The sequence below is a fragment of the Haliotis rufescens genome, unplaced genomic scaffold (genome assembly GCF_023055435.1).
Source record: "Haliotis rufescens isolate VD_foot unplaced genomic scaffold, xgHalRufe1.0.p SCAF_64, whole genome shotgun sequence".
In the NCBI taxonomy this organism is placed as follows: Eukaryota; Metazoa; Mollusca; class Gastropoda; order Lepetellida; family Haliotidae; genus Haliotis; species Haliotis rufescens.
In genome coordinates this window covers 1,831,620-1,975,798 of record NW_025964355.1, presented here as the reverse complement: position 1 = coordinate 1,975,798, position 144,179 = coordinate 1,831,620, and the positions used below count along the sequence as shown (strand labels likewise).

At 38.7% G+C, this 144,179-nt stretch overlaps 5 protein-coding genes and 1 pseudogene across 6 annotated transcripts; all 6 read right to left on the bottom strand.

The window, feature by feature from the left end:
* Positions 1–466: 466 nt before the first annotated feature.
* LOC124151701 (thyroid peroxidase-like) lies at positions 467–6,653 on the bottom strand. The gene is made up of 13 exons (XM_046524291.2): positions 6,566–6,653; positions 6,044–6,128; positions 5,577–5,704; positions 4,855–5,028; positions 4,581–4,632; positions 4,262–4,380; positions 3,969–4,073; positions 3,501–3,602; positions 2,129–2,289; positions 1,390–1,895; positions 1,057–1,229; positions 816–927; positions 467–585 (listed from the first exon to the last, which is right to left on the bottom strand). Exons 1-13 carry the CDS (start codon positions 6,618–6,620, stop codon positions 525–527), a joined length of 1,833 nt encoding a protein of 610 aa, XP_046380247.2. The 5' UTR covers positions 6,621–6,653; the 3' UTR covers positions 467–524.
* Positions 6,654–15,993: 9,340 nt separating this feature from the next.
* On the bottom strand, positions 15,994–22,162 carry LOC124151720 (thyroid peroxidase-like). The gene is made up of 13 exons (XM_048387078.1): positions 22,080–22,162; positions 21,556–21,640; positions 21,098–21,225; positions 20,405–20,578; positions 20,127–20,178; positions 19,808–19,926; positions 19,515–19,619; positions 19,030–19,131; positions 17,657–17,817; positions 16,917–17,422; positions 16,584–16,756; positions 16,343–16,454; positions 15,994–16,112 (listed from the first exon to the last, which is right to left on the bottom strand). Exons 1-13 carry the CDS (start codon positions 22,132–22,134, stop codon positions 16,052–16,054), a joined length of 1,833 nt encoding a protein of 610 aa, XP_048243035.1. The 5' UTR covers positions 22,135–22,162; the 3' UTR covers positions 15,994–16,051.
* Positions 22,163–28,978: 6,816 nt separating this feature from the next.
* On the bottom strand, positions 28,979–35,121 carry LOC125375970 (annotated as a pseudogene).
* Positions 35,122–51,721: 16,600 nt separating this feature from the next.
* On the bottom strand, positions 51,722–57,833 carry LOC125375975 (thyroid peroxidase-like). The gene is made up of 13 exons (XM_048387083.1): positions 57,757–57,833; positions 57,234–57,318; positions 56,765–56,892; positions 56,071–56,244; positions 55,793–55,844; positions 55,474–55,592; positions 55,181–55,285; positions 54,726–54,827; positions 53,390–53,550; positions 52,650–53,155; positions 52,317–52,490; positions 52,073–52,184; positions 51,722–51,840 (listed from the first exon to the last, which is right to left on the bottom strand). Exons 1-11 carry the CDS (start codon positions 57,809–57,811, stop codon positions 52,349–52,351), a joined length of 1,629 nt encoding a protein of 542 aa, XP_048243040.1. The 5' UTR covers positions 57,812–57,833; the 3' UTR covers positions 51,722–51,840; positions 52,073–52,184; positions 52,317–52,348.
* Positions 57,834–64,837: 7,004 nt separating this feature from the next.
* Positions 64,838–70,948, bottom strand: LOC124151719 (thyroid peroxidase-like). Its single transcript, XM_046524317.2, has 13 exons — positions 70,872–70,948; positions 70,349–70,433; positions 69,880–70,007; positions 69,186–69,359; positions 68,908–68,959; positions 68,589–68,707; positions 68,296–68,400; positions 67,873–67,974; positions 66,501–66,661; positions 65,761–66,266; positions 65,428–65,600; positions 65,187–65,298; positions 64,838–64,956 (listed from the first exon to the last, which is right to left on the bottom strand). The coding sequence occupies exons 1-13, from the start codon at positions 70,924–70,926 to the stop codon at positions 64,896–64,898; spliced, it is 1,833 nt and encodes a 610-aa protein (XP_046380273.2). The 5' UTR covers positions 70,927–70,948; the 3' UTR covers positions 64,838–64,895.
* Positions 70,949–74,151: 3,203 nt separating this feature from the next.
* LOC124151718 (cell wall protein DAN4-like) lies at positions 74,152–128,452 on the bottom strand. 2 transcript variants are annotated; one of them, XM_046524314.2, is made up of 8 exons: positions 128,386–128,430; positions 118,388–118,455; positions 103,493–103,556; positions 86,230–86,410; positions 85,040–85,266; positions 78,372–78,623; positions 76,315–77,025; positions 74,152–75,337 (listed from the first exon to the last, which is right to left on the bottom strand). In XM_046524314.2, exons 3-8 carry the CDS (start codon positions 103,542–103,544, stop codon positions 75,012–75,014), a joined length of 1,749 nt encoding a protein of 582 aa, XP_046380270.2. In that variant the 5' UTR covers positions 103,545–103,556; positions 118,388–118,455; positions 128,386–128,430; the 3' UTR covers positions 74,152–75,011. The 2 variants fall into 2 exon arrangements, with proteins under 2 accessions (XP_046380270.2, XP_046380271.2); XM_046524315.2 differs by lacking the exon at positions 118,388–118,455 and having other exon boundaries at positions 128,386–128,452.
* Between the last annotated feature and the right edge of the window lie 15,727 nt (positions 128,453–144,179).

Sequence of the window (144,179 nt, the reverse complement as noted above, 5' to 3'; positions counted from 1 at the left end):
GTAGTTGTGACGTCAGTTCACAGGTGAGCATGTCTCGCGGATTTCTGATGTGATCCTGTTTTGGTCACATTCACAATGTTCATAAACTCATACAACCTATGTCAGCTCTTAGAATATTAGTATATTATTGAATAGTTGAGTCAACTATAAAGGTGTTTTTAGAAAATAATTACTTCAGCATAAATTCATCACTTAATTCCACTTAAGGCAGGGAAATGTTATGTCGTTTCCTCCACATATAAAACCTGGTGCCATCACCGATTTTCAGGCATCTATTCATATAATTTTGACTTCTATTTTGAATTAAAGCCCAGTGGAATCACATCAATGGATAGGCTAATCAAAACTGGTTGTTTTTATACGTAGACGAACTTATATTCATATTCACCTTCAGCAATAGATAGTTGAACCCCCAACACATCCTAATATGTAAGATTTCTTTATGCAAATATGACAAAGACACAGATACAAGTTCAAGTGTTTATTAACAGTGCTGACACAACGTCGTATGGGCATGCTGCTAGTTATTCCTTCCATCTTCGAAGCTTCACTTCCTTCAGGTTAGTGCAACTCACCTCCTGGTTTCTGATGATAAAACAAATCATTATTAGACCATATCAAAACTGAAGTCACATCGGTTGCTACAAAAACATTATAGATAACACGTATCATCAAATATAGACATGAGAATTAGCATTAACATTAGGACACTGCATTTGTAGATCAATTGACATGTAACAGTTCAAAACACAGCAATAATGTCCTTTCAACTGAACCGAAAACACATGTCACATGGATATTTGAACTCAACATACGCAGTTCCAGTGTTAACGTTGAGGAAGGCTGACCGCTGGATGGTGCTGAAGTTGTCGGCATTGTCACAGATAATTCGAGCTAATGACGCCCTTTTCAACTGCGTTATTTGATCTGAATTCAAACAAAGAAACGTTACAATTGAAGTTCTTGCTTTTTAATTGAAATGAAGACATCAAAACTTATATGTTATGACATCTACAATTAATCAATCAAGAAAACACACAGTCTGCGAGTATTTACCAGACGTGAAGCCAGTGACGGAGTCTGTAGATTCAAACCAGAACCTGTCCCCATCCCTTAGTTTCTCGAACTGTTTGCCGATCAGACAGATGTAAGTTCTTCCCACAGCTGCTCCAGCAAACGGAACTTCAGCAATACCTCCACTGTACAGGTCAATGTCATCCACGCTGTTACTGAATGAGGAAGGTCACATTGTACTTGAATTGTAAACGTCTTCAAAGATCAGTTGCTCTAAGCACTAATTTGGTATGAAAATGTCACGGAACATGTTACTTAAATTACACGGATCAAATATGCAAAAGACACATTTTCAAAGAATAGCTAAACACTTACTATATATCCCGAAGATCGCGAGCTTGAATACCTCCGAAGTCAGTACCAGATGTGAAGGAGGTAATTTTGTCGAGACCACAGTATTCTCTCCAGTCGTTGTAAGGAGGGAGGCCATGTTCCCTTCCTCGCTGAATGTTCAGACTCACAATGTCAAAACCGTCCTTTGTGTCTGAATCCTCCTCAAACATTCTCTGCCTCATGCCATCGACATACCACGCATCAGCACGTTCACCTGCAGCTCCCAGAAAACTACTGATGACGTCATCCAGGCTGTTGATGACGTATTTTGTCCTCTTGAACAGGTCACCAGTGTCTACCACTTCGCTTCCTATTGTAAGGTTTTCTGGCACCATTGAATGTCCAAATCGGAAAGCCGCCGTTGAGAAGACGTTACTGAGAGAGGGGTCGAGGCTGGAATTGTAGTTGTAGTTGTCGAATCCGAGGTTGTAGTTTGCAACCCCATTGGCACTAAGGATTTCAGGCAGCCACTCATTGTATGTTATTACCTGATGGTATATACGATATGCAGTTATTTTCATCAAATGTTTACTTTTAACCTTACATTTAAAGGAAAAGTAGAGTTATGTAAATCTTAATTACTGTTTTCAACATGCCATTGACTGTTATGGGGCATATTATCAGTTGCCATTGTTGATTCAACAGACGCTAATACTATGTGCATGCACTGTTGAATATGTTGATCGTTCTGATGCATTTGTGTACGGAATAGAAACCTAACCTGTAATTCCGCAATAACTATTCGTCTTGCTTGTTGGAAGAGTTTCTCGTCATCCCAGCCACTGTTGAAGCCCTTGAGAGCTGTTGCAACACGGTTGTGTTCTCTCATGAACAGAGTGTGCAGTGCCGTAAGTCCAGGGAAGACATTGACTCTCGAGTCACCTTGAGTAAAAAATACAATATCACTTGCAACAGACAGACAGACAGACAGTATTATAGCCTGATTGCCGACGGTGCAGTTGAAACTAAGTTATACCATATTGACACATGGATATACAGAAATTATACGTGAATCTGATATTAAAACATGTAATATATAAGTAGCCACAGAAAGGATCATATCTTTATTTTGTGAGTTGAAAACATTTATCATTAACATCATTTCTATGATAAGACAGATGAATACATTTCACGTTGAAGGTGTGACTTTTAAGTTACTATATTTGCACAGATCGCGTGAAGATGAAACAGTTTGATAGCAGTGTCATGCAAAGAGATCGTTCTCTCGCTGATAACTTTTCCAATACTCAATACTTGAATGTGACAAACATCCTGTGGATTCCATACAGAAGAAAGAATCACATGAAAGTTCTCCTTACTTCAGAAACCAGGTTATGTTTACATTGAAGTGGATATCTGCATTGTTCCATTCTCAGTAACTTTGTTCTCATTTAACTATTCTAACCTGACTATGTACACATACATTACAGCGTCTAGTTTCACTAAGAAGTGCTTCATTTGAGGCACATTAAGCAAAACCTAAAAACGTTTGAAATATGCGGTGTCTACATTTTCTATGGCAGCATCATATTTTGTTCCCCATATTTCCGAACCATATAGTACAACATGTGCAAGTATGCATTAAAAATGAAACATGCTATTGAACATAATTTATACCTATTTTTTAAACAATTCCTTCAATGACATGCATGCCTTTGAAGCTTGAGTACAAGCGTCTGACCACATTACTTTAGAAGAAATCGTAACAACCAAATATTTTATCTTTCAGTTGCATTTAGAAGTTGGTGTGATGAAGTAAGACGAGTTCTATGGATGAACAACTTCTTTATTACAATAAGTGCGACGTTTCGGTGTAGATCCTAACCGAAACGTCGCACTAATTGTAATAAAGAAGTTGTTCATCAATAGAACTCGTCTAACATCAACCAAATAGTTGATATGGCACATATTCTTGTTAGTGTGCAACATGCTATATTGCGCATACAATGCAGTATACCCGCATGATATCACGATATATTTGTTAAATGATTAAAGAAGGCCTGTATCATCAACATTGAAAATCATCAGAAATAACAAATCTTCATGTTACACAAACGTCTGTCAGGATATACGTTTCTCTTGTTTGTAACAACCTGCTTTGAAACAGTAGTTGCTTGGATCAGAAGTATCAAGAAAGCAGTCGCCTGAATCTCCTTCCGGAAGAAGATTATTTGTTCCCACTTTCAGCAATCCAGCTGAAAAACACCCATATTGGCGAATTAGTACCGAAATATAGAAATCCAATTGTAAGTAATGCATTCAATTAATTAATTAATCAATGAATCATTAAAAGGAAAAGCAAATCATTGAATGTCTTTTGATGGATTACATGTCATAAACTTACATATATATATATATTACAAATTTAAACCGTTATGATGTGTGTTTGTTTTTGTGTGTGTTTGTTTTTGTTTTGTGTGTGTGTGTGTGTGCGTGCGTGCGTGCGTGCGTGCGTGCGTGCGTGCGTGCGTGCGTGCGTGCGTGCGTGTGTGTGTGTGTGTGTGTGTGTGTGTGTAAAACAAATTTAAACCATTATGATGAAATCAGAACCTGCAACTTACATCCAGAGTCAGTGTCTCTGAGCTCGGCCGTCTCCGAGTCTGAGATGCCATAGATGTGGGAACCGTCTATGAAGGCGGACAATTCATTGTACTGCTGTCGTGGATCTGGGAGGAGAGAATTCTGAGATACCTTTACTGTGCAAGGTTATATTTATGAGGTTTCAGCAAAGGTTTTTCTTCACATAAAATGTTTCCCAAACCGTTTTTCAGTTTAAAGAATGCATTACTAATTTAAGGCCGACTTTAATCAAATCAAATCAATATTGAGTTTTAACTCTTCATTAGATACTTACTTGAGGAATCCGTGCCTGTTCCGGAAACAGCCTCCGATCTCACCAGGTTCATACATTTACCATCGCCAAAGTAGAAATCACCATCAGGAAGGTTGATCGGGAAACATGGAGAGTCCGTGCTGATGACATGAGGACAGACTTGATTTTTCCTTTATATTTTGTGTGATTTGTAGATAGTACATTAATCCAATCTGATTGTGCTAATGTTTGCCACGTGATATGGCTTTTAACAGTAAGTACTATGAATAGTAATTGAGCAGTATAATCATACTGTCTTGTGTAATGTTGTGTTCTGTATAATAGATAAAATACAACTTACTCGCTCGGAACAGAGTCAGTTCGGTCGCAACACTCAATATCGTTCCCATTATCTGTAAACAAAGAATGTTGATGTTTGTCCAGAAGATATATACAAAAACAAACAGCCCAGGCATGAAATGTGTGTGATTTGTTTCAGAATTCAAAAGAAAACAAGATTCCAAAAGCTTCATACACTTCAAAATGTAACTGATAATTGACCAATAAATAACATACAACGTATCAATACTACTAATCAAATAGTCTAACGTAAGGGAAATAAAAGTGGTACTCACCTGTAACTACCGGCGTTCCCGTAATGTCATGGTCAATAAACTGACCCCACTGCATCAACATGACGGAGTGTTTGATGGAAAGGAAACTCAGCTCAAAGTGAACATGGTTGCTGATGCTTCTTGGGTTAGGCAGGTCTGAGCCATCAGTGGCCAGAGCTCTGGGGTTTCCCATTGCTGTAAATATACAGCAGAAATATCTCTTCGTTGTTGTCATCTTGTTTAAATATACAGTTCTGTTTGGCCTGGCGTATCCTCGCCTTGTAAACCGATAGATCATTGGTTTCGTTTCCTGACTCTACAGAATCTTGTTAAAACATTTCCTATAGTTTTGATATTTTTCTGTGTAAAATCAGAAACTGTTATTGCGGGATATGACAAATATAACTGGTGCATCTGATCAAATGAGAATGATGGCTTACGTGGTTAAGCGATGCTTAAAGTGGTGGAACCCATTACTCACTCATTCGCTCACTCACTCATAAAGTCACTTTAATACTTGCACTTTTTAAAGTAAAATGATTCATGGTAATTAAGAAGTTGGACACTGTTGTGGCACTCACTCACAATCTCAGTCAATATTACTAAATCTGTTTTGAAACTTTATCGTCATTTGATATGTAGATATCGTTGTAACGATACGGCATAGGCATTACATAAATACTGAGTGTCCTAATAAAAACAAAAACATTTTCAGAAATGTAGACAAGTAAACAGCCACTAACCGTCAGCATACTCAGGTTCCAGCCACCTCGCAAGTTGAGCACCTGCAGCTCCCCAGCCCGAATTGTCCACGTTATTGCACGTGCCATCAGCTGTCCTATAGGTGTCACTTGAGTCGCAGGTCGCTCGCCTGAGTTAAACGTATGTATTTGACAGGGCATTTGTTTCCTCTTAAACACGTAAAAGCACTCGATCTTGTCATAACACATGAAACCAGAACGTCCAAGTAAGAAGAGAAATTTGTGATGTTATAACAGCCGAGGCATTTAATGCCTCAAGATTAAAAAATCACATTTTACTGTTGGATATACTATTTTGAAAATGTTTACAGGTGGTTAAGCTCCGATAGAGGCATAAACGTGCACTTTTGCACAAAATAATTATATAAGGGTATAAGAAACATACTTTCTTTAAATAATGTTTATATTTACATGCACTCATTCTACTTGTATTTCAGAAGCAGACATACCTGCTTCTGTAGACAGGTTCCATGTATCTTTTGCTCTTAGATGATCGTGAAATAAAGGCACATGGCGTCCTGCTTCCTCCGCACTCTGTCACAAAGACGGAGATGATGTAAATGATGATAAAAAAATACCTGAATATATAACAACGTTAAAACCACGATGTTGTGTCATCTAACCTCCAAATATATCCACCCTCCATACAGATGTGACTACATGTTAATCTACTCATAGAGTTATATTCTTAAACCAGCAGTATAGTTTCCATCCCAAATATGTATTTTGAAATACAGCAATGATCCTAAAAATTGGGATTGTACGTGTCGTCTTGAATCATCAAATATATGACATGGGTATCATTCACTATCTTCGCAAACCGTTATACACTTATATATCTTTGACTCCAAACATATATTATTTGATATAAAAGTAAAATTTTCTGGGTTATGAATGTTGCATTTTCATAAATAATAAGCTTTGTAGCAAATGTTCTGCAAAAGTAAAGAGTGTGAGTGGTAAATACATACCTGCATGTACAACGCAGAGGGCGATCAGTATAGCTTGGATGACTAGTGACTGCATACTGTCAGCTTCGTGCAGAACACAACCAGTGTGATGGCATACTCCTCCTAGGGCTATATATATATATATATATATACGTCCAATGGCATAGATATAAACTTGATAAAACATGATTGCGTTTATTGCACATTGTCGCTTGTATTGCTAACAACAAGAAACAAGGACTGATCCCAGCGGAGGGCCACAGTTTGGTGCCTTGATCGTGATGATGACTCGATCTAATCAAGGCCCCTGAGTGGTAAATGGACATTTACATCTCGCATCTCCACATCTTGCATTGGTATTTGTGATACGATCGCGATAGAGAAACTGATTTTAGGCTTATCAACATTTTACTGGTCTAATTATCAATTTATAGCCTGCAAATGTACCAGAATGAGACGTCATGTCATTTTGTCGATTAATGCATGGAAATATACGGTATTAGACTCGGGTTATTAAATTTTCAGAGGTTCTGTGTTAGCGAAATATTTTGTATTTATGACATTTTACTATGAAACTAACATGCAGCCTTACTGATTCTAATACAAGAACATCGTGGGGCGCATATGCATAACATTATACATGTGAAGAGATTACAGGAAACCTATTTCTCGTAGCTGGTTTCGCTGGTAAAAATGTTTTGAAAACGTCTTTGACACGTGGTTTTGGTATGGAAACAAAACATGTCGGAGCTTCATTCTGTTTAGGTCGGGTGGGTACGAGGTTTTGTGCGGTAAATATCTAAACTATGTGTAAGATCGATTCTGTGATAGGGTAAATATAGAACATCAATGCAAGAGAATAGAATAACCAGTCCTTATCCCGCGATATGCCAAGGAGAGGCACGGGCCACCGAGCCGTGGATGCCCGTGCCTAAAATAAAAACAGAAGATGAGATTGGGTTAAATGGCCGAGGGTGTGCAGGTACTAGTGGGCTACTTAGCTGCTAATTGTGTATACCAAAATGCTACCGTTGCCATGGCCACGCGCGTGGCCAACGGCGATTGCAGCTAGCGCTGCTGGCCTGAGACTGCTTCCGCTGTCCGGCCCCCACGGTAGCATATTTAACCGCTACCATTGCTTGGCAACTCCCACGCTGCCAAAAGCAGCTCCACGCTGCTGGCCTAAGTCAGACTACCGCTGCCCGGCCCCAGGTAGCCGGCCAAAGCAGATCCCACTGCCCGGCCCCATTAGCAAAACCATTGTGCGGCTCCCACGCCGCGGACCCAACTGTCAGCTACCGCTTGACAAGACGACTTCCGCCGCCGGGCCCATATACGTGGCAATTGTTTGCCCCAACGTATGTTATTTTACGATTCCCCGGTTGAAAAGTCGGGAAAGACAAGGTTCCCACTGAGAAGCAGGTAACCCCGGAAAGGTTCCCGCTGAAAAGCAGGTAGCCTTAAGCACGAGTATTAATTTGGAAGCAAGTTAATTTGTTACTAGCAGTGTAGCCCACAAGAACCCCGCCACAAAGCACCAGAGTGCTACCCCACACCCACGGCCACGCGATACGCGGAGATAGCATTGTTGCCCGGCTTGCCTATGTACTGAAAGGAAACACAAACCTGTGGAGATAACAAGCGCCAGGGCATGCAATAAATTGTCCGTAAACACACACAGTCCTTTGTCACTGAGGTGGACGCCCTCCCAGGCGTACCATGTCTTGTCTGATGCCAGGATCTGGGGATGTGGCACCATTGTACCGCCGAGCTCTTTGACTCGGTTGGCCAGTCGACGGTTGATATTCTTCCGCATCCCCTCGATCTTTAGTGGGTCCCTGGCATCGTGCCAGTAGCGCCTGTGCAGCATTGAGGATACGATGATCTTGGTGTCAGGAAGCTGGGGTTGTATTTCCGAAGGATTGATGCCACCATGTCAAGGTAGCGTCAAGTCCCGTGTAGTTCCATCCGTCACCCACTGGGGTGGCCATGCGCCGTTAAACCATTTGCCCTGCATGTAGGCCCCGAAGCTGGCGCCACCCGCTGCGTCTGAAAACAGCTGGAGGAAATCGCTGTCCACCCATAGTTGGTCCTGAAACACTGAAATGCCTTTATAACTCGTACGAAATGTTAACCACATTTGTAGGTCTTCCTTGACCCAGCTGGTAATCCTAATGTGGTGAAATGGTTGCTTACCTTTGCTAAGCAGATCGGTTAGCCTTCGGCTGAATGCCCTTGCCATTGGTATAGCCCTGCACATAAAGTTAAGCTTGCCTATGAGGGACTGAAGGGCCCTTTTTGTGACCTTGATGTTACCTGTTGACAGGATGTCTTGGATTTCCCTTGTTGCCTCCTTGATCTTGGACTCTGGGATTCTGATCTGCATTGCAATGGTGTCGATTTCCAGCCCTAGGAATGTCAGTTTGGTTGTGGGGCCCACCGTCTTGTCGTGCGCAGTAGGAACCCCAAGCTGTTCTAGTGTATTCAGGCATCCGTTGAGGTTGTCTGAGCAGTGGCTGGTGCCTGCTGTGCCCCCCGTTAGGAAGTCATCCAGGTAATGCATGATCGGACACGTTGGGAGATGCGATTGCATGCACCATTGCAAGAAGGTACTAAACGTTTCAAATATGGCGCAAGATATGGAGCAGCCAAATGGTAGGCATTTATCGAACTAGAACTCACCTTCGAATCTGATGCCTAGCAGCTCGAAATCAGATGGGTGGACTGGTATAATTCTAAAGGCCGACTGAATGTCGCCAAGGTCGACTTTGTTTTGTAGTGTTGTTTCACGTAGCCTGCCGTGTCTTGGTGCGTGGCTGATCGCAAGTTTCGTGCCAGGCGACCCGTGCGGCTTCCCTGGAACTCGAGCTTAAAGCCAGAGCTAAAACCTACCCATAAATAGTTTGCATCTCTGTAATTGACCCTAGCATATTGGCGTAACCAGGGTGCCATTTCATTGAGATCCACGGGGGAAGGGGCCATTGAATTTACCTGCCTTGACGGCTGGTTTTCTGTTAGGCAAAAGGCTGATTGGGCTTGTATGGGGTCGGTTGGACCCCATTCCCTCGAAAGCAGGTCCTAGAGCTATGGGAATGTTTGCCACACTTACCGCATTTGTGAGTGTACTTACAGTTGACCCTGCCACAGCCAAATTTATTGAAATCCCAGCATACCTGACTGGCGATGTCCCCCTGTACGCGTGTCATTGCGCCCCGTCCGCCTGATTCTGGTTGTAGTACCGGCTGTGTTACCATGGACTTCAGCCACAACTCCCCGTCGATGTTGTCCCAGCGTCGTGAGGGGTCCCTTGACATTCTGTGTCGGAATTGTTGGTGTGTAAGATCGATTCTGTGATAGGGTAAATATAGAACATCAATGCAAGAGAATAGAATAACCAGTCCTTATAAACGGGGCAAAATATCTGGGAACGTTATATGATTGGGCCACTGGAAATCAGTGGTGACACTATGTAAAAATAGGCAGTGGAAGCGTCACGTTTTGTCCATTGGTTTGAAGAAAGCTTTTTTAAGTGTTGTTGATATGTGTTGTGTGTCTTCCATTTAATGTTTCCAGTTGAGTAATAATCATCGACTGGGTTTCTGTTTTGGGGATATAGATAATTGGATGCGTGAACCTTTGTTTTCATTAAGTACTTCTAAGACGCATCGGTACACAAAACATATTCATATTCAAGCAAGAATTAACAGAAGTGTTATTTGCACATTCACGAGGTGTAGGAGAGATGCAGCATTAGTTTTTAACCCAAAGTGTCTTTTTCCTTATGCAACACCCACCCTGGCAACTATTTAATTTTGAGAACAATGTGTGAAGCCCATGTCTGGTGTCCCCTGTCGTTATATTGCTTGAATATTGCTAAAAGCGGCGTAAAATCATACTCACTCACTATCATATTGGAAGGTTTGCAGTTTCAAATATTTGATTTAGATTGGATAATTTTTTCTTTCGGCAGTCATATTAATTCTAAATATGTCAAATTTTAATATATTAATGCATGAATGTATGCTTAAAAAACACTTTAAAAAACTGTCATGTACGCGTAAAAATGTTGATGTGAAAACACAATTTGTGAGTATATGTACAACATACTATAGGTTTTATCTTAATTCAGATCGACAATCATTCAAAACATTGAATCTTTGTCGCGACGCTAACATCAAACAGTTTATTTGGACATGTAGAATTGAGATATACATTCTGCGCTTTTTCTGACTTGACTTTGCATGTGTTTGTGACGAGTGCCACCTGTTGGGCAGGACACTTTTTTGCGAACACCTGATATCATCACTAGTTGATAGTGAATCATAAACACATGCTTATAATATAGTCGAAATCTTTAAATGAACTCTGAGTTTAGCAGATATTTCTTAGGATTACGGAAAGAGTTATACATTAACTTCGTTTTTAAAATGAGTAGAAGCTCATTGTCAGACAAGTTGTGTCAATTTAGTGTATTTTTCTGGATATTGTTTCGTCGTTTTTATTTCAATGTAGAGTTAGGTTACTTGCAGATTTGATCTCCTCATTTTACAAAATTATCTTTCGAGTAGTGGGAAAACAGAGAGGGTTTTACATAATGTTAAGAAAACTTTAGGAGGCTTCAAATGTGTCTGTACCAACTCTTCCTGTGACTCACCAGCTCAGCTGAATTCGGTCTAATAGAAATGTCTGTAAATTCCATGGTAAGACGATGAAGTGGCATTAAAATACTTAAATGTACTTACCTCCCGAATGTTACAGTTGACTCATTGTATGGTATTGCTGTCTGAACGTTCACTGTTGACTGGCTAAGAGATCAATTTCATCAGATGATTCACTGGATTGTAGGAATATATCATTCTTATTCTAGCTGTAACCTTTAATACCATCGTGGTCGTCATTACTTTTATTGTAACTACAGATGTTGGTTTTCATACCATTTTATTATTAAGGGATGGGATACAGTGGAATCGGGGCGTAGGCAGATAGACTGGGAGGTTGAAGTTGTTTTGCTTCATTTTCAAAATATATGGTTTATTACCTTTTATTTTGCAGCCATTATTACTTATTAGTAATAAGTTATTACCAATGCTATGTTTAGAGCAACATCTGCTTCTGACAGTTGATTCTGTTCTAATTCAGTCACAGCATTTTGTGGTCGCCTCCGGGAAGGACAAACGGCACGCGTATATCGGTTGTGATATGAAGTGGTGAAGATACAAACCTGGTAATGCATTTACTTGATCATAGTGAGTGAAATATAAGTACTACTAAAATGTGTGCTTGCTAATATGTTAAAATAGTTCCTTTTCTATTAAGTTTTGTGGAATACCTATTTGAAAATATTTCTGTTATATCACGGCGTGTGATCTTGATATTGGAGGACAGCCAAAGTGAGTATGGGCTTTGACGTTAAGACTTTGGTGAAACCCACGAAAACGAGTATGGCGATGAGAATTCAGTTATTGGAACCCACATCCATAATTTGTTTTGTTTGTTTGTTTAACTCAGCAATATTCCAGCTATATGACGGCGGTCTATAAATAATCGAATCTGGACCATACAATCCAGTGCTTGACATCATGAGCATCTATCTACGCATAGGATAGTATGGCATGCATCAACCAAGTCAGCGAACCTGAACACCGATCCTCTTAGTCGCCTCTTACAACAAGCATAGTCGACTCTCATGACAAGCAGGGCTTCCTGAAGACAGGCTCTGACCCGGATCTTCACGGGTAGACAGACATCCATGGGATCATGGTACTCATAATCATGGAACAGCGCCTTAGGCCTCCGGACCACCCATGATCCTTCAAGTGTGGATGTTAATTAACGAAGCACTAGTACGTTTGCATAATAGCACTTTATGCAAATTTCCTATAGTAAAACTTTGCCTACAGCCCATTACAAATAAACTTTGCACATGGTAAGTTACACTTGCTAAACGCCCAAGCCAAAGGGAACTGTTACTTCTCCGTATTCCATACATAAGGGCGTGCCTGACTCGGACATTAAATTCTATTTCTCGACAACAGTGGCTTGATAAATTGGTGTATCGTACGGTCACCTTCGCAACACTTGTACATTCATCAATGCGACTGAATATTATTGAAATGGTTACATGATACACAATTCCTTCCTACTTGTTTTGTCAGGAAACATATAACGATAACATCCATCTACAACTTCACAATCTCGTTCAACTGTCTAACCTAACCTAACCTAAAGCATCCGGAGTAGAATATGTCTTCAGCAACTAATGCTTACTGTAAAAGGTGACAATGCTTTTCGTAAAAGGCGACTGACGGGATCGGGTGGTCAGGTTCGCTGACTTGGTTGATGCATGTCATCGATCCCAATTGCGTAGATCGATGCTCATGATATTATTCACTGGATTATTTGTTCCAGGCCTGATTATTTACAGAACGCCCTCCTTTAGCTGGAATATTGCTGAGTGCGGCGTTAAACAACAAAACAAGCAACTAGCTTAAGCATAAGAGAGGATTGACATTCTAGTTGAAATATGTCAACGATGACGCGCTATATGGAACAGGAAGAGCAAGGGCTATACAGATAAATATAACTGTTCCCTACTTACTCGGGTTGTCCAAATCAAACCAAGGACATTTGGCAAAAAAATGCTGCAGGTATATCGATGATTTGATATGGTTCAATAATGGTAAAAAATGGCCAATTCTCTTTCACTGATTTACTTACCTGAGACATAAAGAAGACCAGTGAAACAGATGAATCTGGTTCATATTTGGATATATGCATTCAGATTTCGAATGGACAATATAGTATCTGCAGGACTGTATGACAAGAGTGATGACTTCAGGTTTCCAACGGTCAAATGACCTTTATGTCGAACAACATTCCACCAGCTCCAATCCTTGGTGTTTATATTTCACTACTTTTGAGGTACAATCGAGCACGCCTTTTCGCGGAAGATTTCAAAGAGCGTCACACGACTCAACATCTAATGATTAACGACAAGGGTTTTGGTGTTTATTATTTACTTTGATTCTTCCGATTTTTTTAATGAGTTTGAGTTGGACTTCATTCATTTGCAGCTGATGTCGAACAACATAGTGTAATAAAGTTTAATTATGCCCGTACTGTAATAAAGTATAGTTTTGCCCGTAGTGTAATAAAGAATAGTTTTGCCCGTAGTGTAATAAAGTATAGTTTTGCTCGTAGTGTAATAATGTATAGTTTTGTCTTTGCCCGTAATGAAATAAAGTATAGTTTTGCCCGTAGTGTAATAAAGGATAGTTTTGCCCGTAATGTAATAACGTATAGTTTTGCCCGTAGTGTAATAAAGTATAGTTTTGCCCGTAGTGTAATAAAGTACAGTTTTGCCCGTAATGTAATAACGTATAGTTTTGCTCGTAGTGTAATGAAGTATAGTTTTGCCCGTAGTGTAATAAAGTATGGTTTTGCCGGTAGTGTAATAAAATACAGTTTTGCCCGTAATGTAATAAAGCATAGTTTTGCCTGAATTGTAATAATGTATAGTTTTGCCCGTAGTGTAATAAAGTATAGTTTTGCCAGTAGTGTTATGAAGTATGGTTTTGCCCGTAATGTAATAACGTATAGTTTTGCCCGTAGTGTAATAAAGTATAGTTTTGCCCGTAGTGTAATAAAGTATAGTTTTGCCCGTAATGTAATAACGTATAGTTTTGCCCGTAGTGTAATAAAGTATAGTTTTGCCCGTAGTGTAATAAAGTACAGTTTTGCCCGTAATGTAATAACGTATAGTTTTGCTCGTAGTGTAATGAAGTATAGTTTTGCCCGTAGTGTAATAAAGTATGGTTTTGCCGGTAGTGTAATAAAATACAGTTTTGCCCGTAATGTAATAAAGCATAGTTTTGCCTGAATTGTAATAATGTATAGTTTTGCCCGTAGTGTCATAAAGTATAGTTTTGCCAGTAGTGTTATGAAGTATGGTTTTGCCCGTAATGTAATAACGTATAGTTTTGCCCGTAGTGTAATGAAGTCTAGTTTTGCCCGTAGTGTAATAAAGTATGGTTTTGCCCGTAGTGTAATAAAATACAGTTTTGCCCGTAATGTAATAAAGCATAGTTTTGCCTGAATTGTAATAATGTATAGTTTTGCCCGTAGTGTAATAAAGTATAGTTTTGCCCGTAGTGTTATGAAGTATGGTTTTGCCCAAAGTGTAATACAGCATACTTAAAGCACGCGGACGCTGACGGTGAGATCGAGGACCGTTCTGTTCACAGATGGGTCCCGCTGTGTACCGGGACGTGCTGATGGACGTCTGAACGAATGATATCAGGTTTAGATATCTTCTGACCAGAAATGTTTAAATCATCACGTAAAATAATGATGTCATACATTCATACTTTATCTAATAGGATGTTTTCAGCAGGCCAGTTTTCATGTGCTTGGAATAAAGGTATAATAGTGTCCATTTATATAAATGACCCAAGAAATGATCGTAATAACAACAGGAGTATCAGTTTAAACAGTGCAAGACGATATTTACAACAAAAAATAACTGCAGATTATAATATGGGTCGAAATTAATAACAAAATATATGGAGAACAAGCAGATTTAAGGCCTGGAATAAGGGATGACTTGTTCACACTAACTGCCCGTAGACAAAAATATTTTAGTAAACGTAGAGGTAGATATCTCATATTGCGCTTGTCTAATTTGCCTTCCTACAGCACAAAAACGTACAGATGTACTATAGCCTACTCGAACACTTGATTTGTCCCTGATTGATCATCTGTGGAATGCTTTGTATCGCCCTGTGCGCCAACGAAATCCATCACCACTCGCACTCCAAGCACTGCATGTGCCACTTCAGCAAGTATGACAGAACTTTACTCATCGCGTTATTCAGGATCCTGTTTGCCCCAATGAGCCTTCGCCGTCACGCTGTCATCAATACTCGTGGGGATCACAACAGATAATGACATTCTGGTTTGTCCTGTTGTCATTACCGGGCCTGTGTAGTTGTGACGTCAGTTCACAGGTGAGCATGTCTCGCGGATTTCTGATGTGATCCTGTTTTGGTCACATTCACAATGTTCATAAACTCATACAACCTATGTCAGCTCTTAGAATATTAGTATATTATTGAATAGTTGAGTCAACTATAAAGGTGTTTTTAGAAAATAATTACTTCAGCATAAATTCATCACTTAATTCCACTTAAGGCAGGGAAATGTTATGTCATTTCCTCCACATATAAAACCTGGTGCCATCACCGATTTTCAGGCATCTATTCATATAATTTTGACTTCTATTTTGAATTAAAGCCCAGTGGAATCACTTTCAATGGATAGGCTAATCAAAACTGGTTGTTTTTATACGTAGACGAACTTATATTCATATTCACCTTCAGCAATAGATAGTTGAACCCCCAACACATCCTAATATGTAAGATTTCTTTATGCAAATATGACAAAGACACAGATACAAGTTCAAGTCTTTATTAACAGTGCTGACACAACGTCGTATGGGCATGCTGCTAGTTATTCCTTCCATCTTCGAAGCTTCACTTCCTTCAGGTTAGAGCAACTCACCTCCTGGTTTCTAATGATAAAACAAATCATTATTAGACTATATCAAAACTGAAGTCACATTGGTTGCTACAAAAACATTATAGATAACACGTATCAACAAATATAGACATGAGAATTAGCATTAACATTAGGACACTGCATTTGTAGATCAATTGACATGTAACAGTTCAAAACACAGCAATAATGTCCTTTCAACTGAACCGAAAACACATGTCACATGGATATTTGAACTCAACATACGCAGTTCCAGTGTTAACGTTGAGGAAGGCTGACCGCTGGATGGTGCTGAAGTTGTCGGCATTGTCACAGATAATTCGAGCTAATGACGCCCTTTTCAACTGCGTTATTTGATCTGAATTCAAACAAAGAAACGTTACAATTGAAGTTCTTGCTTTTTAATTGAAATGAAGACATCAAAACTTATATGTTATGACATCTACAATTAATCAATCAAGAAAACACACAGTCTGCGAGTATTTACCAGACGTGAAGCCAGTGACGGAGTCTGTAGATTCAAACCAGAACCTGTCCCCATCCCTTAGTTTCTCGAACTGTTTGCCGATCAGACAGATATAAGTTCTTCCCACAGCTGCTCCAGCAAACGGAACTTCAGCAATACCTCCACTGTACAGGTCAATGTCATCCACGCTGTTACTGAATGAGGAAGGTCACATTGTACTTGAATTGTAAACGTCTTCAAAGATCAGATGCTCTAAGCACTAATTTGGTATGAAAATGTCACGGAACATGTTACTTAAATTACACGGATCAAATATGCAAAAGACACATTTTCAAAGAATAGCTAAACACTTACTATATATCCCGAAGATCGCGAGCTTGAATACCTCCGAAGTCAGTACCAGATGTGAAGGAGGTAATTTTGTCGAGACCACAGTATTCTCTCCAGTCGTTGTAAGGAGGGAGGCCATGTTCCCTTCCTCGCTGAATGTTCAGACTCACAATGTCAAATCCGTCCTTTGTGTCTGAATCCTCCTCAAACATTCTCTGCCTCATGCCATCGACATACCACGCATCAGCACGTTCACCTGCAGCGCCCAGAAAACTACTGATGACGTCATCCAGGCTGTTGATGACGTATTTTGTCCTCTTGAACAGGTCACCAGTGTCTACCACTTCGCTTCCTATTGTAAGGTTTTCTGGCACCATTGAATGTCCAAATCGGAAAGCCGCCGTTGAGAAGACGTTACTGAGAGAGGGGTCGAGGCTGGAATTGTAGTTGTAGTTGTCGAATCCGAGGGTGTAGTTTGCAACCCCATTGGCACTAAGGATTTCAGGCAGCCACTCATTGTATGTTATCACCTGATGGTATATACGATATGCAGTTATTTTCATCACATGTTTACTTTTAACCTTACATTTTAAAGGAAAAGTAGAGTTATGTAAATCTTAATTACTGTTTTCAACATGCCATTGACTGTTATGGGGCATATTATCAGTTGCCATTGGTGATTCAACAGACGCTAATACTATGTGCATGCACTGTTGAATATGTTGATCGTTTTGATGCATTTGTGTACGGAATAGAAACCTAACCTGTAGTTCAGCAACAACTATTCGTCTTGCTTCTTGGAAGAGTTTCTCGTCATCCCAGCCACTGTTGAAGCCCTTGAGAGCTGTTGCAACACGGTTGTGTTCTCTCATGAACAGAGTGTGCAGTGCCGTAAGTCCAGGGAAGACATTGACTCTCGAGTCACCTTGAGTAAAAAATACAATAACAGTTGCAACAGACAGACAGACAGTATTATAGCCTGATTGCCGACGGTACAGTTGAGACTAAGTTATACTATATTGACACATGAATATACAGAAATTATACGTGAATCTGATATTAAAACATGTCATATATAAGTAGCCACAGAAAGGATCATATCTTTATTTTTGAGTTGAAAACATTTATCATTAACATCATTTCTATGATAAGACAGATGAATACATTTCAGGTTGAAGATGTGACTTTCAAGTTACTACATTTGCACAGATCGTGTGAAGATGAAACAGTTTAATAGCAGTGTCATGCAAAGAGATCGTTCTCTCGCTGATTACTTTTCCAATACTCAACATTTGAATGTGACAAACATTCTGTGGATTCCATACAGAAGAAAAGAACCACATGAAAGTAATAGACTCCTTACTTCAGATACCAGGTTATGTTTACATTGAAGTGGATATCTGCATTGTTCCATTCTCAGTTACTTTCTTCTCATTTAACTATTCTAACTTGACTATGTACATACACATTACAGCGTCTAGTTTCACTAAGAAGTGCTTCAGTTGAGGCACATTTAGCAAAACCTAAAAACGTTTGAAATATACGGTGTCTACATTTTCTATGGCAGCATCATATTTTGTTCCCCATATTTCCGAACCATATAGTACTACATGTGCAAGTATGCATTAAAAATGAAACATGCTATTGAACATAATTTATACCTATTTTTTAAACAATTCCTTCAATGACATGCATGCCTTTGAAGCTTGAGTACAAGCGTTTGACCACATTACTTTAGAAGAAATCGTAACAACCAAATATTTTATCTTTCAGTTGCATTTAGAAGTTGGTGTGATGAAGTAAGACGAGTTCTATGGATGAACAACTTCTTTATTACAATAAGTGCGACGTTTCGGTGTAGATCCTAACCGAAACGTCGCACTAATTGTAATAAAGAAGTTGTTCATCAATAGAACTCGTCTAACATCAACCAAATAGTTGATATGGCACATATTCTTGTTAGTGTGCAACATGCTATATTGCGCATACAATGCAGTATACCCGCATGATATCACGATATATTTGTTAAATGATTAAAGAAGGCCTGTATCATCAACATTGAAAATCATCAGAAATAACAAATCTTCATGTTACACAAACGTCTGTCAGGATATACGTTTCTCTTGTTTGTAACAACCTGCTTTGAAACAGTAGTTGCTTGGATCAGAAGTATCAAGAAAGCAGTCGCCTGAATCTCCTTCCGGAAGAAGATTATTTGTTCCCACTTTCAGCAATCCAGCTGAAAAACACCCATATTGGCGAATTAGTACCGAAATATAGAAATCCAATTGTAAGTAATGCATTCAATTAATTAATTAATCAATGAATCATTAAAAGGAAAAGCAAATCATTGAATGTCTTTTGATGGATTACCTGTCATAAACTTACATATATATATATATTACAAATTTAAACCGTTATGATGTGTGTTTGTTTTTGTTTTTGTGTGTGTGCGTGCGTGCGTGCGTGCGTGCGTGCGTGCGTGCGTGCGTGCGTGCGTGCGTGCGTGTGTGTGTGTGTGTGTGTGTGTGTGTGTGTGTGTGTGTGTGTGTGTGTGTGTGTGTGTGTGTGTGTGTGAAACAAATTTAAACCATTATGATACAATCAGAACCTGCAACTTACATCCAGAGTCAGTGTCTCTCAGCTCGGCCGTTTCCGAGTCTGAAATGCCATAGATGTGGGAACCGTCTATGAAGGCGGACAATTCATTGTACTGCTGTCGTGGATCTGGGAGGAGAGAATTCTGAGATACGTTTACTGTGTAAGGTTATATTTATGAGGTTTCAGCAAAGCTTTTTCTTCACATAAAATGTTTCCCAAACCGTTTTTCAGTTTAAAGAATGCATTACTAATTTAAGGCAGACTTTAATCAAATCAAATCAATATTGAGTTTTAACTCTTCATTAGATACTTACTTGAGGAATCCGTGCCTGTTCCGGAAACAGCCTCCGATCTCACCAGGTTCATACATTTACCATCGCCAAAGTAGAAATCACCATCAGGAAGGTTGATCGGGAAACATGGAGAGTCCGTGCTGATGACATGAGGACAGACTTGATTTTACCTTTATATTTTGTGTGATTTGTAGATAGTACATTAATCCAATGTGATTCTTCTGATGTTTGCCATGTGGTATGGTGTTTAACCGTAAGTAATATGAATAGTAATTGAGCAGTATAATCATAGTGTCTTGTGTAATGTTGTGTTCTGTATAATAGATAAAATACAACTTACTCGCTCGGTACAGAGTCAGTTCGGTCGCAACACTCAATATCGTTCCCATTATCTGTAAACAAAGAATGTTGATGTTTGTCCAGGAGACATATACAAAAACAAACAGCCCAGGCATGAAATTTGTGTGTTTGGTTTCAGAATTCAAAAGAAAACAAGAATCCAAAAGCCAATCATACACTTCAAAATGTAACTGTGATAACTGATCAATAAATAACATACAACGTATCAATACTAGTAATAAAATAGTCTAACGTAAGGAAAATAAAAGTGGTACTAACCTGTAACTACCGGCGTTCCCGTAATGTCATGGTCAATAAACTGACCCCACTGCATCAACATGACGGAGTGTTTGTTGGAAAGGAAACTCAGCTCAAAGTGAACATGGTTGCTGATGCTTCTTGGGTTAGGCAGGTCTGAGCCATCAGTGGCCAGAGCTCTGGGGTTTCCCATTGCTGTAAATATACAGCAGAAATATCTGTTCGTTGTTGTCATCTTGTTTAAATATGCAGTTCTGTTTGGCTTGGCTTATCCTCGCCTTGTAAACAGATAGATCATTGATTTCGTTTCCTGACTCTACAGCATCTTGTTAAAACATTACCTATAGTTTTAATAATTTTCTGTGTAAAATCAGAAACTGTTATTGTCGGATATAACTTATATAGCTTGTGCATCTGATGAAATGAGAATGATGGCTCACGTGGTTAAGCGATGGTTAAGGGCGGAACTAATTACTCCCTCATTCGCTCACTCACTCATAACGTCACTTTAATACTTGGACTTTTTAAAGTAAAATGATTCATGGTCATTACGTAGTTAGATACTGTTGTGGCACTCACCAACAATCTCAGTCAATATTACTAAATCTGTTTTGAAACTTCATCGTCATTAGATATGTAGATATCGATGTAACGATACGTCATAGGCATTACGTTAATACTGAGCGTCCTAATAAGAACAAAACAGCAACTAACCGTCAGCATACTCAGGTTCCAGCCACCTCGCAAGTTGAGCACCTGCAGCTCCCCAGCCCGAATTGTCCACGTTATTGCACGTCCCATCAGCTGTCCTATAGGTGTCACTTGAGTCGCAGGTCGCTCGCCTGAGTTAAACGTAGGGCATTTAATTCCTCTTAAACACGTAAAAGCACTCGAACTTGTCATAACACATGAAACGAAAACGTCCAAGTAAGACGAGAAATTTGTGATGTTATAACAGCCGAGGCATTTAATGCCCCAACATTAAAAAATTACCTTTTTCACTGTTGGATATAATATTTTGAAAATGTTTACAGGTGGTTAAGCTCCGATAGGGGCTTAAACGTGCACTTTTGCACAAAATAATTATATAAGGGTATAAGAAACATACTTTCTTTTAATGATGTTTATATTTACATGCCCTCATTCTACTTGTATTTCAGTAGCAGACATACCTGCTTCTGTAGACAGGTTCCATGTATCTTTTGCTCTTAGAGGATCGTGAAATAAAGGCACATGGCGTCCTGCCTCCTCCGCACTCTGTCACGAAGACGGAGATGATGTAAATGGTGATAAAAAAATACCTGAATATATAACAACGTTAAAACCACGATGTTGTGTCATCTAACCTCCAAATATATCCACCCTCAATACAGATGTGACTACACGTTAATCTACTCACAGAGTTATATTCTTAAACCAGCACTATAGTATCAATTCCAAATATGTATTTTGAAATACAGTAATAATCCTAAAAATTGGGATTGTACGTGTCGTCTTGAATCTTCAAATATATGACATGGGTATCATTCACTATCTTCGCAAACCGTTATACACTTATATATCTTTGACTCTAAACATATATTATTTGATATAAAAGTAAAATTTTCTGGGTTATGAATGTAACATTTTTCATAAATAATAAGCTTTGTAGCAAATGTTCTGCAAAAGTAAAAGATTGTGAGTGGTAAATACATACCTGCATGTACAACGCAGAGGGCGATCAGTATAGCTTGGATGACTAGTGACTGCATACTGTCAGCTTCGTGCAGAACACAACCAGTGTGATGGCATACTCCTCCTAGGGCTGTATATATATATATACGTCCAATGGCATAGATATAAACTTTATAAAACATGATTGCGTTTATTGCACATTGTCACTTGTATTGTTAACAACAAGAAACAAGGACTGATCCCAGCGGAGGGCCACAGTTGGGTGCGTTGATCGTGATGATGACTCGATCTAATCAAGGCCCCTGAGTGGTAAATGGACATTTACATCTCGCATCTCCACATCTTGCATTGGTATTTGTGATACGATCGCGATAGAGAAACTGATTTTAGGCTTATCAACATTTAACTGGTCTAATTATCAATTTATAGCCTGCAAATGTACCAGAATGAGACGTCATGTCATTTTGTCGATTAAGGCATGAAAATATACGGTATTAGACTCGGGTTATTAAATTTTCAGAGGTTCTGTGTTAGCGAAATAATTTGTATTTATGACATTTTACTATAGAACTAACATGCAGCCTTACTGATTCTAATACAAGAACATCGTGGGGCGTATATGCATAACATTATACATGTGAAAAGATTTCAGCAAACCTATTTCTCTTAGCTGGTTTACCCACGTTCGCCGGTATAAATGTTTTGTAAACGTCTTTGACACGTGGTTTTGGTGTGGAAGCAAAACATGTCGAAACTACATTCTGTTTAGGTCGGGTGGGTACGAGGTTTTGTGCGGTAAATATCTAAACTATGTGTAAAATTGATTCAGTGATAGGGTAAATATAGAACATCAATGCAAGAGAATAACCAGTCCTTATAAACGGGGCAAAATATCTGGGAACGTTACATGATTGGGCCACTGGAAATCAGTGGTGACACTATGTAAAAATAGGCAGTGGAAGCGTCACGTTTTGTCCACTGACTTGAAGAAAACTTTTTTAAGTGTTGTTGATATGTGTTGTGTGTCTTCCATTTAATGTTTCCAGTTGAGTAATAATCATCGACTGGGTTTCTGTTCTGGGGATATAGATAATTGGATGCGTGAACCTTTGTTTTCATTAAGTACTTCTAAGACGCATCGGTACACAAAACATATTCATATTCAAGAAAGAATTAACAGAAGAAGTGTTATTTGCACATTCACAAGGTGTACGAAAGATGCAGCATTAGTTTTTAACTCAAAGTGTCTTTTTCCTTATGCAACACCCACCCTGGCAACTATTTAATTTTGGGAACAATGTGTGAAGCCCATGTCTGGTGTCCCCCGTCGTTATATTGCTGGAATATTGCTAAAAGCGGCATAAAATTATACTCACTAACGATCATATTGGAAGGTTTGCAGTTTCAAATATTTGATTTAGTTTGGATAATTTCTCTTTCGGCAGTAATATTTATTCCAAATATGTCAAATTTTAATATATTAATGCATGAGTGTATGCTTAAAAAACACTTTTAAAAAACTGCCATGTACGTGTAAAAATGTTGATGTGAAAACACAATTTGTGAGCATATGTACAACATACTATAGGTTTTATCTTAATTCAGATCGACAATCATTCAAAACATTGAAACTTTGTCGCGACGCTATCATCAAACAGTGTATTTGGACATGTAGAATTGAGATATACTTTCTGCGTTTTTTCTGACTTGACTTTGCATGTGTTTGTGACGAGTGCCACCTGTTGGGCAGGATACTTTTTCGCGAACACCTGATATCATCACTAGTTGATAGTGAATCAAAAACACATGCTTATAATATAGTCGAAATCGTTAAATGAACTCTGAGTTTAGCAGAGATTTCTTAGGATTATGGAAAGAGTTATACATTAACTTCGTTTTTAAAATGAGTAGAAGCTCATTGTCAGACAAGTTGTGTCAACTTAGTGTATTTTTCTGGAAATTGTTTCGTCGTTTTTATTTCAATGTAGAGTTAGGTTACTTGCAGATTTGATCTCCTCATTTTACAAAATTATCTTTCGAGTAGTGGGACAACAGAGAGGGTTTTACATAATGTTAAGAAAACTTTATGAGGCTTCAAATGTGTCTGTACCAACTCTTCCTGTGACTCGCCAGCTCAGCTGAATTCGGTCTAATAGAAATGTCTGCACATTCCATGGTAAGACGATGAAGTGGCATTAAAATACTTAAATGTACTTACCTCCCGAATGTTACAGTTGACACATTGTATGGTATTGCTGCCTGAGCGTTCACTGTTGACTGGCTAAGAGATCAATTTCATCAGATGATTCACAGGATTGTAGGAATATTATCATTCTTATTCTAGCTGTAACCTTTAATACCATCGTGGTCGTCATTACTTTTATTGTAACTACAGATGTTGGTTTTCATACCATTTTATTATTAAAGGATGGGATACAGTGGAATCGGGGGGTAGGCAGATAGACTAGGAGGTTGAAGTTGTATTGCTTCATTTTCAAAATATAAGGTTTATTGCAGCCATTTTTACTTACTAGTAATAAGTTATTACCAATTCTATGTTTAGAGCAACATCTGCTTCTAACAGTTGATTCTGTTTTAATTCAGTCACAGCATTTTGTGGTCGCCTCCGGGAAGGACAAACGGCACGCGTATATCGGTTGTGATATGATGTGGCGAAGATACAAACCTGGTAATGCATTTACTTGATCATAGTGAGTGAAATATAAGTACTACTTAAATGTGTGCTTGCTAATATGTTAAAATAGTTCTTTTTCTATTAAGTTTTGTGGAATACCTATTTGAAAATATTTCTGTTACATCACGGCGTGTGATCTTGATATTGGAGGACAGCCAAAGTGAGTATGGGCTTTGACGTTTAAGACTTTGGTGAAACCCACGAAAACGAGTATGATGATGAGAATTCAGGTATTGGAACCCACATCCATAATTTGTTTTGTTTGTTTGTTTAACTCAGCAATATTCCAGCTATATGACGGCGGTCTATAAATAATCGAATCTGGACCATACAATCCAGTGCTTGACATCATGAGCATCTATCTACGCATAGGATAGTATGGCATGCATCAACCAAGTCAGCGAACCTGAACACCGATCCTCTTAGTCGCCTCTTACAACAAGCATAGTCGACTCTCATGACAAGCAGGGCTTCCTGAAGACAGGCTCTGACCCGGATCTTCACGGGTAGACAGACATCCATGGGATCATGGTACTCATAATCATGGAACAGCGCCTTAGGCCTCCGGACCACCCATGATCCTTCAAGTGTGGATGTTAATTAACGAAGCACTAGTACGTTTGCATAATAGCACTTTATGCAAATTTCCTATAGTAAAACTTTGCCTACAGCCCATTACAAATAAACTTTGCACATGGTAAGTTACACTTGCTAAACGCCCAAGCCGAGGGAACTGTTACTTCTCCGTATTCCATACATAAGGGCGTGCCTGACTCGGACATTAAATTCTATTTCTCGACAACAGTAGCTTGATAAATTGGTGTATCGTACGGTCACCTTCGCAACACTTGTACATTCATCAATGCGAATGAATATTATTGAAATGGTTACATGATACACAATTCCTTCCTACTTGTTTTGTCAGGAAACATATAACGATAACATCCATCTACAACTTCACAAACTCGTTCAACTGTCTAACCTAACCTAAAGCATCCGGAGTAGAATATGTCTTCAGGAAACTAATGCTTACTGTAAAAGGTGACAATGCTTTTCGTAAAAGGCGACTGACGGGATCGGGTGGTCAGGCTCGCTAACTTGGTTGATGCATGTCATCGATCCCAATTGCGTAGATCGATGCTCATGATATTATTCACTGGATTGTTTGTTCCAGACCCGATTATATACAGAACGCCCTCCTTTAGCTGGAATATTGCTGAGTGCGGCGTTAAACAACAAAACAAGCAACCAGCTTAAGCATAAGAGAGGATTGACATTCTAGTTGAAATATGTCAACGATGACGCGCTATATGGAACAGGAAGAGCAAGGGCTATACAGATAAATATAACTGTTCCCTCCTTACTACTCGGGTTGTCCAAATCAAACCAAGGACATTTGGCAAAAAAATGCTGCAGGTATATCGATGATTTGATATGGTTCAATAATGGTCAAATGGCCAATTCTCTTCCACTGATTTACTTACCTGAGACATAAAGAAGACCAGTGAAACAGATGAATCTGGTTCATATTTGGATATATGCATTCAGATTTCGAATGGACAATATAGTATCTGCAGGACTGTATGACAAGAGTGATGACTTCAGGTTTCCAACGGTCAAATGTCCTTTATGTCGAACAACATTCCACCAGCTCCAATCCTTGGTGTTTATATTTCACTACTTTTGAGGTACAATCGAGCACGCCCTTTCGCGGAAGATTTCAAAGAGCGTCACACGACTCAACATCTAATGATTAACGACAAGGGTTTTGGTGTTTATTATTTACTTTGATTCTTCCGATTTTTTTAATGAGTTTGAGTGGGACTTCATTCATTTGCAGCTGATGTCGAACAACATAGTGTAATAAAGTTTAATTTTGCCCGTACTGTAATAAAGTATAGTTTTGTCCGTAGTGTAATAAAGAATAGTTTTGCCCGTAGTGTAATAAAGTATAGTTTTGCCCGTAGTGTAATAATGTATAGTTTTGTCTTTGCCCGTAATGTAATAAAGTATAGTTTTGCCCGTAGTGTAATAATGTATAGTTTTGCCCGTAGTGTAATAAAGTATAGTTTTGCCTGTAGTGTAATAACGTATAGTTTTGCCCGTAGGGAAATGAAGAACAATTTTGCCCGTAGTGTAATAAAGTATAGTTTTGCCCGTAGTGTAATAAAAAAAATTGTTTTGTCTTTGCTCGTAATGTAATAAAGTATAGTTTTGCCCGTAGTGTAATAAAGTATAGTTTTGCCCGTACTGTAATAAAGTACAGTTTTGCCCGTAGTGTAAAAAAGTATGGTTTTGCCCGTAGTGTAATGAAGTACAGTTTTGCCCGTAGTGTAATATAGAATAGTTTTGCCCGTAGTGTAATAAAGTATAGTTTTCCCCGTAGTGAAATGAAGAACAACTTTGCCCGCAGTGTAATAAAGTATAGTTTTGCCCGTAATGTAATAACGTATAGTTTTGCCCGTAGTGTAATAAAGTATAGTTTTGCCCGTAGTGTAATAAAGTACAGTTTTGACCGTAATGTAATAACGTATAGTTTTGCCCGTAGTGTAATGAAGTATAGTTTTGCCCATAGTGTAATAAAGTATGGTTTTGCCCGCAGTGTAATAAAATACAGTTTTGCCCGTAATGTAATAAAGCATAGTTTTGCCTGAATTGTAATAATGTATAGTGTTGCCCGTAGTGTCATAAAGTATAGTTTTGCCAGTAGTGTTATGAAGTATGGTTTTGCCCGTAATGTAATAACGTATAGTTTTGCCCGTAGTGTAATGAAGTCTAGTTTTGCCCGTAGTGTAATAAAGTATGGTTTTGCCCGTAGTGTAATAAAATAAAGTTTTGCCCGTAATGTAATAAAGCATAGTTTTGCCTGAATTGTAATAATGTATAGTTTTGCCCGTAGTGTAATAAAGTATAGTTTTGCCCGTAGTGTTATGAAGTAAGGTTTTGCCCAAAGTGTAATACAGCATAGTTAAAGCACGCGGACGCTGACGGTGAGATCGAGGACCGTTCTGTTCACAGATGGGTCCCGCCGTGTACCGGGACGTGCTGATGGACGTCTGAACGAATGATATCAGGTTTAGATATCTTCTGACCAGAAATGTTTAAATCATCACGTAAAATAATGATGTCATACATTCATACTTTATCTAATAGGATGTTTTCAGCAGGCCAGTTTTCATGTGCTTGGAATAAAGGTATAATAGTGTCCATTTATATAAATGACCCAAGAAATGATCGTAATAACAACAGGGGTATCAGTTTAAACAGTGCAAGACGATATTTACAACAAAAAGTAACTGCAGATTATAATATGGGTCGAAATTAATAACAAAATATATGGAGAACAAGCAGGTTTAAGGCCTGGAATAAGGGATGACTTGTTCACACTAACTGCCCGTAGACAAAAATATTTAAGTAAACGTAGAGGTAGATATCTCATATTGCGCTTGTCTAATTTGCCTTCCTACAGCACAAAAACGTACAGATGTACTATAGCCTACTCGAACACTTGATTTGTCCCTGATTGATCATCTGTGGAATGCTTTGGATCGCCCTGTGCGCCAACGAAATCCATCACCACTCGCACTCCAAGCACTGCATGTGCCACTTCAGCAAGTATGACAGAACTTTACTCATCGCGTTTTTCAGGATCCTGTTTGCCCCAATGAGCCTTCGCCGTCACGCTGTCATCAATACTCGTGGGGATCACAACAGATAATGACATTCTGGTTTGTCCTGTTGTCATTACCGGGCCTGTGTAGTTGTGACGTCAGTTCACAGGTGAGCATGTCTCGCGGATTTCTGATGTGATCCTGTTTTGGTCACATTCACAATGTTCATAAACTCATACAACCTATGTCAGCTCTTAGAATATTAGTATATTATTGAATAGTTGAGTCAACTATAAAGGTGTTTTTAGAAAACAATTACTTCAGCATAAATTCATCACTTAATTCCACTTAAGGCAGGGAAATGTTATGTCATTTCCTCCACATATAAAACCTGGTGCCATCACCGATTTTCAGGCATCTATTCATATAATTTTGACTTCTATTTTGAATTAAAGCCCAGTGGAATCACTTTCAATGGATAGGCTAATCAAAACTGGTTGTTTTTATACGTAGACGAACTTATATTCATATTCATCTTCAGCAATAGATAGTTGAACCCCCAACACATCCTAATATGTAAGATTTCTTTATGCAAATATGACAAAGACACAGACACAAGTTCAAGTCTTTATTAACAGTGCTGACACAACGTCGTATGGGAATGCTGCTAGTTATTCCTTCCATCTTCGAAGCTTCACTTCCTTCAGGTTAGAGCAACTCACCTCCTGGTTTCTGATGATAAAACAAATCATTATTAGACCATATCAAAACTGAAGTCACATTGGTTGCTACAAAAACATTATAGATAACACGTATCAACAAATATAGACATGAGAATTAGCATTAACATTAGGACACTGCATTTGTAGATCAATTGACATGTAACAGTTCAAAACACAGCAATAATGTCCTTTCAACTGAACCGAAAACACATGTCACATGGATATTTGAACTCAACATACGCAGTTCCAGTGTTAACGTTGAGGAAGGCTGACCGCTGGATGGTGCTGAAGTTGTCGGCATTGTCACAGATAATTCGAGCTAATGACGCCCTTTTCAACTGAGTTATTTGATCTGAATTCAAACAAAGAAACGTTACAATTGAAGTTCTTGCTTTTTAATTGAAATGAAGACATCAAAACTTATATGTTATGACATCTACAATTAATCAATCAAGAAAACACACAGTCTGCGAGTATTTACCAGACGTGAAGCCAGTGACGGAGTCTGTAGATTCAAACCAGAACCTGTCCCCATCCCTTAGTTTCTCGAACTGTTTGCCGATCAGACAGATGTAAGTTCTTCCCACAGCTGCTCCAGCAAACGGAACTTCAGCAATACCTCCACTGTACAGGTCAATGTCATCCACGCTGTTACTGAATGAGGAAGGTCACGTTGTACTTGAATTGTAAACGTCTTCAAAGATCAGATGCTCTAAGCACTAATTTGGTATGAAAATGTCACGGAACATGTTACTTAACGGATCAAATATGCAAAAGACACATTTTCAAAGAATAGCTAAACACTTACTATATATCCCGAAGATCGCGAGCTTGAATTCCTCCGAAGTCAGTACCAGATGTGAAGGAGGTAATTTTGTCGAGACCACAGTATTCTCTCCAGTCGTTGTAAGGAGGGAGGCCATGTTCCCTTCCTCGCTGAATGTTCAGACTCACAATGTCAAATCCGTCCTTTGTGTCTGAATCCTCCTCAAACATTCTCTGCCTCATGCCATCGACATACCACGCATCAGCACGTTCACCTGCAGCGCCCAGAAAACTACTGATGACGTCATCCAGGCTGTTGATGACGTATTTTGTCCTCTTGAACAGGTCACCAGTGTCTACCACTTCGCTTCCTATTGTAAGGTTTTCTGGCACCATTGAATGTCCAAATCGGAAAGCCGCCGTTGAGAAGACGTTACTGAGAGAGGGGTCGAGGCTGGAATTGTAGTTGTAGTTGTCGAATCCGAGGTTGTAGTTTGCAACCCCATTGGCACTAAGGATTTCAGGCAGCCACTCATTGTATGTTATCACCTGATGGTATATACGATATGCAGTTATTTTCATCAAATGTTTACTTTTAACCTTACATTTTAAAGGAAAAGTAGAGTTATGAGTTACTGTTTTCAACATGCCATTGACTGTTATGGGGCATATTAGCAGTTGCCATTGGTGATTCAACAGACGCTAATACTATGTGCATGCACTGTTGAATATGTTGATCGTTTTGATGCATTTGTGTACGGAATAGAAACCTAACCTGTAGTTCAGCAACAACTATTCGTCTTGCTTCTTGGAAGAGTTTCTCGTCATCCCAGCCACTGTTGAAGCCCTTGAGAGCTGTTGCAACACGGTTGTGTTATCTCATGAACAGAGTGTGCAGTGCCGTAAGTCCAGGGAAGACATTGACTCTCGAGTCACCTTGAGTAAAAAATACAATAACAGTTGCAACAGACAGACAGACAGTATTATAGCCTGATTGCCGACGGTACAGTTGAGACTAAGTTATACTATATTGACACATGAATATACAGAAATTATACGTGAATCTGATATTAAAACATGTCATATATAAGTAGCCACAGAAAGGATCATATCTTTATTTTGTGAGTTGAAAACATTTATCATTAACATCATTTCTATGATAAGACAGTTGAATACATTTCAGGTTGAAGATGTGACTTTCAAGTTACTATATTTGCACAGATCGTATGAAGATGAAACAGTTTAATAGCAGTGTCATGCAAAGAGATCGTTCTCTCGCTGATTACTTTTCCAATACTCAACATTTGAATGTGACAAACATTCTGTGGATTCCATACAGAAGAAAAGAACCACATGAAAGTAATAGACTCCTTACTTCAGATACCAGGTTATGTTTACATTGAAGTGGATATCTGCATTGTTCCATTCTCAGTTACTTTCTTCTCATTTAACTATTCTAACTTGACTATGTACATACACATTACAGCGTCTAGTTTCACTAAGAAGTGCTTCAGTTGAGGCACATTTAGCAAAACCTAAAAACGTTTGAAATATACGGTGTCTACATTTTCTATGGCAGCATCATATTTTGTTCCCCATATTTCCGAACCATATAGTACAACATGTGCAAGTATGCATTAAAAATGAAACATGCTATTGAACATAATTTATACCTATTTTTTAAACAATGCCTTCAATGACATGCATGCCTTTGAAGCTTGAGTACAAGCGTTTGACCACATTACTTTAGAAGAAATCGTAACAACCAAATATTTTATCTTTCGGTTGCATTTAGAAGTTGGTGTGATGAAGTAAGACGAGTTCTATGGATGAACAACTTCTTTATTACAATAAGTGCGACGTTTCGGTTAGGATCTACACCGAAACGTCGCACTAATTGTAATCAAGAAGTTGTTCATCAATAGAACTCGTCTAACATCAACCAAATATTTGATATGGCACATATTCTTGTTAGTGTGCAACATGCTATATTGCGCATGCAATGCAGTATACCCGCATGATATCACGATATATTTGTTAAATGATTAAAGAAGGCCTGTATCATCAACATTGAAAATCATCAGAAATAACAAATCTTCATGTTACACAAACGTCTGTCAGGATATACGTTTCTCTTGTTTGTAACAACCTGCTTTGAAACAGTAGTTGCTTGGATCAGAAGTATCAAGAAAGCAGTCGCCTGAATCTCCTTCCGGAAGAAGATTATTTGTTCCCACTTTCAGCAATCCAGCTGAAAAACACCCATATTGGCGAATTAGTACCGAAATATAGAAATCCAATTGTAAGTAATGCATTCAATTAATTAATTAATCAATGAATCATTGAAAGGAAAAGCAAATCATTGAATGTCTTTTGATGGATTACCTGTCATAAACTTACATATATATATATTACAAATTTAAACCGTTATGATGTGTGTTTGTTTTTGTGTGTGTTTGTTTTTGTTTTTGTGTGTGTGTGTGTGCGTGCGTGCGTGCGTGCGTGCGTGCGTGCGTGAGTGCGTGCGTGCGTGCGTGCGTGCGTGCGTGCGTGTGTGTGTGTGTGTGTGTGTGTGAAACAAATTTAAACCATTATGATACAATCAGAACCTGCAACTTACATCCAGAGTCAGTGTCTCTGAGCTCGGCCGTTTCCGAGTCTGAAATGCCATAGATGTGGGAACCGTCTATGAAGGCGGACAATTCATTGTACTGCTGTCGTGGATCTGGGAGGAGAGAATTCTGAGATACGTTTACTGTGTAAGGTTATATTTATGAGGTTTCAGCAAAGCTTTTTCTTCACATAAAATGTTTCCCAAACCGTTTTTCAGTTTAAAGAATGCATTACTTATTTAAGGCAGACTTTAATCAAATCAAATCAATATTGAGTTTTAACTCTTCATTAGATACTTACTTGAGGAATCCGTGCCTGTTCCGGAAACAGCCTCCGATCTCACCAGGTTCATACATTTACCATCGCCAAAGTAGAAATCACCATCAGGAAGGTTGATCGGGAAACATGGGGAGTCCGTGCTGATGACATGAGGACAGACTTGATTTTACCTTTATATTTTTTGTGATTTGTAGATAGTACATTAATCCAATCTGACTGTTCTGATGTTTGCCATGTGGTATGGTGTTTAACCGTAAGTAATATGAATAGTAATTGAGCAGTATAATCATAGTGTCTTGTGTAATGTTGTGTTCTGTATAATAGATAAAATACAACTTACTCGCTCGGAACAGAGTCAGTTCGGTCGCAACACTCAATATCGTTCCCATTATCTGTAAACAAAGAATGTTGATGTTTGTCCAGAAGACATATACAAAAACAAACAGCCCAGGCATGAAATGTGTGTGTTTCGTTTCAGAATTCAAAAGAAAACAAGAATCCAAAAGCCAATCATACACTTCAAAATGTAACTGTGATAACTGATCAATAAATAACATACAACGTATCAATACTAGTAATAAAATAGTCTAACGTACGGAAAATAAAGTGGTACTCACCTGTAACTACCGGCGTTCCCGTAATGTCATGGTCAATAAACTGACCCCACTGCATCAACATGACGGAGTGTTTGTTGGAAAGGAAACTCAGCTCAAAGTGAACATGGTTGCTGATGCTTCTTGGGTTAGGCAGGTCTGAGCCATCAGTGGCCAGAGCTCTGGGGTTTCCCATTGCTGTAAATATACAGCAGAAATATCTGTTCGTTGTTGTCATCTTGTTTAAATATGCAGTTCTGTTTGGCTTGGCTTATCCTCGCCTTGTAAACAGATAGATCATTGATTTCGTTTCCTGACTCTACAGCATCTTGTTAAAACATTACCTATAGTTTTAATAATTTTCTGTGTAAAATCAGAAACTGTTATTGTCGGATATAACTTATATAGCTTGTGCATCTGATGAAATGAGAATGATGGCTCACGTGGTTAAGCGATGGTTAAGGGTGGAACCAATTACTCCCTCATTCGCTCACTCACTCATAACGTCACTTTAATACTTGCACTTTTTAAAGTAAAATGATTCATGGTCATTACGTAGTTAGATACTGTTGTGGCACTCACTAACAATCTCAGTCAATATTACTAAATCTGTTTTGAAACTTCATCGTCATTAGATATGTAGATATCGATGTAACGATACGTCATAGGCATTACGTTAATACTGAGCGTCCTAATAAGAACAAAACAGCAACTAACCGTCAGCATACTCAGGTTCCAGCCACCTCGCAAGTTGAGCACCTGCAGCTCCCCAGCCCGAATTGTCCACGTTATTGCACGTCCCATCAGCTGTCCTATAGGTGTCACTTGAGTCGCAGGTCGCTCGCCTGAGTTAAACGTATGTATTTGTTAGGGCATTTAATTCCTCTTAAACACGTAAAAGCACTCGAACTTGTCATAACACATGAAACGAAAACGTCCAAGTAAGACGAGAAATTTGTGATGTTATAACAGCCGAGGCATTTAATGCCCCAACATTAAAAAATTACCTTTTACACTGTTGGATATAATATTTTGAAAATGTTTACAGGTGGTTAAGCTCCGATAGGGGCATAAACGTACACTTTTGCACAAAATAATTATATAAGGGTATAAGAAACATACTTTCTTTTAATGATGTTTATATTTACATGCCCTCATTCTACTTGTATTTCAGTAGCAGACATACCTGCTTCTGTAGACAGGTTCCATGTATCTTTTGCTCTTAGATGATCGTGAAATAAAGGCACATGGCGTCCTGCTTCCTCCGCACTCTGTCACGAAGACGGAGATGATGTAAATGATAATATAAAAATACCTGAATATATAACAACGTTAAAACCACGATGTTGTGTCATCTAACCTCCAAATATATCCACCCTCCATACAGATGTGACTACGTGTATATCAAATCATAGCGTTACATTCTTAAACCAGCAGTATAGTTTCCATTCCAAATATTTATTTTGAAATACAGTAATAATCCTAAAAAATAGGATTGTACGTGTCGTCTTGAATCATCAAATATATGACATGGGTATCATTCACTATCTTCGCAAACCGTTATACACTTATATATCTTTGACTCCAAACATATTATTTGATATAAAAGTAAAAATTTCTGGGTTATGAATGTAGCATTTTCATAAATAATAAGCTTTGTAGCAAATGTTCTGCAAAAGTAAAGAGTGTGAGTAGTAAATACATACCTGCATGTACAACGCAGAAGGCGATCAGTATAGCTTTGATGACTAGTGACTGCATACTGTCAGCTTCGTGCAGAACACAACCAGTGTGATGGCATACTCCTCCTAGGGCTGTATAGATATATATACTTCCAATGGCATAGATATAAACTTGATAAAACATGATTGCGTTTATTGGACATTGTCGCTTGTATTGCTAACAACAACAAACAAGGACTGATCCCAGCGGAGGGCCACAGTTGGGTGCGTTGATCGTGATGATGACTCGATCTAATCAAGGCCCCTGAGTGGTAAATGGACATTTACATCTCGCATCTCCACATCTTGCATTGGTATTTGTGATACGATCGCGATAGAGAAACTGATTTTAGGCTTATCAACATTTTACTGGTCTAATTATCAATTTATAGCCTGCAAATGTACCAGAATGAGACGTCATGTCATTTTGTCGATTAATGCATGAAAATATACGGTATTAGACTCGGGTTATTAAATTTTCAGAGGTTCTGTGTTAGCGAAATAATTTGTATTTATGACATTTTACTATAGAACTAACATGCAGCCTTCCTGATTCTAATACAAGAACATCGTGGGGCGTATATGCATAACATTATACATGTGAACAGATTTCAGCATACTTATTTCTCTTAGCTGGTTTAACCACGTTCGCTGGTATAAATGTTTTGTAAACGTCTTTGACACGTGGTTTTGGTATGGAAGCAAAACATGTCGAAGCTACAAGTGTTGTTGATATGTGTTGTGTGTCTTCCATTTAATGTTTCCAGTTGAGTAATAATCATCGACTGGGTTTCTGTTCTGGGGATATAGATAATTGGATGCGTGAACCTTTGTTTTCATTAAGTACTTCTAAGACGCATCGGTACACAAAACATATTCATATTCAAGCAACAATTAACAGAAGTGTTATTTGCACATTCACGAGGTGTACGAAAGATGCAGCATTATTTTTAACCCAAAGTGTCTTATTCCTTATGCAACTACCACCCTGGCAACTATTTAATTTTGGGAACAATGTGTGAAGCCCATGTCTGGTTTCCCCCGTCGTTATATTGCTGGAATATTGCTAAAAGCGGCGTAAAATCATACTCACTCACTATCATATTGGAAGGTTTGCAGTTTCAAATATTTGATTAAGATTGGATAATTTCTCTTTCGGCAGTCATATTAATTCCAAATGTGTCAAATTATAATATATTAATGCATGAATGTATGCTTCAAAACACTTTAAAAAACTGCAATGTATGCGTAAAAATGTTGATGTGAAAACACAATTTGTGAGCATATGTACAACATACTATAGGTTTTATCTTAATTCAGATCGACAATCATTCAAAACATTGAAACTTTGTCGCGACGCTATCATCAAACAGTTTATTTGGCCATGTAGAATTAAGATATACATTCTGCGTTTTTTTCTGACTTGACTTTGCATGTGTTTGTGACGAGTGCCACCTGTTGGGCAGGATACATTTTCGCGAACACCTGATATCATCACTAGTTGATAGTGAATCATAAACACATGCTTATAATATAGTCGAAATCGTTAAATGAACTCTGAATTTAGCAGAGATTTCTTAGGATTATGGAAAGAGTCATACATTAACTTCGTTTTTAAAATGAGTAGAAGCTCATTGTCAGACAAGTTGTGCCAACTTAGTGTATTTTTCTGGAAATTGTTTCGTCGTTTTTATTTCAATGTAGAGTTAAGTTACTTGCAGATTTGATCTCCTCATTTTACAAAATTATCTTTCGAGTAGTGGGACAACAGAGAGGGTTTTACATAATGTTAAGAAAACTTGATGAGACTTCAAATGTGTCTGTACCAACTCTTCCTGTGACTCGCCAGCTCAGCTGAAGTCGGTCTAATAGAAAATGTACTTACCTCCCGAATGTTACAGTTGACACTTTTGTATGGTATTGCTGTCTGAGCGTTCACTGTTGACTGGCTAAGAGATCAATTTCATCAGATGATTCACAGGATTGTAGGAATATATCATTCTTATTCTAGCTGTAACATTTAATACCATCGTGGTCGTCATTACTTTTATTGTAACTACAGATGTTGGTTTTCATACCATTTTATTATTAAAGGATGGGATACAGTAGAATCGGGGTGTAGGCAGATAGACTTGGAGGTTGAAGTTGAATTGCTTCATTTTCAAAATATATGGTTTATTACCTTCTATTTTGCAGCCATTATTACTTATTAGTAATAAGTTATAACCAATGCTATGTTTAGAGCAACATCTGCTTCTGACAGTTGATTCTGTTTTAATTCAGTCACAGCATTTTGTGGTCGCCTCCGGGAAGGACAAACGGCACGCGTATATCGGTTGTGATATGGAGTGGCGAAGATACAAACCTGGTAATGCATTTACTTGATCATAGTGAGTAAAATATAAGTACTACTTAAATGTGTGCTTGCTAATATGTTAAAATAGTTCCTTTTCTATCACTGCAAACACGAAAACGTCGTTTTTTTCCGTATATGGTCATTGGACGGAAAAACGACGTTATTTGGACGTTTTCAAACCATCGTTTTTCCGTCCAAATAACGTCGTTATTTGACATCGGAATTTACTGGGAGAGAACGATAGCGTTAAGCTCCTCCCTTTCTTGATTGACATTGTCAATCAAGCAACAGCGTCTACCGGTATTTCTACTTCTCAGATTTCATTGGTCAGTCCCCGCGTGTTAGATTACAGGCCCGCGTTTGACGCTGCACTCGAAGGGCTTAGCGGAAGTACTGAAATCAATCGTTCTGCGCATGCGGATTACTTAATGCCTTGACCAAATTTTCCGTTCTGTGCATGCGCGATTTCGCGTATTGTTTCCTAGATTTAATGTCACAACTATTTGACAATGGTTCATAAACACAGTCACGTGAAGGTTCGGAATCGTAACGAGTAACTCCATTTAAATTGAAGAGGATCCCCAGTGATATGGGAGATTCCAAGATGAAACTATTCTATGGCTATCTAGGCTGCCACCCAAACCGATCTAAACGGGACCCGATAGCTTTTTGTATGCTCAATAGTCATATGGAAGTGGACAAGAACTATACATTGTATTCCGGCCGATTGTTCTTGCATTTACTTATAAGTCAGGAAAATGGACTGAAAAGGGGAGTTGTTGAATGTAATTATTTTAATTATTAAATGTGCCTATACACTAATCTGAACGAACTTCTCATTGTTCTGTTTATGTCATCCTATATACTTTTAGAATGTTACCGTTCTAAAGTCAACCCCTCATATAACATTATATTGTTCATAGTATCAAAGTTTAATCAACAATATCAAGAGCAGCGATTTAAACCACTGAAACACCCAAACACAAGGCTGTTGTCAAGGGCTAGTGCAGACGTGATGCATCGTAAAAACTGTATCGTGATGTCTTCAGAAATACAATTATACTACGAGATAGTACGGCTAACGCTGACTCACCGGTGGAACAAAGACAATATCGCTAATACAGATATAACGTATTTGAATGTTAATACTAAAGACAAACAATCATTATTTTTGCAGTTACGATATAACACGTATACACGTTTATTGTTAACTTTCATCAGTTTTGCTCTTCATTTTAATAACTTTGTTTTCACATATATATGTAGCAATACCCGACAAGCATGTCATACATAATTATGGGGCAGTTTTCAATCGTGTACTGACTTACTCTGGTGTTAATGAGCGAAGTTTATTGGCTTGTGTGTAAAACCCCGTTTTTCTGGTAATCCTATTATTACTTAGTTTATTTCTATCTAATGACACCCTGTTCTCTGGATCATGGCTCCGTGACTATCCATAACAATTAAGATGAACATTCAGTTCAAGTAAATGAATGAGTTTGTTTTGACGCTACAGTCAGTCAAAAAACCAATGCTGTGAGGTTTGATAAAACACTTCTACCAGGTCGAACATCGTGGATCCTCATTTTCCCCCACGCCCCCCCACCCCCCACACGCACGCACGCAAACACGCACACACGCCCACACACACACACACACACACACACACACACACACACACACACACACACACACACACACACACACACACACACACACACACACACACACACACACACACACGCACAAACAACTGACCTAAATAACCTGGACAGGAAATACTGCTGATAGCCTCTGGTCAACTCAGCCGCGCCACCGCAGAAAAGTTCAACTCTGCAGGGGGCATTCTCAGTGGCTTCAAACGCGCTGAAATGTTTTCGCCTTGCATCCAAGATGGTGGACAAGTGAAATCGTATGAAATTTGGCTATTTTATGTCCTATCTCTTTTTTGATTACCCAATAAAGTCAATTCACAGTTACACGGTTGTGAAGAAGCTTACAACTTTATAAGACTTATTCATCTCATTCCAAAAAAGCTACTCGCGCTCACATAAAGTTGTAGTTATTATGTCACTGTTTTATTTCTTTAAAAATATATTACATGTTCAACAATAACAATTAAGATGAACATTCAATTTCCGATATAAGTAAATGAATAAGTGTGTTTTACGCCACAATCAGTCAAAGACCAACGTTGTCCGGTCTGATGACACAATCTACCAGGTAGCACATTGTGTACACCCTATCCCCATTGAAGTCTCCACTGTGGGTATTCCTGGGGACGAAAAGGCCCCATGTACCTAGGAATTTCATCAATACATTCATGCGCGGCATTCTCTGCCTAAAGAAGATCATATAGTTAACATGCTAGTCCAACTCGAACTACCATCCCGCTCAAGATGAATGTTTTATGTAACATCCAACAGGCCCACATTTACGCACGCACGCGCACACACATATTTGGATTTACCAATCCCTGAATTGAGAAGACGTGCGTCACGAAGCTCCTCCAAGTCATCATCAATATCCGTATATGTCTGTGATGTCATTACCCATCCAAAGCCGAATATACCTTTATTGTGTTTTCTTGACAACAAATGTTATAATTGGGATAACACTTTCTGAGTAAAGTACAGATTCTCGTACTTTCTTGGGTTGAGTCCCGTCCGGGATTTGAACCAACACTGTGAGTGAAGCACCCAATCTAACCCAGCCACCGAACCAAAAATGTTAGTCCAGATGACGTATACTTTGTGTACTCCTCTGACAAGAGAAAAATGGCACGGCTTCTATGACCGAAAACTTTGAACCAACAATGCCTTTAAGAAAGTGGTCAACAGTAACACACATTATATTTGGATACCACTTTCTCAGTAAACTACATATTTTTAGGGTGGAGATAATAGACGTTGATGGTTGATTATCAATTGACAAATTAAAGCCAAAACTTAACTTATGAATGATTGGTAATGGGAAATGGACAATGGGCAAACGGGAGGCGGGGTAATCAGCGCCATGCCAGTTATCTGTTGGCTTCCCTTGTTGCGTTCCCTTCTTTGCTATCTTTTTACTTTTGTTGTTCTTACAGGTACAAATATATGTTCTCTGCCTCATAGCATTTAATAATATGCACCTGATGAAGGAGAAAGTATATATTCCGAAACGCAGTTTCCTCCGTTGACATCCATAAATATTTTTCCTTGTGTGTATCAGTTCTTAATGCCCTTCAAAGACTCAATCTAGCTTTGTTTTTAAATGTGGTGATATTTGCGTAGAATATAATATGGTCATGCCTATAAACATTTGGGTCTTTGTCTACATAAGCATTTAGACATACAATTTAAAGCTAAGGACATTGCTAATTCTGCAGGCATGAAGTACACGTCATAGCAAGCTGTGATCTTTATTCATACTTTAGATATTCGTAATGGAGATCTGTAACTGAAGTTTACCGTAATCTTCCGCAACTCTCACCTCCTGACCAGTTGAACGTCTTAGTGCATTCAGATGCCATTGTAAAATTCCAGGCTGCCCCTCTTTCTGTGATGTTTTGACGGATGAAATCTATTGCGTTATAATAATCTCTGTTTGCTGATATATAATATGTACATGTTGTAAATTATTTACGATATTTTAAACGTGTAATTCAAAACATATGCAATGCAATGCGGATGCACGAAGGCGGTTATAGTCATAGTTATACTGCGATGGATGTAGGGGAATGGTAGGGGGGTGTATGTATGTATGTATGTATGTATGAAAGCACGAATACCGATACATGAGGGCGGATATAGTTAAAGTTCGATTGATGTTGGGGAATGGTGGGAGGATGGATTATGTATGAAAGCATGCGCATGGATCCATGATGGCTGACGTAGACATAATGCTGGGGAAAGAAGAATGTGATGTGTGTGTGTGTGTGTGTGTGCGTGCGTGCGTGCGTGCGTGCGTGCGTGCGTGCGTGCGTGCATGCGTGCATGCGTTGTGATACGAGGGTTGGCGAACATGTTGTCAGATGATTGTGTGAGTAAGTTAAGTGGTTGAGGATGTGGCAGGTATGAGTATTGGTACATGCAGACTTGGGGTTGGGGGACTGGGTGTGCCTGTACTGAGGTTTTTTGTTTCACTCACTTATAGTGTTTTCTTTCACTCAAATACTGTTTTACGCATTTTAATGACTGAAACTGTAGTGACTCAAAGGTCATACTGGCCGGGCATTCAACATATCTACCCCAACTACATACGTAGCCATTTTTATGGTGTACAATTCTTCTTCTACCTCTCACACACACACACACACACACACACACACACACACACACACACACACACACACACACACACGCATTAATTGTTTTATTAAATGTATCTTCGAGAGTCAGTAAGAAACTAGAAATAACTGCCTTTGTTCTGTAAACCTCACCAAGTTTCAGCTTTCGCCTCTTCCTTTGTGGACTGAGGTTTCACATTTGTAAAATGATCTCTCTTATCTGTCTGTACCATCAACTTAACTGCCCTCACCCCCTGCAGTTTTCCCGTCCCATATTGCCAAGCAGGTGACCCACAAGGAGGAATACCGCCCTCCCTCAGTCCAGTGATATTGTGCCTAGCACAATATGTTGGGGATACGTAGCCTTGCTGTGGGCAAACATTTTGTAACAATTTGGCAAACTTTGATATGTAAACAGCAAATATTATTCAGTTTTATTTCAACAAAAACGGAAAAAATCGGATCCTACTTATTTTGTGGATACCATAACAATAAATCAAGCCAATAGATCGTTTGAGCTGGCATGAATATAAAAAATAATTAGCAAGTCGATAGTCATAATTCCCTCTGTTGGTCCCACGTGAAATGTTCTTCATGAATAGAATAGATGGCTGATAGACGTTCGACCGAATAATATCATTTGCTAACTTCAACTGTTCATCTAATTTCCATGAATGTATGTTACATAGTTCATATGTTCATGGGCTTCTTCACTGAATGTATAGTGTGGAGGACTACTTCACTTGAGGATAAGTAACATAAATAATGATGATAATTATGATAGTATTGCCATTAATATTCTTTCAGATTATTAAAAAAAAAGTTATTATGTTTTCATAGAGAGAAAGAGGTAATTCTTAAAGATATTATGTTTTGTTTGTTTGTTGTTAAATGCTGCACTCAGCAACGTAAGGATATAAAAACATTACATTTAGGTTCAGTTGTATTTTTATATTTGTATCATTTTGCAAATGTTACAGAGACCTGATAAGGGATATATAATAATGTGTAGTCGCTATTCTTAAAGTAAGAATATGTTAGATTTATCAACCAGAAATATTGCACACAAGAGGATAATCATATTTGATGACACTATTCAACGTCGAAGTCAACGATATTTGTGTATGTTATTGCTACATGACACGGATACGTCATGATAAAGCAATTAGAAATTGGCATTTGATGATAAATCACAAAGAACAAAGAAGGAAGCGATATTTATTTCACGATAAAACATTGTTATATCATGACGTCATTTATTGAGATTCGAACATGCACTCGCAACTTGAAAAGTAAAATTTGTAAATTTGACCTTATTTTTGAGAGGTATGTGTCTAGTGAGTTGTTCCCAATAAATGTTGCTGGAGAATCCGAAAGTGAGAGTGATATGACAATCGGTATTGGGAGAAAAGGTACAGATGATTGACGAGAAAATTGTGAGAATATGCGGGACCAAACTCAAATCCTAAAATGGATTTATCTAGCATGGCCGCTGTCGGATTCTATTCAAGGAATCATCATTATTTAAGTTCGGGTAAATATTGTAAAGCGTGTATTTTTTCCTAATTTAACACCCTAAAAGAGGCTGTACGTAATGTTGATATCTCATATAGAAATAAACGAGTCTCGGTCGTTGTTTATCGTACAATAAACAACTCCCACTCGTCGTTTGTTTCTTAATTACATGACCATATACACTAACATCATATCTTTTCATGTTTATCTGTCAACAAAAGCGACATAAGCATTTCCATTATCATGAGAAACCCTTGCCAAAAGTAGCGCCAACTGCACCATTGCGACAACATCAGGAGCATGTTTCATGATTCATCATAATAAATGATGACATTGGATGCTCGCAAAAACGCGAGCTCATTCCGATCCACTAGTGGCACCCGCCACAAACACATTCAAAGGCAAGCCAATTGTTCACCCGAAAAGGCAGAGAATTGCATCTGACATCATTTTTGTCATTGATACGTCAAACCTGGAAATGCCGTCTACACGTCCAACACAAAGCCCAAGCCAGGACCCAAATCCTTCAAACCCGGCCAAAGTTCTGTTAATTACATACATTTCCCCCTAACCTTAAATAATCTATACTAGTTCTGAAGTAAATCGTATTTACCCGTATGAATCGTCTTATGCTATTTCTTGCCGATAAACAGAATATGCACACTTTCTGAAAGTACTGTGTGATAAGTCACGCACCAAACCTATACTCTCGATATACATGCTGCTCTTACTTAAAAAAGAATATTGGGTTAACAAGATACGTATATTAAAGTACCATGCTTTCCTGATGTGCTCTCATTCTAATTTGAAATAATGGCATAAATAGTTACCACTCATCTTTCAATATTTTTCAAGGTTGGGTTAATCACGAACATATTTGAATATGTACAACATCTATACTTACATATCTTTATACTTAAAGGCATCAGGTTTGTCTGTCATAAGACCCCGAAACAAATATGTCCAACACAGCCCAATATTTGGCTCTTGGCTCCTTGTTCTTATATTTTATAAGTATTGTTTAAACAACTGTTTTTTTTCTGTAAAGTATGTTCATTTCAGAAATTAGATGTTATTCTAGCATCAGGTCTGTGGTACGTTTACTGCATCAGCATTACATTAAAACGATATTACATTATATAAATCCACACAGAGGAAATGCTTAACATTTATCTTTTAAGGAAGAGTGCAGGACGACTTGCTTTATACATATAAATGTGGACATATATGTATGGACATTTGGATGATACAGATATACCTCCTTAAAGATAGTGTTCGTAGATGACTGTAGAAAATGGAATAGTTATGTGAGTAATCGTGTTAATACCACGTTCAGCAATATTTAGCCATATTGCGATATTGGTTTCCAACATACAAGACGGACCATGAAATTTTGACTTGAATTTGGACCTGGCTCTCTGATGTGATGTAACACCCCAGAATCTCCGGTCGAAAAAGGGCTCAAAGCACGAATTAAGATCACGAGATGATACTGATGTATGCATCTGGACATATATTTGCGTAGTATTACTGCCTTAATTCATCAGTATATATGTATTTTGCATAAAAGGATATTATAGGATCGACGCTGACATGCGCATATAACCTATTCACCAGTGCTGTAATATTTCATTTCTTCTGACACATATCGACACGAGAGATTATATTTAAATTCAAAAGGAGCCCAAGTGGGATAGAAATTTGAGTCTGAACCTGTTGAACAAGGCTTGTTTCATTTTGGGCTATAGCATTGCCGCAAGGCCTGGGCGGAAGGGAACACCTGTTTGCACCCATCAGATACCAATCACAACTTCTCTCCCCAAACGAAAACAAAATACGAAAAATGTCGGAAGTGTATCCTTCTAATTTTCTATTTAGATACATATTTTAACTTTAAAGTAATTATATGTATCTCATGTATTATTGGTATCTGTGATGCTGGTACCGTTTTGTTGCCATTGTGTAGCTTTTGTGGAGTTATTATGAATATCAAATACATGCCTTGAAATATGGACTTGTGAAAGAACTCATCATTGAATCATTTGCATTTAAATTAATGCATATACGATTTACTTGGCGTGTATGGACATATTATCCATCTACTTATACACACTTATTATGGACATATACAGAATTTCATTGTACCTTATTATTTAAAAAAATACCCGTGAAGATCCGGGTTAGAATAGTCATTAAACAACCCATGCTTGTACGAAGGCGACTTGGCTCGCTGACTTGGTTGATTTGGTTGATGCATGTCATCGTATCCCAAATGCGTAGATCGGTTCTCTTGATGATAATGACTAAATTGTTTGTAAATTACGAACCACCGTCATATAGCTGGTATATTGCTGAGTGCGGCGTTAAACAACAAACAATCAAACAAAATCTATATAATTATTAAACACCTTCCAAAAATGAGAAATTAAACTTATATTTTCTATATATTCTGTTATATTTATAACATAATCAGATTCATAATTTAATTATTGCGTTGCTTTCTTCCCTGTCATTCAATGTGCATGTTCAAACCGCTAAACTTTTAATATTTCATTTTTCATAAATGGCTACGTTAGTGCGTTGCCTAGATCTCTCGTTACCTATTCACAAGAATAGATTAAAATAATTTGTTTTACTATCATGTTTCTGTTTATCTAATTCATAATACGAAATTGTTAATTCATTTATAATAGTATAGATCATATTCGTATATATCACTATCTGATGCTAAGGTTTTATTTCAGAAAATATAATTAATTCAAAATGTAGAAAGATACACAATTTGCCATTATTTGACTTTTAAACTGTACAAATGATGATACAAAGTATGATATAATGATCAGAATGCCTGTAACGGGTAGTATTTAAGAAAGAAATATTTGTCGAGAAGTCCCATTTTTCAGATATGCCCTTCAGTAGTATTATTACATATCTCCAGAGAGAGGTTTACATTGTAGTTCTCATTATTTGTGGATAATTCAAAAAGCAACATAGAAATATATATGCTACCATGACGAAAGAATACAGAGTATACATAACTCGCAATTCTATATATTCAGCAAACAGCCCAAAACCGAAACTCCACAACATATCCGATTACACTGATTAAGGCTGTCCCAGTTCTCCATGCGATACCGACGCCCGTTCGTCTCCCAGACCATACAGAATAATACATTTAAAAGGAATCCAGCTCAAGTCTAGAACGATTTGGCAAGCCTTAATTCTATCCATGAAAGTTAGCATTAATAAAAAAATATTGTTCTTGTCTGCTTCAGATTATATTTGTAGATACTTATTTTAACTAGGAAAATTGTACTGACACCGGCGCTGTCCCTATTGAAGCTATCCATAAGAATTTCGAATTGCCGTCCATTGTTCGATGTCAATACATCGATGACAAGTGAGGATATCATAAAGTAATCGTTGATGCCGCGCTACACTTTGATAAAAATTATAATCAAGTTGACTGGTGTGTACATTACTACAGTGAACATGTACATGATCATGCCCTAATAATCAAATGCCGTAATGTCAAATACTAATTTATTATTGTGTGATGAATTTAACTGGATCAGTGGTAACATGTGATATTAATATTCCATCAATTTCTTTCCTGGTTGGTCCATCCATGTCTACAAAATGAAAATAATACAATTAAAATGGAGCATAGAACAATTCTTAATTTCAGGCTAGAGCTGTGGAAATCTAGACTTTCCCAATCATTATAGACTTGAGTTGGTCTCATGTTTTACATTATTCTCTTGGGTCAACGTCACAGCTCATACCAAAAACAAACAAGACCAGCTTGCCCCCCGCCGGAGCTCCCGGATTTTGGTTATATCATCTAACATGGCCAACTCTGCTCTTAAGTAAACAAGAACCTAATCAGCGAGGGGTCCTTTATCATCCCTATGTGGCTGCTTATAAAAATCTGATATCTTTTCCCAAAGACCTGGTTAATAATATATTTTCTGCTGAATATTCGAAACAAATAGAGTGAGTTGGTACTACATGTACATATGTATACGGTTCTATTTTAAATGACTGCAGCGCTCCATTATGAAAACAATTTGTTTTACCGCCGCTCTCAGCAGTATTCCAGTGATATATGACGGCGGTCTGTTGTATATGAAATATATGCAAATTGAATCTTGAATCTTGAAAGTTGTAACATTTCCGCAAATAAGTATCACATGCAGTATACAGTATATCAACTGCAATATACTGTATACATCAGTATACAGTGTGTCGCGAGCTCTGCGCTGGGCTGGAGCACACATTTCCTACACCTCTCCCTTCGGCAAACACATCACGAGGGTTGCAACGAGGTCACAGGTCAGGCGTGCACTCGTCAGTTGTCTAATACGGTAAAGAGTAAGATCTTCCGGAAGACCACTGCACTGGAGGTATGTGGATTATTGAGGAGGTACTATGTGTTTGGAACTGGGAGTTGAACACTAAGGACTTTTAGAGAAGAGCTCACAATAAAACGTTATGGACTCGCGGACGGACTTGTGTTATCATTTCAAGACGTACATTTATCAGGTTGAACTTCCTAACTGTAACAATAACTGAACTTTATGCCTTTTATACACATTTGTGATGGGGCGACAATGCGACAACGAGACATATTTTGACCTTGAAAATGTCGCGTTACGGCATCGTCGCCCCTTTGTAAAATAAAGAAAAGGATTATCAAAGAGCGACAATGCGAACACGCGACAATGCGACAAATGGCCAATTGTCGCACTTTTGTTAATTTTGACACGTTTTGCTTGTTTTTGTAAAGGCGTCAATGCGACAATGCGACAACGAGACAATGTCCCTTCCATAGTAATCCGTGCAAACAAAACTGAGTAATGAAATAGAAGTCTGACATGCCAGTTAAAAGATTTCATAGATCTTCAAGAAGGGTTATCAATAATGGGATGGGTGATGAGTTCAACTGCATACGCTGTGATTAACAATAATGCTCCGAGTCAATACATTTTGTCAAATGTATGACATGTATTACGTGAATGAACATATTGTTTATACTCGTCCATGTTTTTGACGGACAAAATAATTTACATGCTCGGTAAAACTGAGGACGGGCATCATTATGTGTTTCCGTGCTTTGTTCAGGTGAACAATTGACTTGTCCTTGCATGTGTTTGTGACGGGTGCCACTTGTGTGGCAGGATACGCTCACCTTTTCCCGAACACCCATTGGATGACCTGAACCACTTCGGATTTTTATCCCACATCAGTCTGATACACCATGATATAACTGAAATACTGAAATACTGTGCAGTTGAAAATGATGTTTAATGCGATTACCGTAGTGTGTTACTGCAACTGTTCATATTTTGTGCAGTGATGTTATGTAATATGTAAAAGAAAGCATATTCAATTATCCAATTGATTTGAATAGAATATACTTGCGTCAGTGTATTTTATTAACGCCCCAAATCGTAATTTAAACACATAAAATAACAGATCTCGCATGGTGCCTTGACTTACTACTAGATTTAATGGGCCACCCCGGAATAAAATAGTTCCCCCCAAAGCGAGGAACATATGTTTTAGTATGTTTACAAGACAATAATATACCAAACAATATCCTCATTAGATGAGAAGATCTTTTACAGAATTACCTCAGTAAGTCAATTACAATGACAGAGCGTCGTAATACATTTACATCAAGTACAATACGTCAAAATGGCCGACACGATAAACGTGAAGGGAGATATTTTCGAAGTTGTTAATTAACCTGTGGCTATTTCAAGCTTTTGGCATCACTGATCAATTTGCCGATCATTGAAAGGTGATTGTGAAGATGTGTCAAATAGATACTAAGGTAAATTCATAGATTTCTGTAAATTGTCACTGCGACAGTTTGGATTTTTTTTCGTGTTTTTTCTCTCTGGGATGGGTTGTAGCGAGGGTATCCTTAAATGGTCTTGCAAACACGCTTCTGTATGAATTCGTACCAGGGAATTCCAAGGGTTTTCCCCAGGAATGTGGAAGTAGTCAGTGTTTACGCCTTTTCAAGAATACAGTCACGTGAAGAACGTCATGTGACCGACCTCGCGTCCAAGTCGTATATCTTGTAAACTTCACATTAAAAAAATAGTTATTGTTATAACCAAATGAAACACAACCCATTATCCGATAGGGGTAACTGTACAAAGCCGTTACCACAATAAACTTAGTAACATTGTTTGGTTTGACTTCTTGGCGCGTGTCTGAATTCCATTAACATGTAACATATCCTAAAACTAGCTTATCAGCAAATCTCGCTGCACTGCGCGCGACAGATACTAGAGCAAGGCATGCCAGAAATACGAAACCTAAAGCTTCCGAAAGGAAGCCTTGGACATCACGTGCGTCGGGGGACCAGCGCCATCTGATTGGCCGTTAACAGTTGTACAAGGCGGAGCAAAAAGCATCGTTTTTCCGTCCATTTTACGCTTGAAAAACTCGACCCTTTTCTGGACACTTTCTAGACGCTGACCAATTAATCAATTTTAATGAATTTTTAGTCGTTTTTCCGTCCAATGACTATATACGGAAAAAAACGACGTTTTCGTGTTTGCAGTGTATTAAGTTTTGTGGAATACCTATTTAAAAATATTTCTGTTATATCACGGCGTGTGATCTTGATATTGGAGGACAGCCAAAGTGAGTTTGGGCTTTGACGTTAAGACTTTGGTGAAACCCACGAAAACGAGTATGATGATGAGAATTCAGGTATTGGAACCCACATCCATAATTTGTTTTGTTTGTTTGTTTAATTCAGCAATATTCCAGCTATATGACGGTGGTCTATAAATAATCGAATCTGGACCATACAATCCAGTGCTTGACATCATGAGCATCTATCTACGCATAGGATAGTATGGCATGAATCAACCAAGCCAGCGAGCCTGAACACCGATCCTCTTAGTCGCCTCTTACAACAAGCATAGTCGACTCTCATGACAAGCAGGGCTTCCTAAAGACAGGCTCTGATCCGGATCTTCACGGGTAGACATCCATAGGATCATGGTACTCATAATCATGGAACAGCGCCTTAGTCCTCCGGACCACCCATGATCCTTCAAGTGTGGATGTTAATTAACGAAGCACTAGTACGTTTGCATAATAGCACTTTATGCAAATTTCCTATAGTAAAACTTTGCCTACATCCCATTACAAACAAACTTTAAAAGTGATGCACATGGTAAGTTACACTTGCTAAACGCCCGAGCCGAGGGAACTGTTACTTCTCCGTATTCCATACATAAGGGCGTGCCTGACTCGGACATTAAATCCTATTTTAAATCCTATTTCTCAACAACAGTGGCTTGATAAATTGGTGTATCGTACGATCGCCTTAGCAGCACTTGTACATTCATCAATGCGACTGAATATTGTTGAAATGGTTACATGATACACAATTCCTTCATACTTGTTTTGTCAGGAAACATATAACGATAACATCCATCTACAACTTCACAAACTCGTTCAACTGTCTAACCTAACCTAAAGCATCCGGAGTAGAATATGTCTTCAGCAAACTAATGCTTACTGTAAAAGGTGACTATGCTTTTCGTAAAAGGCGACTGACGGGATCGGGTGGTCAGGCTCGCTAACTTGGTTGATGCATGTCATCGATCCCAATTGCGTAGATCGATGCTCATGATATTATTCACTGGGTTGTTTGTTCCAGACCTGATTATATACAGAACGCCCTCCTTTAGCTGGAATATTGCTGAGTGCGGCGTTAAACAACAAAACAAGCAACCAGCTTAAGCATAAGAGAGGATTGACATTCTAGTTGAAATATGTCAACGATGACGCGCTATATGGAACAGGAAGAGCAAGGGCTATACAGATAAATATAACTGTTCCCTACTTACTCGGGTTGTCCAAATCAAACCAAGGACATTTGGCAAAAAAAATGCTGCAGGTATATCGATGATTTGATATGGTTCAATAATGGTAAAAAATGGCCAATTCTCTTTCACTGATTTACTTACCTGAGACATAAAGAAGACCAGTGAAACAGATGAATCTGGTTCATATTTGGATATATGCATTCAGATTTCGAATGGACAATATAGTATCTGCAGGACTGTATGACAAGAGGGATGACTTCAGGTTTCCAACGGTCAAATGTCCTTTATGTCGAACAACATTCAAGCAGCTCCAATCCTTGGTGTTTATATTTCACTACTTTTGAGGTACAATCGAGCACGCCCTTTCGCGGAAGATTTCAAAGAGCGTCACACGACTCAACATCTAATGATTAACGACAAGGGTTTTGGTGTTTATTAATTACTTTGATTCTTCCGATTTTTTTAATGAGTTTGAGTGGGACTTCATTCATTTGCAGCTGATGTCGAACAACATAGTGTAATAAAGTTTAATTTTGCCCGTACTGTAATAAAGTAGACGTAGACGAACTTATATTCATATTCACCTTCAGCAGTAGATAGTTGAACCCCCAACACATCCTAATATGTAAGATTTCTTTATGCAAATATGACAAAGACACAGATACAAGTTCAAGTCTTTATTAACAGTGCTGACACAACGTCGTATGGGCATGCTGCTAGTTATTCCTTCCATCTTCGAAGCTTCACTTCCTTCAGGTTAGAGCAACTCACCTCCTGGTTTCTGATGATAAAACCAATCATTATTAGACCATATCAAAACTGAAGTCACATTGGTTGCTACAAAAACATTATAGATAACAAATATATCAACAAATATAGACATGAGAATTAGCATTAACATTAGGACACTGCATTTGTAGATCAATTGACATGTAACAGTTTAAAACACAGCAATAATGTCCTTTCAACTGAACCGAAAACACATGTCACATGGATATTTGAACTCAACATACGCAGTTCCAGTGTTAACGTTGATGAAGGCTGACCGCTGGATGGTGCTGAAGTTGTCGGCATTGTCACAGATAATTCGAGCTAATGACGCCCTTTTCAACTGCGTTATTTGATCTGAATTCAAACAAAGAAACGTTACAATTGAAGTTTTTGCTTTTTAATGGAAATGAAGACATCAAAACTTATATGTTATGACAATATCTACAATTAATCAATCAAGAAAACACACAGTCTGCGAGTATTTACCAGACGTGAAGCCAGTGACGGAGTCTGTAGATTCAAACCAGAACCTGTCCCCATCCCTTAGTTTTCTCGAACTGTTTGCCGATCAGACAGATGTAAGTTCTTCCCACAGCTGCTCCAGCAAACGGAACTTCAGCAATACCTCCACTGTACAGGTCAATGTCATCCACGCTGTTACTGAATGAGGAAGGTCACATTGTACTTGAATTGTAAACGTCTTCAAAGATCAGATGCTCTAAGCACTAATTTGGTATGAAAATGTCACGGAACATGTTACTTAAATTACACGGATCAAATATGCAAACTCACATTTTCAAAGAATAGCTAAACACTTACTATATATCCCGAAGATCGCGAGCTTGAATACCTCCGAAGTCAGTACCAGATGTGAAGGAGGTAATTTTGTCGAGACCATAGTATTCTCTCCAGTCGTTGTAAGGAGGGAGGCCATGTTCCCTTCCTCGCTGAATGTTCAGACTCACAATGTCAAAACCGTCCTTTGTGTCTGAATCCTCCTCAAACATTCTCTGCCTCATGCCATCGACATACCACGCATCAGCACGTTCACCTGCAGCGCCCAGAAAACTACTGATGACGTCATCCAGGCTGTTGATGACGTATTTTGTCCTCTTGAACAGGTCACCAGTGTCTACCACTTCGCTTCCTATTGTAAGGTTTTCTGGCACCATTGAATGTCCAAATCGGAAAGCCGCCGTTGAGAAGACGTTACTGAGAGAGGGGTCGAGGCTGGAATTGTAGTTGTAGTTGTCGAATCCGAGGTTGTAGTTTGCAACCCCATTGGCACTAAGGATTTCAGGCAGCCACTCATTGTATGTTATCACCTGATGGTATATACGATATGCAGTTATTTTCATCCAATGTTTACTTTTAACCTTACATTTTAAAGGAAAAGTAGAGTTATGTAAATCTTAATTACTGTTTTCAACATGCCATTGACTGTTATGGGGCATATTATCAGTTGCCATTGGTGATTCAACAGACGCTAATACTATGTGCATGCACTGTTGAATATGTTGATCGTTTTGATGCATTTGTGTACGGAATAGAAACCTAACCTGTAGTTCAGCAACAACTATTCGTCTTGCTTCTTGGAAGAGTTTCTCGTCATCCCAGCCACTGTTGAAGCCCTTGAGAGCTGTTGCAACACGGTTGTGTTCTCTCATGAACAGAGTGTGCAGTGCCGTAAGTCCAGGGAAGACATTGACTCTCGAGTCACCTTGAGTAAAAAATACAATATCACTTGCAACAGACAGACAGACAGTATTATAGCCTGATTGCCGACGGTACAGTTGAGACTAAGTTATACTATATTGACACATGAATATACAGAAATTATACGTGAATCTGATATTAAAACATGTCATATATAAGTAGCCACAGAAAGGATCATATCTTTATTTTGTGAGTTGAAAACATTTATCATTAACATCATTTCTATGATAAGACAGATGAATACATTTCAGGTTGAAGATGTGACTTTCAAGTTACTATATTTGCACAGATCGTGTGAAGATGAAACAGTTTAATAGCAGTGTCATGCAAAGAGATCGTTCTCTCGCTGATAACTTTTCCAATACTCAACATTTGAATGCGACAAACATTCTGTGGATTCCATACAGAAGAAAAGAACCACATGAAAGTAATAGACTCCTTACTTCAGATACCAGGTTATGTTTACATTGAAGTGGATATCTGCATTGTTCCATTCTCAGTAACTTTCTTCTCATTTAACTATTCTAACTTGACTATGTACACACACATTACAGCGTCTAGTTTCACTAAGAAGTGCTTCATTTGAGGCACATTAAGCAAAACCTAAAAACGTTTGAAATATACGGTGTCTACATTTTCTATGGCAGCATCATATTTTGTTCCCCATATTTCCGAACCATATAGTACTAAATGAGCAAGTATGCATTAAAAATGAAACATGCTATTGAACATAATTTATACCTATTTTTTAAGTATAAGCGTCTGACCACATTACTTTAGAAGAAATCGTAACAACCAAATATTTTATCTTTCAGTTGCATTTAGAAGTTGGTGTGATGAAGTAAGACGAGTTCTATGGATGAACAACTTCTTTATTACAATAAGTGCGACGTTTCGGTGTAGATCCTAACCGAAACGTCGCACTAATTGTAATAAAGAAGTTGTTCATCAATAGAACTCGTCTAACATCAACCAAATATTTGATATGGCACATATTCTTGTTAGTGTGCAACATGCTATATTGCGCATACAATGCAGTATACCCGCATGATATCACGATATATTTGTTAAATGATTAAAGAAGGCCTGTATCATCAACATTGAAAATCATCAGAAATAACAAATCTTCATGTTACACAAACGTCTGTCAGGATATACGTTTCTCTTGTTTGTAACAACCTGCTTTGAAACAGTAGTTTCTTGGATCAGAAGTATCAAGAAAGCAGTTGCCTGAATCTCCTTCCGGAAGAAGATTATTTGTTCCCACTTTCAGCAATCCAGCTGAAAAACACCCATATTGGCGAATTAGTACCGAAATATAGAAATCCAATTGTAAGTAATGCATTCAATTAATTAATTAATCAATGAATCATTAAAAGGAAAAGCAAATCTTTGAATGTCTTTTGATGGATTACCTGTCATAAACTTACATATATATATATTACAAATTTAAACCGTTATGATGTGTGTTTGTTTTTGTGTGTGTTTGTTTTTGTTTTTGTGTGTGTGTGTGTGCGCGTGCGTGCGTGTGCGCGTGCGTGCGTGCGTGCGTGTGTGTGTGTGTTTGTGTGTGTGTGTGTGTGTGTGTAAAACAAATTTAAACCATTATGATACAATCAGAATCTGCAACTTACATCCAGAGTCAGTGTCTCTGAGCTCGGCCGTTTCCGAGTCTGAAATGCCATAGATGTGGGAACCGTCTATGAAGGCGGACAATTCATTGTACTGCTGTCGTTGATCTGGGAGGAGAGAATTCTGAGATACGTTTACTGTGTAAGGTTATATTTATGAGGTTTCAGCAAAGCTTTTTCTTCACATAAAATGTTTCCCAAACCGTTTTTCAGTTTAAAGAATGCATTACTAATTTAAGGCAGACTTTAATCAAATCAAATCAATATTGAGTTTTAACTCTTCATTAGATACTTACTTGAGGAATCCGTGCCTGTTCCGGAAACAGCCTCCGATCTCACCAGGTTCATACATTTACCATCGCCAAAGTAGAAATCACCATCAGGAAGGTTGATCGGGAAACATGGGGAGTCCGTGCTGATGACATGAGGACAGACTTGATTTTACCTTTATATTTTTTGTGATTTGTAGATAGTACATTAATCCAATCTGACTGTTCTGATGTTTGCCATGTGGTATGGTGTTTAACCGTAAGTAATATGAATAGTAATTGAGCAGTATAATTATACTGTCTTGTGTAATGTTGTGTTCTGTATAATAGATAACATACAACTTACTCGCTCGGAACAGAGTCAGTTCGGTCGCAACACTCAATATCGTTCCCATTATCTGTAAACAAAGAATGTTGATGTTTGTCCAGAAGACATATACAAAAACAAACAGCCCAGGCATGAAATGTGTGTGATTGGTTTCAGAATTCAAAAGAAAACAAGAATCCAAAAGCCAATCATACACTTCAAAATGTAACTGTGATAACTGATCAATAAATAACATACAACGTATCAATACTAGTAATAAAATAGTCTAACGTACGGAAAATAAAAGTGGTACTAACCTGTAACTACCGGCGTTCCCGTAATGTCATGGTCAATAAACTGACCCCACTGCATCAACATGACGGAGTGTTTGTTGGAAAGGAAACTCAGCTCAAAGTGAACATGGTTGCTGATGCTTCTTGGGTTAGGCAGGTCTGAGCCATCAGTGGCCAGAGCTCTGGGGTTTCCCATTGCTGTAAATATACAGCAGAAATATCTGTTCGTTGTTGTCATCTTGTTTAAATATGCAGTTCTGTTTCGGCTTGGCTTATCCTCGCCTTGTAAACCGATAGATCATTGATTTCGTTTCCTGACTCTACAGCATCTTGTTAAAACATTACCTATAGTTTTAATAATTTTCTGTGTAAAATCAGAAACTGTTATTGTCGGATATAACTTATATAGCTTGTGCATCTGATGAAATGAGAATGATGGCTCACGTGGTTAAGCGATGATTAAGGGCGGAACTAATTACTCCCTCATTCGCTCACTCACTCATAACGTCACTTTAATACTTGGACTTTTTAAAGTGAAATGATTCATGGTCATTACGTAGTTAGATACTGTTGTGGCACTCACCAACAATCTCAGTCAATATTACTAAATCTGTTTTGAAACTTCATCGTCATTAGATATGTAGATATCGATGTAACGATACGGCATAGGCATTACGTTAATACTGAGCGTCCTAATAAGAACAAAACAGCAACTAACCGTCAGCATACTCAGGTTCCAGCCACCTCGCAAGTTGAGCACCTGCAGCTCCCCAGCCCGAATTGTCCACGTTATTGCACGTCCCATCAGCTGTCCTATAGGTGTCACTTGAGTCGCAGGTCGCTCGCCTGAGTTAAACGTATGTATTTGTTAGGGCATTTAATTCCTCTTAAACACGTAAAAGCACTCGAACTTGTCATAACACATGAAACGAAAACGTCCAAGTAAGACGAGAAATTTGTGATGTTATAACAGCCGAGGCATTTAATGCCCCAACATTAAAAAATTACCTTTTACACTGTTGGATATAATATTTTGAAAATGTTTACAGGTGGTTAAGCTCCGATAGGGGCATAAACGTGCACTTTTGCACAAAATAATTATATAAGGGTATAAGAAACATACTTTCTTTTAATGATGTTTATATTTACATGCCCTCATTCTACTTGTATTTCAGTAGCAGACATACCTGCTTCTGTAGACAGGTTCCATGTATCTTTTGCTCTTAGATGATCGTGAAATAAAGGCACATGGCGTCCTGCTTCCTCCGCACTCTGTCACGAAGACGGAGATGATGTAAATGATAATATAAAAATACCTGAATATATAACAACGTTAAAACCACGATGTTGTGTCATCTAACCTCCAAATATATCCACCCTCCATACAGATGTGACTACGTGTATATCAAATCATAGAGTTATATTCTTAAACCAGCAGTATAGTTTCCATTCCAAATATTTATTTTGAAATACAGTAATAATCCTAAAAAATAGGATTGTACGTGTCGTCTTGAATCTTCAAATACATGACATGGGTATCATTTACTATCTTCGCAAACCGTTATACACTTATATATCTTTGACTCCAAACATATATTATTTGATATAAAAAGTAAAATTTTCTGGGTTATGTATGAAGCATTTTCATAAATAATAAGCTCTGAAGAAAATGTTCTGTAAGAGTCAAGAGTGTGAGTAGTAAATACATACCTGCATGTACAACGCAGAGGGCAATCAGTATAGCTTGGATTACTGGTGACTGCATACTGTCAGCTTCGTACAGAACACAACCAGTGTGATGGCGTACTCCTCCTAGGGCTGTATATATATATATATACTTCCAATGGCATAGATATAAAGTTGATAAAACATGATTGCGTTTATTGGACATTGTGGCTTGTATTGCTAACAACAACAAACAAGGACTGATCCCAGCGGAGGGCCACAGTTGGGTGGGTTGATCGTAATGATGACTCGATCTAATCAAGGCCCCTGAGTGGTAAATGGACATTTACTTCTCGCATCTCTACATCTTGCATTGGTATTTGTGATACGATCGCGATAGAGAAACTTATTGTAGGCTTATCAACATTTTACCCGTCTAATTATCAATTGCAAACGTACCAGAATGAGACGTCATGTCATTTTGTCGATTAAGGCATGAAAATATATGGTAATAGACTCGGGTTATTAAGTTTTCAGAGGTTCTGTGTTAGCGAAATAATTTGTATTTACTATGGTACTAACATGCAACCTTACTGATTACAGTAAACTACGGTTATAACGAACTCAAAGGGACTATTAATTTTAGTTCGTTATAACCGTAGTTCGTTGTAAGCATATATACAGCATAACTACAGCAGATAGTCGGGACCAAAAAAGTAAGTTCGTTATATCCGTGAGTTCGTTATAAGCGTGTTCGTTATAACCGTGGTTTACTGTATAATACAAGAACATCGTGGGGCGTACATACATAACATTATACATGTGAAGAGATTTCAGGAAACCTGTTTCTCTTAGCTGGTCTACCCACGTTCGCCGGTATAAATGTTTTGTAAACGTCTTTGACACGTGGTTTTGGTATGGAAGCAAAACCTGTCGAAACTACATTCTGTATAGGTCGGGTGGGTACGAGGTTTTGTGCGGTAAATATCTGAACTATGTGTAAAATCGATTCTGTGATAGGGTAAATATAAAACATCAATGCAAGAGAATATCCAGTCCTGATAAACGGGGCAAAATATCTGGGAACGTTTTATGATTGGGCCACTGGAAATCAGTGGTGACACTATGTAAAAAGAGGCAGTGGAAGCGTCACGTTTTGTCCATTGGCTTGAAGAAAGCTTTTTCAAGTGTTGTTGATATGTGTTGTGTGTCTTCCATTTAATGTTTCCAGTTGAGTAATCATCATCGACTGGTTTCTGTTCTGGTGATATAGATAATTGGATGCATAAACCTTTGATTTCATTAAATACTTGTAAGACGCATCGGTACACAAAACATATTCATATTCAAGCAAGAATTAACTGAAGTGTTATTTGCACATTCACGAGGTGTACGAGAGATGCAGCATTAGTTTTTAACCCAAAGTGTCTTTTTCCTTATGCAACACCCACCCTGGCAACTATTTAATTTTGAGAACAATGTGTGAAGCCCATGTCTGGTGTCCCCTGTCGTTATATTGCTTGAATATTGCTAAAAGCAGCGTAAAAACCATACTCACTCACTATCATATTGGAAGGTTTGCAGTTTCAAATATTTGATTTAGATTGGATAATTTTTTCTTTCGGCAGTCATATTAATTCTAAATATGTCAAATTTTAATATATTAATGCATGAATGTATGCTTAAAAAACACTTTAAAAAACTGTCATGTACGCGTAAAAATGTTGATGTGAAAACACAATTTGTGAGTATATGTACAACATACTATAGGTTTTATCTTAATTCAGATCGACAATCATTCAAAACATTGAATCTTTGTCGCGACGCTAACATCAAACATTTTATTTGGACATGTAGAATTGAGATATACATTCTGCGCTTTTTCTGACTTGACTTTGCATGTGTTTGTGACGAGTGCCACCTGTTGGGCAGGACACTTTTTTGCGAACACCTGATATCATCACTAGTTGATAGTGAATCATAAACACATGCTTATAATATAGTCGAAATCTTTAAATGAACTCTGAGTTTAGCAGATATTTCTTAGGATTACGGAAAGAGTTATACATTAACTTCGTTTTTAAAATGAGTAGAAGCTCATTGTCAGACAAGTTGTGTCAACTTAGTGTATTTTTCTGGATATTGTTTCGTCGTTTTTATTTCAATGTAGAGTTAGGTTACTTGCAGATTTGATCTCCTCATTTTACAAAATTATCTTTCGAGTAGTGGGAAAACAGAGAGGGTTTTACATAATGTTAAGAAAACTTTAGGAGGCTTCAAATGTGTCTGTACCAACTCTTCCTGTGACTCACCAGCTCAGCTGAATTCGGTCTAATAGAAATGTCTGTAAATTCCATGGTAAGACGATGAAGTGGCATTAAAATACTTAAATGTACTTACCTCCCGAATGTTACAGTTGACTCATTGTATGGTATTGCTGTCTGAACGTTCACTGTTGACTGGCTAAGAGATCAATTTCATCAGATGATTCACAGGATTGTAGGAATATATCATTCTTATTCTAGCTGTAACCTTTAATACCATCGTGGTCGTCATTACTTTTATTGTAACTACAGATGTTGGTTTTCATACCATTTTATTATTAAGGGATGGGATACAGTGGAATCGGGGTGTAGGCAGATAGACTTGGAGGTTGAAGTTGTATTGCTTCATTTTCAAAATATATGGTTTATTACCTTCTATTTTGCAGCCTTTATTACTTATTAGTAATAAGTTATAACCAATGCTATGTTTAGAGCAACATCTGCTTCTGACAGTTGATTCTGTTTTAATTCAGTCACAGCATTTTGTGGTCGCCTCCGGGAAGGACAAACGGCACGCGTATATCGGTTGTGATATGGAGTGGCGAAGATACAAACCTGGTAATGCATTTACTTGATCATAGTGAGTAAAATATAAGTACTACTTAAATGTGTGCTTGCTAATATGTTAAAATAGTTCCTTTTCTATTAAGTTTTGTGGAATGCCTATTTAAAAATATTTCTGTTATATCACGGCGTGTGATCTTGATATTGGAGGACAGCCAAAGTGAGTTTGGGCTTTGACGTTAAGACTTTGGTGAAACCCACGAAAACGAGTATGATGATGAGAATTCAGGTATTGGAACCCACATCCATAATTTGTTTTGTTTGTTTGTTTAACTCAGCAATATTCCAGCTATATGACGGTGGTCTATAAATAATCGAATCTGGACCATACAATCCAGTGCTTGACATCATGAGCATCTATCTACGCATAGGATAGTATGGCATGAATCAACCAAGCCAGCGAGCCTGAACACCGATCCTCTTAGTCGCCTCTTACAACAAGCATAGTCGACTCTCATGACAAGCAGGGCTTCCGGAAGACAGGCTCTGATCCGGATCTTCACGGGTAGACATCCATAGGATCATGGTACTCATAATCATGGAACAGCGCCTTAGTCCTCCGTACCACCCATGATCCTTCAAGTGTGGATGTTAATTAACGAAGCACTAGTACGTTTGCATAATAGCACTTTATGCAAATTTCCTATAGTAAAACTTTGCCTACAGCCCATTACAAACAAACTTTAAAAGTGATGCACATGGTAAGTTACACTTGCTAAACGCCCGAGCCGAGGGAACTGTTACTTCTCCGTATTCCATACATAAGGGCGTGCCTGACTCGGACATTAAATCCTATTTTAAATCCTATTTCTCAACAACAGTGGCTTGATAAATTGGTGTATCGTACGATCGCCTTAGCAGCACTTGTACATTCATCAATGCGACTGAATATTGTTGAAATGGTTACATGATACACAATTCCTTCATACTTGTTTTGTCAGGAAACATATAACGATAACATCAATCTACAACTTCACAATCTCGTTCAACTGTCTAACCTAACCTAACCTAAAGCATCCGGAGTAGAATATGTCTTCAGCAACTAATGCTTACTGTAAAAGGTGACAATGCTTTTCGTAAAAGGCGACTGACGGGATCGGGTGGTCAGGTTCGCTGACTTGGTTGATGCATGTCATCGATCCCAATTGCGTAGATCGATGCTCATGATATTATTCACTGGATTGTTTGTTCCAGGCCTGATTATTTACAGAACACCCTCCTTTAGCTGGAATATTGCTGAGTGCGGCGTTAAACAACAAAACAAGCAACTAGCTTAAGCATAAGAGAGGATTGACATTCTAGTTGAAATATGTCAACGATGACGCGCTATATGGAACAGGAAGAGCAAGGGCTATACAGATAAATATAACTGTTCCCTCCTTACTTCTCGGGTTGTCCAAATCAAACCAAGGACATTTGGCAAAAAAATGCTGCAGGTATATCGATGATTTGATATGGTTCAATAATGGTAAAAAATGGCCAATTCTCTTTCACTGATTTACTTACCTGAGACATAAAGAAGACCAGTGAAACAGATGAATCTGGTTCATATTTGGATATATGCATTCAGATTTCGAATGGACAATATAGTATCTGCAGGACTGTATGACAAGAGTGATGACTTCAAGTTTCCAACGGTCAAATGACCTTTATGTCGAACAACATTCCACCAGCTCCAATCCTTGGTGTTTATATTTCACTACTTTTGAGGTACAATCGAGCACGCCTTTTCGCGGAAGATTTCAAAGAGCGTCACACGACTCAACATCTAATGATTAACGACAAGGGTTTTGGTGTTTATTATTTACTTTGATTCTTCCGATTTTTTTAATGAGTTTGAGTTGGACTTCATTCATTTGCAGCTGATGTCGAACAACATAGTGTAATAAAGTTTAATTTTGCCCGTATTGTAATAAAGTATAGTTTTGCCCGTAGTGTAATAAAGAATAGTTTTGCCCGTAGTGTAATAAAGTATAGTTTTGCTCGTAGTGTAATAATGTATAGTTTTGTCTTTGCCCGTAATGAAATAAAGTATAGTTTTGCCCGTAGTGTAATAAAGGATAGTTTTGCCCGTAATGTAAGAACGTATAGTTTTGCCCGTAGTGTAATAAAGTATAGTTTTGCCCGTAGTGTAATAAAGTATGGTTTTGCCCGTAATGTAATAACGTATAGTTTTGCTCGTAGTGTAATGAAGTATAGTTTTGCCCGTAGTGTAATAAAGTATGGTTTTGCCGGTAGTGTAATAAAATACAGTTTTGCCCGTAATGTAATAAAGCATAGTTTTGCCTGAATTGTAATAATGTATAGTTTTGCCCGTAGTGTAATAAAGTATAGTTTTGCCAGTAGTGTTATGAAGTATGGTTTTGCCCGTAATGTAATAACGTATAGTTTTGCCCGTAGTGTAATAAAGTATAGTTTTGCCCGTAGTGTAATAAAGTATAGTTTTGCCCGTAATGTAATAACGTATAGTTTTGCCCGTAGTGTAATAAAGTATAGTTTTGCCCGTAGTGTAATAAAGTACAGTTTTGCCCGTAATGTAATAACGTATAGTTTTGCTCGTAGTGTAATGAAGTATAGTTTTGCCCGTAGTGTAATAAAGTATGGTTTTGCCGGTAGTGTAATAAAATACAGTTTTGCCCGTAATGTAATAAAGCATAGTTCTGCCTGAATTGTAATAATGTATAGTTTTGCCCGTAGTGTAATAAAGTATAGTTTTGCCAGTAGTGTTATGAAGTATGGTTTTGCCCGTAATGTAATAACGTATAGTTTTGCCCGTAGTGTAATGAAGTCTAGTTTTGCCCGTAGTGTAATAAAGTATGGTTTTGCCGGTAGTGTAATAAAATACAGTTTTGCCCGTAATGTAATAAAGCATAGTTTTGCCTGAATTGTAATAATGTATAGTTTTGCCCGTAGTGTAATAAAGTATAGTTTTGCCCGTAGTGTTATGAAGTATGGTTTTGCCCAAAGTGTAATACAGCATACTTAAAGCACGCGGACGCTGACGGTGAGATCGAGGACCGTTCTGTTCACAGATGGGTCCCGCTGTGTACCGGGACGTGCTGATGGACGTCTGAACGAATGATATCAGGTTTAGATATCTTCTGACCAGAAATGTTTAAATCATCACGTAAAATAATGATGTCATACATTCATACTTTATCTAATAGGATGTTTTCAGCAGGCCAGTTTTCATGTGCTTGGAATAAAGGTATAATAGTGTCCATTTATATAAATGACCCAAGAAATGATCGTAATAACAACAGGAGTATCAGTTTAAACAGTGCAAGACGATATTTACAACAAAAAATAACTGCAGATTATAATATGGGTCGAAATTAATAACAAAATATATGGAGAACAAGCAGGTTTAAGGCCTGGAATAAGGGATGACTTGTTCACACTAACTGCCCGTAGACAAAAATATTTTAGTAAACGTAGAGGTAGATATCTCATATTGCGCTTGTCTAATTTGCCTTCCTACAGCACAAAAACGTACAGATGTACTATAGCCTACTCGAACACTTGATTTGTCCCTGATTGATCATCTGTGGAATGCTTTGTATCGCCCTGTGCGCCAACGAAATCCATCACCACTCGCACTCCAAGCACTGCATGTGCCACTTCAGCAAGTATGACAGAACTTTACTCATCGCGTTATTCAGGATCCTGTTTGCCCCAATGAGCCTTCGCCGTCACGCTGTCATCAATACTCGTGGGGATCGCAACAGATAATGACATTCTGGTTTGTCCTGTTGTCATTACCGGGCCTGTGTAGTTGTGACGTCAGTTCACAGGTGAGCATGTCTCGCGGATTTCTGATGTGATCCTGTTTTGGTCACATTCACAATGTTCATAAACTCATACAACCTATGTCAGCTCTTAGAATATTAGTATATTATTGAATAGTTGAGTCAACTATAAAGGTGTTTTTAGAAAATAATTACTTCAGCATAAATTCATCACTTAATTCCACTTAAGGCAGGGAAATGTTATGTCATTTCCTCCACATATAAAACCTGGTGCCATCACCGATTTTCAGGCATCTATTCATATAATTTTGACTTCTATTTTGAATTAAAGCCCAGTGGAATCACTTTCAATGGATAGGCTAATCAAAACTGGTTGTTTTTATACGTAGACGAACTTATATTCATATTCACCTTCAGCAATAGATAGTTGAACCCCCAACACATCCTAATATGTAAGATTTCTTTATGCAAATATGACAAAGACACAGATACAAGTTCAAGTCTTTATTAACAGTGCTGACACAACGTCGTATGGGCATGCTGCTAGTTATTCCTTCCATCTTCGAAGCTTCACTTCCTTCAGGTTAGAGCAACTCACCTCCTGGTTTCTGATGATAAAACAAATCATTATTAGACTATATCAAAACTGAAGTCACATTGGTTGCTACAAAAACATTATAGATAACACGTATCAACAAATATAGACATGAGAATTAGCATTAACATTAGGACACTGCATTTGTAGATCAATTGACATGTAACAGTTCAAAACACAGCAATAATGTCCTTTCAACTGAACCGAAAACACATGTCACATGGATATTTGAACTCAACATACGCAGTTCCAGTGTTAACGTTGAGGAAGGCTGACCGCTGGATGGTGCTGAAGTTGTCGGCATTGTCACAGATAATTCGAGCTAATGACGCCCTTTTCAACTGCGTTATTTGATCTGAATTCAAACAAAGAAACGTTACAATTGAAGTTCTTGCTTTTTAATTGAAATGAAGACATCAAAACTTATATGTTATGACATCTACAATTAATCAATCAAGAAAACACACAGTCTGCGAGTATTTACCAGACGTGAAGCCAGTGACGGAGTCTGTAGATTCAAACCAGAACCTGTCCCCATCCCTTAGTTTCTCGAACTGTTTGCCGATCAGACAGATGTAAGTTCTTCCCACAGCTGCTCCAGCAAACGGAACTTCAGCAATACCTCCACTGTACAGGTCAATGTCATCCACGCTGTTACTGAATGAGGAAGGTCACATTGTACTTGAATTGTAAACGTCTTCAAAGATCAGATGCTCTAAGCACTAATTTGGTATGAAAATGTCACGGAACATGTTACTTAAATTACACGGATCAAATATGCAAAAGACACATTTTCAAAGAATAGCTAAACACTTACTATATATCCCGAAGATCGCGAGCTTGAATACCTCCGAAGTCAGTACCAGATGTGAAGGAGGTAATTTTGTCGAGACCACAGTATTCTCTCCAGTCGTTGTAAGGAGGGAGGCCATGTTCCCTTCCTCGCTGAATGTTCAGACTCACAATGTCAAATCCGTCCTTTGTGTCTGAATCCTCCTCAAACATTCTCTGCCTCATGCCATCGACATACCACGCATCAGCACGTTCACCTGCAGCGCCCAGAAAACTACTGATGACGTCATCCAGGCTGTTGATGACGTATTTTGTCCTCTTGAACAGGTCACCAGTGTCTACCACTTCGCTTCCTATTGTAAGGTTTTCTGGCACCATTGAATGTCCAAATCGGAAAGCCGCCGTTGAGAAGACGTTACTGAGAGAGGGGTCGAGGCTGGAATTGTAGTTGTAGTTGTCGAATCCGAGGGTGTAGTTTGCAACCCCATTGGCACTAAGGATTTCAGGCAGCCACTCATTGTATGTTATCACCTGATGGTATATACGATATGCAGTTAATTTCATCACATGTTTACTTTTAACCTTACATTTTAAAGGAAAAGTAGAGTTATGTAAATCTTAATTACTGTTTTCAACATGCCATTGACTGTTATGGGGCATATTATCAGTTGCCATTGGTGATTCAACAGACGCTAATACTATGTGCATGCACTGTTGAATATGTTGATCGTTTTGATGCATTTGTGTACGGAATAGAAACCTAACCTGTAGTTCAGCAACAACTATTCGTCTTGCTTCTTGGAAGAGTTTCTCGTCATCCCAGCCACTGTTGAAGCCCTTGAGAGCTGTTGCAACACGGTTGTGTTCTCTCATGAACAGAGTGTGCAGTGCCGTAAGTCCAGGGAAGACATTGACTCTCGAGTCACCTTGAGTAAAAAATACAATAACAGTTGCGACAGACAGACAGTATTATAGCCTGATTGCCGACGGTACAGTTGAGACTAAGTTATACTATATTGACACATGAATATACAGAAATTATACGTGAATCTGATATTAAAACATGTCATATATAAGTAGCCACAGAAAGGATCATATCTTTATTTTGTGAGTTGATAACATTTATCATTAACATCATTTCTATGATAAGACAGATGAATACATTTCAGGTTGAAGATGTGACTTTCAAGTTACTATATTTGCACAGATCGTGTGAAGATGAAACAGTTTAATAGCAGTGTCATGCAAAGAGATCGTTCTCTCGCTGATTACTTTTCCAATACTCAACATTTGAATGTGACAAACATTCTGTGGATTCCATACAGAAGAAAAGAACCACATGAAAGTAATAGACTCCTTACTTCAGATACCAGGTTATGTTTACATTGAAGTGGATATCTGCATTCTTCCATTCTCAGTTACTTTCTTCTCATTTAACTATTCTAACTTGACTATGTACATACACATTACAGCGTCTAGTTTCACTAAGAAGTGCTTCAGTTGAGGCACATTTAGCAAAACCTAAAAACGTTTGAAATATACAGTGTCTACATTTTCTATGGCAGCATCATATTTTGATCCCCATATTTCCGAACCATATAGTACTACATGTGCAAGTATGCATTAAAAATGAAACATGCTATTGAACATAATTTATACCTATTTTTTAAACAATTCCTTCAATGACATGCATGCCTTTGAAGCTTGAGTATAAGCGTCTGACCACATTACTTTAGAAGAAATCGTAACAACCAAATATTTTATCTTTCAGTTGCATTTAGAAGTTGATGTGATGAAGTAAGACGAGTTCTATGGATGAACAACTTCTTTATTACAATAAGTGCGACGTTTCGGTGTAGATCCTAACCGAAACGTCGCACTAATTGTAATAAAGAAGTTGTTCATCAATAGAACTCGTCTAAAATCAACCAAATATTTGATATGGCACATATTCTTGTTAGTGTGCAACATGCTATATTGCGCATACAATGCAGTATACCCGCATGATATCACAAAATATATTTGTTAAATGATTAAAGAAGGCCTGTATCATCAACATTGAAAATCATCAGAAATAACAAATCTTCATGTTACACAAACGTCTGTCAGGATATAAGTTTCTCTTGTTTGTAACAACCTGCTTTGAAACAGTAGTTGCTTGGATCAGAAGTATCAAGAAAGCAGTCGCCTGAATCTCCTTCCGGAAGAAGATTATTTGTTCCCACTTTCAGCAATCCAGCTGAAAAACACCCATATTGGCGAATTAGTACCGAAATATAGAAATCCAATTGTAAGTAATGCATTCAATTAATTAATTAATCAATGAATCATTAAAAGGAAAAGCAAATCATTGAATGTCTTTTGATGGATTACCTGTCATAAACTTACATATATATATATTACAAATTTAAACCGTTATGATGTGTGTGTGTGTGTGTGTGTGTGTGTGTGTGTGTGTGTGTGTGTGTGTGTGTGTGTGTGTGTGTGTGTGTGTGTGTGTGTGTGTGTGTGTGTGAAACAAATTTAAACCATTATGATACAATCAGAACCTGCAACTTACATCCAGAGTCAGTGTCTCTGAGCTCGGCCGTTTCCGAGTCTGAAATGCCATAGATGTGGGAACCGTCTATGAAGGCGGACAATTCATTGTACTGCTGTCGTGGATCTGGGAGGAGAGAATTCTGAGATACGTTTACTGTGTAAGGTTATATTTATGAGGTTTCAGCAAAGCTTTTTCTTCACATAAAATGTTTCCCAAACCGTTTTTCAGTTTAAAGAATGCATTACTAATTTAAGGCCGACTTTAATCAAATCAAATCAATATTGAGTTTTAACTCTTTATTAGATACTTACTTGAGGAATCCGTGCCTGTTCCGGAAACAGCCTCCGATCTCACCAGGTTCATACATTTACCATCGCCAAAGTAGAAATCACCATCAGGAAGGTTGATCGGGAAACATGGGGAGTCCGTGCTGATGACATGAGGACAGACTTGATTTTACCTTTATATTTTTTGTGATTTGTAGATACTACATTAATCCAATCTGACTGTTCTGATGTTTGCCATGTGGTATGGTGTTTAACCGTAAGTAATATGAATAGTAATTGAGCAGTATAATCATACTGTCTTGTGTAATGTTGTGTTCTGTATAATAGATAACATACAACTTACTCGCTCGGAACAGAGTCAGTTCGGTCGCAACACTCAATATCGTTCCCATTATCTGTAAACAAAGAATGTTGATGTTTGTCCAGAAGACATATACAAAAACAAACAGCCCAGGCATGAAATGTGTGTGATTGGTTTCAGAATTCAAAAGAAAACAAGAATCCAAAAGCCAATCATACACTTCAAAATGTAACTGTGATAACTGATCAATAAATAACATACAACGTATCAATACTAGTAATAAAATAGTCTAACGTACGGAAAATAAAAGTGGTACTAACCTGTAACTACCGGCGTTCCCGTAATGTCATGGTCAATAAACTGACCCCACTGCATCAACATGACGGAGTGTTTGTTGGAAAGGAAACTCAGCTCAAAGTGAACATGGTTGCTGATGCTTCTTGGGTTAGGCAGGTCTGAGCCATCAGTGGCCAGAGCTCTGGGGTTTCCCATTGCTGTAAATATACAGCAGAAATATCTGTTCGTTGTTGTCATCTTGTTTAAATATGCAGTTCTGTTTCGGCTTGGCTTATCCTCGCCTTGTAAACAGATAGATCATTGATTTCGTTTCCTGACTCTACAGCATCTTGTTAAAACATTACCTATAGTTTTAATAATTTTCTGTGTAAAATCAGAAACTGTTATTGCCGGATATAACTTATATAGCTTGTGCATCTGATGAAATGAGAATGATGGCTCACGTGGTTAAGCGATGATTAAGGGCGGAACTAATTACTCCCTCATTCGCTCACTCACTCATAACGTCACTTTAATACTTGGACTTTTTAAAGTAAAATGATTCATGGTCATTACGTAGTTAGATACTGTTGTGGCACTCACCAACAATCTCAGTCAATATTACTAAATCTGTTTTGAAACTTCATCGTCATTAGATATGTAGATATCGATGTAACGATACGGCATAGGCATTACGTTAATACTGAGCGTCCTAATAAGAACAAAACAGCAACTAACCGTCAGCATACTCAGGTTCCAGCCACCTCGCAAGTTGAGCACCTGCAGCTCCCCAGCCCGAATTTTCCACGTTATTGCACGTCCCATCAGCTGTCCTATAGGTGTCACTTGAGTCGCAGGTCGCTCGCCTGAGTTAAACGTATGTATTTGTTAGGGCATTTAATTCCTCTTAAACACGTAAAAGCACTCGAACTTGTCATAACACATGAAACGAAAACGTCCAAGTAAGACGAGAAATTTGTGATGTTATAACAGCCGAGGCATTTAATGCCCCAACATTAAAAAATTACCTTTTACACTGTTGGATATAATATTTTGAAAATGTTTACAGGTGGTTAAGCTCCGATAGGGGCATAAACGTGCACTTTTGCACAAAATAATTATATAAGGGTATAAGAAACATACTTTCTTTTAATGATGTTTATATTTACATGCCCTCATTCTACTTGTATTTCAGTAGCAGACATACCTGCTTCTGTAGACAGGTTCCATGTATCTTTTGCTCTTAGATGATCGTGAAATAAAGGCACATGGCGTCCTGCTTCCTCCGCACTCTGTCACGAAGACGGAGATGATGTAAATGATAATATAAAAATACCTGAATATATAACAACGTTAAAACCACGATGTTGTGTCATCTAACCTCCAAATATATCCACCCTCCATACAGATGTGACTACGTGTTAATCTACTCACAGAGTTATATTCTTAAACCAGCAGTATAGTTTCCATTCCAAATATTTATTTTGAAATACAGTAATAATCCTAAAAAATGGGATTGTACGTGTCGTCTTGAATCTTCAAATACATGACATGGGTATCATTTACTATCTTCGCAAACCGTTATACACTTATATATCTTTGACTCCAAACATATATTATTTGATATAAAAAGTAAAATTTTCTGGGTTATGTATGAAGCATTTTCATAAATAATAAGCTCTGAAGCAAATGTTCTGTAAGAGTCAAGAGTGTGAGTAGTAAATACATACCTGCATGTACAACGCAGAGGGCAATCAGTATAGCTTGGATTACTGGTGACTGCATACTGTCAGCTTCGTACAGAACACAACCAGTGTGATGGCGAACTCCTCCGAGGGCTGTATATATATATACTTCCAATGGCATAGATATAAAGTTGATAAAACATGATTGCGTTTATTGGACATTGTGGCTTGTATTGCTAACAACAAGAAACAAGGACTGATCCCAGCGGAGGGCCACAGTTGGGTGGGTTGATCGTAATGATGACTCGATCTAATCAAGGCCCCTGAGTGGTAAATGGACATTTACTTCTCGCATCTCTACATCTTGCATTGGTATTTGTGATACGATCGCGATAGAGAAACTTATTGTAGGCTTATCAACATTTTACCCGTCTAATTATCAATTGCAAACGTACCAGAATGAGACGTCATGTCATTTTGTCGATTAAGGCATGAAAATATATGGTAATAGACTCGGGTTATTAAGTTTTCAGAGGTTCTGTGTTAGCGAAATAATTTGTATTTACTATGGTACTAACATGCAACCTTACTGATTACAGTAACCTACGGTTATAACGAACTCAAAGGGACTATTAATTTTAGTTCGTTATAACCGTAGTTCGTTGTAAGCATATATACAGCATAACTACAGCAGATAGTCGGGACCAAAAAAGTAAGTTCGTTATATCCGTGAGTTCGTTATAAGCGTGTTCGTTATAACCGTGGTTTACTGTATAATACAAGAACATCGTGGGGCGTACATACATGACATTATACATGTGAAGAGATTTCAGGAAACCTGTTTCTCTTAGCTGGTCTACCCACGTTCGCCGGTATAAATGTTTTGTAAACGTCTTTGACACGTGGTTTTGGTATGGAAGCAAAACCTGTCGAAACTAAATTCTGTATAGGTCGGGTGGGTACGAGGTTTTGTGCGGTAAATATCTAAACTATGTGTAAAATCGATTCTGTGATAGGGTAAATATAAAACATCAATGCAAGAGAATATCCAGTCCTGATAAACGGGGCAAAATATCTGGGAACGTTTTATGATTGGGCCACTGGAAATCAGTGGTGACACTATGTAAAAAGAGGCAGTGGAAGCGTCACGTTTTGTCCATTGGCTTGAAGAAAGCTTTTTCAAGTGTTGTTGATATGTGTTGTGTGTCTTCCATTTAATGTTTCCAGTTGAGTAATCATCATCGACTGGTTTCTGTTCTGGTGATATAGATAATTGGATGCATAAACCTTTGATTTCATTAAATACTTGTAAGACGCATCGGTACACAAAACATATTCATATTCAAGCAAGAATTAACAGAAGTGTTATTTGCACATTCACGAGGTGTAGGAGAGATGCAGCATTATTTTTAACCCGAAGTATCTTTTTCCTTATGCAACACCCACCCTGGCAACTATTTAATTTTGGGTACAATGTGTGAAGCCCATGTCTGGTGTCCCCCGTCGTTATATTGCTGGAATATTGCTAAAAGCGGCGGAAAAGCATACTCTCTCACTATCATATTGGAAGGTTTGCAGTTTCAAATATTTGATTTAGATTGGATAATTTCTCTTTCGGCAGTCATATTGATTCCAAAAATGTCTAATTTTTATATATTAATACATGAATGTATGCTTAAAAAAACACTTTAAAAAACTGTCATGTTTGTGTAAAATGTTGTGAGTATATGTAACGACATACTATAGGTTTTATCTTAATTCAGATCGACAATCATTCAAAACATTGAAACTTTGTCGCGACGCTATCATCAAACAGTTTATTTGGCCATGTAGAATTGAGATATACATTCTGTGTTTTCTCTGACTTGACTTTGCATGTGTTTGTGAAGAGTTCCACATGTTGGGCAGGACACTTTTTTGCGAACACCTGATATCATCACTAGGTGATAGTGAATCATAAACACATGCTTATAATATAGTCGGAATCGTTAAATGATTTCTTTGGATTATGGAAAGAGTTATATATAAACTTCGTTTTTAAAACGAGTAGAAGTTCATTGTCAGACAAGTTGTGTCAACTAAGTGTATTTTTCTGGTTGATGCATGTCATCGATCCCGATTGCGTGGATCGATGCTCATGATGTCAATCACTGTATTGTCTGGTCCAGATTCGATTATTTATAGACCGCCGTCATATAGCTGGAATATTGCTGAGTCAAACAAACAAACAAAACAAATTATGGATGTGGGTTCCAATACCTGAATGCGGAGTTAAACAACAAACTAACCTATTTCTCGACAACTGTTGCTTGATAAATTGGTGTATCGTACGATCGCCTTGTCAACACTTGTACATTCATCAATGTGAATGAATATTGTTGAAATGGTTACACTCTAGCCTTCAGTATCAACTAACACTAGTCTGCGGTATCATAAATTTGTAGTCTTCAGCAACATCTTACACTAGTCTTCAGTATCATCTAACACAAGTCTTCAGTGAACATCTAACACTAGTCTTCGGCATCATAATTATATTTGTAGCCTCTATTATCATCTGACACTAGCATTCAGTATCATCTAACTTGAGCATTCAGTATCATCTAACACTAGTCTTCAGTATCTTCTAACTCTAGCCTTTATTATCATCTAACACTAGTCTTCGGTATCATATATTTGTAGCATTCAGTATCATCTAACACTATCCTTCAGTATCATCTACCTCTTGCCTTCAGTATCATCTAACACTAGACTGCAGTAACATCTGACACTAGTCTTCGGCATCATATATTTGTAGCATACAGTATCATCTAACACTAGACTGCAGTAACATCTGACACTAACCTTCAGTATCATCTACCTCTTGCCTTCAGTATCATCTAACACTAGACTGCAGTAACATCTGACACTAGTCTTCGGCATCATATATTTGTAGCATTCAGTATCATCTAACACTAGACTGCAGTATCATCTAACACTAGACTGCAGTATCATCTAACACTAGACTGCAGTAACATCTGACGCTAGTCTTCAGTGCCATCTAACACTAGACTGCAGTAACATCTGACACTAGTCTGCGGCATCATCTAACACTAGACTGCAGTAACATCTGACACTAGTCTGCGGCATCATCTAACACTAGACTGCAGTAACATCTGACACTAGTCTTCGGCATCATCTAACACTAGACTGCAGTAACATCTGACACTAGTCTTCGGCATCATCTAACACTAGACTGCAGTAACATATGACACTAGTCTTCGGCATCATATATTTGTAGCCTTCAGTATAGCCCATTTACAAAGAACACGAGAGAAGAATTATACAGTTTAATCCCTTTGGTCGAAGAAGCACATATTTTAGAAAGAAATGAAAAAGCGCATATTATATAGTACACAAAAAGTCAATGGAAGTAACATTTCATGCAGTGAAGTATAAATTAAAGAAACCAAAACAAGGTACACGCCATCCGTGAGATACCAACTTGTCCGTGTAACCTTCATCTACAGTATATAGACGCAGCCGTATGCATCTTGTCAGTCGAACGCCTGCAGTCGTGTTCTTCTGTGTCAAACTAAAACGACATTTGTCATTTGCTCAAGATGTAGATTGGGATGTGAAATAAAAGCGGCAAATCCCAATCCAAGATAAAAGCCGAAAAGAGTGTACGAGTCCGAGTATATCATGTAAATGGATGAATCACTGTCAAATTGTGATGACACCATATGTTCGCGAATTGTGAGCATATCCTGCCATAACGGTGGCAAAAGTCACCAACACATGCAAATCCAAGTCAATTATTCACATAAAAAAAACACACGGGAAGTTCGAAGACGCCTGACGTGACCCCCTTTGGAGGTGTTCTCGGTTCTTCAAGCAGAGAGGTGTCGTGTGAAATCAAAAGATCAGATTTTAATTAGGTTACAGTTGTTATTAAATAAGTGAGTGAATGATTATTGTTTACTCCAGCAATATATCCAGCAATAGTCACGCTGCGTCACAGCGACCTGGTAATTACATGGATCTGTAAAGCTAGTGGTTGATAGCATGACCAACGATCCATGCAGTCGTGGTGAGACATTTTAACCCCACAATCCCCACTGTCGGCTCTTACGTCGTGTGTCGTTATTCCACTCGAGAATCCCCAGGGATTTATTTATAAATGCCAGGGTAGTAGCTATGAAGCTGTCACAGACTCTTGTCAAGCGAGAAGGTTCGTGATGTATTTCGACGAGGCATTTTGAAAGCTCGATGTAACATTGACACAAATCTATCCATGTCTAGCAGAATGAGAGATCCAAACACTAGCACTAGAATTCCGATTCCCGATGCCCCAAGCGTCCCGGCAGAAGGTCGGTCATCTCGTGCTGAAGTCTTGGCTCGTCGGTAGGAAGATAGCATTTTTCTGTTCAGTAGTAATGTCTGCATCAACTGCTGCCACTCGATGCTGTTTGGTCCTGCGAGGTTCAGGCAGATTGAACTACACGTGGTGTTGCTAGGCCCTGGACGTGACCCTAGACAGGACAGATTCAGTGCGTTACAATATGACTGACAATGTTGTAAAATGCACGTGAAGGATAAGTGTCTTTATTTTCAAACATCAAAATTTAAAAAAAAGTATTATTCGGCTTTGCGAAATTGATACTATATGAAATACATATTTGTCTGATCAATATTATTCTTGAATAGCTTCGAGTTAGTGCTTCATTATGAGTGAGTGAGTATGGTTTTACGCCGCTTTTAGCAATATTCCAGCAATATCACGACGGGGGACACCAGAAATGAGCTTCACACATTGTACCCATGTCGGGAATCGAACCCGGGTCTTCGGCGTGACGAGCGAACGCTTTAACCACTAGGCTACCCGACCGCCCCAAGTGCTTCAGAAAATTACTGAAACAATTTCTATTGTGCAATGTCGATAAACATTATGCCTTTTCATATTTGATAATGTTTATCAGATATCACAATTAAGTATTTATAGCTGGGCATGTGAGTGTTAATTGTTAACGCCGTACGCAGCAATATTGCAGCTATGTGGCTGCAAATCATTGAATCTGAACCAGACAATCCAGTGATTGACATCATGAGCATCGATCCACGCAACTAGGATACGATGACATGTATCTACCAAGTCAGCTCGCCTGACAACCCGATCCCGTTAGTCGCCTCTTGCGACAAGCATAGTTTGCTTAAGACCTATTCTACCCCGGATCTTACGGGTGGGCATAGTCGAGGGTGATCTGGGTTTAACACCATTTGAATAGTACTCCAGTTAAGGTACTGTCAGCTTAATATGAGAGAAAAGCCGGAAGTGATGCGGTTCTCAGACGCTTACCACTTATGTGAAACACACAAGCATATTTATTTAACTGACAAACCTATAAACATAATAAGGACGAATCGGGATTCGAACTCTGCACAACGAACTGGGCCATCCATGCCCTACTCAGACAGACAAAGCGCACACTAATTCTGCATATTGACTTACCACTGATGTTGCAAATAGCGGCTTCATGTGGGGACGTGGATGTCACCTCGGTCACAGTTGTGGTAGCTGGAATAGAGGTCGTTGTAGCAGCTGGTGTTGATATCGTAGCTTGTGCAGAATTTGCAGTGGTTGTTGTCGCTGTAGAAGTACTTGAAGTAGTGGACGGTGCTGGAGTAGAAGTTGTTGCAGCTGATGTAGTCGTTGCAGTTGTTGCAGTGGTCGTTGATGTTGTTTCGGTAGTCGTTGCAGCTGCTGTAGAAGTACTTGAAGTAGTGGACGCTGATGGAGTAGAAGTTGTTGCAACTGATGGAGTCGTTGCAGTTGTTGCAGTGGTCGTTGCTGTTGTTTCGGTAGTCGTTGCAGCTGCTGTAGAAGTTATAGAAGTTGATGTGGCGAGAGCAGCGGGCGTGGTTGTAGTTGATTCAGCAGTCATTGCGGCTGTTGTGGTTTTCGTTGTCGTTGTTGGAGCTGTTGTGGAAGCTGATGCAGCGGTTGTGGACGTTATGGAAGTTACTGTGGTAGTTTTCGTAGCCGTTGTGGTTGTAGTCGTTGCAGCAGCTGTGGTAGTTGCAGTAGTGGTAGTTGAAGTAGTAGTAATAGGCGTTGTAGTCGTTGTAGAAGTAGATGTACTAGTTGTGGTTGTGCAATCAACGTTTTCAGCAACCTTGGCCTTGTTTTCAGCAACTGTTGGCGGGTGTTCGTTGTAAGTACCTGCAAAAGGGACACTTATGTTTATAACGACGGTCTTGTGGATATGTAAAGGTTTCGTATTTGGGTATGATTTGGTGTCTGAGAGACAGACTAAAGCATTTCTGGTTAGGTATATCATTGAGAGAGTAAGTAATACCGCCATTAACTGCTTTCAGTAACATCATGGATGTCAGCTTCATGTGGGTGGAACTCCCAAAAGTATCACGATTCAAGTCTTAGATGTTTATCACTTTTATGAAACCCAATTGCGTGGGTATGGATCAAGTTACGAATCTCGGAGTTATCTTTTGTTATCAATAGTTGATGATGCATTTTATGAAGAAATGTGCGTTGTCAAAAATGTTAGGTTGACAGAGTTTTGCATAATTCAAGTGAAGGGCTTTGGCAGTGTTTGGAATGCACAACCTTGTTCAGTTGGGAAGCGAAAGGTATTTATTTTGCTCATGTGGTGCGAGTTTTGTCTGGTGAAATGTGGTGACGTTCCTTTTTGACGTCAAAGTCGAATCGTGACGTTACTATGCTGTGACGTTACATCTATTGGACGTTTTGGCTTTTCACTCACTAACAAATCAGTTCGGTATTCTGGCTATCATGTCATTGCATTGATAAAATGAAGTGACAGAAATTACGTTTTTAAGCAAAATGTTGTCAAAAATTGAATAACTTCTCTTAGATTTGAATATTTACACGTCACACTAACGCTTATGGTAAGTCTACAATTGGTGATAAGAAAAGCAATTTCGCCAGTTGGAATAAAAATTGGCTAATTAAACTATTCATAACATATAATTAGTCACTAATCAGCTGACCCGTGAAGATCCGGGATGGAATAGGTCTTCAGCAACCCATGATTGTCGTAAAAGGTGACTATGCTTGTCGTAAGAGGCGACTAACGGGATCGGGTGGTCAGGCTCACTGACTTGGTTGATGCATTTCATCGTATTCCAATTGCATGGATCGATGCTCATGATGTCAATCACTGGATTGTCTGGTCCAGACTCGATTATTTACAGACTGCCCTCATAAAGCTGGAATATTGCTGGTGCGGCGTTAAACAAAAAACATCATTATGACATCAGCTCATCGAATACAGTTTGATCTCTCTATCACGACCTCAGTCACATCCTCAGAAAGAAAAGTGTGTATTTAAATGCTACCGGCAGCATCCTTTTTGATCAGCTTGTCTCGAACTTCTGATAACTACATGTAGATCTATTTTTAATGGTCCACTACGTCTGGTGTTTTTCCTCATAGATGAACATGTTTGATTTTGAATAACAAAACTAACATACCGGAGGACCCTATCACTGTGTGAGTGGAAATGAGGAATATATGCGTTAACTGACCATCGTAGCATCGTTTTACAAGAGAGTTGTAGCCGTTTTCGTCGGTCATCGTGGGCACAGTGGTGATGTAAATGCTGTCCGCGGTGTAGATGTTACATGTCTTGCCGCTGTGTGATATTGCGACACACTCGTCCGTTCCTGTTGCTGCCTCCAAACACATCGCCTTACAAGTCTTTAAATCTGTTTCTGATGATGTCAGCAGGTTGTGCAGAGATATCGTCTTGTCTACGAACTCCTCGTACCAGCATTGGTCTGAAACAGTAAACAGTCGGAATTGTGCTGATACACTGCAACATCAGTATTGTGCTGATACACTGATTTATCAGTATTGTGCTGATACACTGAAATATCAGTATTGTGCTGAAACATTGAAACATCATTATCGTGCTAATACGCTGAAACACCAGTGTTGTTCTGAAACATTGAAACATCAATATTGAGCTGATACACCGAAACATCAATATTGTGCTGATACACTGAAACATCAGTATTGTGCTGAAACGTTGAAACATCAGTATCGCGTTTTTACCCTGAAACACCAGTGTTGTTCTGAAACATTGAAACATTAGTATTGTGCTGATACACTGAAACGTCAATATTGTGCTGATACACCGAAACATCAATATTTTGCTGATACAATGAAACATCAGTATTGTGCTGATACACTGAAACATCAATATTGTGCTGATACACTGAAACATCAATATTGTGCTGATACACCGAAACATCAATATTGTGCTGATACACCGAAACATCAATATTGTGCTAATACACTGAAACATCAGTATTGTGCTGATACACTGAAACATCAGTATTGTGCTGATACACTGAAACATCAATATTGTGCTGATACACTGAAACATCAATATTGTTTTGATACACTGGAACATCAATATTGTGCTGATACACTGAAACATCAGCATTGTGCTGAAACATTGAAACATCAGTATTGTGCTGATACACCGAAACATCAATATTGTGCTGATACACTGAAACATCAGTAATGTGCTGAAACATTGAAACATCAGTATTGTGCTGATACACCGAAACATCAATATTGTGCTGTTACACCGAAACATCAGTATTGTGCTGATACACCGAAATATCAGAATTGTGCTGAAACATTGAAACATCAGTATTGTGCTGATACGCTGAAACACCAGTGTTGTTCTGAAACACTGAAACATCAGTATTGTGCTGATACACCGAAACATCAGTATTGTGCTGATACACTGAAACATCAGTATTGTGCTGAAACATTGAAACATCAGAATTGTGCTGATACATTGAAACATCAGTATTGTGCTGATACACTGAAACATCAGTGTTGTTCTGAAACATTGAAACATCAGTATTGTGCTGATACGCTGACACATCAGTGCTGTTCTGAAACATTGAAACATCAGTATTGTGCTCATACACTGAACACATCAGTATTGTGCTGATACACCGAAACATCAGTATTGTGCTGAAACATTGAAACATCAGTATTATGATGATACGCTGACACATCAGTGCTGTTCTGAAACATTGAAACATCATTATTGTGCTGATACACTGAACACATCAGTATTGTGCTGATACACCGAAACATCAGTATTGTGCTGAAACATTGAAACATCAGTATTGTGCTGATGCGCTGAAACATCAGCGTTGTTCTGAAACATTGAAACATCAGTATTGTGCTGATACACTGAAACATCAGTGTTGTGCTGAAACATTGAAACATCAGTATTGTGCTGATACGCTGACACATCAGCGCTGTTCTGAAACATTGAAACATCAGTATTGTGCTGATACATTGAAACATCAGTATTGTGCTGATACACCGAAACAAAAGTATTGTGCTGAAACATTGAAACATCAGTATTGTGCTGATACATTGAAACATCAGTAGTGTGTTGATACAGTGAAACATCAGTATTGTGCTGATAAACTGAAATATCAGTATTGTGCTGATACACTGAAACATCTGTATTGTGCTGATACACTGAAACATCTGTATTGTGCTGATACGCCGACGCATCAGTATTGTGCTGATACACTGAAACATCAGTATTGTGCTGATACGCTGAAACCTCAGTGTTGTTCTGAAACACTGAAACATCAGTATTGTGCTGATACGCTGAAACCTCAGTGTTGTTCTGAAACATTGAAACATCAGTATTGTGCTGATACGCTGACACATCAGTGCTGTTCTGAAACATTGAAACATCAGTATTGTGCTGATACATTGAAACATCAGTATTGTGCTGATACACCGAAACAAAAGTATTGTGCTGAAACATTGAAACATCAGTATTGTGCTGATATACTGAAACATCAGTATTGTGCTGATACACTGAAACATCAGTATTGTGCTGATACGCCGAAACATCAGTATTGTGCTGATACATTGAAACATCAGTATTGTGCTGATACACTGAAACATCAGTATTGTGCTTATACACCGAAACATCAGTATTGGTGACTCGGGTTAAACCAGTTTTACCTCATCCGTAATTAATGCAATAAACTTATGTAAAATCTTGAGAGTTTTGAAATTAGAATTGCTGTCTTTCTTAAAATTTTGGGAGGAAAGTCAAAATTACCTTCTAAAATGTGCAATCTTTATTGTGAATTATCCATGGCTCCATGTGTTTTTGATGAATATATATAAAAGTATAGAAATATAGTCCCACATTCAGGAATAACAAAACTTAAGTGCTTCATGGTTTGATATTTCATTTTTCATAGGACCTAAGGAGGCAAGAGGAGAGAAGAACTGCAACAGTCAGACTCTAAAGAACTCGAACAAACATGTCCAGGAGAAGGCGGCTTTTTCAAATTATTACCGCCAGATTCAAACATTAGTTCCCTGAGAACCAAGTTTGAAAAATGCGGGTGAGAAATGAAACCCGGAGACATGAAATTTGTTGAACGAGCGGAAAATAAACTGGAGAGCGAGTCTGCACGTTTGCTGCGTCATTCCTTCTCGGCCTTCGGTCTCAAAATGTAGTTTCGACTATGAGCATGCATAAATTTCGCTAAATGTCCTGTGCATGACGATACACGTAAGCAGAAAAGGAATTCCCGCGTATATCATATTGGGATTCCCCGACATTCCGTTGCAATAAAAGTAGTCCGCTTCAGTGGGCGTGGGTAAATGTTTCACGTTCATTGGGAAATGAATGCAATAACACGTGACCAATGCATCTAATCCGAATGCAGGAATTGCAATGAACATAAGGAAAATTTAATTATAATTTATCATTATAATTTGACATTTTCAGATGTCTCCATAAGTCAACCGGATGTTTTTTTGTTCAATCCACAAAGATGTGTAGCTGTAATTGTGGCTTCTGTCTCAGACTGCACAACTTCTGCATCGACAAGGTTGCAGAGGAAACTGACACAGACGTTGATCATGTTAACATGGAAAACTATCCCGTAGCTGGGCAGTGTCAGGGTGGGTGTACGGCACGGAGGAAGCTGATTACTAAAAATATTTACATAGGTTGTAAGTAAACAACACAATAATACAAATATATATTTATTTCAATAACTGCTAAACCGCTGGGCAGTTCATGAATATATATGTATTGGCAGAAAATAACAAAAATAACAACCAAGTTTGTATTTAAAGTTATGCAGTGCTATAGGTGATTACATCAAGACAGATAACGATTTAAATGTCTCAATGCACAATGTGTATTAAGGTGACTTAACATTTTACTTTTAAACACCAGTCAGACATATCAGCTTGGGTCTTGGTACAGTTAAGAGGAATACATCAATTTGTTCAAATGGGGACGAAGTATTAGGAGATATATTTCCTTGTTTCTTTAACAGATGTTGCAACAGTTCAAATTTGGATTTCTCTAGGTCAAACCTTTCTCTCACTTCAGCCAAGTGCTCCTCTGATATGCAGAGCATCCTTTATTGCACATGTATCAGTTCTTTGAGGGCATCTGCTTTGGTTGTCTCCACTTCAATTATTGAGGCAATGTGTTTTGGTGGCTGCTGTTTGTTTTCTGTAAAAAAATCAACTTATCATGTTTATTACATCATCATGATCAGTAGTTGTTAGTTATTTGAAACCTAGTATTAATCAGTGATGAAAATCAAACATTTCATTTAGATGAAAAATATTATACTGGACATTAGTAGTAAAAACCCAATATATATATGACTCAATAAAACTTTGTACTAAAACCAGTGAGAAGTATCATTCCATCATGAAATGAATATTAAAAGATAATAGCGTGCACAAACTATATATTAATGTCATACCAAATCTTTGTCTGGATCTGATCATCTTGATATCCTTTGCTGTAACAATCAAGAGATGTAAATGTGTTTTAGGTTAAATTATCATAAATTTAGCATTGCAAAAGTAAGGATTTAATTATCAATTTATGGTCAGCTTGCTGTGCTATTTTGAGTCATCAGATGATTGGATATTAAGTATGATTCTTTATTATTGTTGATGTTGGAAGCCTCATCACTGCAAATGTTCCCAGACATTAATATAGGACCTGCAAGTTTGATGAAATTAGGTTCCATCGATAACCATGGTAATTTAATATATCTGAGATTTACATTATAATTGATTGACGTCATAAATAAATGCGCTGGGGATGTTTTGTTTAACAAGTATTAAACAAGTATACCAGGTGTTTTATTGGTCTGTCCCTCGTTATTTGCGATGATTGAATCGAACAAATCCACTGTGGCAAGGCCACCTTCATTCAACATGTTCAGTGTAGACAAAGCTGAAATGTTTTGTTTTATTATGAATTAATCTTCTGTTCATGTCAATCAAAGCTAATACTAGTGTTACTTTCAATAATCATTGTTGGAAATACACACAGTTCACTGAAAACATTCAATCATCATAATTGTTGTTTTGTATTTAGAATATAAGAAAAACACTCACTTTCAACAGCCTCAGGCACAAATCCACCAGCTCTTCATTCCATTTGACTATGTGTAATCAGTGATACAACCTATAAATAGAAATATTCAAGCTATATACACTGGGGAGAAGAATTATGTTAATAAATGTGAGGAAGAGAATCAATGGATGTCAACTCCTTATTATGAGGGAACACAACGTTTTGGAGTATATGCTTCACCTGATGAATGTTAGGCCTATAACCTAGCAACGCTCGAGATAAAATGAAAATAATTTCATTTCTGACACCACTGGATGTTATGTAATGCTTTCAAATAATATCAATGATAGATAGATAGATAAATGTGATGCCATTGACAAAGTAACGATGCTACGTAGGCAAGCCTTAAATATATGTCGAACTTACTGCGGCTATTGCATCCCACTCCCTCATTTTGGATTGATTGGTGATGCTTGAAGAAAATGAGCCGAATACAACACGGCTGCTACACATGACTTCATCGACCAAGAGTGTCACCTCACTTGATTGCCTCCACCGTTTCTGTACACTGATAGACGGCTGCGTCATGTTGAAGTATCAATGTCAGCCGTCTGCAGATGCGAGCAGGAGAGAAAACTCTCAAGTCTCAACCGTAACTATGGACATAATTGAGTCTCCGGCACTGACGATTTCAACCTCAGTTAAGGTTGCCGCTAAGTATTCTGTCGACTTTAAGATTGTTGAAAGGCAGTTTTGTGCTACGGGCGTAACATTTTGTTTAGGTTACCTTAGTGACTAAGTTTTGTGCAAAGGCACCCAGGATGCCGTTGTGATGTGAAACATTGAAACGCCAAAATTCGGCTGAGCGATAGAATTGGGCTGAAACACTGAAACATCAGAACGGGCAGAAACACTGAAACTTCAGGATCAGACTGAAACATTGAACATCAGAATGGGCTGAAACGATGAAACCTCAAGATCAGACTCTAACACCGAAAAATCAGAATGGGCTGAAACACTGAAACTTCAGGATCAGGCTGAAACACAGAAACATCAGAATGGGCTGAAACACTGAAACTTCATGATCAGGCTGAAACATTGAAACATCAGAATTGGGCTGAAACATTGAAATCTCGGGATCAGGCTGAAACAATGAGAACGTAAATTTCAGCATTGATGCCTAATGATTTGAAAGTTCAGGAGGAGATGATGAGATTGTATGTCACAATATGTATTCGTAGCCATTTGCCCACACATGGTCTCAGAAAACGCATGTCTGCAGAAGAATCTTATACAAACACTATTATGCAGAGAATTCAGATGGGGTTTTATTTCTGCAGATGGCAGAACTATATTTTGTCTGTATAAATAGCTGTCAGATGAATTTTGGTGTTGTCATGTCATAACGTTTGAGGTACAATCGGGCATGCTCTTTCTTCGAAGATATTTTAAATAGTCGTCATACGACTCTTGTTAAAAGTTTCAAAAGCTTTCGAACTGTTATGGAAGACAAGAGGAGAATATTTCAAAATTTGAGGCAACAGTGACAACAATTATGTCGCATGCAATTTCCTGTTTCGATTTGTGCCATAAATGGTCCCGTGATTTTTAAGTCGAACACATGCCTTTGCGTGTGTTTGTGTCGGTGCCATTGGGGTGACAGGATACGCTCATTATTCCGTGAACACCAGGTATCGTGACTATTTGATAGTGGTTTATAAACACATTCTTATGATACAGTCAGTAACTTACAGGCGGTATTTGAAAAGCGAACATTGTATCTGAACAAACCTGTGTTTTCCTGGCAAATAACAGCTAGAGTCGAATCGCAAGGTCTTGTCTTGAAAACCCCATCCTTCGTGGTTCGGACACAGTTCTCCTTTCCTTTTCCATCCGGTTCAATGTTGGTTAACCAAGGGGCATATTTCCCGAGAGGGCTGCAATCGTACTGCCAGTAGTGTACAAAATCAGGGTCTGTGGGTTCCTTGTCATACAAACCCAACCACATATCTGTAGTTCTAAGAGAAAGAATAAAAGGTATGAAAATCATTTATAATATTGCTTCTATTGATGGCTTGAGGTGTGAATTCAGGAAAGCATAAATGTTCAAATTTAGTGAGTGAGTGAGTGAGTTAAAGCTTTACGTCACATCGGCAATATTTCAGCCATATCGTGACTCAAATATAGACCTAAAGTGAGTGAGTGAGTGAGTTGGGTTTAACGCCGCTTTTAACAGTATTCCAGTTATATCACGGCGTGTCAGCTTAATGTGGGAGGGAAGACCGAAGTGGTGCAGGTCTTAGCCTTTTACCACTTCGGTAAAACCCACGAGCACGGGTATGGTGCTGACAAACCTAGAAACATAATCGGGGCGAACCGGGATTCCGTAATGTGCACGAACGTACATTGCTGGTTTCACAAAAGCTACTTGCAGTGGGTGCATGTAGATATGAAGATTGAGCGAGTGAGTAAGGCTTTACGCCGCGGGTAATATTCCGGTACGGCAGGGTACACCAGATATTGGCTTCGCACATCGCACGAATGTGGGGATTCGATTCCCGGACTTTCGGCGTGACGAACGAACGCGTTAACGACTAGGCTACCCCACCGCCCCATATTTATGAAGAAGCCAAATTTGATATTACTCTGGACGCTATGCAGGAAAAGGTGCTTTCAGCTTTGTGGTATCCTGTCCATATTTCTTCAATTGTTAAGTTTGATAATATTAAGCGGGTGTATGTGGGTTGGATAGTAGAATTAAAAGGTCACCTTTCTACACCGAACTGCGCAATGTTCTTGGCGTGAAAGGATGGGTCACCTCGATGTCATTGGTTTGATTATGGAACTCTTTTTGCAATGACGAGAAATGCTATTTGTCCCTGTCTTAGAAACTACCCTTATCTGTCCAAGTATTGAAAGACAACAATTTTCATCCCATTCTGTACATTGATGTAACAAAGACCAAGTATGAAAACACTTACAAGCGCCCGTCATTGATCCAAGGCTCTAATACCTTCCTGAAGACTTTCATCTCAGCCTCCGACGCAATCTTGAGCATCCGCTTGTTGGTGTTCACACAAACATCTTGTGCTTCATTCCAACTGCCAGGAGTTTTGAACAGTGTGTATTTTCTACCTGCCGTTGTCACACCCATCAAAAGCCCTAAAATATCATGAAATGATATATGTAATAAAAATAACAATAGCTACAAGTTCCAGCATACAACTAACGTAATTAATGCGACAACTCGATTCAGTCAGGAAAAAACTCATTTTACGAAACAGAGCAAAGTTTACAAAAGGTATTGCTCCAGATATATGTAAATAATCGAGTCTGGACCAGACAATCCAGCAATTGATATCATAAACATCGATCCACGAGTTGGGATCGATGACATGCATCAACCAAGTCAGCGAACCTGACCACCCGATCCCGTTTGTCGCCTTTTACGTCATTTCAGCCCCGGATATTCACGGGTCAGTTTTATTTTTCACCCATTTGTAAAACATTACAGTGTACATACTTCTTAATTAGACAGTGGGTTATCTCCCAAAACCCCTACATCCCATTTCCCCTACAACCCAGTTCCCCTACAATTAGTTAAAACAACACGTGGCATTTACCTGTCTGGCATTATGAACTGACCTAAAGGAGAGATTAAGGTCTGGAGTAGAGGTAGTAGAAATGAAAGGGGTAGAGCTTTAGGGGATTAGGGGACTTAAAGGAAAGTTTAAAAAAAAAAGAATTAATGTAAGTGTAATGAAAGATGCCTGTATGATGAGAAGACAATTTTTAGAAATTACAAAAATAACAATAGGAAGAAACAATTATTACACAGAAACTGAGATGAGACGATTTACAGTTGAGATGACTAGGTTTAGTATATAGATACTTGAAACTGACTAACATGTGAAGGCAAACCATAAAAGGCAAACCTATCAAATTCGAAAAATCTGCAATATTTCTTGGAGTTATCCTTGATCAACACCTCACTTGGCGCAAGCATATCGAATATGTGGAAAACAGATGTCAAAAAGACCTGAACGTATTACGGGCAATTTCAGGCACATCTTGGGGCACATCGAGGGACACTCAGCTGGACCTCTACAAAGCTCTTATCAGATCAAAAATTGACTATGGTTGTGAGGCTTTTCACTCAGCATCAAATACTGTCTTGAGGCGACTAGACAGAATACAATACAAAGCCCTAATACTGGCCACAGGCGCAGCGACAGGCACCTCACTAGAAGCACTACAAGTAGAAACGGGAGAACTCCCATTGAAACTAAGACGAGAGCAGGCAATATTATCGTTCTGGGGACGAACATCAAACCCTTTGGTTAAAAAGATATGGCAAGACAAAAACGCTCGAGATGAGGCCCTAGCTCGAAAAAATCCCTCACTAAAGCCATCTGGGATATTAGTACGTGAACTCATTCGAAGTCACAATTGCGATGACATTCAGCCTCCAGAAAGTCACTACAAAGGGTTACACCCTCCCTGGACTTTACAAACTCCCAAAGTTGACACTGCTTTAACATCAGAAGTCACTAAAAGAGAAAACCCAACCCTACTACGTTCAGTAGCTATCACTAAAATTCAAACTACCTGGGACAGCTGGGCCCATATATACACTGATGGATCCAAGAATCCTATCAACAACAGTGCTGGTTACGGGATCCATATCCACAGCTCCAAACCCCAAGCACATTCAGTTCGCTTGCCCGATGGTCAGTCAGTATTCACGGCTGAATTGGAGGCAATTCATCATGCACTCAAACTCATACCGGAACTCCCGGAAGCAAAGGCAGTCGTCCTATCAGACTCGCTAAGTGCACTTCAGGCCATCAGTGGAAGAAACTCAAACTCCAGGCCAAACACAGTCAACAATATTCTATACGAATATACAAAACTATCGGACCAAGGGCAACAGGTGGAGCTGTGTTGGATCCCCTCTCACATAGATATTCATGGAAATGAAAAAGCAGACTCACTGGCGAAGCTAGCTCTAGACAAAGCGGATATACAGCCTATTCCCTTTAGTAAACTAGAGATAAAAAGCAAAATCAAAGCCTCCATAGCAAAAAGATGGCAAACCCAATGGGACGCAAGTAAGATCGGCAGATGGCTATACAAAATTCAACCCAAGGTCCAACAAAAGCCAAACTCATACTCAAATGAAAGGAAAATTGAAACTGCTATCTCACGCCTCAGACTTGGTCACAAAAAGCACTATGACAAGGTTTGTTCATCTTGCAATCAGGCTGAAACCATTGACCACCTGTTACTAGAATGTCAAGACCATGCCCCGGCCCGGGCTAGGTTAAAACAAGAATTGCAGTTAGATCCGCTATCTGTCATAGATCTCCTAAAGCCAAGAGATGCAATAGCGAAGGCCAAACTAACTCTATTTCTGAGAGATGGACAGCTGCTCGAACGTATATAAACAGAGCAGCCAAGGATAAAAATGAAATCATATCAATATAAGAAAATAGAAATCATATCAATGCAAAAACAGAAATTATGTGAACACCGAACTCACAATAGATATGTGAACCCTTCTCACACACAGGAGTCCCAAAGAGGGACAGGTCAGCCGAAATTGCCTAGGCAGAAGGCGACCTCTTAAACACCTAATGCAACAACAACTAACATGTGAATAACAAACTACCTAAATGAACACCAAATTAAAAATCTTAAACAAAACTGCAAACAATCAAATATCTTCACCCCTAAACTTAAAATACCCAAAATAGACACAATACTAGCTAGTCAAATAAATTAACAAACCGACCCAAACATAGCTAAAACCACCACACTAGCATACATACACGAAAATTGGCCAAATTGGTGTCACATTTACACGGATGGATCTTCAGATCCGACCTCCAAACACACAGGTTTCGTAGTCCATACCACACAACCAACTAAAACCACACAATCCTTCCGACTCCCAAACAACCAATCAATATTCACGGCAGAACTAATGGGCATGGCCTCAGCCCTCCATAATTAAGAATCCAAAAACCACAAAAAAAATCCTAATACTTACCGACTCCCTAAGTGGACTGCAAGCCCTCCATAACAAAAATACCAAAAACCGACCTAAATTAATAAATCAAATACTTAAAAGCTCCAACGACCTAACTAACGCAGGCAAACAAATAACATTCTTGTGGATACCCGCCCACGTAGGAATATACGGTAATGAAAACGCCGATAAGGCAGCCAAACTATCCCTCAAAATCCCAGAAATAAGCTTACACTTACCCATCTCAAAATCAGAAATTAAAAGCATAAACAAGCAAAAAATCCCCCAAAAATGGCATAACCTATATCTAAACTCAAATAGCCAAATCAAAAAAGTGCTCAGCAAACCACTAACCAAACCAAAAATTCTCCATCCATCCAAAAAAATCGACAGAGTAATCACTAAACTCCAAACAGGACACACCAACCTAAATAACCACCTAAAAAAAATAAAAAAACACACTACAGGTAACTGCCCACACTGCAAACAACTAGAAACCACAGAACACGCACTCATCCACTGCACACACTACCTAACACATCGAACCGCATTACAAACCACCCTCAATCTAAACAAGGCTCTCACTCTAGAAGCAATACTAAACCCACAAAATAAACTAGAAAACTTCAAGGCCTTAGGCGTATTCTTAATCAAAACGGAACTAATAAAACGCATCTAAAAACACTATAATCTACCAAATCAAAATCACATAAACAAACAAACATCCACCATACCCAGCTCCCTTTGTTCTACTCCCAAACCCCATCGGCATCTATTCCAAATCTCAAAATTCCCAAATTCTATATAAGCAACCCCTAAAGCCCCCTCTTGGGTTGCACACACCACTATCGCCCCTTTCGGAAACACATTAAGTGGCCTGGTCGGGCCCGTGTGCGAAATACGCATCAGTCGGAAAGCGCACGTTAAATCTCCAAAGTAAGTAAGTAAGTAAGTAAGTAACTAACATGTGCGAAATACGCTACAGTCGGAAAGCGCACGTTAAATCTTCTATATCAGTCAGACTTACATGATCCGTGTGCGAAATACGCTACAGTCGGAATGCGCACGTTAAATCTTCTATATCAGTCAGACTTACATGATCCGTGTGCGAAATACGCATCAGTCGGAAAGCGCATGTTAAATCTCCAAAGTAAGTAAGTAAGTAAGTAACTAACTAACATGACATCAGCATGGCTGGTCTTCGCAATGTTGAGTTTGTTATGTCACAGAGAGGAAAGCCCTAAGTCCTATTTGATGGTTATCTTCACTCTAAGAACATCGAGAGACTGACTCCTTTTTCGTCTTTCTTGGGTTGTTCCATTGTATGAAATAGGTAACAGACTAGGGATTAGCAGTGCCATGGACCGTGAACTTTGTTGTCTTAAGCTGTAGGGGAAATGGGATGTAGGGGTTTTGGGAGGTTACCAGACAGTGTATACATATCACTTTTCAGTCAGTCTAGCCATCTGATTGACTGACTGTAAACCCTGGACTTTCGGTGTCTTCATTCGTTCCCTGCTCGATCATAAGAAGACGAAGGAAAGCAAACTGATTATTTTTGAAAAATTTCTTTTCTCATATCGATGTATTTCGGCAGAAAAAAACATTCTCATATTAAGCTGATTATCTGTTTCGCTGAACGAACTTGTGCCAGTTACAGATGATCCCGAAAAACTTCGTTGAAGCTTGAAACATTTTTCCCTCAACAGACATAACATAAATTATACATTACAAAACTGCAAAGTCAGAAACCAAATTATTCCATAAAATGTTCCTAAGGTCACGGAAGAGCAACAAGACTTTAGTTCTGTTTGACATTATCGTTTTTGATATTACCGTACTGCGACGGGCGCTGTGGTTCATCCTAACTTGCGCCACGGTTTCCCGTTCATGTACCGAATCGTTTATGACACATTAACACAGAATGAAAGGGAGCACTTCACCTTTACAATAACCTGTGTACATCACATAGCCCTGGGTAAATGGTTCGTTACAGCTGGCATAATCGCCGGCCATGCAGCGGGAAAGACGGCAAGATTGGCTGCGTCAGACATTTGAGTCTGATTTCAACAAGAACTTGGCGATGAAAGAGAAATAAACAAGCCATTTGTCCATTATAGCATTCGATTAACTGTCCGTCAAGCATGGTACGTTCTGTGGTAGAGTGTGCCGACAAACTGCATCACTGTTTTCCATCCACCTTGAATATTGTGACATTTTCAGCAGATACAGTCGGTGATCTCTGGGATATTTTTAAGCCCAACTGGAATTATCAGTCTATATACTGTTAAAATAGCAGATTTCAACTTATGATAAGGCCTTGCATTGTTTAAACATTACTACTGCATTTCAATTTGTCAACGACATATTTTGCTGAAAACATGTACGAGAAACTAATTTACAGCGAAATGACATCACAGACTTCCGCTGTGGTTTGGTCAGCGAACGTTGTAATCTTGAACTTAAATTTACACTTGCTTTCATATGATATAAAATTTATGTCCATCGTGTGACATGATATTAAGTTGAAGCGTGTGTAATATCCTATAAATCTGTCTGACCATATTAGAACCAGGAAATATCTTGTCCCTGGCATGACAACCTCAGACGTTTTGGTATACGGATCTTATATATCTCCGGCATAATGAACGAATGCCTCACAACGCTTACTGCCAGTTTGGTAGTTTTAGCAGATGTAATCAACTTTTTGCAACCCTGAAAGGACCCTCTTGTTGTGGTGAAGTGCAACCTTAAACGGACCTCAGAGGTGACCATTAAACAGTTGGTCTGCTCTGGCTGGTTGGCTTGGGAGAAACACGGATTGACTGGGTCATGAGTGAGTGTGGACTCAGGGCAGGAGGGTTTCTTACGATAAGGTGGTTTTAGGTAAAATATATTAAGTTTCTGCTCACATTAGGTTGTTTGACGTTGATCGCCGCAATATTCCAGCTTTATATATGACGGCGGTCTGTACATAATCGGACTGGACCAGACAAACCAGTTATTCACATCATGAGCGATCTCCGCATCCACATGGCATCCACATGGACACCAATTGTACTCCCCTTCTTGTGGATCTATTTCTGAATGCATATGAATCTGAATTTCTGCTTAAGTTTAACTTAGGCTTCAGGAATATCAATGATCTTATTTCGTTCAATAATCATCAAATAACCAATACCCTAGTCACCTTAAATAGAACGAAATGATACTGGTGAGACCGCCTCGTCCGTTTCATATTAAGAACTATGCATAAAGATGCAGAGTGACAAAAAACTCTCCACAAGACGGTATGACAAGAGGAATGACTTCAACTTTCCAATTGCCAACGCCCCCTTTAAGTCGTGTAATATTCCAGCAGCTGCGGCCTTGGGAGTCCACATTTGACAACTACTGACGTACAATCGAACCTGCTCTTTCTGCGAAGATTTCAAAGGACGCCATACGGCTCTCGTTCGAAGGTTTGTTTCATCGAGGTACCAACATTCAAGGCCTCAGTAAAGCTTCCATAACGATTTATGGTAGACATAAGAAGGGCATTGCCAAATTTGACGCAAATTTGACAATTATGATATTGTTATAAGGTTAAAACTGCATCTCAGAAACTAATGTTAATAAATAGAACCATTATAGCTGCAATGAGGAGTTGCATTAGATATAGTTTGTGACGGAACTTGTAATTGGAAAGGAATCAATAGAGAAAAGACATTTAACATTTATCACAAGTGTATTCTGGACATTTCACATTTATCATTGGATTGGTCTCTGGCTATCGTCCATGAGTTAATGAAACAAATGGGGAATTACAAGGCATAATTCATTTGGAGCTTCGGAGCGAGTCACAAAATCAATAGAGAGATGAGCAATCTGGCACGTAGGCTTTTTGTATTTTTGCGATGGCGACACACATGAGTTCATGGTCAGATCTAAACTTGTAACGAATCAAATGGAGGTATTTAGACATGTGACAAGGACAGGCCAGGCTCGAACACTATAAAATGATACCCTCAACATTAGGAGAGGAGAGCGCGGTTTGCAGTCTAAGTTTCCACCAGCTAGTGACGAGCCTGGCCAGTCTGACCCTGTCCTGTATTGATAGATGGGCTGAGAGTAAGTAAACTATGTGAGTATAAACTGGTGTGTGAATGCTGATAGAGACAACTTGGAGTAAGGGTCGTTAGACCAATCACTCCTTGACGGAGCCGAGCCGTGGTGGACAAGGCGAGGGCAATGTCCTGGCTTAATTGACCACAAGGACCAGGAACGGCAATACATTTAGTAACTGTAGCAGGGTCGCACTGGACACCCGAAAGCAGTTACGACAATATCCAATTTGGTTCCCTATTTTGACTTGTATCATGTTCCCGTGTTTGTTTTCAGGTGAGCAGTTGTCTTGCCTTTGCATGTGTTTATGACGGGTGCCACACTTGGGTAGGATACGGTTCTCTTTCGGGAACACCTGGTGTCATCACTATTTTGTATTGATTCAAGACTCTCATTATTTACCGACCACCGTGATATCGCTGGAATATTTCTGAGAGTGGCGTTAAACAACAAACAAACAAACACATTATCGATCTAGGAGCACAGGGTTTGAGCACATCAAAACAATGGCGATCATCTCAACAGTTAAAGTAAGACGAGTTCTATGGATGAACAACTTCTTTATTACAATTGGTGCGACGTTTCGGTGTAGATCCTAACACCTTTATCAAGCAAGTGATGGATAGGGCTTACTTACTTACTTACTTTGGAGATTTAACGTGCGCTTTCCGACTGATGCGTATTTCGCACACGGACCCGGCCAGGCCATTTAATGTGTTTCCGAAAGGGGCGAAGGTGGTCTGTGCAACCCAAGAGGGGGGTTTCAGGGGTTGCTTATATAGAATTTGGGAATTTTGAGATTTGGAATAGATGCCGATGGGATTGGGGAGGAGAACTAAAGGAGCTGGGTATGGTGGATGTTTGTTTGTTTATGTGATTTTGATTTGGTAGGTTATTGTGTTTTTAGATGCGGTTTATTAGTTCCGTTTTTATTAAGAATACGCCTAAGGCCTTGAAGTTTTCTAGTTTATTTTGTGGGTTTAGTATTGCTTCTAGAGTTAGAGCCTTGTTTAGATTGAGGGTGGTTTGTAATGCGGTTCGATGTGTTAGGTAGTGTGTGCAGTGGATGAGTGCGTGTTCTGGGGTTTCTGGTTGTTTGCAGTGTGGGCAGTTACCTGTAGTGTGTTTTTTAAATTTTTTTAGGTGGTTATTTAGGTTGGTGTGTCCTGTTTGGAGTTTAGTGATTACTCTGTCGATTTTTTTGGATGGATGGAGAATTTTTGGTTTGGTTAGTGGTTTGCTGAGCACTTTTTTGATTTGGCTATTTGAGTTTAGATATAGGTTATGCCATTTTTTGGTGATTTTTTGCTTGTTTACACTTTTAATTTCTGATTTTGAGATGGGTAAGTTTAAGCTTATTTCTGGGATTTTGAGGGATAGTTTAGCTGCCTTATCGGCGTTTTCATTACCGTATATTCCTACGTGGGCGGGTATCCACAAGAAGGTTATTTGTTTGCCTGCCTTAGTTAGGTCGTTGGAGCTTTTAAGTATTTGATTTATTAATTGAGGTCGGTTTTTGGTATTTTTGTTTTGGAGGGCTTGCAGTCCACTTAGGAAGTCGGTAAGTATTAGGATTTTTTTGTGGTTTTTGGATTCTTGATTATGGAGGGCTGAGGCCATGCCCATTAGTTCTGCCGTGAATATTGATTGGTTGTTTGGGAGTCGGAAGGATTGTGTGGTTTTAGTTGGTTGTGTGGTATGGACTCCGAAACCTGTGTGTTTGGAGGTCGGATCTGAGGATCCGTCCGTGTAAATGTGACACCAATTTGGCCAATTTTCGTGTATGTATGCTAGTGTGGTAGTTTTAGCTATGTTTGGGTCGGTTTGTTTATTTATTTGGCTAGCTAGTGTTGTGTCTATTTTGGGTATTTTAAGTTTAGGGGTGAAGATATTTGATTGTTTGCAGTTTTGTTTAAGATTTTTAATTTGGTGTTCATTTAGGTAGTTTGTTATTCTTTGGGATATTGGGGTAAGTAAGGGGTGTTTACGAGCTAGAGCTTGGTTTTTTGGGCTGATGTTTTGGTTTATTAAGTTTTGGATGAGAGGGTTTGATTGGGACGCGGCCCAGAAGTTTAAGCTTAGGTGTTCCCTGCGTAGACTTAGTGGCATTTCTCCTGTTAAGGCCTGAAGTGAGGTGTAGGAGGTGCCATGTTGGGTGCGTGTAATTAGTTTGAGATCCTGATATTGTATTGAGTCAAGTTTTTTAGATAGAGAGTTGTTTAGGGTGTTGTATATGGCGCAGCCGTAGTCTAGTTTTGATCTAATTAGTGATATGTAGAGAGAGAGGAGGGTATCTTTGGATGCTCCCCAGTTAGAGCCAGTTAGGCATCTTAGGGTGTTTAGGTCTTTACTGCATTTAGTTGTTAGGTTTTGGATGTGAGCATCCCAGGTGAGATGTTCATCGAAAATAAGTCCTAAGAATTTGGTTTGTTTTTGAAATTTGATTGTTTGATTGTTTAGCTGGAGGATTGGGGAGGCGGGTTTCATGTTTTTATGTTTGAATACTATTCCTGTTGTTTTTTCTGAGTTAAGGGAGAAGCCCCATTTGTCAGCCCATTGTTGTATTTTATTAAGAGATTTTTGGAGTAAATTTTGGACCATGTTCATGCTTTTAGTGCGGATCCAGATGGCTCCATCATCCGCGAATTTTGATGTGTTTACTTTAGGGGATAGGCCCTCGAATAGATCGTTTATCATTATATTGAAGAGGGTGGGGCTGAGGATACTGCCCTGTGGAGTACCATTTTCTAGGGGACATTGGTCCGATAGAGTTTGGTCTATACCCACGGTTATTTTACGATTGTTTAGGAAGTCCTGGATGTAGTTTATTATCTGACCTTTGAGTCCTATTTTTTTAAGTTTTTGTATAAGCCCATCGTGCCATACCATGTCGAAGGCTTTAGAGAAGTCTAAGAAGATGCCTGTGGTATATTGTTTATTTAGTTGTCCTGTCGTAATATCTTGTTCTAGTCGGGCGAGGTTATCTAGGGTTGAGCGGCCAGGAGTGAAACCGCTTTGATCTGGGTTTATGATGTTATTTTGGGTTAAGTAATGTTGTAATCTATTTTTAGCCATTGATTCCATTACTTTACATAAGTTTGAAGTTAGGGATATTGGTCTATATGAGTTAGCTTGATTAGCTGGTTTATTAGGTTTAGGGATTGGTATGACTAGGGCCTGTTTCCAGGGAGTAGGAACCTGTCCTTTTAGGTAGATGAGATTGTATAGTTTGAGTAGTGCCTGGAGTAGTTTTAGGGGGAGTTTTTAAATTATTTGGTAAGAAGTTAGGTCTAATCCTGGGGCTGTGCCCTTTTTCCTGTTTTGGATTACGTAGAGGAGCTCCTCCATTGTGTAGGGTTGATTTATTTCTAGATTGTTATTGTTTGGTTCTTTTGTGGGTTTGTTTTCTGTTTTAAGTTTATCTTGGAATTTTTTACTGAAGTTGGTGTTACTGCTAACGGCCGAAAAGTGGTTGGCGAGATTATTTGCTTTTAGGGCGGGGTTGGTTGAGTTGTCAATGTTAGGGGTTTTTTTTATGTCGTTTTAAGCCTCTAATGGCGTGGATTTTGCGCCAGACCATTCTGGCATCTGTACGGTTATTTATACCTTCGCAGAATTTTTTCCAGTCTCTACTTTTGGCTATTTGGACTAGTTTTTGAACCTGGTGGTTTAGTTCGTGGGCTATGTTTAAATATTTGTAGTCGCGTTTTGCTTTATTGAAGGCTGATTTACGTTTTCGTCTAGTCTGTTCTATTTCCTCATTCCACCATGGTACCGTCGGTTTGCCTGTCTTAGATGTTTTGAAGGGGATGGAGGTTTTGGCTGCGTTTATTATATAGTCTGTTAGGTTTTTACAATAGGTTTCTGGATCATTATTTTCTATTTCGTTTAAGTTAGCTTCGTTGCAGATATCTTGGAATTGGTCCCAGTTAGCTTTATTGTAATGGAATTTTGGTTCTTGGTTTTCTGTTTGGATTGGTACGTTTGTATTTCCTATGGTTATGTTTATGGGGAAGTGGTCACTACCTAGCGGGACGTCGTGAACTTCCCATTGAGTACTTTGGGCTAGATCTGCGGTGCATATGGTTAGGTCGATAGCCGACATTTTTTGGTTTATCTTATCGTACCTCGTGGGTTGGTTGCTATTAAGGAGTACTAGGTCGTTTGTTTCTATCCATTCGGAGATTAATTTGCCATGATTATCTATTTTATCATCTATGCTCCATGTAGGATGGTGAGCGTTAAAGTCTCCTAGGAATATAGTAGATTTATCGCTTATTTGGAGTAGTTTGTTTAGATCCTCAGGTTGGACTTTTTGTTCCGCCCAGTGGTAAATATTTATGATGTTTATGTTTCGGTTATTTAATGTGATTTTAATGCCGTTGGCTTCTAGGTTTGGCGTGTCTATTTTTATTTCTTCGTAATTTATATCTTCCCTGATAAATATGATTAGTCCTCCTGCGGCTCTTCTTGTTTTCGGTTTAGCTCTGTCAGTTCTAACTGAGTTGTAGTTAGGTAGTGTGAATTTGGATTTTTTTGAGAATTTGGTTTCCTGTATACAAGCAATGTGAGGGCCTTTATTTAGTTTAAATTTAGTTTTTAGTTCATGGCCGTGGGAGGTGAGTCCGTTGGCGTTCCACTGAAAAATATTTAGTCCTTCGAATATTGGGTTCGGGTGATTGGTGATTTAGTTTTTAGTTTTTATTTTATTCGGTGAGTTCTTTTAGATGGAGGTTAAAGAGGAAGAAGGGAAGATCGGTTAATTTTAGATTGAAAGCTACTTTGTAGAAGGATTTCATGCTAGCTTTTGGTGAGTTTTGACTATGCATGTATGCTAGGAGTAAGGTGAGGTTATTTAGGTTTTGGGTGTTGGCTGGTTGGGGAGTTTGGTTTGTTTTAGTTGGAGTAGTGTCTATTGTTTCCTCAGTAGTGGAGAAATCTTCGTCATCGGTTAGATTAGGTTTAGCTGATTGAGTTTCCATGGGGGAGGCATGTGATGTGGAGGATTGTGAAGGTGTTTGTGGGATGGGTGTAGCTGATGATTTCTTAGTGTTTGTGTTTTGTTGTTGTGCTTGCTTGTGGGAGAGCGTTGTTACCATATGGGCTGTAGGGTGCTTGGATGAGGGTCGTGTTGTGGTGGTCATTTTGAGGTTTGTTTTGCATGCGGGGGTTGATGTTTTGGCTATGTGAGATGTGGGAGGGTTCGTGGTTTGTTGAGTGGCTGCTTGTATGTGTGAGGTGGGTGCGGTTTCTCGGTAGGGGCCCCAGACAGAGCTGTCGGTTATGGGTGTGGTGTTTGTTTGTGGGATGGTGTTTGGGTGTGGTGTAGGGAGGAGTGGTTTAGATGCAGGTGTAGCAAATTTTCGTGTTTGGATTTTAGCCGTGTCTATGTTTATGTGTTTGTTGGCCTGCTGGGTGAGTGTGTGTCTGTATGGGCATTGGTTTGAGAGTGAAGTGTGTTGGGTGGATTTGCAGTGGATGCACCAGGGTGTGCATGTGCCTGGGCAGTCTGTTTGTGCGCATTTTTTACATTTAGTTTTACGGTATGTGCATTGGGAGGCAGTGTGGTTGTATTTGAGGCACTTTGTACATTGCTTGACCTGCTTTATATAGGGTTTGACTTCTAAGTTGGTGTGGGCTCCGAAGGATATGTGTTTGGGGGCTTCAGGGAATTTAGCGGTCTTTTTGAAGTTGATTATGACAATGGAGGTTGGGACCGTTTTTCCGTTTCTAGTTGAGGTTATTCTACGCGTGCTGGTGATTAGGGGTTGAGGGTTTTGGTCTTGGTTTATGTTAGCTTCTAGAGAGTATAATTGTAAGTCCTCAGTTGTTTCCCTTGGGTTAACCCTAATTACGCCTCGTGTATATTGTTGCCAATTAGGTGTTTGTTTGATTACTGTGACGTGGAATATTTGAGTTATTTTATTTGCTGCGTTGTAAGATTCTCGGTTAGGGAAGATTATCTGGTATCCTTTGTTGGCTTTTTTAATATTGTTGTAATTTATTTTTTCTCTTTTAAACCAAAGTCCTATTTTATCTGCCGAAAGTTCTAGTGAGAGAGTGGTGCCTGAGCCTGCTGAGAAGAAGTAGGGGGCGAAGGTGGTGAGGAAGGCGGCCGGGGAGGGTGTGGGCGATGGAGGTGGATTGGATGTGTCGAGTTTGCGTTTTTTGGTGTTTTGAGGTGGCGAGTTAGCTGGTTTGGTGGGGGTGGTGTGTGTCGTGTTTTCGCCATACTCGGTCGGGACGATGTTTTCGAGTGACCTCCCGGAAGTGTTGTGCGCTTCCGCAGGCGTGGGTGAGTTAGGAGCTGGCATGTCTGCGAGTGTGGCGTTGCGGGTGTCAGTCATGTTGTTTGGAGAGTTGGAGAGTGTTGTGTTGGGTGGTGGTGGAGTGGGAGTGGTGTTTTGGGGAGGTGAGTTGGTTTGTTGTTTTTACTTGGTGACTTGTGTTTAGCAGGCGGAGGAGGTTGCGGTGGTTATTTGTTGTTGGTTTTAGTAGGAGGGTTTGTGAAATGGATTAATTATTAAAGATTTTTTTGTTGTTGTTGTTGCTGGAAGGCTGGGATTAGGTGAGACAAGTGGAAAGCGGGGATTAGGAGATATTTAGTCGAAGGAGTGGAGGTATGTGAGTGGTGGGCGTGGGTGGTGATTAGAATAAAAGAACACAAGACCTCAGTACAAAAAAATGACTCAAAATCAGCCATCTCCGACCACACCCAAACCCACCCCGATCACAACATCCAGTGGAACAACACCAAGATCCTGGCCAACAACCAATCAGACTACAAAATCAGGAAACTCCTAGAAGCCATCCACATCAAAAGGATCCAGCCAGCAATGAACAGAGACCAAGGCTATTACATCCCGCCTGCTTACCATCACCTAATTGCTCAATCCCTTTGTCCATCCAATTAATACAGTGGCTTCCATCATCTCCATCAGTTAGCTTTTTTACTCTGCTAGTATACTCTGTGTTCATCAGTCATCCACTGGCTTCCAATTAGCTTAATCACCTCTCTGTGCCCATCAACTAGTCACTGTAACAACCTAGATGTCAATAAGTGTATATATAACTATGTTGTTTAGCCCTATCCATCCCTTGCTTGATAAAGGTGTTAGGATCTACACCGAAACGTCGCACCAATTGTAATAAAGAAGTTGTTCATCCATAGAACTCGTCTTACTTTATCACTCCAACTTCTAAATGCCACTCAAAGAAGTTATCTCAACAGTTAGCAGACCCGTGAAGATTCCGGGTTAGATTGGTCTACAGCAACCCATGCTTGCCGTAAAAGGTGACCATGCTTGTCGTAAAAGGCGACTAACGGGATCGGGTGGTCAGGCTCGCTGACTTGGTTTGATGCACGGTCATCAATCCCAATTGCATGGGTTGATGCACATGATAGTAATCACTGGATTGTCTGGTCCAGACTCGATTATTTACAGACCGCCGTCATGCAGCTGGAATATTGCTGAGTGCGGCGTTAAACAACAAACCAACCAACCAAATCAACAGCCAGCAAACGATTGGTTTCCTGGCAACATGGGAGAGGATATATATCGACATCGGTTCTTCCCATAATTTACAGTTTCAATAAACATAAATTTCGATAACTGCATACATCTTCAGTTAGCTATGGTATTATGAAGGTATTATTGGTAAAAGGTTAGAAATAAATACATAAATTGCAACTGATTTCGTCTCATCAGATTGGCTGAGACGTCAATGCCTTCATGTTTCGATAACCCCGACACGTAAAGTTTTGCAAAGATTGCACACCAGTTTTATACGTTTATACTCCATAAACTCAAAAACATTAAAATATATATATATACATTTACATATTGGGAGGCGACTGTGCTTGTCGTATGAGGCGACTGACGGGATCAGTTGATCAAAATCTTTTCTCTCATATTAAGCTGACAGTACTGAAACTGGAGTACTATTCAGATCGGGTTGAACCCCAATCACTCACGACTATGTCCACCCGTGAAGATCCGGGGTAGAATAGGTCTTAAGCAAACTGTGCTAGCCGTAAGAGGCGATTAACGGGATCGGATAGTCAGGCTCGCTGACTTGGTTGATTCATGTCATCGTATCCCAATTGCGTGGATCGAAGCTCATGATGTCAAGCACTGGATGGTCCAGACTCAATTATTTACCGACCGCCGGTGTAGATGGAATATTGCTGTGCGTGGCGTTAAACAACAACATAACATATTTGGGTAGTGTGAAGCTAGTCTTTCTGATGCCAGTAAGAAGGTCTCTCTGAGGGGTCACACAGTGCTGTATATGACATGCAAATATTGGGGATATATAGCCAGGCAACATGTATTTAGCAGCTACATGGGTCAGGTGTACGTTATTCCAAACTGTTGCCAAACCAGACATTATATTATAATTAGTATACACTAGTTACATATAGATACTATCGACTTATATTACAAGTGAAAATTGCAAAGAGCAGTTATTACATGGTAAAATGAGGATGTGATGTGATAAGTCGTGGATCGCCGTGGTGTCAATATTACAGCTTAACCCGTACAGCACTATGCACGTCTACCAGCAAAACTGACCCCTGAAGATCCGGGGTAGAATAGGTCTTCAGCAACCGATGCTTGCAGTAAAAGGCAACTATGCTTGTCGTAAGAGGCGACTAACGGGATCGGGTGGTCAGGCTCGCTGACTTAGTTTGCATGTCATCGATCCCAACTGCATGGATCGATGCTCAGGATGTCAATCACTGGATTGTCAGGTCCAGACACGATTATTTACAGACCGCCCTAATATCGCTGGAATATTGCTGAGAGCGGTGTTAAACAACAAACACACAAACAAACAAACACACCAGCAAAACTAGCCTGGTACCAAGTAAGATCAATCAACTCCCTAGTGTTGAATTTAATCCCGGGAGAATAGGTTGAAGGAATATTGATGAACTATCAGTCTTGTACTATTGTGTTATGATGGCACTTGTAACGGAAGACTAAGTCAATAGCTTGTTTAAAAACAGTCAATACATAGTTCAAACAGACGAAGGGATGGGATAAGTTGTATGCACTTTGATCTCGACTCCACCGTGGTTGTTGACAGTTGTCTAGATGTTGCGTTGGCAATATTGACACAGGTGGATTTGTTACTCGCCTTCTAAGGCTAGTCTTCAAAAATTATATGTGAAAATATGCAGGATGAAAAGGACTGGGCTAAGCCAAATACAATGTACACAGGAACATGACCACCATCACAATTATCACGAGGAATGAAAGACATATTGGCCATGTGGCATTGTGATTGTACATTTCTACCATGAATTAGAAACTTAGAAACTTAGAAACTGAAGTCTATAGACCTGAATCGTAGAGACTAGGCATCAGTTACATCCGTGCTATTTATTCATAAGAATCGTGCCAGTGAATATGCTTTAAGAATCTTTAACTGACGCTGATATTCTGTATCAATTTTAGGACATGACTTGGAAAGCTTTGAGGACTCGAGGAATTCGAATATCACGAATTGTCGAAACGATGAAAATATGAAATCCAGAGGATATATAAAACATATATACAAGTTTCTTAATTACAGTAAATTGGTGCTTATTATGTATGTTACCTTAATACGCTCAATATTATAAACTCAATACGTTTTCACCTGATGAAAGGGCTAGAGTGAGTGAGTTGGGTTTAACGCCGCTTTTAACATTATTCCAGTTATATCGCGGCTTTTTAGCATAATGTGAGAGGAAAGCCTGAAGTGATGCAGGTCTCAGACGTTTAGCCCTTCAGTGAAACCAACGAGCATGGGTATGGTGCTGTCAAACCTAGAAACATAATCGAGATTCGAACCCACAAACATAGGTTTCTGGCGTGCCCAAGGGACGCAACTCTGCACATCGAATCGCGGCGCTTCAACCCCAGACGACTGATTTGTGATGATTTCCCAACCCGCCAGCACCCCCACCCACCTCCCACACACACCTCCCACACACGCAACCGCACCCACCGGGATTCCGGGTTACAATACGTCACTAAGAGGGTCTGGTGGTCATGTCAGATTCAGCTCGAATATTGCTGAGAGTGGCTTTGACAAGCAATTAAGCAGAAACTACTTACCGTGATAAGTGAAGACCAACGTTAGTCCGAGCAGATACTTTTGAGGCACCATCGTTTTACGTCACTGCAATTGAGAAACAATACCGGAGTCTTTGGGATATAAGTATCAGATAGGTAGTTTTTGGATTTTTTATTGTCTTGGCTAGTTAAAAAAAACCAGTGAAAGATATGTGTGTATCTCGTTCTTCATTTAAAGAAACAAAACATGTTTTGTCTTAAAATATCAATGAAAAATATTTCTATATATCTGTTTTCATTTCAAAGAATTTCCAGCGCTAAAAAATACTTCTACATAAAATACTTTGATATCAAATATGAAAAATATTTAAAACGTCGCATAGTATATAACTATCTTAGAAATCTTATCTTTTTTCTTCACCATATTTTGCACATTGATAGGTCTAGTGATGAACTGGTGCCTTTGGATAGTTTTGGATTTTTTTTAAAAGTTATTTTTCGAGTTTCCTTGGCAACGACTTTGATTTAGACTGAAAATGGAGGTAGTCCTCGTTTCCGGAGCAGATCTTGAAAAACGTACTATATTTCTTTACAAAAAGACCCAGTGAACATAGTTCACAGGAGCTAATGCATTGCACACACCCGACATGTCATATTGGCGGGGGATGTGAGTATTTCATGCTTGTTTATACATGTATCCATTAGAATATACATAACATGTGTAGCTCGTCACTGTCTCGTTCCTTTAGGAATATTGATGTGTGCGGAAAAAGGCAACATTGACATTATTTTATTTTATTTGTTTGTGGCGGAGTCTACCGGAAGAGCATGGTAAAAGCTTACCAGGTTCGCAAAAACCTGGTATCATCACTGACTTTCAGAGATCCATCGATACATATTATGACGCTATTTTGCCTTTTACACCTAATGGAAACTGGTTCGGCAGAAAATCGAGACTGGAATTGACGTTGAGTTTTTTAATTAAAAAAAGATACAACACCTCAACGACGTTTCTATGAATTGAATTGACGCCGAATATCAAAATCAAATGTCCAATCTGAACCAATAATGTCACAATAAATCCTTGCACACTCTATGTATGATATTGAAATGTAAAATATTATGGAAAATGGAATAAATAAAATATTTATTTTTTTTTAATTAAAATTAAAAATATATATATATATATATAAAAATATATATAAAAAATAAAATAAAAAAATAAAAAATAAAATAAAATAAAATAAAATAAAATAAAATAAAATAAAATAAAATAAAATAAAATAAAAAACCAATGTCCAATCTGAACCAATAATGTCACAATAAATCCATGCACACTCTATGTATCATATTGAAATGTAAAATATTATGGAAAATGGAATAAATAGAAAAAATAATTTAAAAAAATAAATAAAATAAATATAAAAAATAAATTAAAACAATAAAAAAAAATATAAAAAATAATAATAAATTATGCCTGAACAAATAATGCCACAATAAATCCATGCACACTCTATGTATGATATTGAAATGTGAAATATTATGGAAAATGGAATAATTAAATTAAATTAAATTAAATTAAATTAAATTAAATTAAATTAAATTAAATTAAATTAAATTAAATTAAATTAAATTAAATTAAAATTAAAATAAATAAAATAAAATACAAATCAAAAGCGTCAAATATTAAAACTATCAAACCATATTTGACCATACTTGCCTCCGTGGTTCTCCTTGATAGTAAGACTTTAACTCTGAGGTGACAGCAATGATATGTACGAACCATGTTCATTGTACCTCATGTTCCCAACAGAGCAAAGAAAACAATGGCGTCACGTTCATGCATATTTATGTTAGGAAATGATAGAAAACCGCGAAAACAACTCATAGTCATTAGCCAGTACATGCAAACACTATGTTCTAACGGCACGCGGATGCACACATCTCGTTATATCTGATTATGTAGAAACCTGTTAGATCTTCAGGCGCAAAGTAACAAAACTACAATTGGATGTGGAAAATAGATTGAACCTGTATTCATTCTTTACTGCTATAATGCGCATATATAACTCGTCAGGAAATAAATAGTAACTGTTTGTTATAACCGTTTAGTCCCTTGAAACTATTCACTGGCCTTGGTAACTATTGTTAAATCTCACATACTTGAAAACAAGCAACATAAGTAATCTCTGCCAAAGGCGAGTCAAGTGTATGAATCGATTGGTCGGTTAGTTGGTTTGTTGTTTAACGCCGCACTCAGCAATATTCCAGCTATATGATGGCGGTCTGGACAAGACAATCCAGTGATTGACATCATGAGCATCGATCCAGGGAATTTGGATACGATGACATGCATCAACCAAGTCAGCGAGCCTGACCACCCGATCCCGTTAGTCGCCTCTTACGACAAGCATAGTTGCCTGTCACGGCAAGCATGGGTTGCTGAAGACCTATTCTACCCCGGATCTTCACGGGTCCTTTGAGTCGATTGTATAATTCCGACTATATCATGGGCATGTATTCAAGAATCACAATCAAACAGCAGCAGTGATGTCAGATGTTTGCGAAAAGGTGAACGTATCCTGCCCCACCGGTGGCACTCATCACAAACACAAGGCAAGGCAAGACATTTGCTCACCTGAAAAAAAGGCAACTCAATATTATCGCGGTATCACTATTTTGTGTGTGATACATGTTTATTATGTGGTTTAAATCACTTCCCGTTTTGGATTATGGATAATCAGTATTCATACGACCTACGTTTGGTCAAAGGACATCGTCCAAACAAGTAGATTCCTTTCTAACCAATTTCGAATTGAGGTAGGGGTAATTCCACTTCATAAACATCCCAGAAACTATCATACAACTTAACGTGTATACTTGACATGTAGCAACGAGTTCTGTATTCGATACTAGTTTTGCATTAGTCAACAGTCGACAGGGAATGTAGATTACGAGATTTAGCGATACCGCAATAATATAGAGCCTGCGATAATATAGAGCAATACTATACCAGTAGTCGTAATTGTACAGTGGAGATTTATTTTTATGGTTAGGTTTTGTCGCTTTTATTTAGCAATACAAGTTTGGAGAAAACCATTTTGTTATTAAGTGATAGGAAATGTATGCTGAATTTGATGCTCTTATAACACAGATAGAAAGTAGATAGAAAATACTGAACATAGGACTCAGGAACATAAGGCTTGCAGGTTTGGATATATAGTTCTAAGGTATGACGGAAAAACAAATGCTCCTGTAATTCACAGAGGTCGACATGCAGCTGTGACGTTCCTAAAATCTCTACAAAATGAAGAGAGAATAATCAGGGAAAATGTATCGCATAAGAAACCCATGTCCATGTGTATGACAAAGGATGATTGCCTATAAGAAGGCAACAAGTCATATTTGTAATAATTCTGGGATTCTGTAAGAGATCATTTTAACATCACAGGTAAACGTAGAGGAGCCGCATACAATGAATATAAGTAAAACTTAAAATAAATCCCAGTACCAATCCACGTTGTATTTCATAATCTCAGAGGATATGATTCTCATCATGCAAGCTATCAAAAAGACTGATGGCGGTTTAACGTGTATTCTTAAAAGTATGGAAACATATCTATCATTCTCTTTTACTTAAATTATACATCATACAGACAAGGATGGAAAAGCGTACAATTTGTTATCTTTTTTCGGACAGTTGGCTAATGCAAACAATCCTGATGACTTTGCTATAAGAAATCAATATACTGATTATAAAACTCGACAATTGTTGGTGAAGGTATATATCACTATGAAGATATGGATGATTGGTCCAAATTTGATGAAACTAAATTACCACCTGATGGATCGTAGTCCTAAATAACTGGTGCTGATTATAAACGTGCTCTTAATGTGTGGGATAAATGAGGCTGTAATGCATTATAACTCGCTAATTTAAGATTTAAGATATTTAGAAAGAGCTGTTTAAATTAATATGATTTGGTACTATTCCAGTGCCAGGCTCTCGTGGGATGATTTGTTGAAGAAGACTAATGTAGAACTAAAACTAATTACTGATTATGGTATGCACTTGTTTATTGCGAAAAGATTTAGGGGTGGTATATCAATGGCAGCAAAAATATATTCTAAGGCCAATAATGAATTACTAGGATATGATTCGAGTAAACCACTACACACATATCATATCTCGACGCCAACAATTTGTGTGGATGGGCTATGAATCAACCTTTACACCCAGGTTGTTTTTAGTGGGAATACGATGTTGATGTGAATAATATTCCCAAAGATTCTGATAAAAGGTACATACTAGAAATTGACCCCACAGATTTACATAAACACCATAACATTCATCCGCCAGCTCCAGGAAGATTGATGGTTAATATAATAGAGATGGGATGTCTGAATATCAACATAACTTGATGAGAAAGACTAAGTTAGCTGATTTTGAAAACCTTGTACCAAATTTAATGGATAAGACAAACTATATAGTCCACTTTAGAAATCTCATCTCCGGATATATATATATATCATTAGGTATGACACTAAAGACAATACATAGAGTTCTTAAGTTTATATAAGGCTGAACACAGATTAATGAAAGAAGGCTTCTAGTGATTTTGAAAAGAATCTAGCTTACACGGAACTCACAAATGACTCAGTAGTTGGTAAAACAATGGAGAATCTAAAGAAGCGAGTTGAATTCTTGACTTATCAAAACACTTAATGTATGACTTTTATTACAATAAACTTATTAAGAGATTCTTTTTAACTGAAAAACAAATCGATGATGCATATAGAGATATGGAAGAAAAAATACATATGTAGCAGGATCACTCGGGGTACATGGGGTTTTAAGTCCTGCGTTAGGTTTTATACCACTAGCCGGAGGGCTTTCTGCGTCCTGCGTTAGGTTTGATACCACTAGCCGGAGGGCTTTCTGCGTCCTGCGTTAGGTTTTATACCACTAGCCGGAGGGCTTTCTGCGTCCTGCGTTAGGTTTTATACCACTAGCCGGAGGGCTTTCTGCGTCCTGCGTTAGGTTTTATACCACTAGCCGCAGGGCTTTCTGCGTCCTGCGTTAGGTTTTATACCACTAGCCGGAGGGCTTTCTGCATCCTGCGGTAGGTTTTATACCACTAGCCGGAGGGCTTTCTGCGTCCTGCGTTAGGTTTTTTACCACTAGCCGGAGGGCTTCCTGCGTCCTGCGTTGGGTTTTATACCACTAGCCGGAGGGCTTTCTGCGTCCTGCGTTAGGTTTTATACCACTAGCCGGAGGGTTTTCTGCGTCCTGCGTTAGGTTTTATACCACTAGCCGGAGGGCTTTCTGCGTCCTGCGTTAGGTGTTATACCACTAGCCGGAGGGTTTTCTGCGTCCTGCGTTAGGTTTTATACCACTAGCCGGAGGGCTTTCTGCGTCCTGCGTTGGGTTTTATACCACTAGCCGGAGGGCTTTCTGCGTCCTGCGTTAGGTTTTATACCACTAGCCGGAGGGCTTTCTGCGTCCTGCGTTAGGTTTTATACTACTAGCCGGAGGGCTTTCTGCGTCCTGCGTTAGTTTTTATACGAGCCGGAGGCAAGTGGTATAAAACCTAACGAGGGATGCATAAAACCCCAAATACCCCTACTGATCCTGCTTCAACGAATTTATCTTATGGACATGTTTTAACATGACATTGTAAAATAATTCAAAATTCCAAATTGGTAAAAAACAGCTGTTCGATTGAGCTGAGTTTAGCTTGCACTATGTCCCATTACATCCATTTGCTTTGAAGCGGGGTATTAACTATTTATTCTGTCTCTCAGAAATGCACGTGCAGCCAGTAATCCTCATGGCAGGGTACAAAAGATTTATTCCCCCGCTAAGAATGTAATTACCCTCAAAGGCGGAGTATTTTATCAAGATCACGTGGACCAAACATATCTCATCATTCTGACATTGAGGTATGATAAAAGCGATTACACATTAGATAATCCATTGCACAGCACAGTAAATGTAAAGGTACTAGGCAAGATGAAGGATAAGTGTGCTCGAACTCCTATTGCTGAGTATGTTGGATTAAGACCGAAGAGTCATTCTATAATGAAGTCTTTATAGAGATAAGAAAGGCTGAGGGTGCCAAGAGGTATGTGGTAAAAAAACATATAAAAGTGAACAGTATCAAGAGGCCTTATTCAACAGTAGAACATTCAAACATGAGATGGATGTTTCCCAAAAGTGAAAAGCACAGGATACATGGATTAAGACTAATTAAGACATCATTATCCCCCTTACATACAAAGAGATGGAATGATAACGATGGTATAACTACCTATGCATATGGTTACTTTGGAAGGTAACACTGTATCACTGGGAACTATAAGCAACTCTTCTCGTACATATCCTATGCCTGGTCCATCTTTAAGATAATCTAAAAAATGCTCACCTTCTTTCCTAACCAATTGTTTACTGTTATATATGTTCAGAGACCAAACTGGATCAGTTGCACAGTGTTGACCTCTTTCGAGTTCGGCAGGCTGATATAAATATCTTACACTTACTCTATGTGAAATGTTTTGTTGTTTACCTCACCTACCATCAGCTATGGTCATCTCCTGAGCTTATTGATATCCAAACAAGTGTGCTACTTATGTTCAATAAAATCTTTCAGCAATAGCTTGGCTACGATGGGCCTCTTTTTGACCACGCCTGATTGTAACATAGTGCTTTGTTAATAGTTTAGCTACTCATCCCATAAGCTCGCGCCCAGGATCAACTTGAAATAACTTAGGCCATTTTAAGGGACTTCGTTTATGTATGTGGACCAGTGCATTAGTTAGTTCAGTTGAATCTTTTGAGCTTAATGGTTCATCTTCTTTGTACCGACTGGCCGCATCCACTACAGTTAAAGCATCTATATGTTTTGCGTCTTTCCTTATAATGTGAAAGAAACACGAAGTCAGCCTGATGATTTATCTTCCCAATATCCTTGCAGGCTATAGTAAATTGTATCCATTATTAATCAATATCGATGTTCCTTTAATACAACGAAATAATTCCTTGTTGAGAAATATATACATACGTGTTTCACAATGAACGATTACAAGCCAAAAAAAAGAACTTGAAAAAGCTGTCGAAGCATTTATGAGCCGAGACAAAATTATCAAATAGCGAGAATTACCGCATGGCATATATCTTATCATGGATGTCAAGCCATCCAAATACGGTTATCAATGTTTCTGTACAGTTGTGAAAAAGAAAAGAGTATTCAATTTGGCCTCCTAGTAAAATAAATGAAGAACTTATAAAAAATGTTGAATATAAAAATGTCGGAAATAATGGTTAACATTTATAGATAATATTTTCATTCCATTTTAGTTTAAGGTTTCCATGATAATGAGTGGTATCGTAATACATGACGATTCAATGATCGTCATTCCTAAATTAAAAAAGAACCCATTGAAGCATTGGTTGGTTGGTTGGTTGGTTTGTTGTTTAACGCCGCACTCAGCAATATTCCAGCTATATGACGGCGCTCTGTAAATAATCGAGTCTTGACCAGACAATCCAGTGATTAATATCATGAGCAGCGATCCACGCAATTGGGATCGATGACATGTATCAACCAAGTCAGCGTGCCTGACCACCCGATCCCGTTCCTCGCCTTTTACGACAAACATAGTCGCCTTTTACGGCAAGTATGGGTTGTTGAAGACCTATTCTACTCCGGAATCCTCACGGGTCTTGAAGCATTGTCAGGGTCTGGACATGGTCCAGACGGGGAGCCGCCGTACCCCCATCGCCTATACTACTCATTGGTACGTTGAACATAGTAAACGACAGACAAGCAGTATTCCCCAGGGAGGTGAACATGATAATAATTAACATACTAATAGATTTTACGTACTTAACAAATAGAGATCAGGTATCTAATTATCGATAGCACATCTCCTAGTTTTAACGATGGACACCTGCAGACGATCTGTGAGGAGATGAGGTGTCAGCAGGTACGTCCCCAGTCATCGATTGACACTACCGACCTCATCTGCCGATAACGGTAAACGAAGTGGAGGGTGCTACTGCACGTTCGAAACATGGGAAAGCCTTGACTGACTGCCTGAAGAGTCACTTAAAAATAGATCAGGTCTTGACATTCTGCACAAGCTGTTTACACCATTGGGAATACAAGGTTTGTCCTGAAACATGGCAAACCAGTTGTATTCATCCATGAATTAAGAATCCTGATACTAACCCTCGGGACCCACTTGGCAGGTGCATATATTTAGTTTCTGAACCGGATAAAATCTATTCGGATATTTTCAAAGTTGGACTTAGTAAATGGTTAGAAAGTAATGATCTATTGACAGATGGGCAGAATGGCTTCTGTTCTAAATGCATTGGACATATTCATATTCTGTATACAATCTTGTATAAAAGGAAGATTTACAGACATTCTACTTACGTTTTATCGATGCCATGAAAGCAAATTGGCGTAAGTGGGAGTGTTTTGTGTGACGTTCAGGCAATATATGATAACACGTGGTCCTGAGTTCATGTTAATAATATCTATATGGATGTCTTCCCTGTTTATTCTGGCGAAAGGCAGAATTGTCCCTTGTCGCGGAACCGGTTTTCCATCTTATTAATAATTTAGTTACAGAAATTAATGGTCTGAATTGTTGGATTTATACTGACAACTGTATGCACAGCCTGCTGTTGTATGCCGACGATATCACTCTCATTGCCCCTGACGAACACTCCTTCCAGCGTATGCTGGACTGTGTAGACTGTGTTCCCGTTGGCGAATCGGGTATCTAGCTGCATGATAATATTGACTTGAACTTCACTTCCTGTGAGCTTGTTAGTCTGCCCAAAGAACTCTCGGTGTTCTTTTCTGTAATTTTAAATCTGCTGGTGGTGTGGCGTTTGAAGTATTTAATACTTCAGATGAAAATTTGGTTCCACCTATCTTATCACATGGAGCTGCGATTTGGGGTACACGGGAATTCAGCTGTACAAATGCAGTTCAAAACATGTGGTATGTTTTCTCGCCATCGGTAGTAAAACTCCAAATTAGCCGGTTCGTGTCGAAAATTGAAAATTTTACGGTTTAGGCGTAAATTGTGTTTGGGGGATTATGAAAGAATTCAGAGCGCTCTAATAAGGTGTTGTCTTAACTTAATAGTTGCAGACTCGGTAATGTTACACCTATTGAGTTTCATTTTGCAAAGAATTGGATATTTTCATTGGATTATTATGACTGGATTGCTGGACTGGCAGAGTTTGTTTGTTGTTTAACGCCACACTCAACAATATTCCAGCTTTATGACGGCGGTCTGTAAATAATCGAGACCATACAATCCAATGATTGACATAATGAGCATCGCACGCAGTTGGGATCGATGACATGCTTCAACCAAGTCAGCGAGCCTGACCACCCGATCCAGTTAGTCGCCTCTTACGACAAGCAAAGTCGCCTTTTACTGCAAGCATGGGTTGCTTGTGGGACTGCGAGAGTGGCGGGTTACAGAGGTTACAGTTGCTGGAACGATGCGGCATTCCTTGCCCAGTCTGCAAGGGACTGATGATCACGGTCTGGTCAATGTACCAGCTGGCTCCCGTGCGTTAAAAGTTGTAGCGACCGCCTCCGTGGTCTAGTGGTAGAGCGTCCGCCCGGAGAGCGGAAGGTTCGGGGTTCGATCCCAGACCGCGTCATACCAAAAGACGTTAAAATATGGTACTTGTTGTTACCCTGTCTGGCGCTCGGCATTAAGGGGCTCAAACAAGGACTGGTCGGCTCGGAGTCAGTATACTGTGTCTGAGTGGGGTATTCATGTTAAACTGCGGCGTGGTATCTCAGTGAGCTAGCACTATAAGTCGGCATCAGTCCGGACTAGTACAAGCAGCCACACAAACACACACACGTACATGCACGTCGCTATATAAGTGCAATAATCTTGGACGCGACGTTAAACCCCATTTCACCTCACCTCACACCAGTAATGCAGCAATGCAGGCAAAAGGATACTCATGCGTATCTTACATATTTTAAAAACTGTCACTGATCTTATAAAACCTTTTCATGAAATATTTGATTCTTTAATGTGGAGCAGGGTGGAAGGTTGAGTATGATGAGTGTGGACGTATACCACTTTACATATTTCAATATATTAGAATTCTTAAGTACAGTAAACTACGGTATTAACGAACTCAAAGGGGATCACTAATTGTAGTTCGTAATAACCGTTGTTCGTTATATGCATATGCACATATTCATTAAATGGCCGGGACTAAAAAATAAGTTCGTTATATCGGTCAGTTCGTTATAAGCGTGTTCGTTATAAACGTAGTTTACTGTACATGTATATTGGTTCAAGATATCTATTGTTAGATATGTTATAATAATGTTATTTATATATTATGATAAACATGGAATTGGGCACATGATGTGCGATCGTTATTAAATAAATGCGGTTCTTGATATGTTTGGCACACTCAAGGTGTACCCAATAATCCAGATTCGTTCATATTATCTGTACGTCAAGAGCTTAAGGATATCTTCTCACAAAAATGGTCAACGCATGTTTCAAGTTAAATCAAATGTAATGATTAAAAGCTATTTAAAACACATATTACCCCATGATATTATTGTCAGTGTTAGATTTAGAATGGCTCAACAAAATTTAGATGCAGCTATCATAGAATAATGATTGAGGACGACAGACCTAGACACTTAGCTAGAGAATGGAGAATTTGTGATCAATGTGATTTAAATGTTATTGAAGATGAGATTCTGTTAGATTGTCCACAGACGTAATATAGAACTGCCTTTTTTATGTACATCCCACTTAACAAAAATGTTTATCGATCATGTCAACAACTGACAATTGTAATCTTAAAATGATATTAATGTTCATTTATCATGTCTGTTAATTAGAATATCAAATGTTAAAAACATTTGCAAACACTCCCGAAAAAGAATTGTCCTATGAGCATGTGGCCTTTAAGTGTGGAAGAAAACTTATCCATAATGTAAACGTTATAGTCTATGATCACCAACCGCGAGCTATCTAAACGTTCGTCCTGTGAAGATCCGGGATAGAATAGGTCTTCAGCAACCCATGCCATAAAACGCGACTATGCTTGTCGTAAGAGGCGATTAACGGGATCGGGTGGTCAGGCTCGCTGACTTGGTTGAAGCATATCATCGATCCCCATTGCGTGGATCGATGCTCATGATGTCAATCACTGGATTGTCTGGTCCAGACTCGATTATTCACAGACCGCCGTGATATAGCTGGAATATTGCTGAGTGCGGCGTTAAACAACAAACAAACAAGCAAAGAAACATATACACGTTCTGCTTTTGTTTGCATCATCACACAATGAAAGCTTTCGATCGAATTGATCGTTAACGTCTCTGGTATTACCTGCAAAAGTGTACATAACAGTTTCTTCGTAGCTTTTATGTAATCGGTGAATGTAAATAATCGCTCAAGAGTTTCTGTAAGCGGTCAATTAACTGATCATGATGCTTTTTTAATGGTCATGCCGGCTCACATTTAACTTGGTACTGATCTTACTGAATTGAGAATTGAAGGTCTGATTTAAAAGAATTTGTATTGATGTATACATGTATAAATGTACAGCATATCAATAATAAATGGCATTTCATAACGTGGTTATATTCCATACAGACTATAGTCTGTACATCAAAGAAGCACATGCTTATGACAACATACGGTTATCTGTCGGCGTATCAAAGAAACCGGCTAGATGGACGACCCCGGTGTAAAGCAAGGTTGCGTGTTGTCGCCGACGTTATTCTCTGTTTTTATTGATGACTTGGTTGACGATATCAATAACGTAAACTGTTGTATCAATATCGATGGGTCTATGCTGAGTACGGATAAACGAGGGATGAGGTAGATAGAGAATGATGGATGTAGGGATGTGGTGGGGAGTGATGCGAGGTGTGTGGTGTATGTATGAAGTATGAGTACGCATATACGACGGGTGGCGTAGATTTAGTGAAATGGATGTGTATGTTATATATATGGGGAGGAGGGCGGTGATGCATGTCTGCAAGTTTGTTTGTTTGTTTGTTTGTTTGTTGTTTAACGCCGCACTCGGCAATATTCCAGCTATATGATGGCGGACTGTAAATAATCGAGTCTGGACCAGACAATCCAGTGATTGATATCAAGAACATCGATCCACGCAATTAGGACCGATGACATGCATCAACCAAGTCAGCGAGCCTGACCACCCGATCCCGTTAGTCGCCTTTTACGACAAGCATAGTCGCCTTTTACGGCAAGCATGAGTTGCTGAAGACCTATCCTACCCCCGATCTTCACGTATGGATACATACATACCTGGGAGGGCATGCGGACTTAACCTGTGGTGATCCGGGTTAGAATTGGTCCTCAGCAACCCATGATTCTCGTAAGAGGCGACTATTGGGATCGGGGGTTCAGGCTCGCTGCCAGGTTGATGCATGTCATCGTATCCCAGTTGCGTGGATCGATGCTCATGATAAACCACTAGTGCAGCGTTAAACAAGCAAACACACATACAGACTTGGGGTCGTGTGAGTGGCATTGCTTGTATTGATGTTTGTTCAACACAATAAGTTAATGCGAGTTCTGATCGTATTCTGTATACATGCTGTATATGACTTGAATTCTGTATATATAACTGTTTAAGAGCCTACCAAGTTCCTTTAAGTCTTTACATTTATAAGAACAGTAGTAGTGGCGTTTCAGATTCTAATGTGGTGAACACTTATTTATTTAGTCTTTGCTTTGGATTAACGAAGATACCTACATGACTGATTCCGACAAATGGCAGGAATTCTGTGTTCAAGCAGGAATATACAGGAAATGATATGTAACAATTCTCTGTGTACTAAGTACAAGTTTGGATGTTATCAGTGCTGTGTTCTGAGATACAGTGATTTAAGTATCTACTACAATTAACAATACATGTATATAATATATTTTTAAAAAATAACTCTCTGCTCGAATGTGTTGTGCCTAACGTTCGACCGGGTATGAATAGTCAAATGTATGGCTAGACGAATCAACTATTAATACCCGATAAAACAACAGCTATATTTTAGCATCCGTGCTATTACATTACAATTATTACAAATTTTAATTAGCAGATGAATTAGAGAAAGTGACTTGGTGTACGTAATCTCTGTTAATCAATGTAGTCAATAAACATAAAAGTCCTATCTATCGGAGACATCCCGAGTAACGTTGAATTACCAAGTTGTATTCATTACTATATTTACTACAATTAAAAATACGTTAGTGTTACATTTTTCATAGGAAAGGGCTTACACATAAGAATTATATTGCTTCCGTGTGTGAATGCACGTTCCCAGTTCTCAGCTGCTTAATGCTTCACACAGGTGGTATATGTGAAGGGCATATGGAAGCATGCGCATAGCATGAACAACACTTGCTATTCGTCAGTCTACAACAACTCAAAACAGTCAAACAAGCTTGTGTTCGGCTATGCAATATCCTATCCGTGTGAAAGGGGCGGTTGGGTAGCCTAGTGGTTTAAGCGTTCTCTCGTCACGCCGAAGACCCGGGTTCGATTCCCGAAATGGGTACAATGTGTGAAGCCCATTTCTGGTGTCCCCCGCTGTGATATTACTGACATATTGCGAAAAGCAGCGTAAAACCATACTCACTAACTCACTCATTGTGAACGGCTTGTGCGAAGGGTAAGTTGTTTAGTACAATATGTTTTTATTAAAATATATTTCAATTTGTTTCCACCATTTTCTCTATACACTTTGATGCATGTTTACGTTGCTTAATGTTGTTGCTCATGTCAGTATTTGACGACTAACATCATGTACGTGTATTCATAAACAAACTAAATATCGTTAACAAAATTAAAGAAAATATGTACAATATCTACACATTAGGATCTCACTTAATGAGCGTGTTTCTGTATGTTCTAATAGCAACAATGCATATACGGATTATACTAGCGAGAATATGGTAATTATCAAAAGAATGCTGTTTTTTTCTGAACTGTTCCCAATTTGAAATCAAAAGTGGCAAAGAATACAAAAGTTGCATTCGTGCTCAAATATTCACTTGACTCAATTTTTACATCAATCGGCGGAATATTATATCACCAATTTTCGAGCATCCCCGCAAATATTGCCAATGTACAGGGTATCTACCTTCAATGTAAGGTTCTACGTTAGAAAACTCAAAACCCCAGTTACATATGATAGTGCACAACTTCTCCAGCAGAATAAACTGCACTATCTTTCTGCAAGAAACAAGTCACTGTATCAAGCTGTATTTTGGATTTACTTTCGAGAATAAAAGTCAATCTGAAATGATAAATTCAATGAAGGATTCCAAAACATTCTGGCACAAAGTTCAAGCTTTATCAGGTACTGCTAAGCATAAATATAACATAAATTAAGAGACTTGGTACGATTATTTCAAAGACATGTTCAGAATTGCAGATTATCGACTGCGTAAAATCATTTCATTCGTTCAACAAAAAAAAATTGGCATTTATTGGGTAAATATCTGTGGGCATCAAAGATAGCAAATACTTAAAAGCCATTTGCATGTCAGTTAGCTTGTGTACACATCAATTGATTTATTCTGAAACGTATGTTTGATTTCCCTTGGGGAGTGCGTCAGGGCTGTGTATTAAGTAGTCCATTGTTTATATGTTTTTTGATAAAAAATTGGAATTAACTCAAAATCAAAATATGACATACAGTTATATCGTCAGTTATAACGTCAAATCAACACTTCGGAAAATTATGGTGACAAGTGGTCAGTGTCCGTCAATCTAAAAAGAACTAAGGGTCTTGTGTTTTTTTTATCAACAGTGGGAAATTATCAAAATTAGAGAAATGGATATACAAAGATGTATATGGAGAGGTAGTTTCATATTATACTTACCTTCGAATATTGTTGACCAGGATTTTGAGTTGAAATGACTATCTGCAATCTCCTACTGCTTATAAATCCTGCAAATATTGTTAAAATATGATAATCTGCTCTGTAAGTTATACTTTTAAATTTTTGAAACAAAGATAATGCAAATTTAACTTTATGGATCAGAAATATGAGTTATGGAAAATATGATTGTGTCGAAAACGTTCAGGCTTGCAAACGCGCAGTTGGGGTTCGAACCTCCATCCTACCTCAGGTTTAAGGTCTTTATGTGCCAAAACCACTCGCAGTGGTACATTGAAGTAGTACATGAACAGCTACAATATTCATGTATGACACGTAGCAATGATAACTGGACACTGTACATATACCTATCGCTTCAAACACCAATATATACTCAAGAAATATCTACAATCGGAAAGATTCGAATCTCGCCAGCTCAATTCAGAGCAGGTTATTACGATAAAAAGGCATACTTAAAAATCTAACAGTATCTGTACATCTTGTAATCTTCATGTTCTAGAAAATGATAATTTTAGGTTTGCGTGTGAACACTATCTACAATCTACAAATATTTTCAAAAGAAGTTTAGATCTTATACAAATATCAATTTGTTTTGTTTCATGCTCATGTCAACCTCAAATATTACATTATTACAAAATATTGCATAATGTAAATATGTTGAACTATGGGCATGTGGCCTCTCAGTTTGACATGAATAAACACATTTGAAATTGAAATAGGTAAGTAAAATCAATGTAAATGTAAATTCAACTTAACATAAAATACCACTTGTTAAACATATTCGTGAAACATGGAGAAGATATCTGGACGACTGTTTTTTTTATTATTTGGTTCTCAACAGTGAAAGAGTTACACAATTTCCGGAAGATTCTGGATTCGACCCATCCTCTGATTTCATTCACTATGGAATATGACAACAATGAGATTTAAGTTTTGGACGTAAAAATGATTTAGCAAGGAGGTGAAAACGGATATTTACTACAAGCCGGTTGACACGCATCAGTACCTACAATTCAATTCATGTCATCCGCGGCACACAAAAAATAATATTCCATATTCGATGGCAAGAAGAGTGTGAACTATTGTTTCGGATGTGGACACAAGAAACCGAAGATTAGAAGAATTAAAGAAATATCTCCAACTACAAGGATATCCATGTGGAGTGGTTAAAGACGCTGTAAATAAACCAAATTTCTGAAAATTCCTAAAGAATCATTAATGAAAACAAAAGAAACAGATACAGACACGGACATTCTTCCATCTTTGTGTACCTACAATCCTAGAAACTGTAAAATTATGCCCCTTATAAAAGCCAATCTTCCAATTTTACAGCAAAGTAAAACTATGAAAACATGTTTATCTAAGTGTAAACTTATACGCACCACCAGACAGCCAAAAATCTCAAACACATTCTTTGTCCATCAAATACTCACATTTTGGTGGTCTTTCCGTTTTATAAATTGTTCAACAATGACAAAGAATAGATGTTCACTAGGCTTTTGAAACCAAAACTTAATTCAAAAGTATAATTTTGAAAACCTCCAAATGTAGCGCAATGTGTATTTGTGCACTTACAACATAATACTTTTTTAAATTGAAGTTTACACGATATACGGCTTTTCCATTGGATGAGAGGTCGGTCACATGACCGCGAAATTGACGTTCATAAGTGTATGAACGACACAATTTGACGTTCATACGTTTTTCATGAGACCATGTTCTTGAAATGACGTAAACACTGACGGACTACTTCCACATTCCTTTGGAAACCCCTGGATATTCCCTAACACTAAAACATACATGAGCGTTCTTTCTGATCATTTAGAACCTTTAATCTTGGTCTCAGCGTTTCAGTATACGTTGGGAAATGTCAGAGAGCGTGACTGCATGATTGTTCACGAATTTCCTCGCTACGGCCCATCCTAATGAACAAACGAAGAAATGCACATCTAAACTGTCGTAGTATCGACTCGATCCGTGTCTAGGCTGACACTGACCCTCTCCAGCAATCTATGAATTTACCTTAGTGTCTGTTTGACGCATCTTCATTCACCTTTCAATAATCAGCCAGTTGATCATGGATGACAAACACATGTAACCGCCACAGGTTCATTAACAACATCGGAAATCTCTCACGTCACATTTATCGTGTCGGCCATTTTGACGTTTTGTACTTGATGTAAATGTATTACGACGCGCTGTCATTGTGACTGACTTACTACTGATCATGAGTTAGTTCTTTAAAGAACTTTCTCATCTAATGAGGATAATTTGTGCATCCATACGCTCATGTCACCTCTCTTTTTGAGGAACTATTTCACTCCGCGATATAGCTGGTTGTTGTATGGCTGTCAGTGTAAACATGAAGTCACACGAATTAAATAAAATTGTGTTTAGATCTTGGCCTACATCCTTTGAGGTAAGAAATGGTGATAATTTTTTTTATAAGAATTGACTTTCACTTTGCAAGCTCCTACGTTCATACAGTTTGGCCCTCACTCCATGAAGGTTCATACTCCAATGAACTCACACAAAGTGAAAGTCAATTCTTAAATGTATTCACGCCTCCCACTATTATCACTAGCTATGACGTCAATTGCTTAATGACGTCAAAAGCATAACCTTGGCTGTCTTCTGGGACTACATTTTACTTCTCCTTCTGTTGTCACTGTTACATCATAGGCATTATGACGCCACACGTACTACTGTTGTGCGTCGCCTAGCACTACAAAGAGCCGAAAGATCTTGAGTTTTGAAGAGCACTAACTGAACTCTGATGTTTTTTGTATATTTAATACTTATACACCTGATGAAATCACTTGTTTATATTATATATATATAGTCGTCTATGGTCGTTATGACCTGGTGCAACTTCATTAACCCACGATTCACTTCGTACTGTGTTGTTTCATCTCACGAATCATTTGATATTGATTTTTATGTTCAACTGAAACCCGGTTCGGCGTTTCATGCATAGCACGCCCGTTGCAATTGAGTGCTTCACGAGTTGTACACGCCCTGCACACTATTTTCAGCCGTAGCGTCAAGTGGACCACGTGGACAATGCGTTCTCAACGCGTGTGCGGAGAGCAGGCAGTAATGTTTGCTGGTCGCGAGCACCTCTGGCCTGGTTGGAAATAAACGCACCCTGCGCCCAAAACTGCACTCTAAATCCCATTTTTCATTTGAACAGCGAGTTTAAATGACAAAGAGTTTAGGAATACCGTTCCCATCTTTCAAACATGCTCGGTAATGATACAATATTTATTGACGAAATAATGGATTGCAACATGAGACGAAGCGGGAGAGAAAAAGGCGATTGTCATTTCTGAAAGTACGTGTACATGTACGTGTGTTTTGAGGCATGCAGATAAACATGTCCATGCAAAAAACGACCTGGAGTAGATGCCAGCTGAAGTAGTTGCTTAACATTTGATGCTTACTTTTTCTTCCATTTGCACGATCTTATGGTCTGATAACAATATTGATGATGAAACGTCAATACCAGTTCCATAGAAGCGGTGTTATTAATAACGTCGCCCAACAAAAGACGTGTTATTTTTTGTGGCAGGTTATTCTTAATGAAGGAGAATAGCACATGGATTTGAAAGAGTACATGTCTCACCATGCTGTTAATATATATCTGTTGTTTTTTTAGCTTCATCAACAGGGTAACGGGTAAACAACTATATAAATTATACTGGATTGTACATCATGTGAACGCAGTTTCCCGGAACCGGCACAGGGCCATGATGACATTTTACTTGTGAGTGCCAAGGTGCAAGCACATAAACTTAGGTTCACGTTACGCAGCAGAACGTTTCATTTAATGCACAGATTCGGCTATTTACATAATTTAAATGAAATATTTTAGTTTAAAGTGTTATATTTTTCATGAATTCATAAATATTATGAACTCTCAAAATTCACAAACAAGTGATCTCTGTTTATACCTATTTAATGTGCAAAAAATAAGAATAAATTCAATACCACTTAATATACCTATTTTCTAAGAATGCTACATTTTTGGATCAAAGAAGCTCCGACAATAGCCTGTTGTGGGTTAGTATGGTTTTACGCCGCTTTTAGTAATATTCCAGCACTAGCACGGCGGGGGACACCAGAAATGGGATTCTCACATTATACCCATGTGGGGAATCGAACCCGGGTCGTCGGCGTGACGAGCGAACGCTTTAACCACTACGCTACCCAACTGCCTCTTCTATCACCATAAGATGTCTCTGCTAAATGTAGAGTCTATTGTATATTTCCGACTATATCAAAAACATGCGTTTATGAATCACTCTTAAATAGTGATCATAAGAGGTTGGTTGGTTTGTTGTTTTACGGCATACTCATCAATATTCCAGCTATATGACGGCTGTCTGTAAATAATCGAGTCTGGACAAGACAATCCAGTGATTGATATCATGAGCATCGATACACGCAATTGGTATCGATGACATGCTTCAACCAAATCAGCGATCTTGACCACACGATCCCGTTAGTCGCCTCTTGCGACAAGCGTAGTCGCCTTTTACGGCAAGCATGGGATCCTGAAGACCTATTCTACCACGGATCTTCACGGGTCCCATACGAGGTGTTCGTGTATAGGTGTAATATGTATCTTAAGAGATCCTTCCTACCTATATATATTACTTCAATAATGTAAAAAAAGCCAGCATTAATGTGGACACAACCAGTATTTCCCAATGGATCTTCGAAATAATGCACACAATTCTGACTGTTATATACAAGATCGTTCGTCTATAGATACTTTTGAGTAGATGACTTCTTCACTTCATGTTTTTGCTTCTCCGCTATGTTTACACGTGTCCCCATCAGCCGCAATGTAGTCAGTTTGCCATAAACACTTACTTTGTGATGAAGAAGGTAACAGACTGGAGGCGTGTGGTGGATGCCGTGTGATTATTTCGTCATGCAACTCGGGAGTGAGCCTTATAGAATGATAATTGTATGTATTCAGGTTCAAGAGTTGATCATTATTTGAAGTATAAGCGTGCTTAACATTCCGCTGCAGTATTGATCCTGTCCAAGTGAAGACGTGTACTTGAACAACAATGTTTAAAGGACAAAGGGAGGCACCCAGTCGGCCTGCTTCGGCCATTGACTCTTTAATCGCTTTACGGGGCTTTTTTATGTCTGCTCAACCGTTAGATGACCGTTTCCACAACTTATGCCAATAATTTGTACATTCATTGTGTGGAACAGAACCGAAGGCAGAGGGTTGTTTATGATACCTAAACAGGATGCCAGTCATGAAAAAGCTAGTTACAGACATTAATTGCTATTTTAATTATTCTCAATGTCAAGATCAAAGGTCGTTTCACATTCTCAACCATTTTTGCAATGTTAAGAGAGGAGCAAAGTAAAGTTCACCGAGGTTGTTTTTATATAATTGAACATTGAAAGAAGTTTGATTATGTCCATTTAACCAAAACTCATTCCTTCAACAGTATAAAGTAATCTGTGGCTGGATAATTTTGTGTAAAAATAAATTGGTTCAATTAAGACAAGGTTAATAAATGAATTTGCAACCACATAACTAGTCTGTCTTACAGACCCTGATACAAATATATATCAAATACAGCCCATGCAAGTCTATAATGTTTGGCAAGTCTAGATCACTGCAGTCTGAAAATGAAGAGAGTCACTGGGCTCCTTTTTATTATATTTTTATTAAGATAACTGAACAACTGGTTTTTTTTTATGTACGATATGTTCATTTCAGAGACTAGATGTTAGTCTACCACATAACCTCTACCATGTCTGGGGGCGGTCGGGTAGCCTAGTGGTTAAAGCGTTCGATCGTCACGCCGAAGACCCGGGTTCGATTCCCGACATGGGTACAATGTGTGAAGCCCATTTCTGGTGTCCCCCGCCGTGATATTGCTGGAATATTGCTAAAAGCGGCGTAAAACCATATTCACTCACTCACTCACTATGCCATGTCTGGAATGTAAATTTGTGATTTAATTGATATTCAAAGATAAGATGTCTAAGATATCCATCAACAGTCTTTTTAACTTTTAAACATTTAAATCAAATTATATTTAAAATGAATAAAACCATGTAGAATTAATATTTGAGTGCTGACTATGCACCAATACAGTTCACTTTTTATATCATATGTATTATTGCAAACTTAAGATATTATCAATTAAAAAATAAACTGAGAGGTATAATTTCCTTTGCTACTCGATTTATTTATGTAGGCTTAAAAGAAATAGGCACACCTTTAGATGTACTCGTGTTTTGATTTTTTGATTATTTGATTATTATACCCAAGTGGTAGCAGTATTTTCAAGGGTAATTTTCGCGGATGGAAATTATTCCATGTTTGACTGCTACCCGTGTTGAAGATACTTTAAAGGACCAATTTCTTCAAAAATGGCGATGCAATATCATATCTCGTTTATAAAGACAATCTATACAAGTACACCAAACCAAAGGTCTTCTTTGAAAAATACCTCTTACCTAACCAAAACATATCTATTAAGATTTAGAACTTGTAATTATAGATTCCCGGTAGAAGCCGGTGGATGGTAAAAAAACTCACTTGAGAAGAAGGAACATGCCAACTATGTCCCTCCCCTGCAGTAGCTGATGAATATAATTAAATATTTAGGTGTTTATTCTTTCCTCTCTATAGACCTCTACACATCCTCGAATATTACTATGAGTTCCCCAAGTATCCATAATCGGCATGATTACTTTCCAACAACAGGACTAAACATTAATGTAAATTTACTTCTATACTCATGAATGAATTCTGAAACCCTTCATCCTGATGTTAATTCAAACATGCAATGTATGTATACAAAAGGAATATATTTGTGTTTAAATCGATATTTTTCACTCGCGATAATTTGTTGTTTATCGACAAAACTCTTTCCAATATTTAAAAAATTCATGAAGTGCTATCATAAAAGCCAATACAAAAAGTTCAGGTAGAAGTAGTTCTAGATGTATTATGTACGGAATATCTACTTGAACGGCATCACAATTTCGTGAGGAATATTGACACTAAACTATCACTATATTGATAAATGCCGGGGGAAGAATCCATTTTCATTATAGAGTCTTGTGTCAATATACATTGTGGAACAAAACTGAATTGTACACGTCTTGTGAAGTCGTTGTAGAATGTGTAAATAATTGTCATGATTCGACGACTTTTAGCAATAGGTCTTAGAGATGTTTACAAATGGTGATGTTAACTTGTACCCGTGTCACATGCACGATGCGTTCTCAATGCAACATATACCCCCCCAAAAAACAGTCAGTCTCGAGTATCAGATTTCTTAGGGCGTGAAAAACAAAAGTCAATGATTGAGTTGAGTTTAACGCTCCTTTGAATTTACAATTTTCCAGTCAATGAAACCCACGAGCAAGGTAAGGTGTTGTCAATCGAGAAACATAATCGTGGCGAACCGGAGTTCGAACCTACAACCTAAGTTTCCTGGCGTGACCAAGGAAAGGAAGTGACCAAGGGAAGATTGTGGCGCCTTAGACGACTTGGCCACCAGCGCCCACGCAAAATGTAATGAAAGGAATCCGACCATGAAAGGATCACTGAAAATCAGTGATGACACAGAACCACTTTGCTGTATGACCGACCAATGAACACTGTTGATATCCAGAGAAAGAAGCCAGCCATTTACAGAGACCAAGGCATCCACCTTCCCAATGTGTACTCAAGTGTACGTTAACCCTATCTTTAACCGCTAATCTTCATTGCCTTGACAAGATCGTCTCATAACATTAATTGCACTACAGAATAGCTTCCAATCTGCTCTTGTTATCACTAGAGAATTCCGCAGAATAGCAGAAAGGCGAATTTCTCCATCTGTTGTTGAAAACCGGCTCAATGCAACCTGGCTGAAAGCAAGGCGTCCTGTAAAGGGTGTCACCCTAACAGAGTAACATAGACGGCAAAGCTTGGGGCGGGAGGCAGCACCAGGGACGGCATGTGCACCACTGGCGTTACACAATGCTTACAGACGAATCAGCGTTTAGCCTCGGGTTCACAGGTGGCAGAAGACGGTGTTGGCGACGTAGCGGCGACCGATATACCACGGCAACAATTCTTGACCATCGATCGGTGTGGGGGCGGTTGTGTCATGGTGTCGGGCGACATCACACATGACAGTCATTGTGAACGGTCATTGGTCATTGTTAACGGACATTTCAATGACCAGCGATATGTTATGTGATCGCCTCCGTGTTCTAATGGTAGAGCGTCCAACTGGAGAGCGAAAGGTCCGGGGTTCGATCCACGGCCGCGTCATACCAAAAGACGTTAAAAGATGGTACATTTGCTAGAATTATCGGCAGAAAGTTTGAACTGCAAGAAGCTACAACCAATGACACCGAATTACAGCCACGTGTTGGCATACGCATTAAGAATTTAACACAAACACAGACATTGGAAGGACACGCGTGAGGAGTTCACATGTTACAAAGAATAAATATCTTGTTATCCATAAAAGAGTGTCATGTATACAAGATCACTACAAGACGTCTGTCAGCCATAGTAAAAGTAATGAATAATGAACAGCTGATATATGTGTCTATAAAACCAAAAGGATTGTGTGGTCTAAACATCTCAGACTCGGCTTTCCAATTTTTGTGTTTTTCTTGAAATCTCAATACTGATGACATACGCGTTTATAATTCAGCGTCATTGGTTAAAGCAATCAAGGCGTTAACTGCCATTGGATTATAAATAACCGAATTCTGACACCTGTAGTGAAAATCGTAAAAACACACACTCCCGCAATAATTTCTATGTATTAGGTTAAACATATACAGCTGAGTGAACAACTTTGTGTAGCGTAAGGACATATATTGCATTTACACACGATAGACGCAAGGGGGGTGAAGCCTGAATGAACTTTGACGTCGATGACTGAGTGATTTAGCTAAAGCTGGTATTGACCTATTTCAGTTATATCACGGCCTGTTAGGTGGACGGAATCAGGTCTCTGACTACGAATAACGAAATCCAAGAGCATGCGTATGGTGCTGACAGTCATAGAAACATAACGAGGGCTAACCCGGATTCGAACTCATGGTCACAGATTCACAGTATCTTCATAGCTAATTGCCGCGCCTTTGACGACTGGGCTACCCCTTCCCAAATTGACGTCGAAAGATAATTTCTGTCGTGTGGAACAGAAAAGTGTTATTATATAGCACATTGTACATTTCTCAGCTCGTCATTGCAAAACACTGATATTAATACATTGTTATCAGAATACACCATATGTTTGTCGCAGGCCTCACAAATCGCGGTTTTCAACACTACACTTCAAAACCTGTATGAGTTACCTTTGATTAACTTCATTTCGTTACCACGTGTGCATAGATACATTTAAACAGTGCTTGCTGCATTAGTATTGGGGGAATTCTCTTCTTCTCACTGCGGTTTTGAGTAACTTTCTTGCAAAAGTAATGATTGATGAATGACTGTCTACGAAAGCAAAAGCGCTACGTGGTCTATAGGAGTACTTCTAAAGTTATCTGTCCATTTCCGCAACATCGAAGTCAGACACTGGTTGACACAAGTACTTTGTCTCTTTATTCAAAGCTGTCTTGTTAAAACTAAAACTACATGAACACGCAGTACACAACACGTGTAGGTTTGATATGGAAAGCATACGTCGGAATGATTTCAAAAGGATTAGAAATCGGCAAATGTTTATCATTCTTCCCCTATATGGTCAGAATGTCAACACTCAATGTACCATATGAAGCCGTGTATTGGCAGGTGCAAAACATTGAAACAGAACAAGACGTCGAGTGCCAATAGTAGAAGTATGATGTACTCGTCTTCCTCCGGACAGTGAAACACAATCACATACAAACACAATATCATCTACTTGTACAAAAACACAACATTGGTGTGAACATACATATGTTACAGCGTTCGTAATACAGAAGGTCTGGGCAATTACCTGACTCGAGAACTTCATCCACAACCGACTGTTTGAACATATGTTTCCGTGAACACTGTCATCGATCTTCTCAAACACACATGACGTTCGTTACAAAATGATCAATACAGACATTCACTCTCACGATGATAGAAGCATATCGTTTCAATATGTGTAGCTAAAGTATATGTACGCAATATCGTGTGTGTTTCCCAAAAGATTTGAGTCTTTCAGACACATGAATGTTTTAAATTAAAACTTTTTTTCGCGATGATGATTAAAAAGCGATTTCATTTCAGAGGGAACCAATTGGTTTCTAGTGAAACAGCCAAGTTCCGCTGCTGGTCAGTACCTCGCGTTGGACACAGGCATTGTCAAACAGAACTGTCGCCAGGGTCATTTGTGTGATGGATAATACTTGGCCAGAACAAAAAATGTGTCTGAAAATAAATTCCAAGTAAGTGTTCTGCTCTTGCTTTTTCAGCATCAATTTCATCAGTTATTTCAGGATTGTAAGATGTTTATCAATCACTTGAAATGTCTGGTCCCGTCTAGACCTGTATTATTAATAATAATGTTTGTAGGGTTATTGTTTTCACGACGATGTGAGAAGTGTGTGTGTGAAGTTGTTGTAAGGTGTGTATACATTCATTAATCTCTTGAACTATTCTCTAAGACTCTAAGAGGATTGAATCATAAGTAATTGCTTACAGTAGTATAATTGTGAAGGTTATCGTGGTAAAAGTACAAAAAAAAACAAAAAAATTCTCATATTGAACAGGGAGAAAGGAAACAAATAGATCAAGGTTCTGTAGTATATTTTACTCCTTGCTTGATGTGCAAACAGTCAAGAATTCCAATCTCAGACAGTACGCCAATGAGTTGCCAATACATAGAATTGGTGATCCCGAAATCAGTGCCCTCTACTAAATGCCGATTTCATCCGAAACACCACAAATTGCAATCATGGATGGATATACCGAAAAGTTAAAACAGACGGACGATTAAAGATTCAAGGTCTGCAAATGTTAGCTTTGCAGAGTTTGAAAGAAAATGGCTGGCACGGTTATAACTAAGTCAAAGACTCAAAGCCTGTTGTTGTTACTTTTAATACCCTGTGTGAACATTTCTACATGCCTATTGCAATGAAAAACTAATAATTAAAAAAACGAACAGAAAACCCTAATCCAGTACCTTGATGCCATTTGATATCTGCTCATTTGGCCGAAATATTCTTGTGAGAATATGAGAAAATTTGTCAGCAGACATTACGGCCCTACTACATATCAAATGTATCATAATACTGGTCATACTTTTATCAAATCTAAAATCAATACCATAGTCACATCTATTTGTCTTGTATCTGTGGCCTTGTATAAGCAGAGTTTTCCCCTTCTTTATGTAGCGCTGTGAGCATTCACATAGTGTATGGAGTTAAGCGCATAACAAATGGTATTAGTGTGTACAGATTAAAATAAAAAATGCAGCAAGGAGGGTTTTGGTGTTTCTAGCACAGTCAGGTTGGTTAGGCTCATCATCAGCTCAGCGCCCTAGCCCCCTCTACACGCAGCCCAGACAGCGCTGCCAAGTCGAACCCAGCCAGACCTTTTCGGAGAATGTGAAGACTCACCAACACTGCAGCCTTCTGCATTACCGAGATTGTCAGAAGGGCTGTATTCCTGGTAGCAAACCCGGGTGCTCTCCCAATATCAGTCAACAGATATGGAGGTACCAAACCTGAGGCACCGAGAACAATGGGGAGTCGGACAATTTGGTACTTTGGACGCAAGCGTGACATTTCGAAAGCGAGGTCTGCATATTTGCCATGTTTTTCCTGAATCACATCGGTGTCAAACGGGACAGAAAATTAAAATCAATAATATAAAATATTTCATTGGATTTATAAAAAAAAGACAGCTGGATACGTCTGAAGTTGTATACGGGCCTTTTCCAAAGCATTTTGTATTTGTCATTTTCCATGACGCCCTTTACATATTATGGGTCGTACCATGGATGGACCTCAGTGTCAAAACCACAAGCATTGCGAAGACGGTAAAAAAATGATCGAGCCTCTCCCAACATGTCGCTTAACATACTGTGTTTGTGCTGGGCATCCACTGACAATGTGTTGGACAGTCCAATTAAACTCATTACAAAATCTACATTTCATATGTACATTCTGTTGCAAAATATTATCATTATCATTATTTACAGATTACAATTAAAAATGCAGCAAAGAGGGTTTGGGTCATCATCAGTCGGACAGCTTGGTACTTTGGATACATTTCGAAAGCGAGGTCTGCATATTTGCCATGTGTTTTTCTGAATCTTTATTTTCCTGAATTATTATTATTGCCATCCTGTTACTTATGTGATAACAAATTGTAATCTTATCCTTAAAGTAGAAGGGAGAATTCTTTAAGTGGTCAGTGATCGGTCACAGAGATGTTTCAGTATTCATGGTGAGGTTCAATGTGTTGATATGAAAGTACGGACCTTTTTTCATAGCCTAGGAGTACTGGAAACACCACTGGTCAACGTCGGAATTCTCTTGATTGGCCAAAAGATATAACGCGTTCTTTAATTACAACTTTGGTTGGTTGAAATAGATTAGGTAATTTACTAATAGGAATTTGATTGGACAGGCGGAAATGATGTCCTTGAAGGAGTTGTCACATGGGCGTGACACGATGATAAGTTGCGTTAATTACATCAGATTAATATTAGTTTGTTTTTACAGCCGCTGTGGAAATGTTTGAGTTTATAGATGTGAAATACATGATCTTGACTAAAAGATTCCTTTTCAATCATTAAGTTACTGACAGGAAAGGTTAATGCCACGTGACACGATGGTAATTTCATTTATTACATAGTAGGGGTGTCTATGCAATGGTCATTAAGAAATGTACAGCTTGTGAAAACAAAAGATTTGATTTTGAGTAGACACTTCCGACAGCAAATGGTTGATATTAATTAGCTTTGCTAACTGAGCTATTGCTAACTTGGCCTTGACATAATGGTAATTAAAGTTGTAAATGTAAAAGTTGTAGAATGAATTACAAGAAATATATAGCTGGTGGGCTTTGCTATGTGAGCTACGTCTGCTCTGCCTTTGGCATGAAAGGTAATTAGTTATTAGTAACTGTATAGAATGAACTAAACGAGCTTATGGCAAATATAAACAAAATTATACATTCACATTTATATAAAAACGTGAAGAATGTAATTTAATATTCTGTGATATTTCGAAGGCATTTGACATGGTATGACGCAAAGGTATATAAGCTTCAACAATATGGTATAACTAGTAACATGTTAGCGTGTTGTCATTGTTAAATGTCAGATCGTCGCAAAGGACTATTTACTAATGGTAGTCTACTTTGTAATAAATTCACCAAGGTAGGGCTCCACCTTGATTATGTACTGGGCCCTTTCGTGCTTCTACTGTACGTACAGGAGATAACTGACAGGTTGAAAATATTTCCAGTTCATTTGCCGATGGATGACACGTGTATGAACTTCATCTACTGATAAGGTTTTAATGGAAGAAAGAAGAAATCAAGACCTACTCTCCATTAATCAGTGGACAAGTACATGGCTTATATATTTTAATCCATCTTAGACAAAATAGATGCTTCTTAGTACCACAAAGGTATGACATTATCCATCTGTTTGTTATGCTAACAGTGCCATTGATCTTGTAGAAACCCATTAACACCTTCGCGTCATTTTAACTCAAGATACGAAATGGACTGAATACTGTTTCGATTAGTGCTTAGTCAACAGCAAAACTGGTTGCAGCTATGCGTAAAGTTAAATATAAACTAAATAGATACAATCAGTCCAAAATCTATCTGAAATGTATGAGGCCTTTACTTGAATACGCATCTGAGATATGGGTTAAGTGTTCTGCCTATAATGAAAATAAGCTTGAATAAATACATCTTGATGCTGCGAGAATTATTAAAGGTTCGACAAAATTTGCCTAAAGAAAGTTTATGTTCAGCAACGGACTAGCTACCACTAAAAGAGAGACGGAAAACTAAACAGTATACAAAATATCCATGAACGAAAGTCCCACATACCTAAATGATTTGTCACCTCATAATAGATCAGCTGCTTAACAATATCATAGAATACTAAACGAGCTCCCGAGTAATACCAATGCCAGAACTATTCATGAGTTTCATCAAATTGGTATTACAGGGGAGCGAGTTTTGTCAAGCAAGTAACGCGAACTTAATCTTTCTCCCTTCACACTGCTATTGCAACTTATTGTTCAACACGATTAAATACCAGGCTTCTATAAGCATGACTTTGGTAAATTAACAACACATGTGAAACAACGGTTTTGATATGGGAAATTTGTAGTTAATTGTTCTTTGCTTCTGGATACATAGGAAATCAACAGGTTGGTCTGAAGTTTGCAATATTGTTCCTAAACAATAATACGGTTGCATGAAATATTCAGCATGTTTGCGTCCGTTTGGCACGCCAGAAACCTGTGATTGTGGGTTCGAAGCCCGATTAGACCAAATTATGTTTCCAGGTTTGTGAGCACCATACCCGTTCTCGTTGGTTTCACCGGAGTGGTAAACGTCTGAGACCTGCATCACTTCGGGCTTTCCTCCAACATTAAGTTAACATGCCGTGATATAACTGGAATACTGTTAAAAGCGGCGTTAAACCCAACTCACTCACTCATGATGTTTGGGATGAACATAGTAACATTCTTATAAACATACTTCAAATTTAAACCGAAAGTAATCACAACACAAAACCAGTGAACAAAACGGAACGGTACACAAGAGTAATGAGTGAATGAGTTGGGTTTAACACCAATCCTCTCCTCCCATTGCTTAGACATCCTTCCAATGCATATTACATTATATGGCGGGGAACAATTGATGCCCTGCAGCAATCTCTACTTGTCGCAACTCACATACTGTAACAAAGACTTGACGACTTGGCGACTGTCGTTGAGCTCTTGTACGATCGCCTTGTGGAACGGGGTACCTCAAAGTTTACAATAACGTAACAATACCCCATTACGTAATTTGTGGAATTCTGATGCAAGATCCACTGACGAAAAAATGCCATGTGACGTCAGCCTAGCAACAGGGTTGTAATTTATTTTGCCCGAATCCCCATGGGACTTTTTTCCCGAAGAGAAAATCATGCATGGATGACATGCCAAGAATTGAAAAGCCGTTAATTAGTGTTGTGGAACCTTTCTCTCGTTATATATTTGTTTTCAGCCAAAACCGATAAACATGGAAAACCAGAAGAAAAAGAAAAAGTAACTATTCATATCATTACTTATGTTATTGTGTGCACCTAAGCGGAAATTTTAAAGGGATAATGCTCCTTTTATTGCCGCTGTTTTTTGGGGTTTTCAAGAGTGGGAAGAGAGAACGTCGAAGGTGCTCCAAGATCAAGAGGACTTTCAACAGCCACCACTGAGGAAGTATTATCTGAATCTGCTTAAGCAACTGCATGTAAATATCAAGGCTAAATGTCGGTGCAAACTAAATGTGGATTGTTCCAGCGGGAAAATGCACCTGTGCATTAGTCTGTTGTCGCCATTGGCTGCAATTTATATGACTTAGTATTAAACTCTGTGAACATCCTCCGCAGTCACTAGATTTGGCACCGTCAGATTTTCAGCCCCTCCCAAAGATCAGAGAGAAGTGTATCCCATGCAGTATGCAAATGATGAATACGTCATTTCTGCTGTGGAATACTTTGTACTCCACCAGGAGAAAGCCTTCTAAAACATTGGGATCCAGACACTCCAGCATCGTTAGCGGAGGTGTATGGACCTCGGAGGTGATTATGTTGACAAATAATTCACAGTCCATCATAGGTAGGCTCAGAACTTTTCATCCACCCCTCTTAAGATTACTCCAAGACATGATCGATGAAGGAGGCCGGGATCTTTTTGTAAAAAGGATTATACCAGATTCAAACTTTATCCACAGCTTTAGCCCGTCTGCACACCCAACACCAACAGCCACAAAATAAATTGTCCCTGGATATGCTAGTTGTTCCGAATTAATTGAGTTGTGAAATAAAATAGGAAGCACAGAATTGGAACACCAGAAAACCGAAGCCATACCTTACCTTGTGTTCGTCTTTTTTTCGTCTCTCTTCTTCTCCGCACCTCCTTTCGCAGACAAAGTTACAGAATAAGTGGCAGAATAAGATCCAAGCCTTCTTGTAAAAAGATCATCAGATCACACGTCTTCAAAATCAATGCTCAAATCAACAACGCGGTAACGTCTTTTTGAAAAAAAAGGCTTCAAATATACGGCAGTTACAATGTGGAATGATCTACCGCTGGAACTTGTCATCCTTTATGAGACAGATGAAAAAAATTCCGTTCTAGACATATATTCCGTTGAACTGTTTCTGAACTCGAAATAAATCAACAAGCACACAGAGCATACTTTTCTGTGTTGGCACTAAGTGTACATATTATTACATTTTTACTTCAGATAAATCAGTTGAAATTTCGAAAATAACATATATTGGCTTTAGATGTATCGTCTAATCTTATTTTTTTATGTTTAACTCTTTTGTTTTATTTTATTTTATTTTACAGGAAATATTTCCCGGCGGTATTCAGCAAGGTGGTGACGACACGAGTTCCCTATCCCGAAGCCAACTATAACATCTTGCATAAAAGACATTTCTCTGCAGTGTGCCAGAACATAAAACACATGAGAAAGTATCTTAACCTGTTTAATTGCCGATATATTATTGAATGTAACATATGACTGAGACAAGTAGACATATGTTCAACTGGTTATGCGTCTACTGGCATATCTCCACCTACTCGTATATGTTTTTCCTGCGGATGAAATGCGATGACAATGGTCATAGTATCTGTTTAGACAAGAGAGTTCTTACAAACGTGTAAACGTTCTCGTTTTCAAAAGGCTATTCAAACTGCTTGACACAATATTGAAATCATCGCTTAGCTACCGTATTGGCAACTGTGTCGGGTGGGTACATCAATGCAAGTGAGGCCTTTATACAAAATTACATTACTGATAGCCATGTTCTGTATAAACATTCATTCGACACCAACTGCAAGACAATAAAAACAATCAAGAGACGTGGCATCCATTAAAGAACCTTTATATCTAATTACAAGCATCATTGTTTTCACCGGAGAGTAGTTCCTGCCTCGCACACAACTAGTGTTTGCGATGCAAGAAATCTAAGCAGACTGAGAATACCTATTAGGCATTACAAACAAGAAAAGGTTATCGTCTAATTGGCGGCTTATATATGATACATCCCTTTGATATGGGATGTATGCCTATGTTGAGACCCATGTCTGATAACTATAGCTATAGAAACCTATGCTATTGTTGCAAGAAATGGCGTGAAATAAATGATGAGGAACGATGCAGATTGTTCAAAAGATGTGTTTAACGAGAAATGAAATTGCGTCGTAAATTATTTACTTATGTAGTGATCTGTAGCACAATGGAAACTACGTGAACCTGATGGCTCAGTACAACTACAGCATCAAAACATTCTAAGTAATTATTGTCACAAAAAACAAAGATTAAGTTGCCCTCAAAAGTTGTTTGATATCGATGTATGGTTCTTTATCATCCCAAACTGGCCCCCACAGGAGATACTACTTGGGTGAATCAAGCGACGTCTACATTCTAAATATCGCTGCAATGAAATTGCATCAGAATGCTTTGCAGACCATTGTGACATCATTGTTACCATGACGTCACAATCAAATGACATCACCTATGGCCCTGCTACTGAAGCTATTAGCAGTACTTTCTACCCTTAAGACACTGCTTAATACTGTCTACATACTGAAAAAGTTGGAAAAATAATGTTGGATGATAAATAGAATCTCACCCTTGTGTCTTTTGGTATGAAATAGATATCAACACTTGTCGATAAAACTTGTGTTTATATATATATATATCAAAAGACACTCGGGTGAGATTCTCTATAACGCCTGGGGAGCGGTCGGGTAGCCTAGTGGTTAAAGCGTTCGCTCGTCACGCCGATGACCCGGGTTCGATTCCCGATATGGGTACAATGTGTAAAGCCCATTTCTGGTGTCCCCCGCCGTGATATTGCATGAATATTGCTAAAAGCGGCGTAAAACCATACTCACTCACTCAGTATATAGACAGGAGGTTACCATGATGTACACACAACATGCTGTATTTCTGCATACCAATAAATCAATCAAAGATTGGCCAAACTGAGCTGGCGTTATCGCCTGGTTCTGCTCCTGTCGTAGGGGTCGTTAATGTATCATCCCAATGTATGGTGTGTGTGTGGCCGTATGTGTATATGTGAGTGCGAGGGGGTGGGGGGTGGGGGGGGGGGGGGGGTGGGGGGGAAGGGGGGGCGGTGTATGTGTGTGGGGGGGGGGGTTGTTTACAGGCAGTTGTGGTGACAGAAACGTCTACGTTTAGTTTTGCCGTTCATTCTGCAATTAAGGACACTTATTAGTCAATGCTGCAAATATTCCATGAAATGACAGGTGAGTTACAGTGCTCTATGGGTCTCCCCTACATTTACAAAGGTACGTGTGTGTCTAGTATGTTGACCGGACATCTTATCAAATTATGTTACATGGAATTAGAAATTTCATAAATTCATAAAGAAAGTCAACGTAACACAGAGACCGACATTTCAATGAAAGGCACTTTGTCTCATCCCCTCGTGACTCTTCAAACGCTTCAAAATACAAAGTAGACACACTTTATGGATAACAACTTCTTTACTACTGTGGGCGGTCGGGTAGCCTAGTGGTTAAAGCGTTCGCTCGTCACGCCGAAGACCCGGGTTCGATTCCCGACATGGGTACAATGTGTGAAGCCCATTTCTGGTGTCCCCCGCCGTGATATTGCTGGAATATTGCTAAAAGCGGCGTAAAACCATATTCACTCACTCACTCACTCTTTACTACTGTAACGGCGACGTTTCAGTAAAGATCCTTATGCCCTTGTCAAGCAGTTTTCATATGTGGAAGGGCACCTATGAAAACTGATCCTGTTTAATTGGATTCATGTCCCATTGGCTTCCACCTATGTGTTTTCTGTCCATCATTTTGTTACAGTATCATCCTTCTGCTGTCATTACCTGCCTATGTTATCCCATTCATGCATGCAATTGTTGTTGCTGTTAATCCCCCACTTACTATATACATTCTCTACAATGTTCCTCATTCAGTCCTGCTTGACAACGGTATAAGGATCTCTACCGAAACGTAGCCTTTACTGTATTAAAGAAGTTGTGATCCCTTAATTGCATATTGTTTGTCAACTTCTAAGTAATGCCTATCAAACAATTCGCTTCAAAATAGGAAACACTCATTTCCAAACCAACATGGTTCGTTTGACGTTCTTTCTGAAGACAACGTTTCATCGAAATGAAATATGGACGATAAACATTTCCGTGTACATTGCAATGTTCTAAACCTATACAAGGCGAAATAGAAATGTCACGTTGATATTTATGGAACCTGGAGCTACAATGTGACCATGAAATCCCGAAGCACGCATACATCTACAGCTGTATATGCACTGTAAACAACGATCTTAAAAACATGGGTAGGCGTGTGCATACGATCGATTACATTCAGTACTGCTAAGGTTTTATTTGTTTGCTTGTTGTTTAACGCCGCACTCAGCCATATTCCAGTTATATGATGGCGGTCCTTAAATAATCGAGTCTGGACAAGACAATCCCAGTGATTGACATCATGAGCATGGATCTACGCAATTGGGATACGTTGACAAGCATTAACCAAGTGTAGTGTGACGTGAGGGGTGACGTGTACTGTGACGTGAAGTGCTACGCTTAGAGTGACGAGTAGTATGACGTGTAGTCTAATGGGTATTCTGATGTGTCGTGTGACGTGTAGTGTGAAGTGTAGTATGACGTGTAGTGTGAAGTGTAGTATGACGTTTAGTGTGAGGTGTAGTGTGACGTGAAGTGTGACGTGTATTGTGACGCGAGGTGTGACGGGTATTCTGATGTGTCGTATGACGTGAGATGTGACGTGTTCTGTAACGTGAATTGTTACGTTTAGAGTGACGTGTAGTATGACGTGATGTGTGATGGGTATTCTGATGTGTCGTGTGACGTGTAGTGTGACGCGCAGTATGGCATGAGATGTGACGTGTACTTTGACGTGAAGTGTGACGTTTAGTATTACGTGTAGTGTGATGGGTATTCTGATATGTCATGTGGCGTGTAGTGTGACGTGAGGCGTGACGTGTACTGTGGCGTGAAGTGTTACGTTTAGTGTGACGTGAGGTGTGACGTGTATTGTGACGCAGGTGTGACGTTTAGAGTGACGTGTGGTCTGACGTGAAGTGTGACGTGTAGTATGATATGTAGTGTGACGTGTACTGTAACGTGAGGTGTGATGTTTAGTGTGACATGTTTAGTGACGTGAAGTGTGATCGGTATTCTGAAGTGTCGTGTGACGTGTACTGTGACGCGTAGTGTGACGTGAGGTGTGACGTTTAGTGTGACGTGAGGTGTGACGTGTAGTGTGACGTGAAGTGTGACGTGAGGTGTGACGTGTAGTGTGACGTGAAATGTTACGTTTAGTGTGACGTGATGCGTGACGTGTAGTGTGACGTGAGGTGTGGCGTAAAGTGTGATGTGTATTGTGACGTGTAGTGTGACGTTTTGTTGGGCGGGTTTTGTGACATGCATTGTTACGTGTGGTATGACACGTGATGTGTTGACTGACGTTTGGTTCTACGCGTAAATCGTTAGAAAGTTACATAGTAGGCAGAAACGGGTCACAAGGCCGGCATTGCTGCCAGTACTGGGAGATCACAAATAACATACTGCATAACGTAATCATCCCATATTGAAACTTTTTCTTATTTCGCTCACAGTTCTATGGTGTTTTCGAATAATTAGGAATAAACAGAGATGATTAACAAACAGGTGCGCGACTAATTAACTGAAGGTAAATTTCACCAGAATTGTCCCACGATTTTTTTTTATGGAGTAAACAATAAAAGAGAATAACAAACTATTGAGTCGTTAAGTTTTTAACTGATGACAACTGGTAATAGTCGGCTTGACTGACAGAACATACACACACGTGCGCGGAACAATGTGCACACTTTCATTAACTAATAGGTTCAAGTCCTATGGTTAATTACGTGCTCATTTTGTATAGGTTTTTTTTATAGTTCGGACTTCAAATGTGTTCTACAAAGCCGGCGTTAAACAACCATTAACTAATGATATCTTAGGTGTAAGATACTATTAAATTAGGGCATTCCCCTTTAAAATTCAACAATTACGACTTAGTACTTTCTTCATCCTGTCATCTGCCAAGTGGCATGAGTAGTAACAGATCTCTAGCTATAACTACTAAAGTTTATTTGTGGTGTACTTTAGGCAAAGTATTTTCTATCGGAAATTAGCATTTATCAACGTACAATAACACACACTCAGGCTCATTTGGTTTAATATCAGGCTATTGATACCTCCGAAACGCCCGTCATGTTAATGGCCCTTTAATGTTCAGATGGTGTAAACAGTTTGATAAAACACACACTGGCACACCAGATAATGAAGCTATAATGGCGCATTAATGCATCATTAACGATTGATACAACCGGTCCTGTGCCGTTAACAAACGCACTTGTGCTACGTTGATCCTTTATTTAACATCTAAGCCTGAAGGAGCACGGGTTGTCCAGGGGCCAAAGGCGCTGTTATCATGCTTAAGAGTGTCATAATAAACTCGTGAGGATCCGTTCGAGAATTGGCCTTCAGGGAGCACAGCTTTGTCAAAAGAGGCGACTATGTTTGTCGTAAGAGGCGACTAACAGGATCGGGTGGTCAGGCTCGCTGACTTGGTTGATGCATGTCATCGTATCCCAATTGCGAAAAAGATCAATGCTCATGATATCAACCACTGGACAGTCTGGTGCAGACTAGATTATTTTCAAATATAAAGCTGGACTATTGTTGAGTGCGGCGTTAAACAAAAACACAACAACAACAACAACAAACAAACAAACAAACTATGGATGTGGGTTGGAAAAACCGAATTCTGATCATATCCATACTCGTTTTCGTGGGTTTCATCCAAATGTAAAACGTCTTAGGCCCGAATAACGTTGACTGTCCTCCCATATCAAAACAAGCATGAAGTATTCACATCCCCCGCCAATATGACATGTCCGGTTGTGTGCAATGCATTAGCCCATGTGAACTATGTTCACTGGGCCTTTTTGTAAATGACCTAATTGCAGCACTAAAAAAGTTATTACTGGTGTTGTTTTGCCATCTGCAGTTTATGATAGAATATGTAACTGAATTTGTAATGAGTAAGAATGAGACATATGGAGAACAACTTCTTTATTACAATTAGGAACGATGGTTTCGGTGTAGGTTCTAACACCCTTATCTGGCAAGTGGAGTACAGAGTATGGTTGACAAGAATATATAGTGTTCATACACTTGAGTAGGTTTAGATCAGTTACACTGTTGTTTTTGTAATGAGTTGTGTTTCTGCATGAAGCTAGTCAGTGAATGCAACAACTGTGTCCATGACATACAGGAACATACACTCAAGCAATGCAGAACTTACCAACAAGAAAGGACATGTATTCAATACTGTGAGATGACATTATGTGCCAAGTTTGGTGAAGAAATATGGTACGGTTTTCAAGATCTGCTCCGGAAACGAGGACTACCGCCATTTTCAGTCTAAGTTAAAGTCGTTGCCATTGAAGCTCGAAAGATATTTTTTTTTAAATCCCAAACTATCAAAAGACACCAGTTCACCACTAGACCTATCTATGTGCCACGTTTGGTGAAGAAATATGGTACGGTTTTCAAAATCTGCTCCAGAAACGAAGACTACCGCCATTTTCAGTCTAAGTCAAAGTCGTTGCCATGGAAACTCGAAAAATAACTTTTAAAAAAGTTTCGTGAAGAAATATTGTACGGTTTTCAAGATCTGCTCCGGAAACGAAATGTGACGGACGGACGGACGGATGGAAGGACGGAAGGACGGACGGACGGCACCCATTCCTACAGCCCCTTCCACTTCGTGGCGGGGGATAATAACCCGCCGTGATATAACAGAAATATATGCTACAGGGGTTGAATAAAAAAGTAAATGTTTTAACATATTAGCAAGCACAAAGTAGTAATCATATTTAACTCATTATCATCAAGTACATGCGTTACTATGGTTGAATCTTCACCACTTAACCGATATACGTGTGCCGTTTATGCTTGCCGGTAACCAGAACGAAAACAAAAACAAATCATATATTTTGAAAATAGAGCAATACATATTTTGAACCATATTCACCCTACCAATCTATCTGCCTACCTACGGATTCCAATGAATCCCATCCCTCAATAATAAAATGGTATGTAACACAGCTTCTTTTATTTCCTAGCAATAACGACAGTGACAATCAATATCCCAAAGTAAAGACATCGATTTTGTAGTTATGATATGTGTAATGACGACGACGGTAGAATTAAAGATCTACTACTTGAATAAGATATATTCCCGCACGCCTGTAAAATTTGATAAAATTGATCTCTTAGCCAGCCAACAGCGCACGCTCAGACAGCAATACCACACAATGTGCCAACTGTAACATTCGGGAGGTAAGTACTTCTAAGTATTGTAATGCCACTTCATCGTCTTAACATGGAATGTGCAGACATTTCTATGACACCGAATTCAGCTGAGTTGGCAAGTCACTGTGAGAGTTAGTACAGACACATTTAAAGCCTCATAAAGTTTTCTTAACATTATGTAAAACCCTCTCTATTGTATCACTACTCGAAAGACAATTTTGTAAAATGAGATCAAATCGGCACGTAACTTAACTCTATATTGAAAAAAACCGACGAAACAATTTCAAGAAAAATATACAAAGTTGACACAATTTGTCTGACAATGAGCTTTACTCATTTAAAAAACGACCCCTTTTCATAATTCTAAGTAATAAGATAGCTTTGGTAATAACTCATTCGATACACGCCGTGATATAACAGAAATATTTTCCAATAGGTGTTTCACCAAACTTAATAAACAAGGAACTAGTTTAACATATTAGCAAGCACACATTTAAGTAGTACTTATATTTCACTCACTATGATCAAGTAAATGCATTACCAGGTTTGTATCTTCACAACTTCATATCACAACCGATATACGCGTGCCGTTTGTCCTTGCCGGAAGCGACCACAAAATGCTGTTACTGAATTAAAACAGAATCAACTGTCAGAAGCAGATATTTCTCTTAACATAGCATTGGTAATAACTTTAACTCATTAGATATAATGGCTGCAAAATAGAAGGTAATAAACCATATAATTTGAAAATAAAGCAATACAACTTCAACCTCCCAGTCTATCTGACTTCCCAACGATTCCACTGTATCCCATCCCTCATAAACAAAATGGTATGTAAACCACCATCTGTAGTTTCAATATAAGGAAATGACGACGACTGTGGTATTAAAGATCGACATTGAATGAGATATATTCCCACATGCCTGTGAAGCATCTGATAAAATTGATCTCTTAGACAGTCAACAGTGAACGCTCAGACAGCAATACCATACAATGTGCCAACTGTAACATTCGGGAGGTAAGTACATTTAAGTATTTTAATGCCACTTCATCGTCTTACCATGGAATGTGCAGACACGTCTATTAGACCGAATTCAGCTGAGCTGGCGAGTCACAGGAAGAGTTGATACACACAAACCGACGACCTCAGGTAATTTGATGATAAACCCTCTCTTTTGTCACGTAGGATCATTTTATACAATGAGAAGATACGCGTGTTTATATTTTCAATTTAACGCCGTAAAATATGCAAGTAACCTGACCCCACTTTAAAGTAAAAGCGATGAAACAATTTCCAAAAAAATACACAATCTGATGGGACCTACACAATGTTTGTCTCAAATCCATTGCAACAACACAGGTTCATCCGGACACCATTCATTGAAAGATATTGTCTCGTTAACGTTTGTTTATATACTCAACAACAAAGGTCCCTGTGACACCAATATTTTAGTGTATTTTTCAAACAAGTAAAATTTGGTTTTCAATATTGTAGTACATGTATGGAATTAAGTCACAAAAACGCAACTGCTACAAGCCTCATGCATTTCACTACCCAAGAATGGGTATACAAACATGTGCGTTAAAGGGATTCAGTATGCATTGTGTAACATCGTGCTGACAACAACCACTCCGAAAAACAACAAAATTACCCAATTATTCAACATTACGAAATGCCACGCCTGTCCGAAAATGAGCGTCTGCGAGCCAGTGGTATGTTTGAAGCAGGATCGAGTCAACGTGATGTTGCAAGACAACTTAACGTCCACAGAAACACCATTTGATGTTTATGGCAACGTTGGCAACAGACGAATGCAGTCAGAGACCATCCTTGGAGTGGCAGGCCACGCGTAACCAATAATCATCAAGACAAGTGGATTCGAACAACACACCTACGAAATCGATTCCAGCCAGCAACAGTGACTGCAAAAAGCATCCCTGCCCTTCGACGAATATCTTCACAAACTGTACGTCGTCGCCTCAGGTGTGCAGGGATTGTCGCCAGAAGATCCGCCAGACGTCCCATTTTGACAGGAAACCACCGTCAAGCACGTCTACAGTGGTGCAGACAGCGTCTATGCTGGACGGCCATGCAGTGGGGACAAGTTCTAATCACTGACGGGTCTCGTTTTCACCTCAGCCTCAGCGATGGACGGATTCGAGTGTACCGACGTCGA

What these genes read in the sequence shown, in the direction of transcription:
- LOC124151718 (XM_046524315.2), bottom strand. Translation starts at nt 103,544, where the DNA reads ATGGTGCCTCAAAAGTATCTGCTCGGACTAACGTTGGTCTTCACTTAT. An exon ending in TATTTGCCAGGAAAACACAG is followed by an intron (nt 78,624 to 85,039) that starts GTTTGTTCAGAT and finishes TTACTGTTTCAG; the next exon opens with ACCAATGCTGGTACGAGGAG. An exon ending in CGCTATTTGCAACATCAGTG is followed by an intron (nt 75,338 to 76,314) that starts GTAAGTCAATAT and finishes TGTCCTGTCTAG; the next exon opens with GGTCACGTCCAGGGCCTAGC.
- LOC124151719 (XM_046524317.2), bottom strand. Translation starts at nt 70,926, where the DNA reads ATGCAGTCACCAGTAATCCAAGCTATACTGATTGCCCTCTGCGTTGTA. An exon ending in CAACTACTGTTTCAAAGCAG is followed by an intron (nt 66,662 to 67,872) that starts GTTGTTACAAAC and finishes TTTTTACTCAAG; the next exon opens with GTGACTCGAGAGTCAATGTC. An exon ending in TAGTTGTTGCTGAACTACAG is followed by an intron (nt 66,267 to 66,500) that starts GTTAGGTTTCTA and finishes ATATACCATCAG; the next exon opens with GTGATAACATACAATGAGTG.
- LOC124151720 (XM_048387078.1), bottom strand. Translation starts at nt 22,134, where the DNA reads ATGCAGTCACTAGTCATCCAAGCTATACTGATCGCCCTCTGCGTTGTA. An exon ending in CCTCTGCGTTGTACATGCAG is followed by an intron (nt 21,641 to 22,079) that starts GTATGTATTTAC and finishes TCTTCGTGACAG; the next exon opens with AGTGCGGAGGAGGCAGGACG. An exon ending in GAACCTGTCTACAGAAGCAG is followed by an intron (nt 21,226 to 21,555) that starts GTATGTCTGCTA and finishes CGTTTAACTCAG; the next exon opens with GCGAGCGACCTGCGACTCAA.
- LOC125375975 (XM_048387083.1), bottom strand. Translation starts at nt 57,811, where the DNA reads ATGCAGTCACCAGTAATCCAAGCTATACTGATTGCCCTCTGCGTTGTA. An exon ending in GAACCTGTCTACAGAAGCAG is followed by an intron (nt 56,893 to 57,233) that starts GTATGTCTGCTA and finishes CGTTTAACTCAG; the next exon opens with GCGAGCGACCTGCGACTCAA. An exon ending in CGCGATCTTCGGGATATATA is followed by an intron (nt 52,491 to 52,649) that starts GTAAGTGTTTAG and finishes TTCCTCATTCAG; the next exon opens with TAACAGCGTGGATGACATTG.
- LOC124151701 (XM_046524291.2), bottom strand. Translation starts at nt 6,620, where the DNA reads ATGCAGTCACTAGTCATCCAAGCTATACTGATCGCCCTCTGCGTTGTA. An exon ending in GGAACCTGAGTATGCTGACG is followed by an intron (nt 5,029 to 5,576) that starts GTTAGTGGCTGT and finishes GTATATTTACAG; the next exon opens with CAATGGGAAACCCCAGAGCT. An exon ending in AACAGGCACGGATTCCTCAA is followed by an intron (nt 4,074 to 4,261) that starts GTAAGTATCTAA and finishes CTCTCCTCCCAG; the next exon opens with ATCCACGACAGCAGTACAAT.